The 126,552-nt window shown below is 37.8% G+C and overlaps 1 protein-coding gene and 3 long non-coding RNA genes across 11 annotated transcripts; 3 read left to right on the top strand and 1 right to left on the bottom strand.

The window, feature by feature from the left end:
* Positions 1-1,490: 1,490 nt before the first annotated feature.
* Positions 1,491-2,207, top strand: LOC309705033. Its single transcript, XR_014276443.1, has 3 exons — positions 1,491-1,602; positions 1,890-1,958; positions 2,067-2,207. It is a non-coding gene; the product is annotated as an uncharacterized lncRNA (long non-coding RNA).
* Positions 2,208-4,962: 2,755 nt separating this feature from the next.
* Positions 4,963-13,694, bottom strand: LOC309705017. Of its 7 annotated transcripts, none has more exons than XR_014276413.1 (8): positions 13,577-13,694; positions 13,286-13,416; positions 11,623-13,193; positions 9,396-9,532; positions 9,088-9,309; positions 7,809-8,999; positions 7,485-7,621; positions 4,963-7,395 (listed from the first exon to the last, which is right to left on the bottom strand). It is a non-coding gene; the product is annotated as an uncharacterized lncRNA (long non-coding RNA). The 7 variants fall into 7 exon arrangements; XR_014276414.1 differs by having other exon boundaries at positions 7,809-8,969; XR_014276415.1 differs by having other exon boundaries at positions 7,809-8,969; positions 9,449-9,532.
* Positions 13,695-15,460: 1,766 nt separating this feature from the next.
* Positions 15,461-119,805, top strand: LOC309705062. The gene is made up of 3 exons (XR_014276471.1): positions 15,461-15,762; positions 119,449-119,501; positions 119,651-119,805. It is a non-coding gene; the product is annotated as an uncharacterized lncRNA (long non-coding RNA).
* On the top strand, positions 107,918-116,891 carry LOC309704949 (heat shock 70 kDa protein 12A-like). 2 transcript variants are annotated; one of them, XM_082530470.1, is made up of 4 exons: positions 107,918-108,226; positions 109,571-109,795; positions 109,883-110,054; positions 114,353-116,891. In XM_082530470.1, exons 1-4 carry the CDS (start codon positions 107,945-107,947, stop codon positions 115,378-115,380), a joined length of 1,707 nt encoding a protein of 568 aa, XP_082386596.1. In that variant the 5' UTR covers positions 107,918-107,944; the 3' UTR covers positions 115,381-116,891. The 2 variants fall into 2 exon arrangements, with proteins under 2 accessions (XP_082386596.1, XP_082386595.1); XM_082530469.1 differs by lacking the exons at positions 107,918-108,226; positions 109,571-109,795; positions 109,883-110,054 and adding an exon at positions 110,061-112,772.
* Positions 119,806-126,552: the final 6,747 nt, after the last annotated feature.

Raw genomic sequence — 126,552 nt, 5'->3', positions numbered from 1 at the left:
GAAAAAACTATCTGAATGTATTCATGAAAATGGCATCTATTTTTTTATGAAATATTAAGATCTTACAGAATCAGACAAATCTTCCAGATCTATAACAGTTTTATAAACTTTAAGACGTTATGTTTGGGCTGTTAGTAGGAAAAAATTGCTTAAGGCTGGCACTCTGCCCTGGCAACCGTCTCCCAACTTTGCTGTTTCTGGTCATAAAATTGCCATTTTCTGCCCAGTTAAGGAGGGCGGGACTGACCAAAAAGCAGGGACAGTAATTCTATAATTTTATTGGCTCAAATGATTAAAAAGGGGAGCCAATATGAACTAAAGCCACAGAGACCAAGCAGGCGCACTATGTTTTTGTTTGTGCGTCTGCACCTGGCCTGTGTGTGTTGGGGGAGGGGGAAGGGCAGGCAGGCAATCTTTAAGATGTCTGTAATGTTGCTGTTTTTCACTTCAGGAGCATGAATCCTTTTTCAGATAATTTTCCTATGATGATTCATTGTTTTCTATTGTCCACTGTAACCTATTTTTAAGTATTATTTTAATTAATAATTATTTTAATTATTATCTGAAAACAATTAAGTGGGGAAAAGAAAATTGTGATTTTTTTTCTACGTTCCATCCAGAGTAAATTGGATAGACTTACATGTGCGGTAATATTTGTATGTATTTTATGAAGGCTCATAAGCGTTAAATTAATTTTCAGACCAACATTTTGTAAAGATAATTTGTGTTTTTACAAAAATATTGAAATGTTTTCAGGTATGTAAATATCAAGCAGGAACCTCAGAAACACACGTAGGGTTGAGGAAGTTCATGATGTGTTTGTTTTATATCAAAATGTGAAGAGACGACATGAAAGCAACAGGTGTTACTGTATTCTGTCAGAACTGGATCCAGCAGAAATGTATGAACCTGTTAATGTGTTTATTTTGCTTTTTTTTTTCAGAATGGCCTTAAGGAAACTGACTGACAACCGGCCTGAGACGCCGTATTTCCGGCCCCCTCCCATTCATATCCGGGTGTTGAAATGTTGTGACCAGCTAAAGGTGATTCAATTCAATTTTATTTATATAGCATCAAATCACAACAACAGTCGCTTTAAGGCGCTTTATATTGTACAGTAGATCGTACAATAATAAATACAGAGAAAAACCCAACAATCATATGATGTAGACTTTCACATGTATGAACGTGGCTATGGAGTAAGATCATAGAAATACATTTCTTTATTTATGTATTTATCAGGTGATCAGCTGGGTTATCGAGGATGGAGAGGTCAAAGCACTGTCAACAAAAAAAAATAAAGTGGCAGCAATCACAGATGGTGAAACAGTGCTAAAGATCACCTTGTTTGAAGAGTTCTCCTCCAAAGTAAAACAGGACATGTCCTACATGATGAGGGGACATGAGCTGAGGGGCCAAGCTCCCCCTTATCTCATCAATATCACTGCGAGGACACAGTTCTTTAAAGCTCCTGCCCTGGCAGTCTCGGAGGCCCTCATCATAAAGGCGGAGGAGCTGCTTAATCCACCTTCCCCAGCAACACCACTAAAGATGAGCCCAACATCTGGAGGGCTCATGACAGTGGAAGGGGAGGTTGTGGAGGTAAATATTTGTGGTTCCATCAGAATTGATATTGCTTTAGGTTTTCAAAGAAACCATTACTTTTTTGTCTTTAAAAGTAAAAATAATAATTTTATTGTTCTTGTCAAACAAACACAAAATTGTGAGAACAAGATCAACCACTATTATTTTGTAAATGGTTGTAGATTTATCATTAACAACAATAATAAAATAATAGATGTAGTAAGTCAAGAAAGTAGCACCTAGATGTACACACACAGATTTATGCAATCACTATAACTGACATTATATTTTAATTGAATTTTCAGTGTTCGGCAGTGAGGACAGTTTGCTCAGGCAAACAACTGGTGCCAATACGCACTCTCCAGCTAAAACAGGTAATGGTGCAACTAAAGTGTAATATTGAAAATGGTGAAAATAGGCATATTTGAGATTTCCATTAGTTAATGAATAAATGTTTCATTCTGTCATTTTTGTGATTTCAGGATGGACATACCATGACTGTCTCCTTGTGGAGGGAGGCGTCAATTGTTGACGTTCGTGTGGGAGATCAGGTAAAGATCTCCCACGTCAAAGTGCACCGCTCCGCCTATGGAGTACAGCTCCAGTCAACTTCCCATACAAAGACGGAGGTATGAAGAAGCCATATGTTTATACCAACATGTAATAGCAATGTCATTTGCCAAAATGTTTAGAATTATAGGTGGTCCAAAAGATTGACTCTGTTCATCTGGACATAGCATTTTCAAGTGGGAGAAATGTTTCATCACTCATCCAAGTGACTTCTTCAGTCTCAGCGGACTGCAGGTTTCTGTGGTCTTTGATCAGTGCCCATGACAATTTGTATATTACTGACCAATGAACTGACCTCCCAGCCTATTGTTTCTTCAGTGGGCTAGTTTCAGTCATTATGCAATGTACTGTTTAAAAGATTGGGTAAAAGAGACTGAAGAAGTCACCTGGATGAGTGACGAAACATTTCTCCCACTTGAAAATGCTATGTCCAGATGAACAGAATCATCCTTTTGGGATTTACTTACGTGGATCATTGAGCATGCATCAAGACGTGATTACCATATTAAATATATGCTTTTTGTGTATTGACAGACAAAGGAAGATGAAAGGACTCAAGTAACTGTAGTTGGTGTGGACACTGCAGAGCAGTGCACTGCACTGCAGTCCACCCAGCTGCAAGTTCTCCTTCTAACTGGAGAAACCCTCTTCATTGAAGAGGAAATGTGGAAGCCCTACGAGGAGGAGTTTGAGAAGGACAGGATCACCTTTACTGTAAAAATCAAAGGAAAACTGCACAGAGACCTGCCATCTTCAGAAGTTTTCTGATGACTCTGCGGTGGTTGGATGCATCAGCAGGGATGATGAGACAGAGTACCGGGCTGTGGTCGACTCCTTTGTCACGTGGTGTGAGCAGAATCATCTGCAGCTCAACGTGGCAAAGACCAAGGAACTGATCGTGGACTTCAGGAAGACCAGGAAACACTTGACCCCTGTTTCAATCCAGGGGGTCAGTGTTGACATTGTGGAGGACTATAAATACCTTGGAGTACACATTGACAATAAACTGGACTGGGCTAAAAACACCACAGCACTTTACAGGAAGGGCCAGAGTCGTCTCTATTTTTTGAGGCGACTGAGGTCCTTCAACATCTGCCAGAAAATGCTGAGGATTTTCTATGAGTCTGTGGTGGCCAGTGCGATCCTCTATGCTGTTGCATGCTGGGGGAGCAGGCTGAGGGTCGCAGATGCCAACAGACTTAATAAACTGATCCGTAAGGCCAGCAATGTTGTGGGGATGGAGCTGGACTCCCTCAAGGTGGTGTCGGAGAGGCGGATGCTGTCCAAGATAAAGACAATGTTGGATAACACCTCCCACCCACTCCATGACATGTTGGTCAGTCACAGGAGCTCGTTCAGTGAGAGACTGAGATTACCGAAAAGCACCACTGAACGACACAGGAAATCATTCCTGCCTGTGGCCATCTCCCTGTACAACGCATCCACTTAACACACTGTTTGCTGCTACAACTACACATGTTTCTTTTCCAAATATTTATTTATAAGTGACTTATGTATGTATGTATGTATGTATATATATGTATATATTGTACTATTCTTAGTTAGCGTATTGTCTGTCTTGTCTTAATGTTGGTTTAAAATGGAGCACTGTAACAAAAAATAATTTCCCCCAGGGATCAATAAAGTATTCTGATTCTGATTCTGATTCTGATTCTGAAAACAAATAGTAGACATAAAAAAACCAGAATAAATATATATAGATATATATAGATATATATATAGATATAGATATAGATATGTATATATATATATATAGATCTATATATATAAATATAGTTCATTTGTTTTGTTTGTATTTTTTAAAATGTTCAAGTTGCTATGTTCATTCATTTAAACAATATTTAAAAGTTATAGTTTCAATTTCATTCTTATGCTAAGTGTTTTGTAATCTGATAAAATCTAATAAATAGCTGAAAATGCATAAAGCAGTCTCGTGTTTATTAAATGAAACAGAAGACATGGTTTATAAAACACTCTCTAATGTACAGTTACATTGCATGCTCTGTACAGAGCTTAACAGACTTTTTAAGCACTTAAAACCTTCGATAAAGAACACTCCTGTAGGCCAACAACTGCCTATCTGTATGTTCAACATCATATAATACTGTTTTTATGTGTGTTTTTTAGAAGGCTGAAAGATTATATATGTTTTTCTTAAACAGTTTGAAAACATTAATAACAGTCATTTTCAGTTTCCCTAAGTGTTGTGGTGTATTAGCTTCTGTGCTGGCTGAAGCCTATCAGGGCAAGTCCATTTAGCTCAGAATTCATATGATTACTACCAGTGTTTATTAGAGTAAAAGAAATAAATGTGAGAAGAACATGTGAGTAGTTTCTTTTAAAAAGCCTCATGGCAATGGGGATAAAGACCCTCCTGAACCTCTGAGTCCTGCAGTGCAGTAAGATGACCCTCTCACTGCAGTTCATCTTGTCCTGTGAGGATGCTTAGGTGGCTGTATTTATTGTTCTCCATTTTAGATTACAACTTCTTCCTCATCTGCTCTGCACAATGTCTGACTGACTCAACATCTTTGCAGACTGTCCTGCATTGTTTTGTTTTGTTTTTAGGTCTGGTGAACTCTTCACCACCTCCTTGGTGTTGGTGTTCAGGAGAAGACTGTTGTCATTGCTTCAGTCAGTTAAACAAATCTATACTAGAAAAATTTTTGCATTTCCTGTGAAAATGCAGTGTGCATGCTGTAAAGCTGAAGCTGTCTGCTAAAAATAGTTGAAAATAGCTGAAGAAGCTGAAGAAATCAAAGTCAGTGTTTAAAAAGTTGTTGAAATTTTAATAACTTTGCAGAACAACATCAAGTTAGCAAAAATGTAATAACTTATCAGAAATGCAATAACTTAGAAGAAACATAACAATTCAGCAGAAATGTTGTAGTTTACCAGAAGCTACAACTTAGCAGAAATGTAATAATTTAGTCAAAAATTAATAACTTGGCAGAAATATTACAACTTACCAGAACTGCTGTAATTTTGCAGAAATGTAATTATTAGGAAAAAAATGTATACAGATAACAGCTGAAAACGATGAAGTAACCTCAAAGTTACTTGTTTAACTGTGAAAAATGACCAGAAACATTAGAAAAGAAAGAAAACCAATTCAATTCAATTTATATAGCGCCAAATCACAACAAAAGTCGCCTTAAGGCGCTTCATAGATACAGAGAAAAACCCAACAATCATATGACATATGACCCCCTATGAGCAAGCACTTTGGCGACAGTGGGAAGGAAAAACTCCCTTTTAACAGGAAGAAACCTCCAGCAGAACCAGGCTCAGGGAGGGGCGGCCATCTGCTGCGACCGGTTGGGGTGAGAGAAGGAAGACAGGAATACCAGCCAGCAGATAAACTGATGTGAAACAAAACCAAGGTAAAATTGCAGAATTTACACAGTTGGTGAAATGTAAAAATGGCAACATAAAAACCCCAAACAAACAAACAAAAAAAAAAAAACAACATTTAGTTAATAAATGCACAAGATGATTCGATGATAAATATGGTACCAATCTACAAAATACTGTCGAAATGAAGTCCACATTGTGATATATTTCAGGTGTGGAGAGTCACACAGCTAAACAATCGATGTGCATATTTAAAGAATCAAATAAAGAACATTGTTGTGGAATAAATTACAGTGAATAATAATCACTGCCCTGCGTTAGAGAGTGACTTATGATGAGGTATTAATTGGCTTAACTTTACCTCTAACAGCTTTTCACATAGTGCTGTGACCAGGGTGAAATCCATCATAAAGTAACTGTAAACAGTAGAACCATTAGCATGAATGTTATGGTTCTACTCTGATCAAAACTCAAGTCTGCTGTTTGACCTGATATAAAATGATAAAGAGGAACACATATAAATGTGACCTTTATGAACTTTTCAAAATGACTTTATATGTCTGACCCATTATCTATATATATTAGAGCAGATGTGGAAAACCACTGTTAGACCTACTCTATACTAACACAAACACAGTCAAAAATTCATTGCTAGTGTGACATGTGGTCCTTTTTGCCTTTGACCAATGATATGCTGGTTACTTGGACCAGTTTAGTATTTGCTGTCACAGAGGAATGTTAACCATAAATCCAAAAGACAAAACTGAAAAAATATGTTAATTGCAAACATGTTTTTGCTTAGTAAAAGGATTGAAATTACATGGAAACTGTCACCTTAAAGCCTCATTGTAAATATCATCACAAACAGATGTTTTCCACACGGTTAACAAAGCTCCACCACATCCAATCACTGCATATAAATCTAAAAGAAAACAACAACAAATAAAATGTAATTAACACAAGTGAAGTCTAAGAAGCTTGGAAAGAAAAGCGTCTGGACTTCTTTGAGTTCCTTGAAGACATTTCACCTCTCATCCGAGAAGCTTCTTCAGTTCTAAGGGTCAATGGTGGAGAGTCCCAGATTTAAACCCAGTGGGAGTTTACCCCCAAAGAGGGACAAAGAACCCCCTGATGATCCTCTACCTAATCACATGAGCCAAGGTGTGAAAGTGGGTGTGGGTCCCAATCAGCCAGGGTTTCGGGTGAGCTCATTGTGAAACCTGGCCCCACCCTATCATGTGATTTCCTGAGGTCAGGAAATCACCCACGCCCACTCCCAGGATGTGAGTGGATGTTACGGTGTCTGGGGAGGGATCTCAAAACTGGATTATAGATGGCAGACAGTTGGTGTCGTAAACCACCGCCTCTGTTCAAAGATGGTCGCTCACAGTGGACGTAAATGGCTTCTTTCACTCCTCTTTCAAACCATCTGTCCTCTCTGTCCAAAATGTGAACATTGGCATCCTCAAAGAGTGACCTTTGTCCTTTAGATGCAGATGAACTGCTGAGTCTTGTCCCGTGGAGGTGGCTCTTCTATGTTGTGCCATGCGCTGGTGAAGTGGCTGTTTGGTCTCTCCGATGTAGAGGTCTGGGCATTCCTCGCTGCACTGTACAGCGTACACCACATTGTTAAGTTTGTGTTTAGGAGTTTTGTCTTTCGGGTGAACCAGTTTCTGTCTGAGTGTGTTACTGGGTCTGAAGTACACTGGGATGTCGTATTTGGAGAAAACTCTCCTGAGTTTTTCTGATACACCGGCTACATAGGGGATGACAATGTTGTTGTGTCTGTCTTACTTATCCTCCCTCGCTGGTGTCTGATGTTCTTTTCTGTGAAGCTGGAATGCAGGCACACTGGACGAGCTTGTTCTAAAAAATACAGAAAAAGGAACATTTTATTTGTCTGTAGAAACCCTAAAAACTACAAATAAGTTATACAATGAACAATATTGATATACCTTATAGGTGCTGCAGGCCACATAACCAGAATCCAGAGCAATCTCACACTCACATGATGGTGAGGAAAGACATGAGCTCTGCAATGAGGTTTGAATGTCTCAGTTGGGACACTGAAGAACTCAGAAGACAGCAATACCTGCACAGAGAGACAGAGTAGAAAAAGCATAGATTTGTAATCCATAATGTGAATTAAAACTCAAAAAGTGTCAACAAGTATAATCATTTGAGTGTGGAATTATTTATGCAATAAGCAGGATTTAAATTAATTAATTGAATTAAAAACACTGACTTTTTTTTTTTAAATCAAAGATAAAGAATCATACCTCTCTCTGCTCTGAGGATCACTGAGCAGTATCAGTCATCATTCATGGTCTCAGAGGTGTGTAGTGTGGCAGCATGATGATGGTCTCCAGATCAAGCAGGAGGTCAGGTGATGGGTGTGTCATCTTCTCCACACTGGTATGGCAATTCATAACACAGCAGTCTCCTTGTGGCATGTAGTTATCTGTGCAGTCCAGCACTGATGGATCAGGTTTGGCTCAGCAGTTCATGAAGATGGTGTTAAGATGTTGTTGTTTCAGCTGAGGATGGTGAAGTTTGAAGGTTTTGCCACAAAGGAGACTGTGCCCTGTCTGAAAAAAGACATCTACAAAACAAGTGCTTTTAACACCACCCACCCAGCTCAGCCCCCAAGTGTCTATGTAATGCTGGTATGGGGTGTCGGTTACTAAGTCTAATTAGTACATAGGGGATGACAATGTTGTTGCATCTGTCTTTCTTATCCTCCCTCGCTGGTGTCTGATCTTCTTTTCTGTGCATCTTTGCTGACTTTATAAACGCCCAATTAGGATAGCCACATGTTTTACGTGCTTCCTTTACATGCATGTGTTCCTTCTTTTTCCCTTCAGACTTAGAGGGAACATGTTCTGCCCGGGGGCGGGGGTGGGGGGGTGGGGGGGTCCTAATTACTCCAAGTTTGTGTTCCAGAGGGTGATGGGAGTCAAAGAGGAGGTACTGGTCCGTGTGTGTGGGCTTCCGGTAAACTTCGATGTTGAGGTTGCCATTCTCTTCAATGTGCACAGCGCAGTCCAGGAAAGGCAAACAGTCGTCCTTTGTGTCTTCCCTGGTGAACTTGATGTTCTTATCCACGGCGTTAATGTGCGCAGTGAAGGATTCCACTTCTTGCCTTTTGATTTTGACCCAGGTGTCGTCTACATATCTGTACCAGTGGCTGGGTACTCTTCCTTTGAAAGAGCCAAGAGCCTTCCTTTCCACTTCCTCCATGCAAAGGTTGGCTACAATAGGTGACACGGGGGAGCCCATGGCACAGCAATGTTTTTGTCTGTAGAAACCCTCGTTGTATTTGAAATATGTAGTGGTGAGGCAGAGGTCTAACAGTGTGCAAATCTGATCGGGTGTGAAGTTGGTCCTGTCTTCCAAGGAGCTGTCTTCTTCTAGTCGTTTTCTGACAGTCTCCACTGCCTCTGTAGTGGGTATGCAAGTGAAGAGAGAGACTACATCAAAGGACATCATGAGAACCTTCACAGACATAACACAAGGGAAGACTTTTGATTTAATAACTAAGCTTAAAACAAGTGTTACCTTTGAATATTTGTGGGAAAAATCTGATGCTACCCCAAGAATACAAAGCCACACTGGAAATGATGACAGGCTTGCAGCCCTCTGTCTTCCTGGATGAAGTGCCTGATCAGTAGCAGTGAGTTGACAGAAGTCAGTGTCTGTAAGAGTGGCCAAACACTGATACTCTGTCCACTTGCGTAGAGTCTAAGAAGCTGGAATGCAGGCACACTGGACGAGCTTGTTCTAAAAAATACAGAAAAAGGAAAATTTTATTTGTGTTAAGGCCTAAAAACTACAAATAAGTTATACAATGAATAATGTTGATATACCTTATAGGTGCTGCAAGCCACATAACCAGAATCTAGAGCAATCTCACACTCACATGATGGTGAGGAAAGACATGAGCTCTGCAATGAGGTTTGAATGTCTCAGTTGGGACACTGAAGAACTCAGAAGACAGCAATACCTGCACAGAGAGACAGAGTAGAAAAAGCATAGATTTGTAATCCATAATGTGAATTAAAACTCAAAAAGTGTCAACAAGTATAATCATTTGAGTGTGGAATTATTTATGCACTAAACAGGATTTTAACCAATTAATTGAATTAAAAACACTGACATTTTTCATCAAAGATAAAAAATCATACCTCTCTCTGCTCTGAGGATCACTGAGCAGTATCAGTCATAACTGATGGTCTCAGAGGTGTGTAATGTGGCAGCATGATGATGGTCTCCAGATCAAGCAGGGGGTCAGGTGATGGGTGTGTCATCTTCTCCACACTGGTATGGCAATTCATAACACAGCAGTCTCCTTGTGGCATGTAGTTATCTGTGCAGTCCAGCACTGATGGATCAGGTTTGGCTCAGCAGTTCATGAAGATGGTGTTAAGATGTTGTTGTTTCAGCTGAGGATGGTGAAGTTTGAAGGTTTTGCCACAAAGGAGACTGTGCCCTGTCTGAAAAAAGACATCTACAAAACAAGTGCTTTTAACACCACCCACCCAGCTCAGCCCCCAAGTGTCTATGTAATGCTGGTATGGGGTGTCGGTTACTAAGTCTAATTAGTACATAGGGGATGACAATGTTGTTGCGTCTGTCCTTCTTATCCTCCCTCGCTGGTGTCTGTTCTTCTTTTCTGTGCATCTTTGCTGACTTTATAAACGCCCAATTAGGATAGCCACATGTTTTAAGTGCTTCCTTTACATGCATGTGTTCCTTCTTTTTCCCTTCAGGCTTAGAGGGAACATGTTCTGCCCGGGGGCGGGGGTGGGGGGGTGGGGGGGTCCTAATTACTCCAAGTTTGTGTTCCAGAGGGTGATGGGAGTCAAAGAGGAGGTACTGGTCCGTGTGTGTGGGCTTCCGGTAAACTTCGATGTTGAGGTTGCCGTTCTCTTCAATGTGCACGGCACAGTCCAGGAAAGGCAAACAGTCGTCCTTTGTGTCTTCCCTGGTGAACTTGATGTTTTTATCCACAGCGTTAATGTACGCAGTGAAGGATTCCACTTCTTGCCTTTTGATTTTGACCCAGGTGTCGTCTACATATCTGTACCAGTGGCTGGGTACTCTCCCTTTAAAAGAGCCAAGAGCCTTCCTTTCCACTTCCTCCATGTAAAGGTTGGCTACAATAGGTGACACGGGGGAGCCCATGGCACAGCCATGTTTTTGTCTGTAGAAACCCTCGTTGTATTTGAAATATGTAGTGGTGAGGCAGAGGTCTAACAGTGTGCAAATCTGATCGGGTGTGAAGTTGGTCCTGTCTTCCAAGGAGCTGTCTTCTTCTAGTCGTTTTCTGACAGTCTCCACTGCCTCTGTAGTGGGTATGCAAGTGAAGAGAGAGACTACATCAAAGGACATCATGAAAACCTTCACAGACATGACACAAGGGAAGACTTTTGATTTAATAACTAAGCTTAAAACAAGTGTTACCTTTGAATATTTGTGGGAAAAATCTGATGCTACCCCAAGAATACAAAGCCACACTGGAAACGATGACAGGCTTGCAGCCCTCTGTCTTCCTGGAGTGAGGTGCCCGATCAGTAGAAGTGAATTGACAGAAGTCAGTGTCTGTAAGAGTGGCCAAACACTGATACTCTGTCCACTTGCGTAGAGTCTAAGAAGCTGGAATGCAGGCACACTGGACGAGCTTGTTCTAAAAAATACAGAAAAAGGAAAATTTTATTTGTCTGTAGAAACCCTAAAAACTACAAATAAGTTATACAATGAACAATGTTGAAATACCTTATAGGTGCTGCAGGCCACATAACCAGAATCTAGAGCAATCTCACACTCACATGATGGTGAGGAAAGACATGAGCTCTGCAATGAGGTTTGAATGTCTCAGTTGGGACACTGAAGAACTCAGAAGACAGCAATGCCTGCACAGAGAGACAGAGTAGAAAAAGCATAGATTTGTAATCCATAATGTGAATTAAAACTCAAAAAGTGGCAACAAGTATAATCATTTGAGTGTGGAATTATTTATGCAATAAACAGGATTTTAATCAATTAATTGAATTAAAAACACTGACATTTTTTATCAAAGATAAAGAATCATACCTCTCTCTGCTCTGAGGATCACTGAGCATCTCTGACAGGAAATACAGTTTCCTCAGTAGGAGTCATCATTGATGGTCTCAGAGGTGTGTAGTGTGGTAGCATGATGATGGTCTCCAGATCAGGCAGGAGGTCAGGTGATGGGTGTGTCATCTTCTCCATTGAAGACACACTGGTATGGCAATTCATAACACAGCAGTCTCCTTGTGGCATGTAGTTATCTGTGCAGTCCAGCACTGATGGATCAGGTTTGGCTCAGCAGTTCATGAAGATGGTGTCTGAAAAAATATATCTAACAAAACACGTGCTTATAACACCACCCACCCAGCTCAGCCCCCAAGTGTCTATGTAATGCTGGTATGGGGTGTCGGTTACTAAGTCTAATTAGTGCATCATAAAGCGGGGGCTACACCTAAAGCCCACACTTTTTGATGTCTTTGTTTATTAGCAGCTTTTTCCAGCTGCTCAGAGAATTCTGACTTGGCCTTTATCCACCCAAACCCAAACCCACCCGGATAAAGGCCAAGTCAAACTCACACACCATACCAGCATTACATAGACACTTGGGGGCTGATCTGGGTGGGTGGTGTTAAACTGTAGTCGGGAACTTTCAGAAAACTATCCATTTACTTCTAAATCAGTTTTTATACATATTCTGTAAGCTGTACTAATGTTTTTCTCTACATAATGTATCATTATAGACATCTCTGGTAGCCTAAAGATAGTTTATAACTTTTGACATTTTTTACCTGTAAAACATGATAAGCAAAAACTCATTCATCACAAAAACTTTTGATTCTACAAAAGCTACTATAATCAAGAAAATATAATTGTCTGTATTTATTCATGTGACCCATAATAAATACCTGCATTTATGTGGGATTTATTTATTTACTATTTCATATTTTAAAGCCCTTGGAGGGTAAGATCTCGTTTGTTGAGCTACATACGTCACAGTAAAAAGATTTAGTCATTTAAAACATGAGAATAAAAGAAATTATGTTGGTTTAATAAATGTTGCAGCACATTTCAGATCTGAGGTGCATGATAACAGAAAGCAGATCTCCCTGCTCTGCATGAAGTTCAGCAATGATTTGGTGAAATGATTAATAACATTGCAATAAGAAAGGGTCTTCTTACAGACAGAGTAGGGAAGACAATTTTTTCAATGAAAAATATTTTTCATGCTCTACAATCAGTAAACTCTGTAACAAACATGATCTGTAATTGTTTCAAAACTCACCAGACGACTTCATGATTGGCTCGAGGACAGGACACAAAACACAGGGTTGTGGTAACTGTAATATGATCTCAGAACACCTGAATAGAGACATTTCTGTGGCTGAGAAATAAAAATGAGGTCAAGCAGGGTGTTCTTGTCTGTAGTGGCAGAAGTGATCAGCTGTGAATACCCTCTAGACTGAAACTGCTCCAGAATCTGTTTTCTTCCACTCTGCAACTGGTTCTCATTAAAATCTCCACATACAATGATTGGGTGACAGTCCATTATTTCAAGTGAATCTAAAAGACTTACCAGGTTTTGCATGAATGGTGTCAAACTGTAGTCAGGGGGTCTGTACACAACAGCAATGAGCGCAGGGAATGGAGCCTGAACCTTCAACACTAAAAATTCAAGATCAGTGACATTATGCAGATACTGTTTTACCTGAACCTGAAAATGATTCCTCAAATACACAACAACTCCCCCACCACTTCTGCTGGCCATGTGAGGAAAGTTTGTGTAGGACACATGTCTGTTGCGTTTGAACATGGTGTAGCCGTCCAAATGAAGACTGTCTGCAACAAAGAAGCCTTGGAGGTGAGACTCTGTGAGACACAAAACATCTGCTAAACACATTTCATGATGACTCTTGATGTCACTGATGTGAGATGGCAAACCCTCCGTATTGTGATGGATCAGTGTAAGAGTGTCAAGTCTGCTGGCTGTTTCTCTGACCTGAAGAAGAGGCATCATTTCCTCAACACTGGCTTGTCTCATGGTTTGAAGTGCTGCAGTTACCTCAGGATTGGCGTAAATCTTTTTCTCATCCAAGTCCTGCAAATAGAGTCCACTGAGAGATGTCACCCTGCTGAGAGCAACATAAGCCATACCTGAAATGCCTTGAGGGCATCCACACAATAAAGAGAAACAGGAACTCAATAGTGTGGATGCCTTGAGGGCATCCACACAATAAAGAGAAACAGGAACTCAATAGTGTGGATGCTTAAAGCATCCACACAACTAGAAAAATTTGCATTTCCTGCGAAAATGCTGTGTGGATGCCTTAAGGGCTGAAGATATCTGCTGAAAAAGCTGAAAAAGTTGGAAAAAAACCAAAAAAATGTTGCCCTGAGCAGGATTCAAACATGGCCCTTCTGGTACTCAAGGTAGGCTGTCATGTCACTGCGCCAAACTCTTTCTCACAAAGAACAGGTGGAGAGACTGACAATTGTGCTGAAATGAGCAGAAGAGGCTGAGAATTGTGCTGATAAGTGGTGAAAAGGCTAAACATTTGGCAGAAAAGAGGTGAATCAGAAGAATTTCTGCTGAAAAGAGGTAAAGAAGCAAAAAGATGAGCTGAAAAGAAGTGTAGAAGCAGAAATGCTTGCTGAAGATGGCTGTATGTGTAATGACACACTGGAGAGTGTCAAGAAAGCAGAGCGCATGCAAGCAAGGAACATGTGTAGCAACTGTCACAGGTAGGATTCGAACCTCTGCCACCGGGTCTCACAGCAGCTGCTCTACCCTCTGAGCCAAATGAGTTCTGGTCACAAGCAAAGATATGATGAGAGGGAAAATGTGCACTGTGCAGCAGAAGCTCAAATTAGCAGAAAAGAGGTGAAGAGGAAGAACTTTGTTGTGAAATGAGGTAAAGAAACTGAAATTTGTGCTTAAAACAAGTGAAAAAGCTGAACTCTGAAATCCTGCTAAAACAGCAGAAGAGGCTGATATTTTTTAGCTACTCATTGAGCCAAACTGGTTCTCACGTAACTGAAAAAAGGTGGAATAGCTTAAAATTTTAATGAAAACAGCAGAAGAGGCTGAGATTTGTGCTGATAAGAGGTGAAAATGCTGAACCAATCAGAGGTACTGCTTCTGTCTGCTTCATCAGGCTGTGTACTTGTATGTATTTCTGCCATAGACTGTTAACAAGAATCTGAGGTCCATATTAGAAAAGCTGCACATATACTGTAACATGACAGAAATTCCTCCAATTAGTAGTAATACTTTAACATAACACAAATGTTATGATTTGGCACAAAAATCATGATTTGTCAAAAATACTATGATTGAGCAGAAGTACTAAGATGTAGTAAAAGTACTTTGATTTAACAGAAATACAATTATGGAGGAGTAATAGTTTAAAATGGGAGAAATATTGATACACACACACACATACACAGAGCCTAAAGGGAAGAGTATTTGTGCACTGGAGTGTTAACAAGAATGTGAGGTCCATATTAGAAAAGCTGCTAAAATCATAAAACTTTGCAGAATTGTAATAAATTATCAATATGAATTACCGGTCTGTGATAGTGTATAAATTTGTAGTGAAAAAAAAAATAAGTTGAACAAGGTGGGATTGAACCCACGACCTTCGGTCTGAAGAGCCGTGTCATTACCAATCACGCCACCTCTAAGGGGGCGGGCGCCTTGAAAAAAAGGGTGATCAGGAGTCAGAATTAGATCGCGGTGAGAGGCGTAAAACGCCGTTTTTTGGAGTTACAAAACGTCGTGTAACTCAAAAACTAGGTGGGATAGAAGCATAATTCTTGCACTGGGTGAATCAGCGGACTTTGGTGTACTTTGACTGCAATTGTCATTGCTCTATGTTAGAGATGGACCGATCCGATATTACGTATCGGTATCGGTCCGATACTGACCTAAATTACTGGATCGGATATCGGAGAAAAATAAAAAATGTAATCCGATCCATTAAATATCACGAAAGCACCTCACAAAACTTGCAACACGCCGTAACTCACCTCAGAACGTTAGCACGTCAGAGCAGTATGCATCACGTGATAGAGCGGCTGTGGCATGCGGGACCTGTCGGTGGTCTGGATAGCATGTGGAGCTTCGCTAGCAACCCGGCATTTCATCTCCGACAAAGTTATCCCCGAGAGAAGTAAAGCAAGTGTGTAAGTCCATCTCTGAATGTTTGTAAAGCATTCCCACGTTAAGCTTAACAAGCGACTGCCTCTTCTTGCTGCTACTTCAATCGTGAAACTGCTGATCGGCTTTTCTGTCGCGAGTCCGTCTCTCTTGTTTGTTTTTGGCCCACTTTGCACCAGAAAGAGGAAACCAGCGGCTGAACAACAGCAGCACGTTTAAGCTTGATAAGCTTTTGTTAGAATTTATTTAATATTACTTTCTACACCAGGATCTTTTTCTACGTAGCTGACGGCTGGTAACTGTGCAGGGGCGGATCTAGCAAAGTTTAGCCAGGGGGGCCGATAGGGCATTAACAGGGAAAAGGGGGCACAAAGACAGACTTTTCTTTCTTATTCTCATTTAAAATGTCGAGCTTTTAATAAATAATTATCTGACACCCAAAGTTTTAATTTGATGTAAAATGAATAGAAGTCAATTACTGTATATAGTGACTATTAAGTCTAATATACCCTAGTAAGCTATAGTACTTTTTACTTTGGGAAGGTACCATCTGTGCAGTCTGCAATTTTGTTGAAGAAAGATGTTGAATCTATTTAATATTTCTTGAAAAATAATTGATTTCTGTGCATTTTTTTTTCACACTGCATCAAATTAAGGTTGATTACGTCGATTAAGCATCATGAGGTGGCGCGTGAGGGGTGGTTCCCTATTTTTTATTTATTTATTTTTGTTGTTGCTGGGAGTTGGAACCCTATTAGTTAGGTTGCTTAATATTAACGCTAAGTACTGTTTAAAATACCAGAATAGGGAGGATGGTGTAGGTTTAAGTTTATTAGATTGATCAGTATTGCTGAACTATGAAATATTTTTTTTGTATACAGGTATAACAGAATAGCTTTAGTGTAGTTGTTGTTTTAAACTTGAGTATGAACTTGCAGACTTGCAAAATGCAGCAAGATATTTAAAAAAAAAGTTTTGTTGATTAAAAAACACTATATCGGATTCATATCGGTATCGGCAGATATCCAAATTTATGATATCGGTATCGGTATCGGACATAAAAAAGTGGTATCGTGCCATCTCTACTCTATGTACATCCGTCGCTGAGATATGACGAGAGAAGAAACGGCTTGATTTTTGGATTTTGAAAAATGAGAGGACGATAGATTTCCACCCCTCAAACATGTTTTTGCAGAAACACTGTAATTTCGCTTAAATAGTATGAAATAGCAGTAATACTATGATTTGGCAGAAATACTACTTTTTAGCACAAATACTATTGTAACGAATGGTGTACGTCAGTTTAATGCTGGGTGGTGCTGCAATAGTAACTATCCTCGGTCAGAAGGAGAGGCTGACATCCAGGGATTAGATTACCACAGGTGGAGTTTATTGGCGGTCAGATGGATGGTACAGGGAGGTATGGCATACAGTAGGACGATGTGGAGAGGTGATATGGTGTGGTTTCTATGATTAAGAACAGGGTATGCATTACAACATGCATACAGATTAAAGATTAAGAAAACTGGCAACAAATTCCTCCACTACAAATCAGTCTGATACCACTTCTTACAGGGTTCATGTTTACTAAGGCACTACCCAAAAGGCGCCACAAGAGGGCACTCCAACACAAGAGATGACCTATTTACACAGTAAACAGCCCCTACTTAGCCACTACATAACACAGTGATATTACAGTATACAAATTCACACAAATACTATGATTTGGCAGAAATACTATGACTTAGTAGTAATACTATAACATAACAGATTTCCTAAAAAAAACTATGAAATTGCAGTAATTCTATGACTTGGCAGAGATACTACGTTTTAGCACAAATACTATAACAACGCAGAAATACTATGACTTAGTAGTAATACTATAACATAACAGTTCAATGTTCTTGCACAAATACCACAATATGGCAGAAATACTATGTTTTACCACAAATACTGTGATTTGGTATAAATACTGCGATTTGGCACACATACTATATTCCGTAGATACTCTATAACATAACAGATATTCTACGACTTAGTAGTAATACTATAACATAACAGAATTATTAATTGGGCACAAATACCACGATTTGGCAAAAATACTATGATTGGGTACAAATACTATGATTTGGCAATAATACTGCGTTTTAACAACAACTACTGAGATTTGATTGAAATACCATGATTTAGAAGAAGTACTATGACTCCATACAAATACGATGCTTTGGCACAAATACTATGATTTGGCACAAGTACTATCATTTAGTACAAATAATATGATTGGGCAGAAGTACTATGTTTCAGTACAAATACTATGATTTGGCAGGAATACTCTGATTTAGCAGAAATACTACGTTTTAACATAAATACTGTCTTTTGGCAGAAATTCCTGCTAAAAAGGACTATTTCTGCTTTTTAGCAGAAATACTGTAATTTGGCATAAATACTATAATTTGGGATAAATACTATGATTTGGCACATATAATATATTCAGCACATATATTATAAAATAACAGAAATATTATGATTTGGCCTCAAAACCATGATTTTGCACAAATACCATGATTTTATAAAAATACAATGAATTAGCAGAAATACTATGATTTAGCAGAAGTACTAAGATGTAGTAGAAGTACTTTGCTTTAGCAGAAATACTGTGATTGAGGAGTAATACTTAAACATAGGAGAAATATTGATACACAGACACACATACACAGAGAGTAAAGGGAACAGGAGCTGTGGAGAGTCTGGGCTTGGTATATGTAGGTCAGTTAAATTAGCTGCACCTGCTGTAGTCAGCCCTTACACACACAGACACAGAGAGAGGTGTGAGTTTTCTTCAGTGTATTTCTGACATTCAGGATTCCCCTCGAACAAATGGCCATAATTTCCTAACCGTAGAGGCTAGAACGGTCATTCAGGCATCGTTTTATTCAGAAGAGATGGGGGAATCTTCAGGTCTTCATAATTCAGAGATAAAATATAAATTATTAAAGATATATGACTTGTAATACACTGTAACTGAGTAGAGGCGAAGCAAAAACTGCCTTGACTTGCGCTCAAACAACCTTTGGTAACTCTAAATCTATATGGAGCATCAAAATCATTCTTTCACCGTAAGAAACAGCAGGCTTTGGTGAACAGTCATGGAAATTTTCAGGGCTCTGTGGAAATCCATCAAAAAGATATGACGAGAGAAAAACGTGGTTCATTTCCAGAAATTGAAATCTGATGAAATCTGAGCGAGGGACAAATTTCCTACCCTCAAACAAGTCCAACTCATTTCAGAACGGTAATAGGTGAGAAAGAAATTCTTGAATTGTGAGCATCAGGAGTGTCTGAAGATATACGGGGACAAGCCTCATGTCTTAACTTCGCTTCGTTAAGGAGATATGACGATTTGAAAATGCCTCTCATTAGAGAAATCCAGCGGTGATTCTGAACAAACTCTCCATTGAGTTTATATGGAGAGTTTTCTGACTTTGTGTTACTCTGAGGAGATTTGCAAAATATCTATGAGTCCCACAACAATGATAGTGACATTTTCTGAAAGCCAGCAAAAATACCTACGTTTTGATGTATAATTTGTGGGGCTTGAGTGAAAATTGAGCGAGAAAATCGGCTGAAAACTGAGGGAGTAGTTAAGCGCCAAAAAGTGTACGGAAGCAACTAGAACTAGAAAAATTTGCATTTCCTGCGAAAATGCTGTGTGGATGCCTTTACGCTGAGGATGTCTGCTGAAAAAAGCTGAAAAAGTTGAAAAAAAAAAAACAAAAAAATTGTTGCCCTGAGCAGGATTCGAACCTCGCCCTTCTGATACTTAAGGCAGGTTCTCATCTCACTGCGCCACAGTCATTCTCACAAGGAAAAGGTGGAGAGACTGACAATTGTGCTGAAATGAGCAGAAGAGGCTGAGAATTGTGCTGATAAGAGGTGGAAATGCTGAAAATGTTTCAGAAGAGGTGAATAAGCAGAATTTGGGCAGAAAAGAGGAGAAAACTCTGAATGTTTGGCTGAAAAGAGTTCAATCAGCAAAATTTCTTCTGAAAAGAGTTCAATCAGCAGAATTCTGCTGAAAAATGTTTTTTTCCGAAAACAGCAGAAAAAACTGAAAATTTTGCTGAAAAGAGTTGAATGAGCAGAATTCTGCTGAAAAGAGTTGAATGAGCAGAATTCTGCTAAAAAGAGTTTTTTGCTGAAAACAGCTGAAAAAGCTGGTATTTGTGCTGAAAACAGCAGAAAAAACTGAAAATTTTGCTGAAAAGAGTTCAATCAGCAGAATTTATGCTGAAAAGAGGATAAGTGGTGAAAAAACTCAAAATTGTGCTGAAAAGGGGTGAAAAAGCTTAAATTTGTGTTCAAAAGAGTTAAAAAAGTTTAAGTATTGACTGAAAGAAATGTTGCCATAAGCGGGATTTGAACCCGGGCCACCCAGTCTGAGAACGGACGCTCATCTCACTGAGCTAAAACACAGGTCAAGCCGGCAAGGAAAACCAGTGAGGCCAAGGATAATATGCAAAAAAGGGCAAAAAATATTGAAAAGAAAAATCAATATCTCAAAAAGTATAGAAGTTATGAGCACCAAAAGTCATAGCTGGAATTAGCAGAAAGAGCATTTCCGAAAAATGTACGGAAGCAACTTGAAGAAAAGATAAAGAATAAAGAGAAACAGGAACTCAATAGTGTGGATGCTTAAAGCATCCACACAACTAGAAAAATTGCATTTCCTGCGAAAATGCAGTGTGGATGCTTAAAGCTGAAGCTGCATGCAAAAAGTAGCTGAAAAAGCTGAAAAGTTGCAGAAATTGCAAAAACTTTGCAGAAGCAAATAGAACTTTGCGAAAATGTAATAACTTAGCAAAACTGCAATATCTTAGAGGAAACATAATACTTGGCAGAAATACAATAGCATAGCAGAACTTAGCAGAAATATTGTAACTTACCAGAAACTTGATAACTTCTCAAAAATACAAGAATTTAGGAGAAATAGTATAAGATAGCAGAAAGAATATATTTAGCCAAAAATACTTAAACATTACAGAAACACTATGATTTAGAAAAATAGTACAACATAGCAGAAATGCTGTATTTAGAAAGAAAAATATAATATAGTAGAAATAGTATGATTTGGCTGAAATACTATATTTAGCACATATACTGTAACATGACAGAAATTCCTCCAATTAGTAGTAATACTTTAACATAACACAAATGTTATGATTTGGCACAAAAATCATGATTTGTCAAAAATACTATGATTGAGCAGAAGTACTAAGATGTAGTAAAAGTACAATTATGGAGGAGTAATAGTTTAAAATGGGAGAAATATTGATACACACACACACATACACAGAGCCTAAAGGGAAGAGTATTTGTGCATTGGAGTGTTAACAAGAATGTGAGGTCCATATTAGAAAAGCTGGTAAAATCATAAAAGTTTGCAGAATTGTAATAAATTATCAATATGAATTACCGGTCTGTGATAGTGTATAAATTTGTAGTTAAAAAAAAACATGTGGGCCAAGGTGGAATCGAACCCACGACCTTTGGTCTGAAGAGCCGTGTCATTACCAATCGCGCCACCTCTAAGGGGACGGGCGCTTTGAAAAAAAGGCTGATGAGGAGTCAGAATTAGATCGCGGCGCGAGGCGAAAAACGCCGTTTTTTGGAGTTACAAAACGTCGTGTAACTCAAAAACTAGGTGGGTTAGAAGCATAATTCTTGCACTGGGTGAATCAGCTGACTTTGGTGTACTTTGACTGCGATTTACATAGCTCTTTGTATATCCGTCGCGGAGATATGACGAGAGAAGAAACGGCTTGATTTCAATACTATGATTGAGGAGTAATACTTAAACATAGGAGAAATATTGATACACAGACACACATACACACAGAGCCTAAAGGGAAGAGTATTTGTGCCATGGAGTGTTAACAAGAATGTGAGGTCCATATTAGAAAAGCTGGTAAAATCATAAAAGTTTGCAGAATTGTAATAAATTATCAATATGAATTACCGGTCTGTGATAGTGTATAAATTTGTAGTTAAAAAAAAACATGTGGGCCAAGGTGGAATCGAACCCACGACCTTTGGTCTGAAGAGCCGTGTCATTACCAATCGCGCCACCTCTAAGGGGACGGGCGTTTTGAAAAACAGGCTGATGAGGAGTCAGAATTAGATCGCGGTGAGAGGTGAAAAACGCCGTTTTTGGAGTTACAAAACGTTGTGTAACTCAAAAACTTGGTGGACTAGAATCATAATTCTTATACTGGGTGAATCAGCGGACTTTGGTGTACTTTGACTGCGATTTTCATTGCTCTATGTACATCCGTCGCTGAGATATGACGAGAGAGGAAACGGAAGACCTCAGATATGATTGGCTGGCTGGGAGGCCGTGCAGGCTGTGATCTGTATATTTTAATGTCTCAATCCTCACAGAGGATTGGCTGCCTGGGGACCTGGCAGAAATATATAGAAATAGTATGATTAAGCATAAATACTACATTTAGCAGAAAAACTATATTAAGCACAAAATCTATAAAAAGCAGAAATACTATATTAAGCACAAATCCTATAAAAAGCAGAAATGGTATATTAAGCACAAATCCTATAAAAAGCAGAAATACTATATTAAGCACAAATCGTATAAAAAGCAGAAATAGTATATTAAGCACAAATCCTATAAAAAGCAGAAATACTATATTAAGCACAAATCCTATAAAAAGCAGAAATAGTATATTAAGCACAAATCTTATGAAATAGCAGAAATAGTATGATTTAGCACAATAGTAATAACTTAAACAGAAAAAATGGAAAAGCAAAATGGACAGCTGAAAAAATGCTGAACATGCTGAGGGTACCTCAAATATACTTGTTAAATGAAAAAAATCGGCAAAAAAATAAAATATAACAGCCACACAATCACAAATATGTACACATAAGGAAACACACATGCACATAGAGACATACACACAAGATCCAATTCAGTCAACCAGTCTAAATATATTGAATTTGAATCTTACAATGAGATCATCCCATAAAGAGGCTCTCTCTCTCTCTCTCTCTCTGTCACACACACACACACACACACACACACACACACACAAACACACACACACACACACACACACACAATGGGATCATCCCATAAAGAGGTTCTCTCTCTCTCTCTCTCTCTCTCTCTCTCTCTCTCTCTCTCTCTCTGTGTGTGTGTGTCTCTCTCTCTCTCTCTCTCTCTGTCACACACACACAAGATCCAATTCAGTCAACCAGTCTAAATATATTGAATTTGAATCTTACAATGAGATCATCCCATTAAAAGGCTTTCTCTCTCTCTCTCTCTGTCACACACACACACACACACACACACACACACACACACACACACACACACACACACACACACAATGGGATCATCCCATAAAGAGGTTCTCTCTCTCTCTCTCTCTCTCTCTGTGTGTGTGTCTCTCTCTCTCTCTGTCACACACACACAAGATCCAATTCAGTCAACCAGTCTAAATATATTGAATTTGAATCTTACAATGAGATCATCCCATAAAGAGGCTCTCTCTCTCTCTCTCTCTGTCACACACACACACACACACACACACACACACACACACACACACACACACACAGGGAGAGAGAAGTAAGTTTCTAGGTCAGCCTGGGAGCTGCTGAATTTGAATCCACCAATCAGAGAGGCTGTGTACTTTTTCCCGCCAAAACAGGTGCATCTGTTTACACACCCAGCACAGAGAGAGACAGGATCTTTCCAATCTATTTCTCATAGTAAGGACTCCCCTCAAAGAAATGACTATAATTTCCTAACCGTGGGGGCTAGAGCGGTCATTCTTACACCGTTTTGTTCAGAAGAGATGGGGGAATCTTCCAGTGTTGACAATTTATCATTAAAATATGAATTATTAAAGATATTTGACTTCTAATGCACCATAACTGAGTAGAGCGAAGCAAAAACTGCCTCGACTTGCCCTCAAACAACGCTTTGTAACTCTAAATCTATTTGGAGTATCGATATCATTCTTTCACCGTAAGAGACAGCAGGCTTTGGTGAACAGTCATGGAAATTTTCAGGTCTCTGTGGAAATCCAACAAAAAGTTATGACGAGAGAAAAAAGTGGTTCATTTCCAGAGTTTGAAATCTGAAGAAATCTGAGCGAAGGATGAATTTCCTACCCTCAAACAAGTCCAATTCATTTCAGAACGGTAATAGGTGAGAAAGAAAATCTTGAATTGTGAGCGTCAGGAGTGTCTGAAGATATACCGGGACAAGCCTCATGTCTTAACTTTGCTTCGTTAAGGAGATATGACGATTCGAATATGCCTCTCATTACAGAAATCCAGCGATGATTTTGAACAAGCTCTTCATTCACTTTATATGGAGAGTTTTCTGACATTGTGTTGGTCTGAGGAGATTTGCCAAAATTCTATAAATCCCACAACAATGATAGTGACATTTTGTGAAAGCCAGCAAAAATACCTACATTTTGATGTATAATTTGTGGAAGTTGAGTGAAAATTGAGCAAGTAGCAAACAGTTGTTCGGACATGAAGAGAAGACTGCAAAACCTTCAGTGACACACTGGAAGCCAAGAGCATAGCAACCATAACAACGCATGTATTTTGTGAAAAATCACAATTTTGCAACTCAAAACTTTAAGAGGCATAAAAGTAAAACAGTAAAAGATTTGAAAAAGCTGAATCATGCCTGAATAGCCCAATAATCTGTGAACATTTTAAAGTTTGAATGGTTGTTCTAGGGAAAAGTATGAGGAAGTAGTTAAGTTTCAAAAACAAGCAACATTTAGCAGAATTGCAGACGTTTTCCATTCATTTCAATGGGACAAATTAAAGGAAAAAAGTGGAATATTTTAAAAAGTATAATAGCAAAAAATAGCAAAAATCATAGCAGAAATTAGTAGAAATAGCAGAATAGTTTAAAATTTGAACGGTGAAAATCGGCTGAAAATTGTGGGACTAGTTAGCGGACGAAAAACGGCGAGCAACTTGAAGAATAACTAGAAAAATTTGCATTTCCTGCGAAAATGCAGTGTGGATGCCTTAACGGCTGAAGATATCTGCTGAAAAAAGCTGAAAAAGTTGAAACAAAAAAAAAAAAAAAAGATGCCCTGAGCAGGATTCGAACCTGGCCCTCCTGATCAAAGGGCAGCTATTTAGCTCACTGAGCCAAATACTTTCTCACAAAGAAAAGGTGGAGAGATTGACAATTGTGCTAGCAGAATTTGGGCAAAAAAAAAGGGGTGAAAATTCTGCTGAAAAGAGTTCCATCAGCAGAATTTCTGCTGAAAAGAGGTGAATGAGCAGAATTCTGCTGAAAAGAGTTTTTTTCTGAAAACAGCAGAAAAAACTGAAAATTTTGCTGAAAAGAGTTGAATGAGCAGAATTCTGCTGAAAAGAGGTTTTTGCTGAAAAAGAGCTGATAAAGTTTGGATTTGTGCTGAAAAGGGGTTAAAAAAACTGAAAATTTTGCTGAAAAGGGGTGAATAAAATGAAATTTGTGTTGAAAAGAGTTTAAAAAAAGTTTAACTGTTAAGTGAAAGAAATGTTGCCATAAGCTAGATTTGAACCCAGGCCTCCCAGTCTGAGAACGGATGCTTATCTCACTGAGGTAAAGCACAGCTCAGCCCATCATGCAAAATCAGTGACCACATTGATAATGTGTTCCATTCATTTCAATGGTCAAAAGTCATAACACACATCAGCAGAAATAGCAGAATTTTTTAAAGTTTAAACATAGCATTTCTGCTAAAACTTAGTATTTATACTAAATAATATTTTTTTCCTGCCAAATCATAGCATTTGTGCTGGAACACAGAAAGTTCCACCAAATCATACAATTTGTACTAAAACATTATTTATGATTTAGCAGAAACATTGGGACTTGGTAGAAATACTATGATTTACATGAAATACTTTGACTTAGCAGAAGTACTACAATCTAGGAAAAAAGTACTAAAGCATAGCAGAAATTCTATCATTGAGCAGAATTACTAGGATTTAGAAGAAATACTAAGATTTGGCACAAACACTGATGTGGCTCAAGAACCTTTATTGTGCAGTTATACTATGATTTGGAAGAAATACTATACTTTGGCACAAATACTATGATTTGGAAGAAATACTATGTTTTAGCACAAATACTATGATTTGGCTCAAATACTATAACTATCCTCGGTCAGAAGGAGAGGCTGACATCCAGGGATTAGATTACCACAGGTGGAGTTTATTGCGGTCAGATGGATGGTACAGGGAGGTATGGCATACAGTAGGAGGATGTGGAGAGGTGATATGGTGTGGTTTCTATGATTAAGAACAGGGTATGCATTACAACATGCATACAGATTAAAGATTAAGAAAACTGGTAACAAATTCCTCCACTACAAATCAGTCTGATGCCACTTTTTACAGGGTTCCCGTTTACTAAGGCACTACCCAAAAGGCGCCACAAGAGGGCACTCCAACACAAGAGATGACCTATTTACACTGATGCACTTAGTAAACAGCCCCTACTTAGCCACTACATAATACAGTGATATTACAGTATACAAATTCACACGAATACTATGATTTGGCAGAAATACTATGACTGAGTAGTAATACTATAACATAACAGATTTCCTAAAAAAAACTATTAAATTGCAGTAATTCTATGACTTGGCAGAGATACTACGTTTTAGCACAAATACTATAACAACGCAGAAATACTATGACTTAGTAGTAATACTATAACATAACAGTTCAATGTTCTTGCACAAATACCACAATATGGCAGAAATACTATGTTTTAGCACAAATACTGTGATTTGGTATAAATACTATGATTTGGCACACATACTATATTCCGCAGATACACTATAACATAACAGATATGCTACAACTTAGTAGTAATACTATGACATAACAGAATTATTATTTGGGCACAAATACCATGATTTGGCAAAAATACTATGATTGGGTACAAATACTATGATTTGGCAATAATACTGCATTTTAACACAACTACTGAGATTTAATTGAAATACTATGATTTAGAAGAAATACTATTACTCCATACAAATACGATACTTTGGGACAAATACTATGTTTTGGTTCTAATACTATGATGTGCAACAAATACTATGATTTGGCACAAGTACTATGATTTAGTACAAATACTATGATTTGGCAGAAATACTATGACTTAGTAGTAATACTATAACATAACAGATTTCCTAAAAAAAAACTATGAAATTGCATTAATTCTATGACTTGGCAGAGATACTACGTTTTAGCACAAATACTATAACAACGCAGAAATACTATGACTTAGTAGTAATACTATAACATAACAGTTCAATGTTCTTGCACAAATACCACAATATGGCAGAAATACTATGTTTTAGCAAAAATACTGTGATTTGGTGTAAATACTACGATTTGGCACACATACTATATTCCGCAGATACACTATAACATAACAGATATTCTACGACTTAGTAGTAATACTATAACATAACAGAATTATTAATTGGGCACAAATACCACGATTTGGCAAAAATGCTATGATTGGGTACAAATACTATGATTTGGCAATAATACTGCATTTTAACACAACTACTGAGATTTGATTGAAATACTATGATTTAGAAGAAATACTATTACTCCATACAAATACGATGCTTTGGGACAAATACTATGTTTTGGTTCCAATACTATGATGTTCAACAAATACTATGATTTGGCACAAGTACTATGATTTAGTACAAATACTATGATTTGGCAGAAATACTATGCCTTAGTAGTAATACTATGACATAAAAGATATACTATGGTTTTGCAGACATACTATGATTTTGCACAAATACCATGATTTGGCACAAATGCTATGATTTAGCAGAAATACTATGATTGGGTACAAATACTATGATTTGGCAATAATACTGCGTTTTAACAACAACTACTGAGATTTGATTGAAATACTATGATTTAGAAGAAATACTATGACTCCATACAAATACGATGCTTTGGCACAAATACTGTGATTTGGCAGAAATACTATGACTTAGTAGTAATACTATAACATAACAGATTTCCTAAAAAAAACTATGAAATTGCAGTAATTCTATGACTTGGCAGAGATACTACGTTTTAGTACAAATACTATAACAATGCAGAAATACTATGACTTAGTAGTAATACTATAACATAACAGTTCAATGTTCTTGCACAAATACCACAATATGGCAGAAATACTATGTTTTACCACAAATACTGTGATTTGGTATAAATACTGCGATTTGGCACACATACTATGATTTGGCAGAAATACTATGCCTTAGTAGTAATACTATAACATAAGAGATATACTATGGTTTTGCAGACATACTATGTTTTTGCACAAATACCATGATTTGGCACAAATGCTATGATTTAGCAGAAATACTATGATTGGGTATAAATACTATGATTGGGCAGAAGTACCATGTTTCAGTACAAATACTATGATTTGGCAGGAATACTCTGGTTTAGCAGAAATACTCTGATTTAGCAGAAGTACTATCTTTTGGTAGAAATTCCTGCTAAAAGGTACTATTTCTGCGTTTTAGCAGAAATACTGTAATTTGGCATAAATACTATAATTTGGGATAAATACTATGATTTGGCACATATAATATATTCAGCACATATATTATAAAATAACAGAAATATTTGGCCCCAAAACCATGATTTTGCACAAATACCATGATTTTGCAAAAATACTATGAATTGGCAGAAATACTATGATTTAGCAGAAATACTATGATTTGGCAAAAGTACTTAGATGTAGTAGAAGTACTTTGCTTTAGCAGAAATACTATGATTGAGGAGTAATACCTAAACATAGGAGAAATATTGATACACAGACACACATACACAGACAGTAAAGGGAACAGGAGCTGTGGAGAGTCTGGGCTTGGTATATGTAGGTCAGTTAAATTAGCTGCACCTGCTGTAGTCAGCCCTTACACACACAGACACAGAGAGAGGTGTGAGTTTTCTTCAGTGTATTTCTGACATTCAGGATTCCCCTCGAACAAATGGCCATAATTTCCTAACCGTAGAGGCTAGAACGGTCATTCAGGCATCGTTTTATTCAGAAGAGATGGGGGAATCTTCAGGTCTTCATAATTCAGAGATAAAACATAAATTCTTAAAGATATATGACTTGTAATACACTGTAACTGAGTAGAGGCGAAGCAAAAACTGCCTTGACTTGTGCTCAAACAACCTTTGGTAACTCTAAATCTATATGGAGCATCAAAATCATTCTTTCACCGTAAGAAACAGCAGGCTTTGGTGAACAGTCATGGAAATTTTCAGGGCTCTGTGGAAATCCATCAAAAAGATATGACGAGAGAAAAAAGTGGTTCATTTCCAGAGATTGAAATCTGATGAAATCTGAGCGAGGGACAAATTTCCTACCCTCAAACAAGTCCAACTCATTTCAGAACGGTAATAGGTGAGAAAGAAATTCTTGAATTGTGAGCGTCAGGAGTGTCTGAACATATACGGGGACAAGCCTCATGTCTTAACTTCGCTTCGTTAAGGAGATATGACAATTTGAAAATGCCTCTCATTAGAGAAATCCAGCGGTGATTTTGAACAAACTCTCCATTGAGTTTATATGGAGAGTTTTCTGACTTTGTGTTACTCTGAGGAGATTTGCAAAATATCTATGAGTCCCACAACAATGATAGTGACATTTTCTGAAAGCCAGCAAAAATACCTACGTTTTGGTGTATAATTTGTGGGGCTTGAGTGGAAATTGAGCGAGTAGCAAGAAGTTGTTTGGACATGAAGAGAAAATTCAAACAGTTTCACTGTCCCCTCTGAGTTAATTGCATAGCAACCATAGCAACGCATGTATTTTCTGAAAAATCACAATTTTGCAACTGAAAACTCAAAGAGGGATAAGATTAAAACGGTAGAAGATCTGAAAAAGCTGAATCATACAGGAATAGCCAAATCATTTGAGAACATTTTAAAGTTTGAATGAAGTTTCTAGGTGAAAGTATGAGGCAGTAGTTAAGTTTCAAAGACAAGAAAGTTTTAGCAGAATTGTGGAAGTTTCCCATTCATTTCAATGGGACAAATTAAAGGAAAAAAGTGTAATATTTTAAAAAGTATAATAGTAATAAACACCAAAAGTCATAGCCGGCATTAGCAGAAAGAGCAGAACAGTTTAGAGTTTGAACGGTGAAAATAGCACAAAAATTGTGGAAGTAGATCCACGGCAAAAAGTGTACGGAAACACCCGGAATAATAATAAAGAAGAAAGAGAAACAGGATCTCAATAGTGTGGATGCCTATTAAGGCATCCACACAACTAGAAAAATTTGCATTTCCTGCGAAAATGCAGTGTGGATGCCTTCAGGGCTGAAGATATCTGCTGAAAAAAGCTGAGAAAGTTGAAAAAAAAAACCCAAAAAAATGTTGCCCTGAGCAGGATTCGAACCTGGCCAGTCTGGTACTCAAGGCAGGTTCTCATCTCACTGCACCAATCTCTTTCTCACAAAGAAGAGGTGGAGAGACTGACAATTGTGCTGTAATGAGCAGAAGAGGCTGAGAATTGTGCTGATAAGAGTTCAATTAGCAGAATTTCTGCTGAAAAGAGTTGAATGAGCAGAATTTCTGCTGAAAAGAGGTTAATCAGCAGAATTTCTGCTGAAAAGAGGTTAATCAGCAGAATTTCTGCTGAAAAGAGTTTGATCAGCAGAATTTCTGCTGAAAAGAGTTCAATTAGCAGAATTTCTGCTGAAAAGAGTTTAATCAGCAGAATTTCTGCTGAAAAGAGTTGAATGAGCAGAATTTCTGCTGAAAAGAGGTTTTTGCTTGATTCACGTTTACTAATGCACTACCCAACAGGCGCCACAAGAGGGCACTCCAACACAAGAGATGACATAGAAGCTGCTGAGACGTGTGCTGATAAGAGGTGGAAAGGCTGAAAATTTTAGAGAAGAGGTGAATAAGCAGAATTTATACTGAAAAGAGTTGAATGAGCAGAATTTATGCTGAAAAGAGTTTAATCAGCAGAATTTCTGCTGAAAAGAGTTTAATCAGCAGAATTTCTGCTGAAAAGAGGTTTTTTCTGAAAACATCAGAAAAACCTGAAAATTTTGCTGAAAAGAGTTTAATCAGCAGAATTTCTGCTGAAAAGAGTTGAATGAGCAGAATTCTGCTGAAAAGAGGTTTTTGCTGAAAACAGCTGAAAAAGCTGGTATTTTTGCTGAAAAGTGGTGAAAAAACTGAAAAATGTGCTGAAAAGGGGTGAAAAAGCATAAAATTGTGTTGAAAAGAGTTAAAAAAGTTTAAGTGTTAACTGAAAGAAATGTTGCCATAAGCGGGATTTGAACCCCGGCCTCCCAGTCTGAGAACGGACGCTCATCTCACTGAGCTAAAACACAGGTCAAGCCGGCAAGGAAAATCAGTGAGGCCACTGATAATATGCAAAAAAGGGCAAAAAATATTGAAAAGAAAAATCAATATCTCAAAAAGTATAGAAGTTATGAGCACCAAAAGTCATAGCAGGAAAGAGCAGAAAGAGCAGAATTTTTAGAGATTTGAACTGAGAAAATAGCACAAAAACTGAGGGAGTAGTAGAGGTCCAAAAAACAGGAAAAAACGGAGCAACTTGAAGAATAATAATAATAACTAGAAAAAATGTGCATTTCCTGCGAAAATGCAGTGTGGATGCCTTAACGCTGCAGATGTCTGCTAAAAAAAGCTGAAAAAGTTGAGAAAAAAAAAAAAAAAAAGCTGCCCTGAGCAGGATTTGAACCTGGACCTCCTGGTCAAAGGGGAGCTATTTAGCTCACTGAGCCAAACACTTTCTCACAAAGAAGAGGTGGAGAGATTGACAATTGTGCTGAAATGAGCAGAAGCTGCTGAGAATTGTGCTGATAAGAGGTGGAAAGGCTGAAAATTTATCAGAAGAGGTGAATAAGCAGAATTTGGGTAAAAAAAAGAGGTGAAAATTCTGCTGAAAAGAGTTCAATCAGCAGAATTTCTGCTGAAAAGAGGTGAATGAGCAGAATTCTGCTGAAAAGAGGTTTTTGCTGAAAAAGAGCTGAAAAGGTTTGGATTTGTGCTGAAAAGGGGTTAAAAAAACTGAAAATTTTGCTGAAAAGGGGTGAAAAAGATGAAATTTGTGTTGAAAAGAGTTAAAAAATAGTTTAACTGTTAAGTGAAAGAAATGTTGCCATAAGCTGGATTTGAACCCAGGCCTCCAATTCTGAGAACGGATGCTTATCTCACTGAGCTAAAACACAGCTCAGCCCATCATGCAAAATCAGTGACCACATTGATAATGTGTTCCATTCATTTCAATGGTCAAAAGTCATAACACACATCATCAGAAATAGCAGAATTTTTTAAAGTTTAAACATAGTATTTCTGCTAAAACTTAGTATTTATACTAAATAATATTTTTTCCCTGCCAAATCATAGCATTTGTGCTGGAACACAGAAAGTTCTGCCAAATCATACAATTTGTACTAAAACCTTATTTATGATTTAGCAGAAACACTGGGACTTGGTAGAAATACTATGATTTACATGAAATACTTTGACTTAGCAGAAGTACTACAATCTAGGAAAAAAGTACTACAGCATAGCAGAAATTCTATCATTGAGCAGAATTACTAGGATTTAGAAGAAATACTAAGATTTGGCACAAACACTGATGTGGCTCAAGAACCTTTATTGTGCATTTATACTATGATTTGGAAGAAATACTATACTTTGGCACAAATACTATGATTTGGAAGAAATACTATGTTTTAGCACAAATACTATGATTTGGCTCAAATACTATAACTATCCTCGGTCAGAAGGAGAGGCTGACATCCAGGGATTAGATTACCACAGGTGGAGTTTATTGCAGTCAGATGGATGGTACAGGGAGGTATGGCATACAGTAGGAGGATGTGGAGAGGTGATATGGTGTGGTTTCTATGATTAAGAACAGGGTATGCATTACAACATGCATACAGATTAAAGATTAAGAAAACTGGCAACAAATTCCTCCACTATAAATCAGTCTGATGCCACTTTTTACAGGGTTCCCGTTTACTAAGGCGCTACCCAAAAGGCGCCACAAGAGGGCACTCCAACACAAGAGATGACCTATTTACACTGATGCACTTAGTAAACAGCCCCTACTTAGCCACTACATAATACAGTGATAATACAGTATACAAATTCACACAAATACTATGTTTTGGCAGAAATACTATGACTGAGTAGTAATACTATAACATAACAGATTTCCTAAAAAAAACTATGAAATTGCAGTAATTCTATGACTTGGCAGAGATACTACGTTTTAGCACAAATACTATAACAACGCAGAAATACTATGACTTAGTAGTAATACTATAACATAACAGTTCAATGTTCTTGCACAAATACCACAATATGGCAGAAATACTATGTTTTAGCACAGATACTGTGATTTGGTATAAATACTATGATTTGGCACACATACTATATTCCGCAGATACACAATAACATAACAGATATTCTACGACTTAGTAGTAATACTATAACATAACAGAATTATTAATTGGGCACAAATACCACGATTTGGCAAAAATACCATGATTCGGCACAAATACGATGACATGGCAAAAATACTATGATTGGGTACAAATACTATGATTTGGCAATAATACTGCATTTTAACACAACTACTGAGATTTGATTGAAATACTATGATTTAGAAGAAATACTATGATTTGGCAGAAATACTCTGATTTGGCAGAAATACTCTGATTTGGCAGAAATACTCTGAATTAGCAGAAGTACTATCTTTTGGTAGAAATTCCTGCTAAAAGGTAGTATTTCTGCGTTTTAGCAGAAATACTGTAATTTGGCACAAATACTATGATTTGGCAGAAATACTATGACTGAGTAGTAATACTATAACATAACAGATTTCCTAAAAAAAACTATGAAATTGCATTAATTCTATGACTTGGCAGAGATACTACGTTTTAGCACAAATACTATAACAACGCAGAAATACTATGACTTAGTAGTAATACTATAACATAACAGTTCAATGTTCTCCCACAAATACCACAATATGGCAGAAATACTATGTTTTAGCACAGATACTGTGATTTGGTATAAATACTATGATTTGGCACACATACTATATTTCGCAGATACACTATAACATAACAGATATTCTACGACTTAGTAGTAATACTATAACATAACAGAATTATTAATTGGGCACAAATACCACGATTTGGCAAAAATACTATGATTGGGTACAAATACTATGATTTGGCAGAAATACTATGCCTTAGTAGTAATACTATAACATAAGAGATATACTATGGTTTTGCAGACATACTATGTTTTTGCATAAATACCATGATTTGGAACAAATGTTATGATTTAGCAGAAATACTATGAATGGGTACAAATACTATGATTTGGCAATAATACTGCGTTTTAACAACAACTACTAAGATTTGATTGAAATACTATGATTTAGAAGAAATACTATGACTCCATACAAATACGATGCTTTGGCACAAATACTATGTTTTGGCAGAAATACTATGACTTAGTAGTAATACTATAACATAACAGATTTCCTAAAAAAACTATGAAATTGCATTAATTCTATGACTTGGCAGAGATACTACGTTTTAGCACAAATACTATAACAACGCAGAAATACTATGACTTAGTAGTAATACTATAACATAACAGAATTATTAATTGGGCACAAATACCACGATTTGGCAAAAATACCATGATTCGGCACAAATACGATGACATGGCAAAAATACTATGATTGGGTACAAATACTATGATTTGGCAATAATACTGCATTTTAACACAACTACTGAGATTTGATTGTAATACTATGATTTAGAAGAAATACTATTACTCCATACAAATACGATGCTTTGGGACAAATACTATGTTTTGGTTCCAATACTATGATGTGCAACAAATACTATGATTTGGCACAAGTACTATGCCTTAGTAGTAATACTATAACATAAGAGATATACTATGGTTTTTCAGACATACTATGTTTTTGCACAAATACCATGATTTGGCACAAATGCTATGATTTAGCAGAAATACTATGATTGGGTTCAAATACTATGATTTGGCAATAATACTTCGTTTTAACAACAACTACTGAGATTTGATTGAAATACTATGATTTAGAAGAAATACTATGACTCCATACAAATACAATGCTTTGGAACAAATACTATGATTTGGCACAAGTACTATCATTCAGTACAAATACTATGATTGGGCAGAAGTACTATGTTTCAGTACAAATACTATGATTTGGCAGGAATACTCTGATTTAGCAGAAATACTATGTTTTAACATAAATACTATCTTTTGGCAGAAATTCCTGCTAAAAAGGACTATTTCTGCTTTTTAGCAGAAATACTGTAATTTGGCATAAATACTATAATTTGGGATAAATACTATGATTTGGCACATATAATATATTCAGCACATATATTATAAAATAACAGAAATATTATGATTTGGCCTCAAAACCATGATTTTGCACAAATACCATGATTTTGCAAAAATACTATGATTTAGCAAAAATACTATGATTTAGCAGAAGTACTAAGATGTAGCAGAAGTACTTTGTTTTAGCAGAAATACTATGATTGAGGAGTAATACTTAAACATAGGAGAAATACTGATACACAGACACACATACACAGACAGTAAAGGGAACAGGAGCTGTGGAGAGTCTGGGCTTGGTATATGTAGGTCAGTTAAATTAGCTGCACCTGCTGTAGTCAGCCCTTACACACACAGACACAGAGAGAGGTGTGAGTTTTCTTCAGTGTATTTCTGACATTCAGGATTCCACTCGAACAAATGGCCATAATTTCCTAACCGTAGAGGCTAGAACGGTCATTCAGGCATCGTTTTATTCAGAAGAGATGGGGGAATCTTCAGGTCTTCATAATTCAGAGATAAAACATAAATTCTTAAAGATATATGACTTGTAATACACTGTAACTGAGTAGAGGCGAAGCAAAAACTGCCTTGACTTGTGCTCAAACAACCTTTGGTAACTCTAAATCTATATGGAGCATCAAAATCATTCTTTCACCGTAAGAAACAGCAGGCTTTGGTGAACAGTCATGGAAATTTTCAGGGCTCTGTGGAAATCCATCAAAAAGATATGACGAGAGAAATAAGTGCCTCATTTCCAGAAATTGAAATCTGATGAAATCTGAGCGAGGGACAAATTTCCTACCCTCAAACAAGTCCAACTCATTTCAGAACGGTAATAGGTGAGAAAGAAATTCTTGAATTGTGAGCGTCAGGAGTGTCTGAACATATACGGGGACAAGCCTCATGTCTTAACTTTGCTTCATTAAGGAGATATGACAATTTGAAAATGCCTCTCATTACAGAAATCCAGCGGTGATTTTGAACAAACTCTCCATTGAGTTTATATGGAGAGTTTTCTGACTTTGTGTTACTCTGAGGAGATTTGCAAAATATCTATGAGTCCCACAACAATGATAGGGATATTTTCTGAAAGCCAGCAAAAATACCTACGTTTTGATGTATAATTTGTGGGGCTTGAGTGGAAATTGAGCGAGTAGCAAGAAGTTGTTTGGACATGAAGAGAAAATTCAAACAGTTTCACTGTCCCCTCTGAGTTAATTGCATAGCAACCATAGCAACGCATGTATTTTCTGAAAAATCACAATTTTGCAACTGAAAACTCAAAGAGGGATAAGATTAAAATGGTAGAAGATCTGAAAAAGTTGAATCATACAGGAATAGCCAAATCATTTGAGAACATTTTAAAGTTTGAATGGAGTTTCTAGGTGAAAGTATGAGGCAGTAGTTAAGTTTCAAAGACAAGAAAGTTTTAGCAGAATTGTGGAAGTTTCCCATTCATTTCAATGGGACAAATTAAAGGGAAAAAGTGTAATATTTTAAAAAGTATAATAGTAATAAACACCAAAAGTCATAGCCGGCATTAGCAGAAAGAGCAGAACAGTTTAGAGTTTGAACGGTGAAAATAGCACAAAAATTGTGGAAGTAGATCCACGGCGAAAAGTGTACGGAAACACCCGGAATAATAAAGAATAAAGAGAAACAGGAACTCAATAGTGTGGATGCCTATTAAGGCATCCACACAATAAAGAATAGAGAGAAACAGGATCTCAATAGTGTGGATGCCTACGGCATCCATCCAACTAGAAAAATTTGCATTTCCTGCGAAAATGCAGTGTGGATGCTTTGAAGCTGAAGCTGCATGCAAAAAGTAGCTGAAAAAGCTGAAAAGTTGCAGAAATTGTAAAAACTTTGCAGAAGCAAAAGAACTTTGCGAAAATGTAATAACTTAGCAAAACTGCTATATCTTAGAGGAAACATAATACTTGGAAGGAATACAATAGCATAGCAGAACTTAGCAGAAATATTGTAACTTACCAGAAACATGATAACTTCTCAAAAATACAAGAATTTAGGAGAAATAGTATAAGATAACAGAAAGAATATATTTAGCCAAAAATACTTAAACATTACAGAAACACTATGATTTAGAAAAATAGTACAACATAGCAGAAATACTGTGATTTACCAGAGACACTGTGATGAACTATGAATATTGTAATTTTAAATCAATACTATGCTTTAGCACAAATACTATCATTTGACAGAAATATTATCATTTGGCAGAAATACTATGTTTCAGAACAAATATTATAACATAGCAGAAATACAGTTATATAGCAGAAATGCTGTATTTAGAAAGAAAAAATATAATATAGTAGAAATAGTATGATTTGGCAGAAATAATGTATTTAGCACATATACCTTAACATGACAGAAATTACTCCAATTAGTAGTAATACTTTAACATAACACAAATGTTATGATTTGGCACAAAAATCATGATTTGTCAAAAATACTATGATTTAGCAGAAATACTATGTTTCAGCAAAAGTACTAAGATGTAGTAAAAGTACTTTGATTTAACAGAAATGCAATTATGGAGGAGTAATACTTTAAAATGGGAGAAATATTGATACACACACACATACACAGAGCGTAAAGGGAAGAGTATTTGTGCCATGGAGTGTTAACAAGAATGTGAGGTCCATATTAGAAAAGCTGGTAAAATCATAAAAGTTTGCAGAATTGTAATAAATGATGAATATGAATTACTGGTCTGTGACAGTGTATTAATTTGTAGGGAAAAAAACATGTTGACCAAGGTGGAATCGAACCCACGACCTTTGGCTTGCAGACCCGTGTCATTACCAACTGCGCCACTGGGAAAGAGAGGAGCCGCTTTGAAAAACAGGGTAATGAGGAGTCAGAATTAGATCGCGGTGAGAGGTGAAAAACGCCGTTTTTTGGAGTTACAAAACGTTGTGTAACTCAAAAACTAGGTGGACTAGAAGCATAATTCTTCTACTGGCTGAATCAGCGGGCTTTGGTGTACATTGACTGCGATTTCCATTGCTCTTTGAACAACCGTCGCTGAGATATGACGAGAGAGGAAACGGAAGACCTCAGATATGATTGGCTGGCTGGGAAGCCGTGCAGGCCCTGATATGTGATATGTGTCTGAGTCCTCAGAGGATTGGCTCCCTGGCAGAAATATATAGAAATAGTATGATTAAGTATAAATACTACATTTAGCAGAAATACTATAAAAAGCAGAAATACTATATTAAGCACAAATCCTATAAAAAGCAGAAATACTGTACTATGATTTGGTAGAAAAACTATAATTAATCAGAAATACTATATTTGGCAGAAAAACTATATTTAGTACAAATCTTATAAAATAGCAGAAATAGTATGATTTAGCACAATAGTAATAAGTTAAACAGAAAAATTGGAAAAGCAAAATGGACAGCTGAAAAAATGCTGAACATGCTGAGGGTCCCTCAAATATGCTTGTTAAATGAAAAAAAAAATCAGCAAAAAAATATATAACAGCCACACAATCACAAATATGTACACATAAGGAAACACACATGCACAGAGAGACACACACACAAGCTCTAATTCAGTCAACCAGTCTAAATATATTGAATTTTAATCTTACAATGCGATCATCCCATAAAGAGGCTCTCTCTCTCTCTCGCTCTCTCTGTCACACACACACACACACACACACACACACACACACACACACACACACACACACACACACACAGGGAGAGAGAAGTAAGTTTCTAGGTCAGCCTGGGAGCTGCTGAATTTGAATCCACCAATCAGAGAGGCTGTGTACTTTTTCCCGCCAAAACTGGTGCCTGCAGCACACACAGAGACACAGGATTTTTGAAGTCTATTTCTCATAGTGAGGACTCCCCTCAAACAAATGACTATAATTTCCTAACCGTAGGGGCTAGAGCAGTCATTCTTACACCGTTTTGTTCAGAAGAGATGGGGGAATCTTCCAGTGTTGACAATTTATCATTAAAATATGAATTATTAAAGATATTTGGCTTTTAATGCACCATAACTGAGTAGAGCGAAGCAAAAACTGCCTTGACTTGCCCTCAAACAACACTTTGTAACTCTAAATCTATTTGGAGTATCGATATCATTCTTTCACCGTAAGAGACAGCAGGCTTTGGTGAACAGTCATGGAAATTTTCAGGTCTCTGTGGAAATCCAACAAAAAGTTATGATGAGAGAAAAAAGTGGTTCATTTCCACAGTTTGAAATCTGAAGAAATCTGAGCGAAGGACGAATTTCCTACCCTCAAACAAGTCCAACTCATTTCAGAACGGTAATAGGTGAGAAAGAAATTGTTGAATTGTGAGCGTCAGGAGTGTCTGAAGATATACCGGGACAAGCCTCATGTCTTAACTTTGCTTCGTTAAGGAGATATGACGATTCGAATATGCCTCTCATTACAGAAATCCAGCGATGATTTTGAACAAGCTCTTCATTCACTTTATATGGAGAGTTTTCTGACATTGTGTTGGTCTGAGGAGATTTGCCAAAATTCTATAAATCCCACAACAATGATAGTGACATTTTCTGAAAGCCAGCAAAAGTACCTACGTTTTGATGTATAATTTGTGGAAGTTGAGTGAAAATTGAGCAAGTAGCAAACAGTTGTTCGGACATGAAGAGAAGAATGCAAATCCTTCAGTGACACACTGGAAGCCAAGAGCATAGCAACCATAACAACGCATGTATTTTGTGAAAAATGACAATTTTGCAACTCAAAACTTTAAGAGGCATAAAAGTAAAATAGTAAAAGATTTGAAAAAGCTGAATCATGCCTGAATAGCCCAATAATTTGTGAACATTTTAAAGTTTGAATGGTTGTTCTAGGCAAAGGTATGAGGAAGTAGTTAAGTTTCAAAAACAAGCAAAATTTAGCAGAATTTTGGAAGTTTTCCATTCATTTCAATGGGACAAATTAAAGGAAAAAAGTGGAATATTTTAAAAAGTATAATAGCAAAAAATAGCAAAAATCATAGCAGAAATTAGCAGAAATAGCAGAATAGTTTAAAATTTGAACGGTGAAAATCGGCTGAAAATTGTGGGAGTAGTTAAAGGACGAAAAACGGCGAGCAACTTGAAGAATAATACTAGAAAAATTTGCATTTCCTGCGAAAATGCAGTGTGGATGCTTAAAGCTGAAGGTGTCTGCAAAAACTAGCTGAAAAAGCTGAAAAGTTGCAGAAATTGTAAAAGCTTTGCAGAAGCAAAGGAACTTTGTTAAAATGGAATAACTTAGCAGAACTGCAATATCTTAGAGGAAACATAATACTTAGCAGAAATACAATAGCATATCAGAACTTAGGAGAAAAATTTTAACTTACCAGAAGCATAATAACTTCTCAAAAATACAAGAATTTAGGAGAAATAGTATAAGATAACAGAAAGAATATATTTAGCCAAAAATACTTAAACATTACGGAAACACTATGATTTAGAAAAATAGTACAACATAGCAGAAATACTGTGTTTTACCAGAGACACTGTCAAATACTATCATTTGACAGAAATACTATCATTTGGCAGAAATACTGTTTCAGCACAAATATTATAACATAGCAGAAATACAATTATATAGCAGAAATGCTGTATTTAGAAAGAAAAATATAATATAGTAGAAATAGTATGATTTAGCAGAAATACTGTAATTTGCACATATACTGTAACATGACAGAAATTCCTCCACTTAGTAGTAATACTATTACATAAGACAAATGTTATGATTTGGCACAAAAACCATGATTTGGCAGAAATACTATGATTTAGCAGAAATACTATGATTGAGCAGAAGTACTAAGATGTAGTAAAAGTACTTTGATTTAACAGAATTACAATTATGGAGGAGTAATACTTTAAAATGGGAGAAATATTGATACACACACACACACATACACAGAGCGTAAAGGGAAGAGTATTTGTGCCATGGAGTGTTAACAAGAATGTGAGGTCCATATTAGAAAAGCTGGTAAAATCATAAAAGTTTGCAGAATTGTAATAAATGATGAATATGAATTACTGGTCTGTGACAGTGTATTAATTTGTAGGGAAAAAAACATGTTGACCAAGGTGGAATCGAACCCACGATCTTTGGCTTGCAGACCCGTGTCATTACCAACTGCGCCACTGGAAAAGAGAGGAGCCGTTTTGAAAAACAGGCTGATGAGGAGTCAGAATTAGATCGCGGTGAGAGGCGAAAAATGCCGTTTTTTGGAGTTACAAAACGTTGTGTAACTCAAAGACTAGGTGGACTAGAAGCATAATTCTTCTACTGTGCGAATCAGCGGACTTTGGTGTACTTTGACTGCGATTGTCATTACTCTTTGTACAACCGTCGCTGAGATATGACGAGAGAGGAAACGGAAGACCTCAGATATGATTGGCTGGCTGGGAAGCGGTGCAGGCCCTGATCTGTATTTTTCAATGTCTCAGTCCTCACAGAGGATTGGCTGCCAGGGGACCTGGCAGAAATATATAGAAATAGTATGATTAAGCATAAATACTACATTTAACAGAAATACTATATTAAGCACAAATCCTATAAAAGCAGAAATAGTATATTAAGCACAAATCTTATAAAATAGCAGAAATAGTATGATTTAGCACAATAGTAATAAGTTAAACAGAAAATTGGAAAAGCAAAATGGACAGCTGAAAAAATGCTGAACATGCTGAGGGTCCCTCAAATATACTTGTTAAATGACAAAAATCTGCAAAAAATATATATAACAGCCACACAATCAGAAATATGTACACATAAGGAAACACACATGCACAGAGAGACACACACACAAGATCCAATTCAGTCAACCAGTCTAAATATATTGAATTTGAATCTTAGAATGAGATCATCCCATAAAAAGCCTTTCTCTCTCTCTCTCTCTGTCTCTCACACCGTTTTGTTCAGAAGAGATGGGGGAATCTTCCAGTGTTGACAATTTATCATTAAAATATGAATTATTAAAGATATTTGACTTCTAATGCACCATAACTGAGTAGAGCGAAGCAAAAACTGCCTTGACTTGCCCTCAAACAACGCTTTCTAACTCTAAATCTATTAGGAGTATCAATATCATTCTTTCACCGTAAGAGACAGCAGGCTTTGGTGAACAGTCATGGAAATTTTCAGGTCTCTGTGGAAATCCAACAAAAAGTTATGACGAGAGAAAAAAGTGGTTCATTTCCAGAGTTTGAAATCTGAAGAAATCCGAGCGAAGGACGAATTTCCTACCTTCAAACAAGTCCAACTCATTTCAGAACGGTAATAGGTGAGAAAGAAATTGTTGAATTGTGAGCGTCAGGTGTGTCTGAAGATATACCGGGACAAGCCTCATGTCTTAAAGTCGCTTCGTTAAGGAGATATGACGATTCGAATATGCCTCTCATTACAGAAATCCAGCGATGATTTTGAACAAACTCTCCATTGACTTTATATGGAGAGTTTTCTGACATTGTGTTGGTCTGAGGAGATTTGATAAAATTCTATAAATCCCACAACAATGATAGTGACATTTTGTGAAAGCCAGCAAAAATACCTACGTTTTGATGTATAATTTGTGGAAGTTGAGTGAAAGTTGAGTAAGTAGCAAACAGTTGTTCGGACATGAAGAGAAGACTGCAAAAGCTTCAGTGTCACACTGGAAGCCAAGAGCATAGCACCCATAACAACGCATGTATTTTGTGAAAAATCAAAATTTTGCAACTCAAAGCTTTAAGAGGCATAAAAGTAAAACAGTAAAAGATTTGAAAAAGCTGAATCATACATGAATAGCCCAATAATTTGTGAACATTTTAAAATTTGAATGGTTGTTCTAGGTGAAAGTATGAGGAAGTAGTTAAGTTTCAAAAACAAGCAAAATTTAGCAGAATTTTGGAAGTTTCCCATTCATTTCAATGGGACAGATTAAAGGAAAAAAGCTTAATATTTTAGTATATTAGCAAAACATAGCAAAAGTCATAGCGCACATTAGCAGAAATAGCAGAATAGTTTAAAATTTGAACGGCGAAAATCGGCTGAAAATTGTGAAAGTAGTTAAGTGCCAAAAAACGTACAAAAAGTGGCAACTAGAATAATAATAAAGTAGGATAATAAAGAATAAAGAGAAACAGGAACTCAATAGTGTGGATGCTTAAGCATCCACACAATAAAGAGAAACAGGAACAGGAACTAAATAGTGTGGATGCTTAATTAAAGCATCCACACAATAATAAGAATAATAAATCCGAGCAATAGTAATAAGTGTGCCTTTTGGCATAGGCACACTTAATAAAGTGTTAAATGGTCTAATGAGTAGTGTTTTGTCTTCCATCGGATGTCTCTGAGGAATCAAAAGAACTAGGTGAAATGCTGATTTTAACACTACTTCTAAGATGAGTGATTTAAAAAGAAAAACAGCTATTTTTATAGAGCAATAAAGAGGAAAAAAAATTCTAAAGGGAACATTTCTTTTGTTTATATTTATTTTATTAGTATTATCCTCAAATGTGTCAAATATATATTTTCTCAACTAAATGTCAACTGAGCTGTGTGCCAGGGGGTGGTTATGCGCCTTAACATTGGTTGCCAACCAAGAAGAAGAAGAAGCTGTGAGCCAGGAGGGATGGGGTGAGTGAGTGAGTGATTCGTTTATGCTACGATTCAGCACAGGAGGGAGGGGGTGAGCGAGTCCTGAGTGATTCGTTCACGCTATGATTCAGCACAGAAAGGGAGGGGGTGAGTGAGTCCTGAGTGATTCGTTCACGCTATGATTCAGCACAGGAAGGGAGGGGGTGAGTGAGTCCTGAGTGATTCGTTCATGCTACGATTCAGCACAGCAAGGGAGGGGGTGAGTAGCTCAAATGTACTGTTAGCATGTTAGCAGAGCGATGCTACTGTGAACCGAGGAGCTATTGTCTTGATGTGAGCTTCTACTCAGGGTTTTTTCTTCCAGTTCAGAGCAGAAATGCTTATGTTAAGAAACTGGCTGTTGTTTTTCCCCCCACAATTTGAATTACAAGCTAGATATATTTCTACTAATGACATTAGTTTGCTAACAGCAACAGGGATGAGTGAGTTGGGCTTGTGAATCGTGATTCACGAGTCAGTAAAGTGATTCTAGAGTATTGAACGATTCGTTCATGATTCGCACATGACTAATTCCTACAGTTTTGGTCAAAGCCTGTCTACCATCTCTGCTTCCCCTCATATCTGCTACCATCTACTCGTCATTTACCACGGGAACTGTTCCTGCTCCCTTCAAAGTTATGGTAATCACCCCAATACTGAAAATAACATTGGGCTTAGAGCCCAATAATCTTCAAAGTTTCCATCCTATCTCCAATTTACCATTTCTATCAATAATCTTGAAAAGATATTTGCAACACAACTCCACTCATACTTGACTAATAATCTATAGGAACAGTTCCAGTCTGGTTTTCACCCCTTCCATAGCACTGAAACTCTGCTAATAAAAAGAACCAATGATCTTCTCATGGCTGCTGACTCTGGTTTACTCTCCATTCTTATTCTTCTCTATCTGACCAGCTCTTTTGATACTATTTCTAACTCAAATTTCCTCAGTAGGCGAGCCTCCATCGGTCTCTCCCATATCCCACTAGCCTGGTTTAAATCATACTTGTCTGATCGCACTCAGTTTATTCAACTTAAATCCTTAACTTCTCAGCCCTTTCCTCTGGTCACAGGTGTGCCCCAGGGATCTGTCCTGGGGCCCCCTTTTTTCATTATCTACCTTCTTCCTTCTTGTGTGAATGTGAGAGTGGAATAGAAAAGGTCTTGAAAAGCGTTATATAAATGCAATCTATTAAACCAGATTCTTTGATCCCCATGATAGAACAGAGAAAATCCGACTCAGGAGTGGTCAAAACATTTATAATTCTTTATTCAATCATCTTCCGGAAGAGAGAGCCCTGCACAGCCCAAAGCCAGTTGCAGAATCTCTAGCATTATAGAGGCTAGAAATGTTTCTCATATAGGTGTTATTTTGGTCCTTTACACGTTACACATAGTTTCGATAAAAACAACTCCTTCTATGTTACTAGTTCCGATTTTTCTGTCTGGTTCTGTGTATTTTATTAATATGCCTCTGCAGCTCTACACTAAACTTCCTGTTTTTCAGTCTGGCTGAGCACTTAGTTTATGAGTCAAAACTGGCCTTGCTTTACAAGCCTTTATTATTAAAATACATAAAACAATATAATCAGAAAATAAGCTCTAAGAATATATATTTTTATCTTGTAACAAATCCATTATTTTTATTATTATTATTATTATTATTATTATTCCACTTGGACTCATTTTTTTGTAAATACAATATTCAGTTTCTTTGTTATGCTGATGACACCCAGCTTTATTTGTCCACAAATCAATAACTCGACATTCTCCGTTTCCCCATGTGTGAAAAATCTGGGTGTCATCCTTGATAGTACTCTATCTTTTAACTCATACATTAATAACATTACTCGGTCTGCATATTTCCAACTCTGTAACAGTAATCGTCTCTGTCCTTTCCTCTTCCCACATGCCACTGCCATTCTTGTTCATTGCCTGGTCAATTCCCGGATCGATTACTGCAACTCTCTTCTTTTTGGTCTTAGTCATAAATCTATCCATAAGCTTCAACGTGTCCAGAACTCTGCTGCCCGTATTATCACCAGTGCCCCTTTTATGCACCACATCAGCCATGTTCTGCAGCAGCTTCATTGGCTTCCGGTTAAATCTATTTCAAGATACTTTTGTATACATTCAAACTTGAGTGGAATCCTACTAACTTACCTGTATTCAACTTGCAGTCCACAGGCACACCACTCTCTTTCCACATTGCACATGCTCTAAAAGTCCTGACACCCCTCCCCACCTCTCACTTTTATTCTCAACCAGGTTCAGAGACAAATGAGAACACTCCATTCTGCCAAGTAAGTTGGACCAGACAGGGAGAGTCGCCGTGTCCTCAAGGCCTGTGCTCTTTGTGTTGATGAGAATAAAGTTTATCTAACTGTTTCTGCATTATGTTTATTCTATTTAATGTAAGGTTGGTGCATCCCCATTTTATATACTTTGTACTTCATCGTCATCACATATCAGAGGATAATATTCAACTTTTTATGCTCTGCATTTTCCTAACAACTGATTTACATTCAGTTTATTCTGAAGAATATTCAGTAATTTGGTCTGAGCCCCCCTGAATCATTATGACACTCAAACAGGGAAATTGTCTTTTTGGTGTGTACTTTTATCTGTTAGTGAACAAACTGGAGTCTGTCAGGATAAAAAGGAAAAACGGAGATCTGTTAAAGTGTGTTTGTGTGAACACTGAAACATTCGCTGAACTCAGAGAAGTTTCAAATTTACCAAGAACTCATCTGACAAGTTTCACCAGGAAATAAGTCGGCTTCTATCTGTCGACTGCAATCCCTTTCTGTCCGATGGTATGGGGAAATGTTGCTTGTTGTTCAGGAGAAGACACAACTGCATTTGGATGCCTCATGTTTAAGCATGAGACCAGGTGTTGAAAAGACTGTGTGAATTCAAACAGGCACAAAAAGGTCTTCAAGGATATCCTCATTCTTCTTTGACACCTTTTTAGCACGCAGACAACGTCTTGTCATACCAAAGATAAAGACAAGTTATTCAGAAGGGTGAGGTGCTAAGAAGACAACAAGGTGTATTTCCTCATTCCTGTTCCTGCATGGGTTCTTTCTAGGCACTGCAGCTTCCTCCCACCCTGCAAAAACATGTATGTTAGGTTAAATAGACCTTCTGATTTGCCTGTAAGGAAAGTGAACATGTAACCCATATTGAAGGATGGCTTGGATAAAATATACTAAAATGAAAAAAGACCTTTAATCTTAGCAGTTACACTCTGTTTATAGTGAATAAGCCATAGGTGCAGTAGTTAATGTCACGTCCAGGGTGGCGGACGTGTGGAGTTGAAGATAGGACCCAAAATGCGGCAGCTCTGGTTTAGGTGAGTATTTATTGAACAGGAGTAGATACAAACAGAAGTAGCGGGTGAACATGAAACTGGAAAACCTAAACTGGGCAAAACTAACAAAACAAACCAGAACGAAGATGCAGGGAGGTACGGGGAAATGCGCAGAGAGACGGACGGAGAGACACAGGAAGACCGAGGGGAACAACACAGACGAACCAGCAACTAACAGAGGCAGACACGAGGTTTAAATACACAGAAGGATAACAAGGGAATGAGACACAAAAGGAGGGCAGAGCTGGGAGTAATCCGACCTGACAACACAGGGGAAAAGTAACTGAGTAACTCAGACACGGACCTTCAAAGTAAAACAGGAAACACATACACATAATGACATAACACACCAACTTAACACAGACTGGGGGACACAGAACATAGGAACATGAACCATGAAACAGAAGAGTACAAACACTCAAGGTAACCAAAACCACAGAATAATAATAAACTAAAACATAAACACGGAGTCACAGACTCCGGACAGTTAAAGAGTTAACTGTTCTGGAGTAGACACGAGTTGCTCTAAGCCAATGAGCTGCTGAAACGTGGTGCAGGGCCCCGCCCGCCATCTCCGTCTGAGAGAGCGCGGGCATTTCCTCCTCTCTTGCAAATCCTCCATGAGCACGCTAGCAAGGAAAAAGACACGGAGATTCACTGAAACGATGTATGGGAAAAAAGTAATACAAAACGGGAGAGTTAGCACTCGCTGCTTATGAAAGATCGTTTTATTGTATGTGTACTGCTAAGACAAGTAACTAGCTGGTTCCTTTTACATTGTTTGGTTGAGGAAGGTCGAGAGTTAGAGACGACGCCATTTCATCATTTCTGCGACATCTCGCGCTGCTCCGCCTTTCTTTTCTGAGATCGGTGAGCAAAGTATTTTAATAGTTCATTGTTTATTCATTGTTCATTGTTCCGGTCCATTCGCACCAGAACCTCTCGCCATAAGAACAGTTTCTTCCCCTCGGACACATGAACAATAACCGTATGACTGCTCCCACCACTAACACATGACCCTACGCTGTGTTCACTGCATCATTCTATGTTTGGCACTGATGTATATATACTCATGTATATATCATGTATATATCTATCTACTTAGCACTTTTAATTCTGATTCTTATTCTTATTTTTATATTTTTATGACAGTATGTTTGCACTGAAGCACCGCAGCAATTTCCTAATGTTGTAAACCTGCTCAACATTTGGCAATAAAACCCTTTCTGATTCTGATTCTGATTATCTGCACTTTTCATGAGTTCTTTGCAAGCAAAATGTTCCAGTGTTTACTGGATAATTGTTTAAAAATATTTTGTGGAAAACTTTATTCAGTCTACTGAAAAACAGCATTTGAAGCAAATGCACAGATTGTGTGTTTTACGGTTTATTTTCAATTTGTAACATGGGTAACGTTGCAAATAATACATTTTAGGTGATAGGACTGTGAACTGTGATTATATGAGAACTTAATATGTCCTATGACACTGTCGTTGACAGTGCAACAAAACAAAAACACACCACGCCACTTTGAACTTGCTGTTCCCCTTCTTCACATACATCCCCCTGGAGTTATGGACGATTTATTTTAAGGACTTTTTACGGACTCAATACATCCCACGAACAGGAAGGGAAGTGGGTGTGGGCAGTTGGATCTATTTTTCCAGCTTAATGGTTGTTGCAATTTGTTAACAAAGTCTATGAAGTTGCAAACAAATGTCGCCATTTGGATTTTGGTAATTGAGATTGTGGTTCATTTTGAATGTGAACTTTGTACATTTAGAAGGGTGCACCCAGGTAAGGTTTTTTTTTAACCCTGGAGGGTCCTAGAAAAATGCATACACTATTGGTCTTAGAGCCACAAATCGACCACGCCCTAAAAAGTGCAATAAAAATATTATATATGCATTTTTTTTCCACTTTAAATTGGTCAGACTTTTAAAACTACTTCTCCCTGAAATATTCATATAAAGTTTTAATTATATTTTCGTTGTTTTAACCCTTTAAATCCCAGTTTAATTACATGAGCGCACTGTTTTTTTAGCCCTAAAAAACAAAATAATTAATATTTAAAAAAAAAAATTTGAAGTAAAATTTGATGCAGAAATTGTAAAAGCTTTGCAGAAGCAAAGGAACTTTACTAAAATGGAATAACTTAGCAGAACTGCAATATCTTAGAGGAAACATAATACTTGGCAGAAATACAATAGCATAGCAGAACTCAGGAGAAAAATTGTAACTTACCAGAAGCATGATAACTTCTCAAAAATACAACAATTTAGGAGAAATAGTATAAGATAACAGAAAGAATATATTTAGCCAAAAATACTTGAACATTACGGAAACACTCTGATCTAGAAAAATAGTACAACATAGCAGAAATACTGTGTTTTACCAGAGACACTGTCAAATACTATCATTTGACAGAAATACTATCATTTGGCAGAAATACTGTTTCAGCACAAATATTATAACATAGCAGAAATACAATTATATAGCAGAAATGCTGTATTTAGAAAGAAAAATATAATATAGTAGAAATAGTATGATTTAGCAGAAATACTGTAATTTGCACATATACTGTAACATGACAGAAATTCCTCCACTTAGTAGTAATACTATTACATAAGACAAATGTTATGATTTGGCACAAAAACCATGATTTGGCAGAAATACTATGATTGAACAGAAATACTATGATTTAGCAGAAGTACTAAGATGTAGTAAAAGTACTTTGATTTAACTGAAATACAATTATGGAGGAGTAATACTTTAAAATGGGAGAAATATTGATACACACACACATACACACACATACAAACACAGAGCCTAAAGGGAAGAGTATTTGTGCCATGGAGTGTTAACAAGAATGTGAGGTCCATATTAGAAAAGCTGGTAAAATCATAAAAGTTTGCAGAATTGTAATAAATGATGAATATGAATTACTGGTCTGTGACAGTGTATTAATTTGTAGGGAAAAAAACATGTTGACCAAGGTGGAATCGAACCCACGATCTTTGGCTTGCAGACCCGTGTCATTACCAACTGCGCCACTGGAAAAGAGAGGAGCCGTTTTGAAAAACAGGCTGATGAGGAGTCAGAATTAGATCGCGGTGAGAGGCGAAAAATGCCGTTTTTTGGAGTTACAAAACGTTGTGTAACTCAAAGACTAGGTGGACTAGAAGCATAATTCTTCTACTGTGCGAATCAGCGGACTTTGGTGTACTTTGACTGCGATTGTCATTACTCTTTGTACAACCGTCGCTGAGATATGACGAGAGAGGAAACGGAAGACCTCAGATATGATTGGCTGGCTGGGAAGCGGTGCAGGCCCTGATCTGTATTTTTCAATGTCTCAGTCCTCACAGAGGATTGGCTGCCAGGGGACCTGGCAGAAATATATAGAAATAGTATGATTAAGCATAAATACTACATTTAACAGAAATACTATATTAAGCACAAATCCTATAAAAGCAGAAATAGTATATTAAGCACAAATCTTATAAAATAGCAGAAATAGTATGATTTAGCACAATAGTAATAAGTTAAACAGAAAATTGGAAAAGCAAAATGGACAGCTGAAAAAATGCTGAACATGCTGAGGGTCCCTCAAATATACTTGTTAAATGACAAAAATCTGCAAAAAAATATATAACAGCCACACAATCAGAAATATGTACACATAAGGAAACACACATGCACAGAGACACACACACACAAGATCCAATTCAGTCAACCAGTCTAAATATATTGAATTTGAATCTTAGAATGAGATCATCCCATAAAAAGCCTTTCTCTCTCTCTCTCTCTGTCTCTCACACCGTTTTGTTCAGAAGAGATGGGGGAATCTTCCAGTGTTGACAATTTATCATTAAAATATGAATTATTAAAGATATTTGACTTCTAATGCACCATAACTGAGTAGAGCGAAGCAAAAACTGCCTTGACTTGCCCTCAAACAACGCTTTCTAACTCTAAATCTATTTGGAGTATCAATATCATTCTTTCACCGTAAGAGACAGCAGGCTTTGGTGAACAGTCATGGAAATTTTCAGGTCTCTGTGGAAATCCAACAAAAAGTTATGACGAGAGAAAAAAGTGGTTCATTTCCAGAGTTTGAAATCTGAAGAAATCCGAGCGAAGGACGAATTTCCTACCTTCAAACAAGTCCAACTCATTTCAGAACGGTAATAGGTGAGAAAGAAATTGTTGAATTGTGAGCGTCAGGTGTGTCTGAAGATATACCGGGACAAGCCTCATGTCTTAAAGTCGCTTCGTTAAGGAGATATGACGATTCGAATATGCCTCTCATTACAGAAATCCAGCGATGATTTTGAACAAACTCTCCATTGACTTTATATGGAGAGTTTTCTGACATTGTGTTGGTCTGAGGAGATTTGATAAAATTCTATAAATCCCACAACAATGATAGTGACATTTTGTGAAAGCCAGCAAAAATACCTACGTTTTGATGTATAATTTGTGGAAGTTGAGTGAAAGTTGAGTAAGTAGCAAACAGTTGTTCGGACATGAAGAGAAGACTGCAAAAGCTTCAGTGTCACACTGGAAGCCAAGAGCATAGCACCCATAACAACGCATGTATTTTGTGAAAAATCAAAATTTTGCAACTCAAAGCTTTAAGAGGCATAAAAGTAAAACAGTAAAAGATTTGAAAAAGCTGAATCATACATGAATAGCCCAATAATTTGTGAACATTTTAAAATTTGAATGGTTGTTCTAGGTGAAAGTATGAGGAAGTAGTTAAGTTTCAAAAACAAGCAAAATTTAGCAGAATTTTGGAAGTTTCCCATTCATTTCAATGGGACAGATTAAAGGAAAAAAGCTTAATATTTTAGTATATTAGCAAAACATAGCAAAAGTCATAGCGCACATTAGCAGAAATAGCAGAATAGTTTAAAATTTGAACGGCGAAAATCGGCTGAAAATTGTGAAAGTAGTTAAGTGCCAAAAAACGTACAAAAAGTGGCAACTAGAATAATAATAAAGTAGGATAATAAAGAATAAAGAGAAACAGGAACTCAATAGTGTGGATGCTTAAGCATCCACACAATAAAGAGAAACAGGAACAGGAACTAAATAGTGTGGATGCTTAATTAAAGCATCCACACAATAATAAGAATAATAAATCCGAGCAATAGTAATAAGTGTGCCTTTTGACATAGGCACACTTAATAAAGTGTTAAATGGTCTAATGAGTAGTGTTTTGTCTTCCATCGGATGTCTCTGAGGAATCAAAAGAACTAGGTGAAATGCTGATTTTAACACTACTTCTAAGATGAGTGATTTAAAAAGAAAAACAGCTATTTTTATAGAGCAATAAAGAGGAAAAAAAATTCTAAAGGGAACATTTCTTTTGTTTATATTTATTTTATTAGTATTATCCTCAAATGTGTCAAATATATATTTTCTCAACTAAATGTCAACTGAGCTGTGTGCCAGGGGGTGGTTATGCGCCTTAACATTGGTTGCCAACCAAGAAGAAGAAGAAGCTGTGAGCCAGGAGGGATGGGGTGAGTGAGTGAGTGATTCGTTTATGCTACGATTCAGCACAGGAGGGAGGGGGTGAGCGAGTCCTGAGTGATTCGTTCACGCTATGATTCAGCACAGAAAGGGAGGGGGTGAGTGAGTCCTGAGTGATTCGTTCACGCTATGATTCAGCACAGGAAGGGAGGGGGTGAGTGAGTCCTGAGTGATTCGTTCATGCTACGATTCAGCACAGCAAGGGAGGGGGTGAGTAGCTCAAATGTACTGTTAGCATGTTAGCAGAGCGATGCTACTGTGAACCGAGGAGCTATTGTCTTGATGTGAGCTTCTACTCAGGGTTTTTTCTTCCAGTTCAGAGCAGAAATGCTTATGTTAAGAAACTGGCTGTTGTTTTTCCCCCCACAATTTGAATTACAAGCTAGATATATTTCTACTAATGACATTAGTTTGCTAACAGCAACAGGGATGAGTGAGTTGGGCTTGTGAATCGTGATTCACGAGTCAGTAAAGTGATTCTAGAGTATTGAACGATTCGTTCATGATTCGCACATGACTAATTCCTACAGTTTTGGTCAAAGCCTGTCTACCATCTCTGCTTCCCCTCATATCTGCTACCATCTACTCGTCATTTACCACGGGAACTGTTCCTGCTCCCTTCAAAGTTATGGTAATCACCCCAATACTGAAAATAAAATTGGGCTTAGAGCCCAATAATCTTCAAAGTTTCCATCCTATCTCCAATTTACCATTTCTATCAATAATCTTGAAAAGATATTTGCAACACAACTCCACTCATACTTGACTAATAATCTATAGGAACAGTTCCAGTCTGGTTTTCACCCCTTCCATAGCACTGAAACTCTGCTAATAAAAAGAACCAATGATCTTCTCATGGCTGCTGACTCTGGTTTACTCTCCATTCTTATTCTTCTCTATCTGACCAGCTCTTTTGATACTATTTCTAACTCAAATTTCCTCAGTAGGCGAGCCTCCATCGGTCTCTCCCATATCCCACTAGCCTGGTTTAAATCATACTTGTCTGATCGCACTCAGTTTATTCAACTTAAATCCTTAACTTCTCAGCCCTTTCCTCTGGTCACAGGTGTGCCCCAGGGATCTGTCCTGGGGCCCCCTTTTTTCATTATCTACCTTCTTCCTTCTTGTGTGAATGTGAGAGTGGAATAGAAAAGGTCTTGAAAAGCGTTATATAAATGCAATCTATTAAACCAGATTCTTTGATCCCCATGATAGAACAGAGAAAATCCGACTCAGGAGTGGTCAAAACATTTATAATTCTTTATTCAATCATCTTCCGGAAGAGAGAGCCCTGCACAGCCCAAAGCCAGTTGCAGAATCTCTAGCATTATAGAGGCTAGAAATGTTTCTCATATAGGTGTTATTTTGGTCCTTTACACGTTACACATAGTTTCGATAAAAACAACTCCTTCTATGTTACTAGTTCCGATTTTTCTGTCTGGTTCTGTGTATTTTATTAATATGCCTCTGCAGCTCTACACTAAACTTCCTGTTTTTCAGTCTGGCTGAGCACTTAGTTTATGAGTCAAAACTGGCCTTGCTTTACAAGCCTTTATTATTAAAATACATAAAACAATATAATCAGAAAATAAGCTCTAAGAATATATATTTTTATCTTGTAACAAATCCATTATTTTTATTATTATTATTATTATTATTATTATTATTATTATTATTATTCCACTTGGACTCATTTTTTTGTAAATACAATATTCAGTTTCTTTGTTATGCTGATGACACCCAGCTTTATTTGTCCACAAATCAATAACTCGACATTCTCCGTTTCCCCATGTGTGAAAAATCTGGGTGTCATCCTTGATAGTACTCTATCTTTTAACTCATACATTAATAACATTACTCGGTCTGCATATTTCCAACTCTGTAACAGTAATCGTCTCTGTCCTTTCCTCTTCCCACATGCCACTGCCATTCTTGTTCATTGCCTGGTCAATTCCCGGATCGATTACTGCAACTCTCTTCTTTTTGGTCTTAGTCATAAATCTATCCATAAGCTTCAACGTGTCCAGAACTCTGCTGCCCGTATTATCACCAGTGCCCCTTTTATGCACCACATCAGCCATGTTCTGCAGCAGCTTCATTGGCTTCCGGTTAAATCTATTTCAAGATACTTTTGTATACATTCAAACTTGAGTGGAATCCTACTAACTTACCTGTATTCAACTTGCAGTCCACAGGCACACCACTCTCTTTCCACATTGCACATGCTCTAAAAGTCCTGACACCCCTCCCCACCTCTCACTTTTATTCTCAACCAGGTTCAGAGACAAATGAGAACACTCCATTCTGCCAAGTAAGTTGGACCAGACAGGGAGAGTCGCCGTGTCCTCAAGGCCTGTGCTCTTTGTGTTGATGAGAATAAAGTTTATCTAACTGTTTCTGCATTATGTTTATTCTATTTAATGTAAGGTTGGTGCATCCCCATTTTATATACTTTGTACTTCATCATCATCACATATCAGAGGATAATATTCAACTTTTTATGCTCTGCATTTTCCTAACAACTGATTTACATTCAGTTTATTCTGAAGAATATTCAGTAATTTGGTCTGAGCCCCCCTGAATCATTATGACACTCAAACAGGGAAATTGTCTTTTTGGTGTGTACTTTTATCTGTTAGTGAACAAACTGGAGTCTGTCAGGATAAAAAGGAAAAACGGAGATCTGTTAAAGTGTGTTTGTGTGAACACTGAAACATTCGCTGAACTCAGAGAAGTTTCAAATTTACCAAGAACTCATCTGACAAGTTTCACCAGGAAATAAGTCGGCTTCTATCTGTCGACTGCAATCCCTTTCTGTCCGATGGTATGGGGAAATGTTGCTTGTTGTTCAGGAGAAGACACAACTGCATTTGGATGCCTCATGTTTAAGCATGAGACCAGGTGTTGAAAAGACTGTGTGAATTCAAACAGGCACAAAAAGGTCTTCAAGGATATCCTCATTCTTCTTTGACACCTTTTTAGCACGCAGACAACGTCTTGTCATACCAAAGATAAAGACAAGTTATTCAGAAGGGTGAGGTGCTAAGAAGACAACAAGGTGTATTTCCTCATTCCTGTTCCTGCATGGGTTCTTTCTAGGCACTGCAGCTTCCTCCCACCCTGCAAAAACATGTATGTTAGGTTAAATAGACCTTCTGATTTGCCTGTAAGGAAAGTGAACATGTAACCCATATTGAAGGATGGCTTGGATAAAATATACTAAAATGAAAAAAGACCTTTAATCTTAGCAGTTACACTCTGTTTATAGTGAATAAGCCATAGGTGCAGTAGTTAATGTCACGTCCAGGGTGGCGGACGTGTGGAGTTGAAGATAGGACCCAAAATGCGGCAGCTCTGGTTTAGGTGAGTATTTATTGAACAGGAGTAGATACAAACAGAAGTAGCGGGTGAACATGAAACTGGAAAACCTAAACTGGGCAAAACTAACAAAACAAACCAGAACGAAGATGCAGGGAGGTACGGGGAAATGCGCAGAGAGACGGACGGAGAGACACAGGAAGACCGAGGGGAACAACACAGACGAACCAGCAACTAACAGAGGCAGACACGAGGTTTAAATACACAGAAGGATAACAAGGGAATGAGACACAAAAGGAGGGCAGAGCTGGGAGTAATCCGACCTGACAACACAGGGGAAAAGTAACTGAGTAACTCAGACACGGACCTTCAAAGTAAAACAGGAAACACATACACATAATGACATAACACACCAACTTAACACAGACTGGGGGACACAGAACATAGGAACATGAACCATGAAACAGAAGAGTACAAACACTCAAGGTAACCAAAACCACAGAATAATAATAAACTAAAACATAAACACGGAGTCACAGACTCCGGACAGTTAAAGAGTTAACTGTTCTGGAGTAGACACGAGTTGCTCTAAGCCAATGAGCTGCTGAAACGTGGTGCAGGGCCCCGCCCGCCATCTCCGTCTGAGAGAGCGCGGGCATTTCCTCCTCTCTTGCAAATCCTCCATGAGCACGCTAGCAAGGAAAAAGACACGGAGATTCACTGAAACGATGTATGGGAAAAAAGTAATACAAAACGGGAGAGTTAGCACTCGCTGCTTATGAAAGATCGTTTTATTGTATGTGTACTGCTAAGACAAGTAACTAGCTGGTTCCTTTTACATTGTTTGGTTGAGGAAGGTCGAGAGTTAGAGACGACGCCATTTCATCATTTCTGCGACATCTCGCGCTGCTCCGCCTTTCTTTTCTGAGATCGGTGAGCAAAGTATTTTAATAGTTTATTGTTTATTCATTGTTCATTGTTCCGGTCCATTCGCACCAGAACCTCTCGCCATAAGAACAGTTTCTTCCCCTCGGACACATGAACAATAACCGTATGACTGCTCCCACCACTAACACATGACCCTACGCTGTGTTCACTGCATCATTCTATGTTTGGCACTGATGTATATATACTCATGTATATATCATGTATATATCTATCTACTTAGCACTTTTAATTCTGATTCTTATTCTTATTTTTATATTTTTATGACAGTATGTTTGCACTGAAGCACCGCAGCAATTTCCTAATGTTGTAAACCTGCTCAACATTTGGCAATAAAACCCTTTCTGATTCTGATTCTGATTATCTGCACTTTTCATGAGTTCTTTGCAAGCAAAATGTTCCAGTGTTTACTGGATAATTGTTTAAAAATATTTTGTGGAAAACTTTATTCAGTCTACTGAAAAACAGCATTTGAAGCAAATGCACAGATTGTGTGTTTTACGGTTTATTTTCAATTTGTAACATGGGTAACGTTGCAAATAATACATTTTAGGTGATAGGACTGTGAACTGTGATTATATGAGAACTTAATATGTCCTATAACACTGTCGTTGACAGTGCAACCAAACAAAAACACACCACGCCAATTTGAACTTGCTGTTCCCCTTCTTCACATACATCCCCCTGGAGTTATGGACGATTTATTTTAAGGACTTTTTACGGACTCAATACATCCCACGAACAGGAAGGGAAGTGGGTGTGGGCAGTTGGATCTATTTTTCCAGCTTAATGGTTGTTGCAATTTGTTAACAAAGTCTATGAAGTTGCAAACAAATGTCGCCATTTGGATTTTGGTAATTGAGATTGTGGTTCATTTTGAATGTGAACTTTGTACATTTAGAAGGGTGCACCCAGGTAAGGTTTTTTTTTAACCCTGGAGGGTCCTAGAAAAATGCATGCGCTATTGGTCTTAGAGCCACAAAACGACCACGCCCTAAAAAGTGCAATAAAAATATTATATATGCATTTTTTTTCCACTTTAAATTGGTCAGACTTTTAAAACTACTTCTCCCTGAAATATTCATATAAAGTTTTAATTATATTTTCGTTGTTTTAACCCTTTAAATCCCAGTTTAATTACATGCACTGTTTTTTTAGCCCTAAAAAACAAAATAATTAATATTTAAAAAAAAAAATTGAAGTAAAATTTGATGCAGAAATTGTAAAAGCTTTGCAGAAGCAAAGGAACTTTACTAAAATGGAATAACTTAGCAGAACTGCAATATCTTAGAGGAAACATAATACTTGGCAGAAATACAATAGCATAGCAGAACTCAGGAGAAAAATTGTAACTTACCAGAAGCATGATAACTTCTCAAAAATACAACAATTTAGGAGAAATTGTATAAGATAACAGAAAGAATATATTTAGCCAAAAATACTTGAACATTACGGAAACACTCTGATTTAGAAAAATAGTACAACATAGCAGAAATACTGTGTTTTACCAGAGACACTGTCAAATACTATCATTTGACAGAAATACTATCATTTGGCAGAAATACTATGTTTCAGCACAAATATTATAACATAGCAGAAATACAATTATATAGCAGAAATGCTGTATTTAGAAAGAAAAATATAATATAGTAGAAATAGTATGATTTAGCAGAAATACTGTAATTTGCACATATACTGTAACATGACAGAAATTCCTCCACTTAGTAGTAATACTATTACATAAGACAAATGTTATGATTTGGCACAAAAACCATGATTTGGCAGAAATACTATGATTGAACAGAAATACTATGATTTAGCAGAAGTACTAAGATGTAGTAAAAGTACTTTGATTTAACTGAAATACAATTATGGAGGAGTAATACTTTAAAATGGGAGAAATATTGATACACACACACATACACACACATACAAACACAGAGCCTAAAGGGAAGAGTATTTGTGCCATGGAGTGTTAACAAGAATGTGAGGTCCATATTAGAAAAGCTGGTAAAATCATAAAAGTTTGCAGAATTGTAATAAATGATGAATATGAATTACTGGTCTGTGACAGTGTATTAATTTGTAGGGAAAAAAACATGTTGACCAAGGTGGAATCGAACCCACGATCTTTGGCTTGCAGACCCGTGTCATTACCAACTGCGCCACTGGAAAAGAGAGGAGCCGTTTTGAAAAACAGGCTGATGAGGAGTCAGAATTAGATCGCGGTGAGAGGCGAAAAATGCCGTTTTTTGGAGTTACAAAACGTTGTGTAACTCAAAGACTAGGTGGACTAGAAGCATAATTCTTCTACTGTGCGAATCAGCGGACTTTGGTGTACTTTGACTGCGATTGTCATTACTCTTTGTACAACCGTCGCTGAGATATGACGAGAGAGGAAACGGAAGACCTCAGATATGATTGGCTGGCTGGGAAGCGGTGCAGGCCCTGATCTGTATTTTTCAATGTCTCAGTCCTCACAGAGGATTGGCTGCCAGGGGACCTGGCAGAAATATATAGAAATAGTATGATTAAGCATAAATACTACATTTAACAGAAATACTATATTAAGCACAAATCCTATAAAAGCAGAAATAGTATATTAAGCACAAATCTTATAAAATAGCAGAAATAGTATGATTTAGCACAATAGTAATAAGTTAAACAGAAAATTGGAAAAGCAAAATGGACAGCTGAAAAAATGCTGAACATGCTGAGGGTCCCTCAAATATACTTGTTAAATGACAAAAATCTGCAAAAAAATATATAACAGCCACACAATCAGAAATATGTACACATAAGGAAACACACATGCACAGAGACACACACACACAAGATCCAATTCAGTCAACCAGTCTAAATATATTGAATTTGAATCTTAGAATGAGATCATCCCATAAAAAGCCTTTCTCTCTCTCTCTCTCTGTCTCTCACACCGTTTTGTTCAGAAGAGATGGGGGAATCTTCCAGTGTTGACAATTTATCATTAAAATATGAATTATTAAAGATATTTGACTTCTAATGCACCATAACTGAGTGGAGCGAAGCAAAAACTGCCTTGACTTGCCCTCAAACAACGCTTTCTAACTCTAAATCTATTTGGAGTATCAATATCATTCTTTCACCGTAAGAGACAGCAGGCTTTGGTGAACAGTCATGGAAATTTTCAGGTCTCTGTGGAAATCCAACAAAAAGTTATGACGAGAGAAAAAAGTGGTTCATTTCCAGAGTTTGAAATCTGAAGAAATCCGAGCGAAGGACGAATTTCCTACCTTCAAACAAGTCCAACTCATTTCAGAACGGTAATAGGTGAGAAAGAAATTGTTGAATTGTGAGCGTCAGGTGTGTCTGAAGATATACCGGGACAAGCCTCATGTCTTAAAGTCGCTTCGTTAAGGAGATATGACGATTCGAATATGCCTCTCATTACAGAAATCCAGCGATGATTTTGAACAAACTCTCCATTGACTTTATATGGAGAGTTTTCTGACATTGTGTTGGTCTGAGGAGATTTGATAAAATTCTATAAATCCCACAACAATGATAGTGACATTTTGTGAAAGCCAGCAAAAATACCTACGTTTTGATGTATAATTTGTGGAAGTTGAGTGAAAGTTGAGTAAGTAGCAAACAGTTGTTCGGACATGAAGAGAAGACTGCAAAAGCTTCAGTGTCACACTGGAAGCCAAGAGCATAGCACCCATAACAACGCATGTATTTTGTGAAAAATCAAAATTTTGCAACTCAAAGCTTTAAGAGGCATAAAAGTAAAACAGTAAAAGATTTGAAAAAGCTGAATCATACATGAATAGCCCAATAATTTGTGAACATTTTAAAATTTGAATGGTTGTTCTAGGTGAAAGTATGAGGAAGTAGTTAAGTTTCAAAAACAAGCAAAATTTAGCAGAATTTTGGAAGTTTCCCATTCATTTCAATGGGACAGATTAAAGGAAAAAAGCTTAATATTTTAGTATATTAGCAAAACATAGCAAAAGTCATAGCGCACATTAGCAGAAATAGCAGAATAGTTTAAAATTTGAACGGCGAAAATCGGCTGAAAATTGTGAAAGTAGTTAAGTGCCAAAAAACGTACAAAAAGTGGCAACTAGAATAATAATAAAGTAGGATAATAAAGAATAAAGAGAAACAGGAACTCAATAGTGTGGATGCTTAAGCATCCACACAATAAAGAGAAACAGGAACAGGAACTAAATAGTGTGGATGCTTAATTAAAGCATCCACACAATAATAAGAATAATAAATCCGAGCAATAGTAATAAGTGTGCCTTTTGGCATAGGCACACTTAATAAAGTGTTAAATGGTCTAATGAGTAGTGTTTTGTCTTCCATCGGATGTCTCTGAGGAATCAAAAGAACTAGGTGAAATGCTGATTTTAACACTACTTCTAAGATGAGTGATTTAAAAAGAAAAACAGCTATTTTTATAGAGCAATAAAGAGGAAAAAAAATTCTAAAGGGAACATTTCTTTTGTTTATATTTATTTTATTAGTATTATCCTCAAATGTGTCAAATATATATTTTCTCAACTAAATGTCAACTGAGCTGTGTGCCAGGGGGTGGTTATGCGCCTTAACATTGGTTGCCAACCAAGAAGAAGAAGAAGCTGTGAGCCAGGAGGGATGGGGTGAGTGAGTGAGTGATTCGTTTATGCTACGATTCAGCACAGGAGGGAGGGGGTGAGCGAGTCCTGAGTGATTCGTTCACGCTATGATTCAGCACAGAAAGGGAGGGGGTGAGTGAGTCCTGAGTGATTCGTTCACGCTATGATTCAGCACAGGAAGGGAGGGGGTGAGTGAGTCCTGAGTGATTCGTTCATGCTACGATTCAGCACAGCAAGGGAGGGGGTGAGTAGCTCAAATGTACTGTTAGCATGTTAGCAGAGCGATGCTACTGTGAACCGAGGAGCTATTGTCTTGATGTGAGCTTCTACTCAGGGTTTTTTCTTCCAGTTCAGAGCAGAAATGCTTATGTTAAGAAACTGGCTGTTGTTTTTCCCCCCACAATTTGAATTACAAGCTAGATATATTTCTACTAATGACATTAGTTTGCTAACAGCAACAGGGATGAGTGAGTTGGGCTTGTGAATCGTGATTCACGAGTCAGTAAAGTGATTCTAGAGTATTGAACGATTCGTTCATGATTCGCACATGACTAATTCCTACAGTTTTGGTCAAAGCCTGTCTACCATCTCTGCTTCCCCTCATATCTGCTACCATCTACTCGTCATTTACCACGGGAACTGTTCCTGCTCCCTTCAAAGTTATGGTAATCACCCCAATACTGAAAATAAAATTGGGCTTAGAGCCCAATAATCTTCAAAGTTTCCATCCTATCTCCAATTTACCATTTCTATCAATAATCTTGAAAAGATATTTGCAACACAACTCCACTCATACTTGACTAATAATCTATAGGAACAGTTCCAGTCTGGTTTTCACCCCTTCCATAGCACTGAAACTCTGCTAATAAAAAGAACCAATGATCTTCTCATGGCTGCTGACTCTGGTTTACTCTCCATTCTTATTCTTCTCTATCTGACCAGCTCTTTTGATACTATTTCTAACTCAAATTTCCTCAGTAGGCGAGCCTCCATCGGTCTCTCCCATATCCCACTAGCCTGGTTTAAATCATACTTGTCTGATCGCACTCAGTTTATTCAACTTAAATCCTTAACTTCTCAGCCCTTTCCTCTGGTCACAGGTGTGCCCCAGGGATCTGTCCTGGGGCCCCCTTTTTTCATTATCTACCTTCTTCCTTCTTGTGTGAATGTGAGAGTGGAATAGAAAAGGTCTTGAAAAGCGTTATATAAATGCAATCTATTAAACCAGATTCTTTGATCCCCATGATAGAACAGAGAAAATCCGACTCAGGAGTGGTCAAAACATTTATAATTCTTTATTCAATCATCTTCCGGAAGAGAGAGCCCTGCACAGCCCAAAGCCAGTTGCAGAATCTCTAGCATTATAGAGGCTAGAAATGTTTCTCATATAGGTGTTATTTTGGTCCTTTACACGTTACACATAGTTTCGATAAAAACAACTCCTTCTATGTTACTAGTTCCGATTTTTCTGTCTGGTTCTGTGTATTTTATTAATATGCCTCTGCAGCTCTACACTAAACTTCCTGTTTTTCAGTCTGGCTGAGCACTTAGTTTATGAGTCAAAACTGGCCTTGCTTTACAAGCCTTTATTATTAAAATACATAAAACAATATAATCAGAAAATAAGCTCTAAGAATATATATTTTTATCTTGTAACAAATCCATTATTTTTATTATTATTATTATTATTATTATTATTATTCCACTTGGACTCATTTTTTTGTAAATACAATATTCAGTTTCTTTGTTATGCTGATGACACCCAGCTTTATTTGTCCACAAATCAATAACTCGACATTCTCCGTTTCCCCATGTGTGAAAAATCTGGGTGTCATCCTTGATAGTACTCTATCTTTTAACTCATACATTAATAACATTACTCGGTCTGCATATTTCCAACTCTGTAACAGTAATCGTCTCTGTCCTTTCCTCTTCCCACATGCCACTGCCATTCTTGTTCATTGCCTGGTCAATTCCCGGATCGATTACTGCAACTCTCTTCTTTTTGGTCTTAGTCATAAATCTATCCATAAGCTTCAACGTGTCCAGAACTCTGCTGCCCGTATTATCACCAGTGCCCCTTTTATGCACCACATCAGCCATGTTCTGCAGCAGCTTCATTGGCTTCCGGTTAAATCTATTTCAAGATACTTTTGTATACATTCAAACTTGAGTGGAATCCTACTAACTTACCTGTATTCAACTTGCAGTCCACAGGCACACCACTCTCTTTCCACATTGCACATGCTCTAAAAGTCCTGACACCCCTCCCCACCTCTCACTTTTATTCTCAACCAGGTTCAGAGACAAATGAGAACACTCCATTCTGCCAAGTAAGTTGGACCAGACAGGGAGAGTCGCCGTGTCCTCAAGGCCTGTGCTCTTTGTGTTGATGAGAATAAAGTTTATCTAACTGTTTCTGCATTATGTTTATTCTATTTAATGTAAGGTTGGTGCATCCCCATTTTATATACTTTGTACTTCATCATCATCACATATCAGAGGATAATATTCAACTTTTTATGCTCTGCATTTTCCTAACAACTGATTTACATTCAGTTTATTCTGAAGAATATTCAGTAATTTGGTCTGAGCCCCCCTGAATCATTATGACACTCAAACAGGGAAATTGTCTTTTTGGTGTGTACTTTTATCTGTTAGTGAACAAACTGGAGTCTGTCAGGATAAAAAGGAAAAACGGAGATCTGTTAAAGTGTGTTTGTGTGAACACTGAAACATTCGCTGAACTCAGAGAAGTTTCAAATTTACCAAGAACTCATCTGACAAGTTTCACCAGGAAATAAGTCGGCTTCTATCTGTCGACTGCAATCCCTTTCTGTCCGATGGTATGGGGAAATGTTGCTTGTTGTTCAGGAGAAGACACAACTGCATTTGGATGCCTCATGTTTAAGCATGAGACCAGGTGTTGAAAAGACTGTGTGAATTCAAACAGGCACAAAAAGGTCTTCAAGGATATCCTCATTCTTCTTTGACACCTTTTTAGCACGCAGACAACGTCTTGTCATACCAAAGATAAAGACAAGTTATTCAGAAGGGTGAGGTGCTAAGAAGACAACAAGGTGTATTTCCTCATTCCTGTTCCTGCATGGGTTCTTTCTAGGCACTGCAGCTTCCTCCCACCCTGCAAAAACATGTATGTTAGGTTAAATAGACCTTCTGATTTGCCTGTAAGGAAAGTGAACATGTAACCCATATTGAAGGATGGCTTGGATAAAATATACTAAAATGAAAAAAGACCTTTAATCTTAGCAGTTACACTCTGTTTATAGTGAATAAGCCATAGGTGCAGTAGTTAATGTCACGTCCAGGGTGGCGGACGTGTGGAGTTGAAGATAGGACCCAAAATGCGGCAGCTCTGGTTTAGGTGAGTATTTATTGAACAGGAGTAGATACAAACAGAAGTAGCGGGTGAACATGAAACTGGAAAACCTAAACTGGGCAAAACTAACAAAACAAACCAGAACGAAGATGCAGGGAGGTACGGGGAAATGCGCAGAGAGACGGACGGAGAGACACAGGAAGACCGAGGGGAACAACACAGACGAACCAGCAACTAACAGAGGCAGACACGAGGTTTAAATACACAGAAGGATAACAAGGGAATGAGACACAAAAGGAGGGCAGAGCTGGGAGTAATCCGACCTGACAACACAGGGGAAAAGTAACTGAGTAACTCAGACACGGACCTTCAAAGTAAAACAGGAAACACATACACATAATGACATAACACACCAACTTAACACAGACTGGGGGACACAGAACATAGGAACATGAACCATGAAACAGAAGAGTACAAACACTCAAGGTAACCAAAACCACAGAATAATAATAAACTAAAACATAAACACGGAGTCACAGACTCCGGACAGTTAAAGAGTTAACTGTTCTGGAGTAGACACGAGTTGCTCTAAGCCAATGAGCTGCTGAAACGTGGTGCAGGGCCTCGCCCGCCATCTCCGTCTGAGAGAGCGCGGGCATTTCCTCCTCTCTTGCAAATCCTCCATGAGCACGCTAGCAAGGAAAAAGACACGGAGATTCACTGAAACGATGTATGGGAAAAAAGTAATACAAAACGGGAGAGTTAGCACTCGCTGCTTATGAAAGATCGTTTTATTGTATGTGTACTGCTAAGACAAGTAACTAGCTGGTTCCTTTTACATTGTTTGGTTGAGGAAGGTCGAGAGTTAGAGACGACGCCATTTCATCATTTCTGCGACATCTCGCGCTGCTCCGCCTTTCTTTTCTGAGATCGGTGAGCAAAGTATTTTAATAGTTTATTGTTTATTCATTGTTCATTGTTCCGGTCCATTCGCACCAGAACCTCTCGCCATAAGAACAGTTTCTTCCCCTCGGACACATGAACAATAACCGTATGACTGCTCCCACCACTAACACATGACCCTACGCTGTGTTCACTGCATCATTCTATGTTTGGCACTGATGTATATATACTCATGTATATATCATGTATATATCTATCTACTTAGCACTTTTAATTCTGATTCTTATTCTTATTTTTATATTTTTATGACAGTATGTTTGCACTGAAGCACCGCAGCAATTTCCTAATGTTGTAAACCTGCTCAACATTTGGCAATAAAACCCTTTCTGATTCTGATTCTGATTATCTGCACTTTTCATGAGTTCTTTGCAAGCAAAATGTTCCAGTGTTTACTGGATAATTGTTTAAAAATATTTTGTGGAAAACTTTATTCAGTCTACTGAAAAACAGCATTTGAAGCAAATGCACAGATTGTGTGTTTTACGGTTTATTTTCAATTTGTAACATGGGTAACGTTGCAAATAATACATTTTAGGTGATAGGACTGTGAACTGTGATTATATGAGAACTTAATATGTCCTATAACACTGTCGTTGACAGTGCAACAAAACAAAAACACACCACGCCAATTTGAACTTGCTGTTCCCCTTCTTCACATACATCCCCCTGGAGTTATGGACGATTTATTTTAAGGACTTTTTACGGACTCAATACATCCCACGAACAGGAAGGGAAGTGGGTGTGGGCAGTTGGATCTATTTTTCCAGCTTAATGGTTGTTGCAATTTGTTAACAAAGTCTATGAAGTTGCAAACAAATGTCGCCATTTGGATTTTGGTAATTGAGATTGTGGTTCATTTTGAATGTGAACTTTGTACATTTAGAAGGGTGCACCCAGGTAAGGTTTTTTTTTAACCCTGGAGGGTCCTAGAAAATTGCATGCGCTATTGGTCTTAGAGCCACAAAACGACCACGCCCTAAAAAGTGCAATAAAAATATTATATATGCATTTTTTTTCCACTTTAAATTGGTCAGACTTTTAAAACTACTTCTCCCTGAAATATTCATATAAAGTTTTAATTATATTTTCGTTGTTTTAACCCTTTAAATCCCAGTTTAATTACATGCACTGTTTTTTTAGCCCTAAAAAACAAAATAATTAATATTTTAAAAAAAAAAATTGAAGTAAAATTTGATGCAGAAATTGTAAAAGCTTTGCAGAAGCAAAGGAACTTTACTAAAATGGAATAACTTAGCAGAACTGCAATATCTTAGAGGAAACATAATACTTGGCAGAAATACAATAGCATAGCAGAACTCAGGAGAAAAATTGTAACTTACCAGAAGCATGATAACTTCTCAAAAATACAACAATTTAGGAGAAATTGTATAAGATAACAGAAAGAATATATTTAGCCAAAAATACTTGAACATTACGGAAACACTCTGATTTAGAAAAATAGTACAACATAGCAGAAATACTGTGTTTTACCAGAGACACTGTCAAATACTATCATTTGACAGAAATACTATCATTTGGCAGAAATACTATGTTTCAGCACAAATATTATAACATAGCAGAAATACAATTATATAGCAGAAATGCTGTATTTAGAAAGAAAAATATAATATAGTAGAAATAGTATGATTTAGCAGAAATACTGTAATTTGCACATATACTGTAACATGACAGAAATTCCTCCACTTAGTAGTAATACTATTACATAAGACAAATGTTATGATTTGGCACAAAAACCATGATTTGGCAGAAATACTATGATTGAACAGAAATACTATGATTTAGCAGAAGTACTAAGATGTAGTAAAAGTACTTTGATTTAACTGAAATACAATTATGGAGGAGTAATACTTTAAAATGGGAGAAATATTGATACACACACACATACACACACATACAAACACAGAGCCTAAAGGGAAGAGTATTTGTGCCATGGAGTGTTAACAAGAATGTGAGGTCCATATTAGAAAAGCTGGTAAAATCATAAAAGTTTGCAGAATTGTAATAAATGATGAATATGAATTACTGGTCTGTGACAGTGTATTAATTTGTAGGGAAAAAAACACGTTGCCCAAGGTGGAATCGAACCCACGACCTTTGGCTTGCAGGCCCGTGTCATTACCAACTGCGCCACTGGAAAAGAGAGGAGCCGCTTTGTAAAACAGGGTTATGAGGAGTCAGAATTAGATCGCGGTGAGAGGTGAAAAACGCCGTTTCTTGCAGTTACAAAATGTTGTGTAACTCAAAAACTAGGTGGACTAGAAGCATAATTCTTCTACTGTGCGAATCAGCGGACTTTGGTGTACTTTGACTGCGATTGTCATTACTCTTTGTACAACCGTCGCTGAGATATGACGAGAGAGGAAACGGAAGACCTCAGATATGATTGGCTGGCTGGGAAGCGGTGCAGGCCCTGATCTGTATTTTTCAATGTCTCAATCCTCACAGAGGATTGGCTGCCAGGGGACCTGGCAGAAATATATAGAAGTAGTATGATTAAGCATAAATACTACATTTAACAGAAATACTATATTAAGCACAAATCCTATAAAAGCAGAAATAGTATATTAAGCACAAATCTTATAAAATAGCAGAAATAGTATGATTTAGCACAATAGTAATAAGTTAAACAGAAAATTGGAAAAGCAAAATGGACAGCTGAAAAAATGCTGAACATGCTGAGGGTCCCTCAAATATACTTGTTAAATGACAAAAATCTGCAAAAAAATATATAACAGCCACACAATCAGAAATATGTACACATAAGGAAACACACATGCACAGAGAGACACACACACAAGATCCAATTCAGTCAACCAGTCTAAATATATTGAATTTGAATCTTAGAATGAAATCATCCCATAAAAAGGCTTTCTCTCTCTCTCTCTCTGTCTGTCTCTCTCTCTGTGTCACACACACACACACACACATATACAAGATCCAATTCAGTCAACCAGTCTAAATATATTGAATTTGAATCTTACAATGAGATCATCCCATAAAGAGGCTCTCTCTCTCTCTCTCTCTCTCTGTCACACACACACACACACACACGCACACACACACACACACACACAGGGAGAGAGAAGCAAGTTTCTAAGTCAGCCTGAGCTGCTGAATTTGAATCCACCAATCAGAGAGGCTGTGTACTTTTTCCCGCCAAAACTGGTGCCTGCAGCACACACAGAGGCACAAGATTTTGCAGTCTATTTCTCATAGTGAGGACTCCCCTCAAACAAATGACTATAATTTCCTAACCGTAGGGGCTAGAGCGGTCATTCTTACACCGTTTTGTTCAGAAGAGATGGGGGAATCTTCCAGTGTTTACAATTTATCATTAAAATATGAATTATTAAAGATATTTGACTTGTAATGCACCATAACTGAGTAGAGCGAAGCAAAAACTGCCTTGACTTGCCCTCAAACAACGCTTTGTAACTCGAAATCTATTTGGAGTATCGATATCATTCTTTCACCGTAAGAGACAGCAGGCTTTGGTGAACAGTCATGGAAATTTTCAGGTCTCTGTGGAAATCCAACAAAAAGTTATGACGAGAGAAAAAAGTGGTTCATTTCCAGAGTTTGAAATCTGAAGAAATCTGAACGAAGGACGAATTTCCTACCCTCAAACAAGTCCAACTCATTTCAGAACGGTAATGGGTGAGAAAGAAATTGTTGAATTGTGAGCGTCAGGAGTGTCTGAAGATATACCGGGACAAGCCTCATGTCTTAACTTTGCTTCGTTAAGGAGATATGACGATTCGAATATGCCTCTCATTACAGAAATCCAGCGATGATTTTGAACAAGCTCTTCATTCACTTTATATGGAGAGTTTTCTGACATTGTGTTGGTCTGAGGAGATTTGCCAAAATTCTATAAATCCCACAACAATGATAGTGACATTTCCTGAAAGCCAGCAAAAATACCTACATTTTGATGTATAATTTGTGGAAGTTGAGTAGAAATTGAGCAAGTAGCAAACAGTTGTTCGGACATGAAGAGAAGACTGCAAAACCTTCAGTGACACACTGGAAGACAAGAGCATAGCAACCATAACAACGCATGTATTTTGTGAAAAATCACAATTTTGCAACTCAAAACTTTAAGAGGCATAAAAGTAAAACAGTAAAAGATTTGAAAAAGCTGAATCATGCCTGAATAGCCCAATAATCTGTGAACATTTTAAAGTTTGAATGGTTGTTCTAGGCAAAAGTATGAGGAAGTAGTTAAGTTTCAAAAACAAGCAACATTTAGCAGAATTGCAGACGTTTTCCATTCATTTCAATGGGACAAATTAAAGGAAAAAAGTGGAATATTTTAAAAAGTATAATAGCAAAAAATAGCAAAAATCATAGCAGAAATTAGTAGAAATAGCAGAATAGTTTAAAATTTGAACGGTGAAAATCGGCTGAAAATTGTGGGACTAGTTAGCGGACGAAAAACGGCGAGCAACTTGAAGAATAACTAGAAAAATTTGCATTTCCTGCGAAAATGCAGTGTGGATGCCTTCAGGGCTGAAGATATCTGCTGAAAAAAGCTGAGAAAGTTGAAAAAAAAAACCCCCAAAAAAGGTTGCCCTGAGCAGGATTCGAACCTGGCCATTCTGGTACTCAAGGCAGGTTCTCATCTCACTGGACCAATCTCTTTCTCACAAAGAAGAGGTGGAGAGACTGACAATTGTGCTGTAATGAGCAGAAGAGGCTGAGAATTGTGCTGATAAGAGTTCAATTAGCAGAATTTCTGCTGAAAAGAGTTGAATGAGCAGAATTTCTGCTGAAAAGAGGTTAATCAGCAGAATTTCTGCTGAAAAGAGTTTAATCAGCAGAATTTCTGCTGAAAAGAGTTCAATTAGCAGAATTTCTGCTGAAAAGAGGTTTTTGCTGAAAACAGCTGAAAAAGCTGGTATTTTTGCTGAAAAGTGGTGAAAAAACTGAAAAATGTGCTGAAAAGGGGTGAAAAAGCATAAAATTGTGTTGAAAAGAGTTAAAAAAGTTTAAGTGTTAACTGAAAGAAATGTTGCCATAAGCGGGATTTGAACCCCGGCCTCCCAGTCTGAGAACGGACGCTCATCTCACTGAGCTAAAACACAGGTCAAGCCGGCAAGGAAAATCAGTGAGGCCACTGATAATATGCAAAAAAGGGCAAAAAATATTGAAAAGAAAAATCAATATCTCAAAAAGTATAGAAGTTATGAGCACCAAAAGTCATAGCAGGAAAGAGCAGAAAGAGCAGAATTTTTAGAGATTTGAACTGAGAAAATAGCACAAAAACTGAGGGAGTAGTAGAGGTCCAAAAAACAGGAAAAAACGGAGCAACTTGAAGAATAATAACAACTAGAAAAATTTGCATTTCCTGCGAAAATGCTGTGTGGATGCCTTAACGCTGAAGATGTCTGCTGAAAAAAGCTGAAAAAGTTGAAAAAAAAAACCCAAAAAACATTGCCCTGAGCAGGATTCGAACCTGGCCCTTCTGGTCTAAAGGCGGCAATTCACCTCACTGCACCAAACTCATTCACACAAAGAAGAGGTGGAGAGAGTGACAATTGTGGTGAAATTAGCAGAAGCTGCTTAGAATTGTGCTGATAAGAGGTGAAAAAGCTAAACATTTGGCAGAAAAGAGGTGAATCAGAAGAATTTCTGCTGAAAAGAGGCAAAGAAGCAAAAAGATGAGCTGAAAAGAGGTGTAGAAGCAGAAGTACTTGCTGAAGATGGCTGTATGTGTAATGACACACTGGAGAGCAGTGACACACAAGAAAGCAGAGCGCATGCAAGCAGGGAACATGTGTAGCAACTGTCACAGGTAGGATTCAAACCTCTGCCACCGGGTCTCACGGCAGATGCCCTACCCTCTGAGCCAAATGAGTTCTGGTCACAAGCAAAGATATGATGAGAGGGACAATGTGCACTGTGGAGCAGAAGCTCAAATTAGCAGAAAAGAGGTGAAGAGGAAGAACTTTGTTGTGAAATGAGGTAAAGAAACTGAAATTTGTGCTTAAAACAAGTGAAAAAGCTGAACTCTGAAATCCTGCTAAAACAGCAGAAGAGGCTGACATTTTTCAGCTACTCATTGAGCCAAACTGGTTCTCACGTAACTGAAAAAAGGTGGAAAAGCTTACAATTCTAATGAAAACAGCAGAAGAGGCTGAGATTTGTGCTGATAAGAGGTGAAAATGCTGAACCAATCAGAGGTACTGCTTCTGTCTGCTTCATCAGGCTGTGTACTTGTATGTATTTCTGCCATAGACTGTTAACAAGAATCTGAGGTCCATATTAGAAAAGCTGCTAAAATCATAAAACTTTGCAGAATTGTAATAAATTATCAATATGAATTACCGGTCTGTGATAGTGTATAAATTTGTACTCAAAAACTAGGTGGGATAGAAGCATAATTCTTGCACTGGGTGAATCAGCGGACTTTGGTGTACTTTGACTACGATTTACATAGCTCTTTGTATCTCCGTCGCGGAGACATGACGAGAGAAGAAATGGCTTAATTTTCGGAGTTTGAAAAATGAGAGGAGGACAGATTTCCACCCCTCAAACATGTTTTTGCAGAAACACTGTAATTTCGCTTAAATAGTATGAAATAGCAGTAATACTATGATTTGGCAGAAATACTACTTTTTAGTACAAATACTATTGTACAGAATGGTGTACGTCAGTTTAATGCTGGGTGGTGCTGCAATAGTAACTATCCTCGGTCAGAAGGAGAGGCTGACATCCAGGGATTAGATTACCACAGGTGGAGTTTATTGGCGGTCAGATGGATGGTACAGGGAGGCATGGCATACAGTAGGAGGATGTGGAGAGGTGATATGGTGTGGTTTCTATGATTAAGAACACTGGCAACAAATTCCTCCACTACAAATCAGTCTGATACCACTTCTTACAGGGTTCACGTTTACTAAGGCACTACCCAAAAGGCGCCACAAGAGGGCACTCCAACACAAGAGATGACCTATTTACACTGTAAACACCCCCTACTTAGCCACTACATACTACAGTGATATTACAGTATACAAATTCACACAAATACTATGATTTAGCAGAAATACTATGACTTAGTAGTAATACTATAACATAACAGTTCAATGTTCTTGCACAAATACCACAATATGGCAGAAATACTATGTTTTAGCATAAATACTGTGATTTGGTATAAATACTACGATTTGGCACACATACTATATTCCGCAGATACACTATAACATAACAGATATTCTACGACTTAGTAGTAATACTATAACATAACAGAATTATTAATTGGGCACAAATACCACAATTTGGCAAAAATACTATGATTGGGTACAAATACTATGATTTGGCAATAATACTGCATTTTAACACAACTACTGAGATTTGATTGAAATATTATGATTTTGAAGAAATACTATTACTCCATACAAATACGATGCTTTGGGACAAATACTATGTTTGGGTTCCAATACTATGATGTGCAACAAATACTATGATTTGGCACAAGTACTATGATTTAGTACAAATACTATGATTTGGCAGAAATACTATGCCTTAGTAGTAATACTATAACATAAGAGATATACTATGGTTTTGCAGACAAACCAAGTTTTCTGCACAAATACCATGATTTGGAACAAATGCTATGATTTAGCAGAAATACTAAGATTGGGTACAAATACTATGATTTGGCAATAATACTGCGTTTTAACAACAACTACTGAGATTTGATTGAAATACTATGACTCCATACAAATACGATGCTTTGGCACAAATACTATGATTTGGCAGAAATACTATGACTTAGTAGTAATACTATAACATAACAGATTTCCTAAAAAAAACTATGAAATTGCAGTAATTCTATGACTTGGCAGAGATACTACGTTTTAGTACAAATACTATAACAACGCAGAAATACTATGACTTAGTAGTAATACTATAACATAACAGTTCAATGTTCTTGCACAAATGCCACAATATGGCAGAAATACTATGTTTTAGCACAAATACTGTGATTTGGTATAAATACTACGATTTGGCACAAATACTATATTCCGCAGATACACTATAACATAACAGATATTCTACGACTTAGTAGTAATACTATAACATAACAGAATTATTAATTGGGCACAAATACCACAATTTGGCAAAAATACTATGATTTGGCACAAATACAATGACATGGCAAAAATACTATGATTGGGTACAAATACTATGATTTGGCAATAATACTGCATTTTAACACAACTACTGAGATTTGATTGAAATACTATGATTTTGAAGAAATACTATTACTCCATACAAATACGATGCTTTGGCACAAATACTATGATTTGGCAGAAATACTATGACTTAGTAGTAATACTATAACATAACAGATTTCCTAAAAAAAACTATGAAATTGCAGTAATTCTATGACTTGGCAGAGATACTACGTTTTAGTACAAATACTATAACAACGCAGAAATACTATGACTTAGTAGTAATACTATAACATAACAGTTCAATGTTCTTGCACAAATGCCACAATATGGCAGAAATACTATGTTTTAGCACAAATACTGTGATTTGGTATAAATACTACGATTTGGCACAAATACTATATTCCGCAGATACACTATAACATAACAGATATTCTACGACTTAGTAGTAATACTATAACATAACAGAATTATTAATTGGGCACAAATACCACAATTTGGCAAAAATGCTATGATTTAGCAGAAATACTATGAATGGGTACAAATACTATGATTTTGCAATAATACTGCGTTTTAACAACAACTACTGAGATTTGATTGAAATACTATGATTTAGAAGAAATACTATGACTCCATACAAATACGATGCTTTGGCACAAATACTATGATTTGGCACAAGTACTATCATTTAGTACAAATAATGTGATTGGGCAGAAGTACTATGTTTCAGTACAAATACTATGATTTGGCAGGAATACTCTGATTTAGCAGAAATACTATGTTTTAACATAAATACTATCTTTTGGCAGAAATTCCTGCTAAAAAGGACTATTTCTGCTTTTTAGCAGAAATACTGTAATTTGGCATAAATACTATAATTTGGTATAAATACTGTGATTTGGCACATATAATATAGTCAGCACATATACTATAACATAACAGAAATATTATGATTTGGCCCCAAAACCATGATTTTGCACAAATACCATGATTTGGCAAATATACTATGATTTTTCAAAAAATACTATGATTTAGCAGAAGTACTAAGATGTAGTAGAAGTACTTTGCTTTAGCAGAAATACTATGATTGAGGAGTAATACCTAAACATAGGAGAAATATTGATACACAGACACACATACACAGACAGTAAAGGGAACAGGAGCTGTTGAGAGTCTGGGCTTGGTATATGTAGGTCAGTTAAATTAGCTGCACCTGCTGTAGTCAGCCCTTACACACGCAGACACAGAGAGAGGTGTGAGTTTTCTTCAGTGTATTTCTGACATTCAGGATTCCCCTCGAACAAATGGCCATAATTTCCTAACCGTAGAGGCTAGAACGGTCATTCAGACATTGTTTTGTTCAGAAGAGATGGGGGAATCTTCAGGTCTTCATAATTCAGAGATAAAATATAAATTATTAAAGATATATGACTTGTAATACACTGTAACTGAGTAGAGGCGAAGCAAAAACTGCCTTGACTTGCTCTCAAACAACCTTTGGTAACTCTAAATCTATATGGAGCATCAAAATCATTCTTTCACCGTAAGAAACAGCAGGCTTTGGTGAACAGTCATGGAAATTTTCAGGGCTCTGTGGAAATCCATCAAAAAGATATGATGAGAGAAAAAAGTGACTCATTTCCAGAATTTGAAATCTGATGAAATCTGAGCGAGGGACAAATTTCCTACCCTCAAACAAGTCTAACTCATCTCAGAACGGTAATAGGTGAGAAAATAATTCTTGAATTGTGAGCATCAGGAGTGTCTGAAGATATACCGGGACAAGCCTCATGTCTTAACTTCGCTTCGTTAAGGAGATATGACAATTTGAAAATGCCTCTCATTAGAGAAATCCAGCGGTGATTTTGAACAAACTCTCCATTGAGTTTATATGGAGAGTTTTCTGACTTTGTGTTACTCTGAGGAGATTTGCAAAATAACTATGAGTCCCACAACAATGATAGGGACATTTTCTGAAAGCCAGCAAAAATACCTACGTTTTGGTGTATAATCTGTGGGGCTTGAGTGGAAATTGAGCGAGTAGCAAGAAGTTGTTTGGACATGAAGAGAAAATTCACACAGTTTCACTGTCCCCTCTGAGTTAATTGCATAGCAACCATAGCAACGCATGTATTTTCTGAAAAATCACAATTTTGCAACTGAAGACTTAAAGAGAGATAAGATGAAAACAGTAGAAGATCTGAAAAAGCTGAATCATACAGGAATGGCCCAATCATTTGAGAACGTTTTAAAGTTTGAATGGAGTTTCTAGGTGAAAGTATGAGGCAGTAGTTAAGTTTCAAAGACAAGAAAGTTTTAGCAGAATTGTGGAAGTTTCCCATTCATTTCAATGGGACAAATTAAAGGAAAAAAGTGTAATATTTTAAAAAGTATAATAGTAATAAACACCAAAAGTCATAGCCGGCATAAGCAGAAAGAGCAGAACAGTTTAGAGTTTGAACGGTGAAAATAGCACAAAAATTGTGGAAGTAGATCCACGGCGAAAAGTGTACGGAAACACCCGGAATAATAAAGAATAAAGAGAAACAGGAACTCAATAGTGTGGATGCCTATTAAGGCATCCACACAACTAGAAAAATTTGCATTTCCTGCGAAAATGCAGTGTGGATGCTTTAAAGCTGAAGCTGTATGCAAAAACTAGCTGAAAAGTTGCAGAAATTGTAAAAACTTTGCAGAAGCAAAGGAACTTTGCTAAAATGGAATAACTTAGCAGAACTGCAACATCTTAGAGGAAACATAATACTTGGCAGAAATACAATAGCATAGCAGAACTTAGCAGAAATATTGTAACTTACCAGAAACATGATAACTTCTCAAAAATACAAGAATTTAGGAAAAATAGTATAAGATAACAGAAAGAATATATTTAGCCAAAAATACTTAAACATTACGGAAACACTATGATTTAGAAAAATAGTACAACATAGCAGAAATACTGTGATTTACCAGAGACACTGTGATGAACTATGAATATTGTCATTTTAAATTAATACTATGGTTTAGCACAAATACTATCATTTGACAGAAATACTATCATTTGGCAGAAATACTGTGTTTCAGCACAAATACTCTGGTTTAGCACAAAGGAGATTAAGGAGATATGACAATTCGAAAATGCCTCTCATTACAGAAATCAAGCGGTGATTTTGAACAAACTCTCCATTGACTTTCTATGGAGAGTTTTCCGACTTTCTGTTGGTCTGAGGAGATTTGCCAAAATTCTATAAATTCCACAACAATGATAGTGACATTTTCAGAAAGCCAGCAAAAATACCTACGTTTTGATGTATAATTTGTGGAAGTTGAGTGAAATTTGAGCAAGTAGCAAGAAGTTGTTCGGACATGAAGAGAAGACTGCGAAACCTTCAGTGGCAACAATAACAACGCATGTATTTTGTGAGAAATCACAATTTTGCAACTCAAAACTTTAAGAAGCATAAAAGTAAAACGGTAAAAGATTTGAAAAAGCTGATTTATACCTGAATAGCCCAATAATTTGAGAACATTTTAAAGTTTGAATGGTTGTTCTACGTGAAAATATGAGGAAGTAGTTAAGTTTCAAAAACAAGCTAATTTTAGCAGAATTGCAAAGTTTCCCATTCATTTCAAATTAAAGGAAAAAAGCTTAATATTTTAAAAAGTATAATAGTGAAAAATACCAAAAGACATAGCCGTTATTAGCAGAAATAGCAGAATAGTTTAAAATTTGAACGGTGAAAATCGGCTGAAAATTGTGGAAGTAGATCCACGGCGAAAAATGTACGGAAACACCAAGAAGGAACTCAATAGTGTGGATGCTTAAAGCATCCACACAACTAGAAAAATTTGCATTTCCTGCGAAAATGCTGTGTGGATGCCTTAAGGGCTGAAGATATCTGCTGAAAAAAGCTGAAAAAGTTGAAAAAAAAAAAACCAAAAAAATTCTGCGCTGAGCAGGATTCGAACAAGGCCCTTCTGGTACGCAAGGCAGGGTCTCATCTCACTGCGTCAAACTCTTTCTCACAAAGAGGAGGTGGAGAGACTGACAATTGTGCTGAAATGAGCAGAAGCGGCTGAGAATTTCATTTCAATGGGACAAATTAAGCTTAATATTTTAAAAAGTATAATAGCAGACAATACCAAAAGACATAGCAGGAATTAGCAGAAATAGCAGAATAGTTTAAAATTTGAACGGTGAAAATCGGCTGAAAATTGTGGAAGTAGTTAAGTGCCAAAAAGTGTACGGAAGTCCCAAGAGGAACTCAATACTTCACTAGAAAAATTTGCATTTCCTGCGAAAATGCAGTGTGGATGCCTTAACGGCTGAAGATATCTGCTGAAAAAAGCTGAAAAAGTTGAAACAAAAAAAAAAAAAAAAAAAAAGATGCCCTGAGCAGGATTCGAACCTGGCCCTCCTGGTCAAAGGGCAGCTATTTAGCTCACTGAGCCAAACACTTTCTCACAAAGAAAAGGTGGAGAGATTGACAATTGTTCTAGCAGAATTTGGGCAAAAAAAAGGGGGTGAAAATTCTGCTGAAAAGAGTTCAATCAGCAGAATTTCTGCTGAAAAGAGGTGACTGAGCAGAATTCTGCTGAAAAGAGGTTTTTGCTGAAAAAGAGCTGAAAAAGTTTGGATTTGTGCTGAAAAGGGGTTAAAAAAACTGAAAATTTTGCTGAAAAGGGGTGAAAAAAATGAAATTTGTGTTGAAAAGAGTTTAAAAAAAGTTTAACTGTTAAGTGAAAGAAATGTTGCCATAAGCTGGATTTGAACCCAGGCCTCCCAGTCTGAGAACGGATGCTTATCTCACTGAGGTAAAACACAGCTCAGCCCATCATGCAAAATCAGTGACCACATTGATAATGTGTTCCATTCATTTCAATGGTCAAAAGTCATAACACACATCAGCAGAAATAGCAGAATTTTTTAAAGTTTAAACATAGCATTTCTGCTAAAACTTAGTATTTATGCTAAATAATATTTTTTTCCTGCCAAATCATAGCATTTGTGCTGGAACACAGAAAGTTCCACCAAATCATACAATTTGTACTAAAACATTATTTATGATTTAGCAGAAACATTGGGACTTGGTAGAAATACTATGATTTACATAAAATACTTTGACTTAGCAGAAGTACTACAATCTAGGAAAAAAGTACTAAAGCATAGCAGAAATTCTATCATTGAGCAGAATTACTAGGATTTAGAAGAAATACTAAGATTTGGCACAAACACTGATGTGGCTCAAGAACCTTTATTATGCAGTTATACTATGATTTGGAAGAAATACTATACTTTGGCACAAATACTATGATTTGGAAGAAATACTATGTTTTAGCACAAATACTATGATTTGGCTCAAATACTATAACTATCCTCGGTCAGAAGGAGAGGCTGACATCCAGGGATTAGATTACCACGAGGTGGAGTTTATTGCGGTCAGATGGATGGTACAGGGAGGTATGGCATACAGTAGGAGGATGTGGAGAGGTGATATGGTGTGGTTTCTATGATTAAGAACAGGGTATGCATTACAACATGCATACAGATTAAAGATTAAGAAAACTGGTAACAAATTCCTCCACTACAAATCAGTCTGATGCCACTTTTTACAGGGTTCCCGTTTACTAAGGCACTACCCAAAAGGCGCCACAAGAGGGCACTCCAACACAAGAGATGACCTATTTACACTGATGCACTTAGTAAACAGCCCCTACTTAGCCACTACATAATACAGTGATATTACAGTATACAAATTCACACAAATACTATGATTTGGCAGAAATACTATGACTGAGTAGTAATACTATAACATAACAGATTTCCTAAAAAAAACTATTAAATTGCAGTAATTCTATGACTTGGCAGAGATACTACGTTTTAGCACAAATACTATAACAACGCAGAAATACTATGACTTAGTAGTAATACTATAACATAACAGTTCAATGTTCTTGCACAAATACCACAATATGGCAGAAATACTATGTTTTAGCACAAATACTGTGATTTGGTATAAATACTATGATTTGGCACACATACTATATTCCGCAGATACACTATAACATAACAGATATTCTACAACTTAGTAGTAATACTATAACATAACAGAATTATTATTTGGGCACAAATACCACGATTTGGCAAAAATACTATGATTGGGTACAAATACTATGATTTGGCAATAATACTGCATTTTAACACAACTACTGAGATTTAATTGAAATACTATGATTTAGAAGAAATACTATTACTCCATACAAATACGATACTTTGGGACAAATACTATGTTTTGGTTCCAATACTATGATGTGCAACAAATACTATGATTTGGCACAAGTACTATGATTTAGTACAAATACTATGATTTGGCAGAAATACTATGACTTAGTAGTAATACTATAACATAAGAGATATACTATGGTTTTGCAGACATACTATGTTTTTGCACAAATACCATGATTTGGCACAAATGCTATGATTTAGCAGAAATACTATGATTGGGTACAAATACTATGATTTGGCAATAATACTGCGTTTTAACAACAACTACTGAGATTTGATTGAAATACTATGATTTAGAAGAAATACTATGACTCCATACAAATACGATGCTTTGGCACAAATACTATGATTTGGCAGAAATACTATGACTTAGTAGTAATACTATAACATAACAGATTTCCTAAAAAAAACTATGAAATTGCAGTAATTCTATGACTTGGCAGAGATACTACGTTTTAGTACAAATACTATAACAATGCAGAAATACTATGACTTAGTAGTAATACTATAACATAACAGTTCAATGTTCTTGCACAAATACCACAATATGGCAGAAATACTATGTTTTACCACAAATACTGTGATTTGGTATAAATACTGCGATTTGGCACACACACTATGATTTGGCAGAAATACTATGCCTTAGTAGTAATACTATAACATAACAGATATACTATGGTTTTGCAGACATACTATGTTTTTGCACAAATACCATGATTTGGCACAAATGCTATGATTTAGCAGAAATACTATGATTGGGTATAAATACTATGATTTGGCACAAGTACTATGATTTAGTACAAATACTATGATTGGGCAGAAGTACCATGTTTCAGTACAAATACTATGATTTGGCAGGAATACTCTGGTTTAGCAGAAATACTGTAATTTGGCATAAATACTATAATTTGGGATAAATACTATGATTTTGCACATATAATATATTCAGCACATATATTATAAAATAACAGAAATGTTTGGCCCCAAAACCATGATTTTGCACAAATACCATGATTTTGCAAAAATACTATGAATTGGCAGAAATACTATGATTTAGCAGAAGTACTAAGATGTAGTAGAAGTACTTTGCTTTAGCAGAAATACTATGATTGAGGAGTAATACCTAAACATAGGAGAAATATTGATACACAGACACACATACACAGACAGTAAAGGGAACAGGAGCTGTTGAGAGTCTGGGCTTGGTATATGTAGGTCAGTTAAATTAGCTGCACCTGCTGTAGTCAGCCCTTACACACGCAGGCACAGAGAGAGGTGTGAGTTTTCTTCAGTGTATTTCTGACATTCAGGATTCCCCTCGAACAAATGGCCATAATTTCCTAACCGTAGAGGCTAGAACGGTCATTCAGGCATCGTTTTATTCAGAAGAGATGGGGGAATCTTCAGGTCTTCATAATTCAGAGATAAAACATAAATTATTAAAGATATATGACTTGTAATACACTGTAACTGAGTAGAGGCGAAGCAAAAACTGCCTTGACTTGCGCTCAAACAACCTTTGGTAACTCTAAATCTATATGGAGCATCAAAATCATTCTTTCACCGTAAGAAACAGCAGGCTTTGGTGAACAGTCATGGAAATTTTCAGGGCTCTGTGGAAATCCATCAAAAAGATATGACGAGAGAAAAAAGTGGTTCATTTCCAGAGATTGAAATCTGATGAAATCTGAGCGAGGGACAAATTTCCTACCCTCAAACAAGTCCAACTCATTTCAGAATGGTAATAGGTGAGAAAGAAATTCTTGAATTGTGAGCGTCAGGAGTGTCTGAACATATACGGGGACAAGCCTCATGTCTTAACTTCGCTTCGTTAAGGAGATATGACAATTTGAAAATGCCTCTCATTAGAGAAATCCAGCGGTGATTTTGAACAAACTCTCCATTGAGTTTATATGGAGAGTTTTCTGACTTTGTGTTACTCTGAGGAGATTTGCAAAATATCTATGAGTCCCACAACAATGATAGTGACATTTTCTGAAAGCCAGCAAAAATACCTACGTTTTGATGTATAATTTGTGGGGCTTGAGTGGAAATTGAGCGAGTAGCAAGAAGTTGTTTGGACATGAAGAGAAAATTCACACAGTTTCACTGTCCCCTCTGAGTTAATTGCATAGCAACCATAGCAACGCATGTATTTTCTGAAAAATCACAATTTTGCAACTGAAGACTTAAAGAGAGATAAGATGAAAACAGTAGAAGATCTGAAAAAGCTGAATCACACAGGAATAGCCAAATCATTCGAGAACATTTTAAAGTTTGAATGGAGTTTCTAGGTGAAAGTATGAGGCAGTAGTTAAGTTTCAAAGACAAGAAAGTTTTAGCAGAATTGTGGAAGTTTCCCATTCATTTCAATGGGACAAATTAAAGGAAAAAAGTGTAATATTTTAAAAAGTATAATAGTAATAAACACCAAAAGTCATAGCCGGCATTAGCAGAAAGAGCAGAACAGTTTAGAGTTTGAACGGTGAAAATAGCACAAAAATTGTGGAAGTAGATCCACGGCAAAAAGTGTACGGAAACACCCGGAATAATAATAAAGAAGAAAGAGAAACAGGATCTCAATAGTGTGGATGCCTATTAAGGCATCCACACAACTAGAAAAATTTGCATTTCCTGCGAAAATGCTGTGTGGATGCCTTAACGCTGAAGATGTCTGCTGAAAAAAGCTGAAAAAGTTGAAAAAAACAAACAAAAATCATTGCCCTGAGCAGGATTTGAACCTGGCCCTTCTGGTCTAAAGGCGGCGATTCACCTCACTGCACCAAACTCATTCACACAAAGAAGAGGTGGAGAGACTGACAATTGTGCTGTAATGAGCAGAAGAGGCTGAGAATTGTGCTGATAAGAGTTCAATTAGCAGAATTTCTGCTGAAAAGAGTTGAATGAGCAGAATTTCTGCTGAAAAGAGGTTAATCAGCAGAATTTCTGCTGAAAAGAGTTTAATCAGCAGAATTTCTGCTGAAAAGAGTTCAATTAGCAGAATTTCTGCTGAAAAGAGGTTTTTGCTGAAAACAGCTGAAAAAGCTGGTATTTTTGCTGAAAAGTGGTGAAAAAACTGAAAAATGTGCTGAAAAGGGGTGAAAAAGCATAAAATTGTGTTGAAAAGAGTTAAAAAAGTTTAAGTGTTAACTGAAAGAAATGTTGCCATAAGCGGGATTTGAACCCCGGCCTCCCAGTCTGAGAACGGACGCTCATCTCACTGAGCTAAAACACAGGTCAAGCCGGCAAGGAAAATCAGTGAGGCCACTGATAATATGCAAAAAAGGGCAAAAAATATTGAAAAGAAAAATCAATATCTCAAAAAGTATAGAAGTTATGAGCACCAAAAGTCATAGCAGGAAAGAGCAGAAAGAGCAGAATTTTTAGAGATTTGAACTGAGAAAATAGCACAAAAACTGAGGGAGTAGTAGAGGTCCAAAAAACAGGAAAAAACGGAGCAACTTGAAGAATAATAACAACTAGAAAAATTTGCATTTCCTGCGAAAATGCTGTGTGGATGCCTTAACGCTGAAGATGTCTGCTGAAAAAAGCTGAAAAAGTTGAAAAAAAAACCCAAAAAACATTGCCCTGAGTAGGATTCGAACCTGGCCCTTCTGGTCTAAAGGCGGCAATTCACCTCACTGCACCAAACTCATTCACACAAAGAAGAGGTGGAGAGAGTGACAATTGTGGTGAAATTAGCAGAAGCTGCTTAGAATTGTGCTGATAAGAGGTGAAAAAGCTAAACATTTGGCAGAAAAGAGGTGAATCAGAAGAATTTCTGCTGAAAAGAGGCAAAGAAGCAAAAAGATGAGCTGAAAAGAGGTGTAGAAGCAGAAGTACTTGCTGAAGATGGCTGTATGTGTAATGACACACTGGAGAGCAGTGACACACAAGAAAGCAGAGCGCATGCAAGCAGGGAACATGTGTAGCAACTGTCACAGGTAGGATTCAAACCTCTGCCACCGGGTCTCACGGCAGATGCCCTACCCTCTGAGCCAAATGAGTTCTGGTCACAAGCAAAGATATGATGAGAGGGACAATGTGCACTGTGGAGCAGAAGCTCAAATTAGCAGAAAAGAGGTGAAGAGGAAGAACTTTGTTGTGAAATGAGGTAAAGAAACTGAAATTTGTGCTTAAAACAAGTGAAAAAGCTGAACTCTGAAATCCTGCTAAAACAGCAGAAGAGGCTGACATTTTTCAGCTACTCATTGAGCCAAACTGGTTCTCACGTAACTGAAAAAAGGTGGAAAAGCTTACAATTCTAATGAAAACAGCAGAAGAGGCTGAGATTTGTGCTGATAAGAGGTGAAAATGCTGAACCAATCAGAGGTACTGCTTCTGTCTGCTTCATCAGGCTGTGTACTTGTATGTATTTCTGCCATAGACTGTTAACAAGAATCTGAGGTCCATATTAGAAAAGCTGCTAAAATCATAAAACTTTGCAGAATTGTAATAAATTATCAATATGAATTACCGGTCTGTGATAGTGTATAAATTTGTACTCAAAAACTAGGTGGGATAGAAGCATAATTCTTGCACTGGGTGAATCAGCGGACTTTGGTGTACTTTGACTACGATTTACATAGCTCTTTGTATCTCCGTCGCGGAGACATGACGAGAGAAGAAATGGCTTAATTTTCGGAGTTTGAAAAATGAGAGGAGGACAGATTTCCACCCCTCAAACATGTTTTTGCAGAAACACTGTAATTTCGCTTAAATAGTATGAAATAGCAGTAATACTATGATTTGGCAGAAATACTACTTTTTAGTACAAATACTATTGTACAGAATGGTGTACGTCAGTTTAATGCTGGGTGGTGCTGCAATAGTAACTATCCTCGGTCAGAAGGAGAGGCTGACATCCAGGGATTAGATTACCACAGGTGGAGTTTATTGGCGGTCAGATGGATGGTACAGGGAGGCATGGCATACAGTAGGAGGATGTGGAGAGGTGATATGGTGTGGTTTCTATGATTAAGAAAACTGGCAACAAATTCCTCCACTACAAATCAGTCTGATACCACTTCTTACAGGGTTCACGTTTACTAAGGCACTACCCAAAAGGCGCCACAAGAGGGCACTCCAACACAAGAGATGACCTATTTACACTGTAAACACCTCCTACTTAGCCACTACATACTACAGTGATATTACAGTATACAAATTCACACAAATACTATGATTTGGCAGAAATACTATGACTTAGTAGTAATACTATAACATAACAGTTCAATGTTCTTGCACAAATACCACAATATGGCAGAAATACTATGTTTTAGCATAAATACTGTGATTTGGTATAAATACTACGATTTGGCACACATACTATATTCCGCAGATACACTATAACATAACAGATATTCTACGACTTAGTAGTAATACTATAACATAACAGAATTATTAATTGGGCACAAATACCACAATTTGGCAAAAATACTATGATTGGGTACAAATACTATGATTTGGCAATAATACTGCATTTTAACACAACTACTGAGATTTGATTGAAATACTATGATTTTGAAGAAATACTATTACTCCATACAAATACGATGCTTTGGGACAAATACTATGTTTTTGTTCCAATACTATGATGTGCAACAAATACTATGATTTGGCACAAGTACTATGATTTAGTACAAATACTATGATTTGGCAGAAATACTATGCCTTAGTAGTAATACTATAACATAAGAGATATACTATGGTTTTGCAGACATACTATGTTTTTGCACAAATACCATGATTTGGAACAAATGCTATGATTTAGCAGAAATACTATGACTTAGTAGTAATACTATAACATAACAGTTCAATGTTCTTGCACAAATACCACAATATGGCAGAAATACTATGTTTTAGTACAAATACTGTGATTTGGTATAAATACTGCGATTTGGCACACATACTATGATTTGGCAGAAATACTATGCCTTAGTAGTAATACTATAACATAAGAGATATACTATGGTTTTGCAGACATACTATGTTTTTGCACAAATACCATGATTTGGCACAAATGCTATGATTTAGCAGAAATACTATGATTGGGTATAAATACTATGATTTGGCACAAGTACTATGATTTAGTACAAATACTATGATTTGGCAGGAATACTCTGGTTTAGCAGAAATACTCTGATTTAGCAGAAGTACTATCTTTTGGTAGAAATTCCTGCTAAAAGGTACTATTTCTGCGTTTTAGCAGAAATACTGTAATTTGGCATAAATACTATAATTTGGGATAAATACTATGATTTGGCACATATAATATATTCAGCACATATATTATAAAATAACAGAAATATTATGATTTGGCAGGAATACTCTGGTTTAGCAGAAATACTGTAATTTGGCATAAATACTATAATTTGGGATAAATACTATGATTTGGCACATATAATATATTCAGCACATATATTATAAAATAACAGAAATATTTGGCCCCAAAACCATGATTTTGCACAAATACCATGATTTTGCAAAAATACTATGAATTAGCAGAAATACTATGATTTAGCAGAAGTACTAAGATGTAGTAGAAGTACTTTGCTTTAGCAGAAATACTATGATTGAGGAGTAATACCTAAACATAGGAGAAATATTGATACACAGACACACATACACAGACAGTAAAGGGAACAGGAGCTGTGGAGAGTCTGGGCTTGGTATATGTAGGTCAGTTAAATTAGCTGCACCTGCTGTAGTCAGCCCTTACACACACAGACACAGAGAGAGGTGTGAGTTTTCTTCAGTGTATTTCTGACATTCAGGATTCCCCTCGAACAAATGGCCATAATTTCCTAACCGTAGAGGCTAGAACGGTCATTCAGGCATCGTTTTATTCAGAAGAGATGGGGGAATCTTCAGGTCTTCACAATTCAGAGATAAAACATAAATTATTAAAGATATATGACTTGTAATACACTGTAACTGAGTAGAGGCGAAGCAAAAACTGCCTTGACTTGCGCTCAAACAACCTTTGGTAACTCTAAATCTATATGGAGCATCAAAATCATTCTTTCACCGTAAGAAACAGCAGGCTTTGGTGAACAGTCATGGAAATTTTCAGGGCTCTGTGGAAATCCATCAAAAAGATATGACGAGAGAAAAAAGTGGTTCATTTCCAGAGATTGAAATCTGATGAAATCTGAGCGAGGGACAAATTTCCTACCCTCAAACAAGTCCAACTCATTTCAGAACGGTAATAGGTGAGAAAGAAATTCTTGAATTGTGAGCGTCAGGAGTGTCTGAACATATACGGGGACAAGCCTCATGTCTTAACTTCGCTTCGTTAAGGAGATATGACAATTTGAAAATGCCTCTCATTAGAGAAATCCAGCGGTGATTTTGAACAAACTCTCCATTGAGTTTATATGGAGAGTTTTCTGACTTTGTGTTACTCTGAGGAGATTTGCAAAATATCTATGAGTCCCACAACAATGATAGTGACATTTTCTGAAAGCCAGCAAAAATACCTACGTTTTGATGTATAATTTGTGGGGCTTGAGTGGAAATTGAGCGAGTAGCAAGAAGTTGTTTGGACATGAAGAGAAAATTCAAACAGTTTCACTGTCCCCTCTGAGTTAATTGCATAGCAACCATAGCAACGCATGTATTTTCTGAAAAATCACAATTTTGCAACTGAAGACTTAAAGAGAGATAAGATGAAAACGGTAGAAGATCTGAAAAAGCTGAATCACACAGGAATAGCCAAATCATTTGAGAACATTTTAAAGTTTGAATGGAGTTTCTAGGTGAAAGTATGAGGCAGTAGTTAAGTTTCAAAGACAAGAAAGTTTTAGCAGAATTGTGGAAGTTTCCCATTCATTTCAATGGGACAAATTAAAGGAAAAAAGTGTAATATTTTAAAAAGTATAATAGTAATAAACACCAAAAGTCATAGCCGGCATTAGCAGAAAGAGCAGAACAGTTTAGAGTTTGAACGGTGAAAATAGCACAAAAATTGTGGAAGTAGATCCACGGCAAAAAGTGTACGGAAACACCCGGAATAATAATAAAGAAGAAAGAGAAACAGGATCTCAATAGTGTGGATGCCTATTAAGGCATCCACACAACTAGAAAAATTTGCATTTCCTGCGAAAATGCAGTGTGGATGCTTAAAGCTGAAGCTGTATGCAAAAAGTAGCTGAAAAAGCTGAAAAGTTGCAGAAATTGTAAAAACTTTGCAGAAGCAAAAGAAGTTTGCTAAAATGGAATAACTTAGCAGAACTGCAATATCTTAGAGGAAACATAATACTTGGCAGAGATACAATAGCATAGCAGAATTTAGCAGAAATATTGTAACTTACCAGAAACATGATAACTTCTCAAAAATACAAGAATTTAGGAGAAATAGTATAAGATAACAGAAAGAATATATTTAGCCAAAAATACTTAAACATTACAGAAACACTATGATTTAGAAAAATAGTACAACATAGCAGAAATATTGTGATTTACCAGAGACACTGTGATGAACTATGAATATTGTAATTTTAAATTAAGACTATGTTTTAGCACAAATATTATAATTTGGCAGAAATACTATAATTTAGCAGAAATACTATATTAAGCACAAATCCTATAAAAAGCAGAAATGGTATGATTAAGCATAAATACTACATTTAGTAGAAATACTTTGTTTTAGCACAAATCCCATAAAAAGCAGAAATACTGTACTATGATTTAGTAGAAAAACTATATTAAGCACAAATCTTATAAAAAGCAGAAATACTATATTAAGCACAAATCCTATAAAAGCAGAAATAGTATATTAAGCACAAATCTTATAAAATAGCAGAAATAGTATGATTTAGCACAATAGTAATAAGTTAAACAGAAAAATTGGAAAAGCAAAATGGACAGCTGAAAAAATGCTGAACATGCTGAGGGTCCCTCAAATATACTTGTTAAATGACAAAAATCTGCAAAAAAATTTATGACAGCCACACAATTACAAATATGTACACATGAGGAAACACACATGCACAGAGAGACACACACACAAGATCCAATTCAGTCAACCAGTCTAACTATATTCAATTTAAATCCTACAATGACATGCTGCCAAATAAGGGCAGGGTCCTCTCTCTCCCACTAAACACACACACACACACACACACACACACACACACACACACACACACACACACACACACACACACACACACAGACACAGAGGGAGAGAGCTGCCGAATTTAAATCCACCAATCAGAGTGGCTGTTTACGTTTTCCCGCCAAAACAGGTGCATCTTTTTACACACGCAGCACAGAGAGGCACAGGATTATTGCAGCCTATTTCTCATAGTGAGGACTCCCCACAAACAAATGACCATAATTTCCTAACTGTAGGGGCTAGAACGGTCATTCTTAAACCGTTTTGTTCAGAAGTGATTGGGGAATCTTCAAGTGTTGACAATTTATCATTAAAATATGAATTTTTAGAGATATATGACATGGATGACTTATTGACTTAGAAGCCACGAATTCCCCAATATGCAAATTTGAATGCCTGAGGCCACATATATGATTGGCTGGCTGGGAAGCCATGCAGGCCCTGATTTGTGGATTTGAATTCCTCAGCCCTGATATGATTGGCTGGCTTAGAAGCCATGAAGGCCCCAATATGCAAATATGAATGCCTCAGGACACATATATGATTGGCTGGGAAGCCGTGCAGGCCCTGATTTGAAAATTTGAATGTCTCAGTCCTCAGAGAGGATTGGCTGCCTGGGGACCTGGCAGATATATATATAGAAATACTATGATTAAGCATAAATACTACATTTAGTAGAAATACTATGTTTTCGCACAAATACTATAAAAAGCAGAAATACTATAATTTAGCAGAAATACTATATTAGGCACAAATAGTATAAAAAGCAGAAATACTATATTAGGTACAAATCCTATAAAAAGCAGAAATACTATATTAGGCACAAATCCCATAAAAAGCAGAAATAGTATGATTAAGCATAAATACTACATTTAGTAGAAATACTATGTTTTAGCACAAATAGTATAAAAAGCAGAAATACTGTAATTTAGCAGAAATACTATATTAGGCACAAATCTTATAAAATAGCAGAAATAGTATGATTTAGCACAATAGTAATCAGTTAAACAGAAAAATTGGAAAAGCAAAATGGACAGCTGAAAAAATGCTGAACATGCTGAGGGTCCCTCAAATATACTTGTTAAATGAAAAAATCAGCAAAAAAATGCACAGGGAGAGAGAAGTAAGTTTCTAGGTCAGCCTGGGAGCTGCTGAATTTGAATCCACCAATCAGAGAGCCTGTGTACTTTTTCCCGCCAAAACATGTGCCTCTTTTTACACACGCAGCACAGAGAGGCACAGGATTATTGCAGCCTATTTCTCATAGTGAGGACTCCCCTCAAACAAATGACCATAATTTCCAAACCGTAGGGGCTAGAGCGGTCATTCTTACACCGTTTTGTTCAGAAGAGATGGGGGAATCTTCCAGTGTTTACAATTTATCATTAAAATATGAATTATTAAAGATATTTGACTTCTAATGCACCATAACTGAGTAGAGCGAAGCAAAAACTGCCTTGACTTGCCCTCAAACAACGCTTTGTAACTCGAAATCTATTTGGAGTATCGATATCATTCTTTCACCGTAAGAGACAGCAGGCTTTGGTGAACAGTCATGGAAATTTTCAGGTCTCTGTGGAAATCCAAAAATCATTACATTACAGAATGTAATCATTACAGAAATCCAGCGATGATTTTGAACAAGCTCTCCATTGACTTTATATGGAGAGTTTTGAGACCTTGTGTTGGTCTGAGGAGATTTGCAAAAATTCTATAAATCCCACAACAATGATAGTGACATTTTCTGAAAGCCAGCAAAAATACCTACGTTTTGATGTATAATTTGTGGAAGTTGAGTGAAAATTGAGCAAGTAGCAAGAAGTTGTTCGGACATGAAGTGAAAATTGCAAAACCTTCAGTGACACACTGGAAGCCAAGAGCATAGCAACCATAACAACGCATGTATTTTGTGAAAAATCACAATTTTGCAACTCAAAACTTTAAGAGGCACAAAAGTAAAACAGTAAAAGATTTCAAAAAGCTGAATCATACCTGAATAGCCCAATAATTTATGAACATTTTAAAGTTTGAATGGTTGTTCTAGGTGAAAATATGAGGAAGTAGTTAAGTTTCAAAAACAAGCAAATTTTAGCAGAATTGCAGAAGTTTCCCATTCATTTCAATGGGACAAATTAAAGGAAAAAAGTGGAATATTTTAAAAAGTATAATAGTTAAAAATAGCAAAAATCATAGCAAGAAAGAGCAAAAATAGCAGAATAGTTTAAAATTTGAATGGTGAAAATCGGCTGAAAATTGTGGAAGTAGTTAAGTGCCAAAAAGTGTACGGAAGCAACTGGAATAATAATAATAAAGTATAAAGAATAAAGAGAAACAGGAACTCAATAGTGTGGATGCTTAAAGCATCCACACAACTAGAAAAATTTGCATTTCCTGCGAAAATGCTGGGTGGATGCCTTAAGGGCTGAAGATATCTGCTGAAAAAAGCTGAAAAAAAAAAAACCAAAAAAATGTTGCCCTGAGCAGGATTCGAACCTGGCCTTTCTGTACTCAAGGTAGGTTCTCATCTCACTGCGCCAAACTCTTTCTCGCAAAGAAGAGGTGGAGAGACTGACAATTGTGCTGTAATGAGCAGAAGAGGCTGAGAATTGTGCTGATAAGAGTTCAATTAGCAGAATTTCTGCTGAAAATAGTTTAATCAGCAGAATTTCTGCTGAAAAGAGGTTAATCAGCAGAATTTCTGCTGAAAAGAGTTGAATGAGCAGAATTTCTGCTGAAAAGAGGTTTTTGCTTGATTCACGTTTACTAAGGCACTACCTAAGAGGCGCCACAAGAGGGCACTCCAACACAAGAGATGACATAGAAGCTGCTGAGAAGTGTGCTGATAAGAGGTGGAAAGGCTGAAAATTTTAGAGAAGAGGTGAATAAGCAGAATTTATGCTGAAAAGAGTTGAATGAGCAGAATTTATGCTGAAAAGAGTTTAATCAGCAGAATTTATGCTGAAAAGAGTTTTTTTCTCAAAACATCAGAAAAACCTGAAAATTTTGCTGAAAAGAGTTTAATCAGCAGAATTTCTGCTGAAAAGAGTTGAATGAGCAGAATTCTGCTGAAAAGAGGTTTTTGCTGAAAACAGCTGAAAAAGCTGGTATTTTTGCTGAAAAGTGGTGAAAAAACGGAAAAATGTGCTGAAAAGGGGTGAAAAAGCATAAAATTGTGTTGAAAAGAGTTAAAAAAGTTTAAGTGTTAACTGAAAGAAATGTTGCCATAAGCGGGATTTGAACCCCGGCCTCCCAGTCTGAGAACGGACGCTCATCTCACTGAGCTAAAACACAGGTCAAGCCGGCAAGGAAAATCAGTGAGGCCACTGATAATATGCAAAAAAGGGCAAAAAATATTGAAAAGAAAAATCAATATCTCAAAAAGTATAGAAGTTATGAGCACCAAAAGTCATAGCAGGAAAGAGCAGAAAGAGCAGAATTTTTAGAGATTTGAACTGAGAAAATAGCACAAAAACTGAGGGAGTAGTAGAGGTCCAAAAAAGGGGAAAAAACGGAGCAACTTGAAGAAGAATAATAACTAGAAAAATTTGCATTTCCTGCGAAAATGCAGTGTGGATGCTTAAAGCTGAAGCTGTATGCAAAAAGTAGCTGAAAAAGCTGAAAAGTTGCAGAAATTGTAAAAACTTTGCACAAGCAAAAGAAGTTTGCTAAAATGGAATAACTTAGCAGAACTGCAATATCTTAGAGGAAACATAATACTTGGCAGAAATACAATAGCATAGCAGAATTTAGCAGAAATATTGTAACTTACCAGAAACATGATAACTTCTCAAAAATACAAGAATTTAGGAGAAATAGTATAAGATAACAGAAAGAATATATTTAGCCAAAAATACTTAAACATTACAGAAACACTATGATTTAGAAAAATAGTACAACAGAGCAGAAATATTGTGATTTACCAGAGACACTGTGATGAACTATGAATATTGTAATTTTAAATTAAGACTATGTTTTAGCACAAATACTATAATTTGGCAGAAATACTATAATTTAGCAGAAATACTATATTAAGCACAAATCCTATAAAAATCAGAAATGGTATGATTAAGCACAAATACTACATTTAGTAGAAATACTTTGTTTTAGCACAAATCCCATAAAAAGCAGAAATACTGTACTATGATTTAGTAGAAAAACTATAATTAATCAGAAATACTAAATATAGCAGAAATACTATATTAAGCACAAATCCTATGAAAAGCAGAAATACTATATTAAGCACAAATCCTATAAAAGCAGAAATAGTATATTAAGCACAAATCTTATAAAATAGCAGAAATAGTATGATTTAGCACAATAGTAATAAGTTAAACAGAAAAATTGGAAAAGCAAAATGGACAGCTGAAAAAATGCTGAACATGCTGAGGGTCCCTCAAATATACTTGTTAAATGACAAAAATCTGCAAAAAAATTTATGACAGCCACACAATTACAAATATGTACACATGAGGAAACACACATGCACAGAGAGAGACACACACAAGATCCAATTCAGTCAACCAGTCTAACTATATTCAATTTAAATCCTACAATGACATGCTGCCAAATAAGGGCAGGGTCCTCTCTCTCCCACTAAACACACACACACACACACACACACAGAGGGAGAGAGCTGCCGAATTTAAATCCACCAATCAGAGTGGCTGTTTACGTTTTCCCGCCAAAACAGGTGCATCTTTTTACACACGCAGCACAGAGAGGCACAGGATTATTGCAGTCTATTTCTCATAGTGAGGACTCCCCTCAAACAAATGACCATAATTTCCTAACTGTAGGGGCTAGAGCGGTCATTCTTACACCGTTTTGTTTAGAAGTGATTGGGGAATCTTCAAGTGTTGACAATTTATCATTCAAATATGAATTTTTAGAGATATATGACATGGATGACTTATTGACTTAGAAGCCACAAATTCCCCAATATGCAAATTTGAATGGCTGAGGCCACATATATGATTGGCTGGCTGGGAAGCCATGCAGGCCCTGATTTGTGGATTTGAATTCCTCAGCCCTGATATGATTGGCTGGCTTAGAAGCCATGAAGGCCCCAATATGCAAATTTGAATGCCTCAGGACACATATATGATTGGCTGGGAAGCCGTGCAGGCCCTGATTTGAAAATTTGAATGTCTCAGTCCTCAGAGAGGATTGGCTGCCTGGGGACCTGGCAGATATATATATAGAAATACTATGATTAAGCATAAATACTACATTTAGTAGAAATACTATGTTTTCGCACAAATACTATAAAAAGCAGAAATACTATAATTTAGCAGAAATACTATATTAGGCACAAATAGTATAAAAAGCAGAAATACTATATTAGGTACAAATCCTATAAAAAGCAGAAATACTATATTAGGCACAAATCCTATAAAAAGCAGAAATACTATATTAGGCACAAATCCTATAAAAAGCAGAAATACTATATTAGGCACAAATAGTATAAAAAGCAGAAATACTATAATTTAGCAGAAATACTATGTTAGGCACAAATCCTATAAAAAGAACAAATACTATAATTTAGCAGAAATACTATATTAGGCACAAATCTTATGAAAAGCAGAAATAGTATGATTTAGCAGAAATACTGTATTTAGCACAAGTACCGAAAAGTACCAGAAATACTATGATTTAGCAGAATAGTAATAACTTACAAAATTACAAATATGGAGGCATATTGAAACAGAAATGCACAGAGGGACACACAAACACAGGCTCTAATCCAGTCAACCAGTCTAACTATATTCAATTTAAATCCTACAATGACATGCTGCCAAATAAGGGCAGGGTCCTCTCTCTCCCACTAAACACACACACACACACACACACACACACACACACACACACACACACACACACACACAGAGACAGACACAGAGGGAGAGAGCTGCCGAATTTAAATCCACCAATCAGAGTGGCTGTTTACGTTTTCCCGCCAAAACAGGTGCATCTTTTTACACACGCAGCACAGAGAGGCACAGGATTATTGCAGCCTATTTCTCATAGTGAGGACTCCCCACAAACAAATGACCATAATTTCCTAACCGTAGGGGCTAGAACGGTCATTCTTAAACCGTTTTGTTCAGAAGAGATGGGGGAATCTTCCAGTGTTAACAATTTATCATTAAAATGTGAATTTTTAGAGATATACGACATGGATGACTTGTTGACTTAGAAGCCACGAATTCCCCAATATGCAAATTTGAATGGCTGAGGCCACATATATGATTGGCTGGCTGGGAAGCCATGCAGGCCCTGATTTGTGGATTTGAATTCCTCAGCCCTGATATGATTGGCTGGCTTAGAAGCCATGAAGGCCCCAATATGCAAATTTGAATGCCTCAGGACACATATATGATTGGCTGGGAAGCCGTGCAGGCCCTGATTTGAAAATTTGAATGCCTCAGTCCTCAGAGAGGATTGGCTGCCTGGGGACCTGGCAGATATATATATAGAAATACTATGATTAAGCATAAATACTACATTTAGTAGAAATACTATGTTTTCGCACAAATACTATAAAAAGCAGAAATACTATAATTTAGCAGAAATACTATATTAGGTACAAATCCTATAAAAAGCAGAAATACTATATTAGGCACAAATCCTATAAAAAGCAGAAATACTATATTAGGCACAAATAGTATAAAAAGCAGAAATACTATAATTTAGCAGAAATACTATGTTAGGCACAAATCCTATAAAAAGAACAAATACTATAATTTAGCAGAAATACTATATTAGGCACAAATCTTATGAAAAGCAGAAATAGTATGATTTAGCCTACGGCATCCACCCAATAATAAAGAACTAGAAAAATTTGCATTTCCTGCGAAAATGCAGTGTGGATGCTTAAAGCTGAAGCTGTCTGCAAAAACTAGCTGAAAAAGCTGAAAAGTTGCAGAAATTGTAAAAGCTTTGCAGAAGCAAAGGAACTTTGCTAAAATGGAATAACTTAGCAGAACTGCAATATCTTAGAGGACACATAATACTTGGCAGAAATACAATAGCATAGCAGAACTTAGGAGAAAAATTGTAACTTACCAGAAGCATGATAACTTCTCAAAAATACAAGAATTTAGGAGAAATAGTATAAGATAACAGAAAGAATATATTTAGCCAAAAATACTTAAACATTACGGAAACACTATGATTTAGAAAAATAGTACAACATAGCAGAAATACTGTGTTTTACCAGAGACATTGTCAAATACTATCATTTGACAGAAATACTATCATTTGGCAGAAATACTGTTTCAGCACAAATATTATAACATAGCAGAAATACAATTATATAGCAGAAATGCTGTATTTAGAAAGAAAAATATAATATAGTAGAAATAGTATGATTTAGCAGAAATACTATAATTTGCACATATACTGTAACACGACAGAAATTCCTCCACTTAGTAGTAATAGTATAAAATAAGACAAATGTTATGATTTGGCACAAAAACCATGATTTGGCAGAAATACTATGATTTAGCAGAAATACTATGATTGAGCAGAAGTACTAAGATGTAGTAAAAGTACTTTGATTTAACAGAAATACAATTATGGAGGAGTAATACTTTAAAATGGGAGAAATATTGATACACACACACACATACACAGAGCCTAAAGGGAAGAGTATTTGTGCCATGGAGTGTTAACAAGAATGTGAGGTCGATATTAGAAAAGCTGGTAAAATCATAAAAGTTTGCAGAATTGTAATAAATGATGAATATGAATTACTGGTCTGTGACAGTGTATTAATTTGTAGGGAAAAAAACATGTTGACCAAGGTGGAATCGAACCCACGATCTTTGGCTTGCAGACCCATGTCATTACCAACTGCGCCACTGGGAAAGAGAGGAGCCATTTTGAAAAACAGGGTAATGAGGACTCAGAATTAGATCGCGGTGAGAGGTGAAAAACGCCGTTTTTTGGAGTTACAAAACGTTGTGTAACTCAAAAACTAGGTGGACTAGAAGCATAATTCTTCTACTGTGCGAATCAGCGGACTTTGGTGTACTTTGACTGCGATTGTCATTACTCTTTGTACAACCGTCGCTGAGATATGACGAGAGAGGAAACGGAAGACCTCAGATATGATTGGCTGGCTGGGAAGCCGTGCAGGCCCTGATATGTGATATGTGTCTGAGTCCTCAGAGGATTGGCTGCCTGGCAGAAATATATAGAAATAGTATGATTAAGCATAAATACTACATTTAGCAGAAATACTATATTAAGCACAAATCCTATAAAAAGCAGAAATAGTATATTAAGCACAAATCCTATAAAAAGCAGAAATCCTATATTAAGCACAAATCCTATAAAAAGCAGAAATAGTATATTAAGCACAAATCCTATAAAAAGCAGAAATACTATATTAAGCACAAATCCTATAAAAAGCAGAAATAGTATATTAAGCACAAATCCTATAAAAAGCAGAAATACTGTACTATGATTTGGTAGAAAAACTATAATTAATCAGAAATACTATATTTGGCAGAAATACTATATTTAGCACAAATCTTATAAAATAGCAGAAATAGTATGATTTAGCACAATAGTAATAAGTTAAACAGAAAAATTGGAAAAGCAAAATGGACAGCTGAAAAAATGCTGAACATGCTGAGGGTCCCTCAAATAAATATACTTGTTAAATGAAAAAAATCAGCAAAAAAAAATATAACAGCCACACAATCACAAATATGTACACATGAGGAAACACACAGGCACAGAGAGACACACACACAAGATCCAATTCAGTCAACCAGTCTAAATATATTGAATTTGAATCTTACAATGACATCATCCCATAAAAAGGATGTCTCTCTCTCTCTCTCTCTCTCTCTGTCACACACACACACACACACACACACACACACACACACACACACACACACACACACACACACACAGGGAGAGAGAAGTAAGTTTCTAGGTCAGCCTGGGAGCTGCTGAATTTGAATCCACCAATCAGAGAGGCTGTGTACTTTTTCCCGCCAAAACTGGTGCCTGCAGCACACACAGAGACACAGGATTTTTGAAGTCTATTTCTCATAGTGAGGACTCCCCTCAAACAAATGACTATAATTTCCTAACCGTAGGGTCTAGAGCGGTCATTCTTACACCGTTTTGTTCAGAAGAGATGGGGGAATCTTCCAGTGTTGACAATATATCATTAAAATATGAATTATTAAAGATATTTGGCTTTTAATGCACCATAACTGAGTAGAGCGAAGCAAAAACTGCCTTGACTTGCCCTCAAACAACGCTTTGTAACTCTAAATCTATTTGGAGTATCGATATCATTCTTTCACCGTAAGAGACAGCAGGCTTTGGTGAACAGTCATGGAAATTTTCAGGTCTCTGTGGAAATCCAACAAAAAGTTATGACGAGAGAAAAAAGTGGTTCATTTCCAGAATTTGAAATCTGAAGAAATCTGAACGAAGGACGAATTTCCTACCCTCAAACAAGTCCAACTCATTTCAGAACAGTAATAGGTGAGAAAGAAATTCTTGAATTGTGAGCGTCAGGAGTGTCTGAAGATATACCGGGACAAGCCTCATGTCTTAACTTTGCTTCGTTAAGGAGATATGACGATTCGAATATGCCTCTCATTACAGAAATCCAGCGATGATTTTGGACAAGCACTCCATTCACTTTATATGGAGAGTTTTCTGACATTGTGTTGGTCTGAGGAGATTTGCCAAAATTCTATAAATCCCACAACAATGATAGTGACATTTTCTGAAAGCCAGCAAAAATACCTACGTTTTGATGTATAATTTGTGGAAGTTGAGTGAAAATTGAGCAAGTAGCAAGAAGTTGTTCGGACATGAAGAGAAGACTGCAAAACCTTCAGTGTCACACTGGAAGCCAAGAGCATAGCAACCATAACAACGCATGTATTTTGTGAAAAATCACAATTGTTCAACTCAAAACTTTAAGAGGCATAAAAGTAAAACGGTAAAAGATTTGAAAAAGCTGAATCATACCTGAATAGCCCAATAATTTGTGAACATTTTAAAGTTTGAATGGTTGTTCTAGGCGAAAGTATGAGGAAGTAGTTAAGTTTCAAAAACAAGAAAATTTTAGCAGAATTGCAGAAGTTTGCAGAAGTTTCCCATTCATTTCAATGGGACAAATTAAAGGAAAAAAGCTTAATATTTTAAAAAGTATAATAGCAGAAAATACCAAAAGTCATAGCAGGAATTAGCAGAAATAGCAGAATAGTTTAAAATTTGAATGGTGAAAATAGCACAAAAATTGTGGAAGTAGTTAGTGGACGAAAAACGAGCAAGTTGAAGAATAATAAAGTATAAAGAGAAACAGGAAAACAATAGTGTGGATGCTTAAAGCATCCACACAATAAAGAGAAACAGGAACTCAATAGTGTGGATGCTTAAAGCATCCACACAATAATAAATCCGAGCAATAGTAATAAGTGTGCCTTTTGGCATAGGCACACTTAACTATCAAAAGTAAAAGTACATAACCAAAAACACTGAGTCACCGACCCAGGACCATGAGAATTTCTCGTTTAGTTCCTTGATTAGTAGTTTCCCCCTTGTGTCTTTGCCCTCTGTGTCTCCATTTGTGTGTCTGTGTTTTTGTGCTTGTATGAGTTCTTGTGCCTTTTTTCCCCTCCCTGTGTTTCACTCCGTCATGTTTATGTGTGATTCCCCAGTCTGTCATGTCTGCTCTTTCTCTCCCTTGTCTTCCCTCGCTTCTCCTCCACTCCTGCACTCCATTTCCCGTCGTATTGTGAAGGTCTTGTGTTTTCCGTGTTAACCCACATAATTTCCTTTGGCATTAATAAAGTATGCTGATTTTGATTCTGATTCCATGTTCGTTCTATTCAGTTTTGCTTCCCCTGTCTTCTTATGGATATTCTTGTCAGCTGTGTTCCTCGCATGTTCTCACTTCCTTGTTGTCCTTATGTTTATTTATGTAAGCTTCTCCCTCAGTCCTGTGTCGTGATCTCCCTCATGGTTTCAACATTCAACATCAGGATGCTCTACCATTGCAGGTGTAACTGATCTTTAGACAGCCATGTTGGAGGATGAAGGGCATTGAGCTAGCAGATTTGCAGCGGCAGATGATGGAGGAAAGTCTAGCTGAGGAACAGTGTCTATTGTTAGACGCTCAGGCCTGGAAAGTCCTCAGTAAGAAGGAAGAACTCTACATGTATCAAGAGAGGCAGAGATGTCAAATTGACGAAGAGGCCCGTACTGCTCATGGCACCAGAGAATCTATTACTAAACATTTATCATGGCAGCATGTTTCAATGTGAAGGAGATGGAGCTTAAGAAATCTTCCCTCATTGCTACTTTTCTTCATGATCAAGTTTTGATGATCATAACAGACCGCCATGTAATCTGACAAGCTCTGCGAATGCTTTTCCACCTCCTTTGATCTTACCAGCGGATGCTTCAGCACCAAATATGTAGCCCTTACACTCCACTGGCTCATCGGCTGACCTGGAGCCAGTATCTAAACCTCTTATTGATTTTCCAACATAGCATGAGAGTTTGGCTAGGAAACCTCCCGCAGCTGGTCATCAGCATGATCTGCAGTTAGGTGTAAATCACACTCCTACCACCTACTCAACTCAGGCTTGCCAACCTGCAGCAGAGTACAGTTCTAATATCCCCAGCAGACAATCACAGACTCCTGGAAAGATGAAACCTCAGGGATCACCGCAGCCAGTCTTCCCTTCCTGAACAACAGTTCCTCCTGTGGAATAAAGTTGGACAGACTGGCTGTGGGCCCATGGCACCATCTTTACAGTCAGGGATGCCAATGCTGCCTACTGACAGCAGATTCTCTCCAGGTAACAAACTTGATGGAACTTCTTATTGCCAGCTCGTATGGAATCTCCAAGCCAGCACTACCTTCTTTCACCAGTGGTAAGGAAAGTGAATTTGCACTTTTTAAAATGGCTTTGGACATCTGCTTGGAAGCCATACTCATCTCACAGAGCAGTTCAAGTATCAAATTCTTCTAGAGCAATTAAAACTACCAAGTGCTTACAAACTAGCACAAGCATATATGAATGATCCCCTGCCATATACTGCAGCACTCTAGGCTCTCCAAGACAAATACGGCCAAACTCAAAAACTCGTACAGCGTGAGCATGGTTCTATCCTGAACTCTTCCCAAATCCAAGTGGGGGACCCAGAAGCCTTTGACAATTTCTCCCAAGGCAATGTCCATGTGATGGCGAGATCAAGAGTAAGCCCAAATAAGCAGATTTCCATGCCATGCTTGGAATTATGTGCAGCACTTGCGGTAGCAAAATTGGCTAAAGTACTCAAGACTGAGCTGTCGCTTCAACCCGGTGATATCACCCTATGGAGTGACTCAAAAAGGCAGAATAATCGTTTCACCCAGAAGGTGAAGGCCGAAGAAAGAAGCACAGGATCGCAGAGAATCGCCCGACCGAAAGAGGGCGTATGACAATAAGGTTGAAAGCTTCTTAGACAGGGGTTCTAGTCTGAAGCAAGGGGAGTAACACCATCAGAAGTATGGTGAGGGGGAATGTGGAGTGTGCAGTTATAATCATTTTCAAACACACATTGCAAATGTAGTCATGAGAGTTGCCACTCAGTCTTCTGAGGGTCATGAACTTCGTTTGGCGTGAATGTCCAGACTGATATATTGTGAGAAGTGACTCTGCAGAAAGGTCAATATAAACATGCTTACAGGCACAGAGAACAGTTAGATTTGTTTTTAGGTCAGAGGTAGGAGACACTTTTCTTGCAACTGCATATGTGCCTGCACAGAAACAGTTTAGTACAGGGTGTACTCAGGATGTTCCAGAGACGAGCATGAAGAGAATAATAGGAAACATCTGGAGTGACAGATAGTTGAGACAGCGTTAGGAGTGTTATAGAAAAAGACTAGCTAAAGAAGGAAGTGTATCTGATAGTTACTAACGGTAATGGATTGGATGTTATGTTATTGGGGTGGCTGTGGCTCAGGTGGTAGAGCAGATCAGCTACTGATCGGAAGGTTAGTGGTTCAATCCTTGGCTTCCCCAGTCTGCATGCCAAATATCCTTGGGCAAGATACTAACCCTAAGTTGCCCTCCGATGCATTCATCGGAGTATGAATGTAGTTTAGGTTGCACTTGAGTTCAGAAGTGAATGAGGTATGTTGTATAGAGCGCTTTGAGTACTCCGGGAGAGTAGAAAAGTGGAATATAAGAATCAGTCCATTTACCATCTGCTTACGCAGAAACTGAAACTTGTGCATTCCCTCTTTGAGATCTATGCAGGCTGTGACACTGCGTACATCTCCCACGCGTGTGTTCAATAAATCATTGTTTTGACTGAATCCGTCTGGACCATTGGTTATTTGTTCTCAACCTAAAAGGATCGGCACACTGTTAAGGCTACCCATCAGATCATTCATGGGGCAGCCGCTGATCACAAGAGCCATGCCATGACTGCTGCAGATGCATTACCTGCTGAACTGCATCTCCTAAAACAAGCTCAAACTTCCCAGAGAAATTACAGGCCCTTAGCTGCTGATAAGGTTATTGATAAGCAGAGTTTCCTGCTTACACTTGTTTTGGTATATGACGCGGCTGGGATATTAGGCCTTTTCTGTTGCTTGGGATATGCCTGTTTAAAATGACGCTGTGAGATTGCATTAAGCCAGAGCACTTAATTGACTATTTATGTTGTAGTTCATTATTGGTGTAGGATGTTGAAAAGCAATGATCGTTATATTTGTCATGTAATAACTAATATTCACCTTTTTTTCTTGTTATCTAGAACCACATATGTAGGCATCCCCATACACTCACTGAGTATCCCAACTGCTCTGCTAGCGGCCTGCTGTTCAATCAGGTAATGGTCATTAAAGTATATCTGGAAAGCACTGTCTGTGCCCTACTCTCTGACCGGAGTCCTTGTCCTAAAGGAGCTATCACACCAGCATCCCAGAGATAACTCTCTAACATTCATTATGATTCTTTTAGGTTCATGAATAAATGTTGCTGTTAGAAATATTATAGCTGTTGCTGTTTATTGTTATTATTTTCCCTCACCCCCTGCCAACTGTGGCAGACAGCCTCTCCTCCCTGAGAAAGGTTCTGCTGGAGGATCCACCCATTATCTTCTGTTACGGTATAAATATATATTCTTAGTGCTTATTTTCTGTTTATATTGTTTTATATTGGCCGGTGTATTAAAAACGCCACTTTGAGTTATAAAGTATGCTAAAGGTCACAAAGTACAGTGTAAGACAAGAAACTGCAGAAGTAGACGCTTGGTGCAGAGCTGCAAAAGTAGACAGGAGGTGAAACTAGGCAGATTGCACTGCAGAGTTGTTTTGATTGAAACTGTGTATGACATATAACAGAAGTATATCATACGCATTTGGCTTGTAATGCTTCAGATCTGCTGAGCGATTTTCTTATGCACATCCCTTTCCGGAAAGTAATGATTGAATAAAATAAGTATAAAGTTTTGACCACACTGAGTCGGGTTTTTCTATGTCAGTAAAATAATGAAAGAACTGGATTTAATACTTTTTATTGTCCTTGTTAGGGTCGAAAGTGGGGGGTGCGACCATAGTCGGGGTACACACTGAACAGGTCGCCAGCGTGTTGTGCGCTCTGCTGAGAAGGTGATTGGCTGCAGACTCCCATCTCTGCAGGACCTGTACACCTCCAGGACATTGCGGCGTGCAGCTCGGATCTCAGCTGACCCTTCTCACCCTGGACACAGTCTGTTTGACCTGCTCCCCTCAGGCAGGAGGCTCCGGTCCATTCGCACCAGAACCTCTCGCCATAAGAACAGTTTCTTCCCCTCTGCTGTTGGACACATGAACAATAACCATATGACTGTCCCCGCCACTAACACATGACCCTACGCTGTGTCACTGCATCATTCCATGTTTGGCACTGATCACCACCTGCACTAATGTATATATCTTTCTACGTAGCACTCTTAATTCTTATTCTCATGTATATATCTCATGTATATCTCATGCACATATCTTTCTACATAGCACTTTTAATTCTTATTCCTACTTTTATTTTTTCATAAGTGCTATTTATGACACTATGTTTGCACTGAAGCACCGCAGCAATTTCCTAATGTTGTAAACCTGCTCAACATTTGGCAATAAACCCCTTTCTGATTCTGATTCTGTCACAGGTCTAACACATAGAGACAAAAAACAGAAGAGTCTTTATCAGTTTGGCATAAATTGTTAAAATTGAAATTTCTCTGGTACTGAATAGTAGAAATGAGACCTTAATGTCAGATATAAAACAGCAGATGACAGCACTGTACACAACTGTAGACTGGTGCATAATAAGCAAGCAAATAGCAAACAAATAAGGCAGAAAACAGAGAATACTGATTGGAAACTGGTCTCAAAGCACAGAGAGAGAAAGAGCTGTGCTAGATGTGTGATTTTATTATGGTTGAACCAAGATAGCCAAAGTAAGTGGGAACTCATTACAATGTTTTTTTTAATGTGAAGCATACTCGTAGGATCTTCTTTTGCTGCTGGTTCATCAAATTTTGGTTGGAGAGTAACGGATCCTGCAGCTTCAAAATCTTTGAGATATTTGGTTTCCATACCTGATCTGTCATGGTCCTGGGTTGGTGGCTCACCATTTTGTGTTGTTTATTATTAATAGTCAAACAGTCTTTGATTTTATCTTATTTAGAATTTCTAGACTTTGATTTCAGTGTTATTTAGAGGTTTTAGACCATTGGTTACTGTCTCTGTGTTCCATTTTTGCTCTGTCTCCCCAGTCAGTCATGTCTCTTTTTCAGTGTCACGTCCACATCTCTGTGTCATGCTTCCTGTTTTTCTTTGACAGACTGTGTCCTCTGTCAATGTATTGTTTTGCTTCTGCCCTGTCTCGTCATATCTAATTGGGTTCAGCTGTGTCTCCCTCCTATTGTGCATCACCCTCGTTATTTTGTGTGTTTTTATAGTGTGTGCTTCCAACTGTCACTGGTTGTTCTGTCTTTCTGTCTGTCTCCCTCCCTCCCTCCTCCAAGTTGCATCAGCTTGTGGTCCCTTGTGGTTCTTCTGCTTTTCCTCCTCCATGTTCGTGTCCCAGCTGCTGATTCCTGGTAATGTTTTCTGCTTTCCTTGTATTCTTTTTTTCTTCATTTCTCCCAGATTAGGTTTTGTTAGTTTCTCTGAATCTCAATTTGCTTTCCCGTTCCTTTGTATTTTTCCCAGCCACAAAAAAGAGTTATTTTTTGTTATCATAATGTCCTCGCTTCCATGCCTGCATTTGGTTCCACTATATACTCACGCCATGCCATATGCCTCGCCCGACGTGACATGATTCGTATGTCCTGTATGTGGGATCTATGCTTTGTGATTACATCTTTTTGTGGAATGTGTATACCTGCTCTTAAATCGTTTGCTGTTTTAGGATTTTGGTGGTGGTTAAAATGGTTTTTGAGCTTTTAGCTGAGATTCCTATCTGTCTATGGATACCACTCATCGTTATTTGAATAACAGATCCGGCGGTACACCACGTTAATCCTTTAAAGCAGGCACGCTCTGTTTTGTGTAATTATTTTTAAATCCCTGTAGAACCGGAGCTGCGTAAGCTAGCGCAATAATATATTTTGCATATGAAACCGGAGGAGTTATACTTACATCTTATGCCATCAGCTTGTCCTAGGTCACGGTTTCCTTCCACATATAGCTTTGCAAAAATTGCATAAAAAGCACTTGCAGGAACAAAAACATAATATTCCAGAAACTCGCTTTGCCGATCCGATCAGCTGTTCGTAACACTTCCCACATTGAAACAGAGGTCAGCACTAACAATCGCATGTCCGCCATTTCCTGCCCGTAACCGGAAGTGACGTCATTTTCGCGGAAAATGTATTTTTTTTTTACTTGTAGGCCTTAAAATCCTATACTGGTGTTTTTATAAGTCATGTTTGACTTTATGCTTTTCTGAATAGTTTCTGGGATGCTTAGAACTGCATTTGCACTGCTGGAAATAGTTTATTTTGATGCACATGCTATTTTCTTTGCAAATTTGCATCATAGGATTGTTTTAAATTTTTCCTACAGTATATAAAAATTGCTGTATCTCAAAAATAAAACTATGAAGACACTCAAAATAAATTTCCTGTTGTTGTAAACTATCTTTTGCAACTTTTTTGTATTTAAAGTTTTGAGGGATAAGCCTCTTAAATTTCTCCAAGTAGAAATGTATGTAAAAAAAACAAAAACCATTTTCAATTTTTTTGTAGTTTATTGCACTTTTTTGCAATTAATGTAGTTACTATGGACTTAATGCATACATATTATTAAAATATGGGCTATAACAGTTGTATTGATGTATAGCAACTTGAAATGCTCCCAAAAATGGCACTACAGCATGTAAAAATGTAAACTAAGATCTGGCGGACTTGGTTCTATGGTAGGTCTTAAAGGGTTAAACTAAATGTTCTCCCTCTCGCCCCAGTTACTGGGGTTAAAACAACCGAAATGCATTGTGGAGCATGTAGTTTACAGTCAACGTGCTCATTTAAGAAACATCCAGTTAACTTATTTTAAGACAATCATACACAAGCTCTCGCGGGCCAAATAAAATGATGAGCCACGCCACATTTGGCACATGGGGCTTGAGTTTGAGACATGGAGGTCATCTGAGTATTGGGGCATTATTATTATTATTATTATTATTGTTGTTGTTGTTGTTGTTGTTGTTGTTGTAGGGTCTACCTTAAAATATAAAGAAGCACCTTGATGCAACTATTGTTGTGATTTAGTGCTGTATAAATGCAGTAGAATTAAATTAGTTTTTAATTATTATTTTTTGTTTAATTTTTTAAGTAGTTTAGAGTTTTTGTTTTAGTTTGATAAATGCACTCCAACAGCACTCTGTCTCATACACTACACACAGAATAACAGCCTGATATTCCCCATTATCTGGTACTAATGTGTATACCACTTGTCATATTTATGTACTTATATGCTCATATGCTGCATTGATGTTATTATCTGTATGCTATGCTAAAACTGTTGTATGCAGCCCTGAAAGCCAGATAAGAAAATTATTATTTTATATACTGTTGGTAAACTTTAATTTAAAATTTTTAGTTCCTTGTATGATTCTGCTGTGGTCCCTGTCTTGTCCAAGTCAATATGTTCAGTCAAGCTGTCATCAGTATTTACGCAACATTCAACAGGATTTTGGGGTGGTACTTTCAGGCAGCCCTTCCTTCTTTGTAGTTTATAAATGCACTGCAACGCCTGCATTTCAGGACTTCTTAATTTCCTAACCTAGACTTGCTGGACCTGTTTTTGCTATGGGTGACTCATACATCATAGCAATAGACTTTGGTACTTCATACAGTGGATATGCCTTCAGCATGACACAAACACAAGAAGAAATTAAACCCCATTTAAAGACGTGGGGTGAACAGTTTGGACTAGAGACCGTGAAGACTCCAACTTGCATCCTTTTTGATGAAAATGAAAAATTTCTCAATTTTGGTTATGAAGCCAAAAAGACTTATCTTAAAAATCAAGGGAGTGAACACAGAAGTAGGCTGTTCTTCAACTGCTTCAAGATGTTACTCTATAATAAGGTGAGGTTGTCAATTAAATTCAGTTTTATTTAGGGCTGCAGCTTTTGATTGTTTTAAAAATCAAGAAATCTATTGATTATTCCACCTAGTAACAGGATAAGAAATACTTTTGCCTCATTAATCGGCAACAATAAATAATTAGAAATGTAACTACTTAACATCTGTCAAAAAATGGTCGATTTATGTTTGTATTGGCTCGTGAAAAAAGGTTTAATTTTTATAATTTTAAATATTAACACAACTTAATTGAGAGAGTATTTTATGTAATCTCGCCTTCAATCTGAAAAATGTCAGGAAAGCTTTGAAATCTGGTCTAGTACACATCATGCCCCTTTTTAGACTCACCACTGCTTCCATGTAAAACAGGACAGCTAATGTCAGCCTTTAGCAAACTGTATATTTTAACATTTCTGGTATCAGACTTAGTTATCGGTTCATCTGCAAATTTTAATAAAGCTTCAGGAGGTTCACTGCAGATTTTTCTGTGTAAAACAAATAACATTGGACGGAGCAGTTACAAAGTTCACTTTTCTTCACATTGGGGTTTGTCGATCAGCTGCTATGAAAGACTTTTTACCAGTAAATGTTCTAAGGGTAATCACAGGAAGACTTGGTGTTTTCTTTTTCTTTTACTTTCACTTTACCTGATATCAGCATCTCAGTAACAGCTCCGCCTCTATACTTTCTTCAGTTTGTAAACAGACTTCAGCTCCAGGATAAATTGTGCCAGCTTCATTATCACTGCTACTGTTGTGTTATCAGTGCTTGTCAGACTCAGTGTTGTCACACGCTGCTCATAAATAGGTTTCTATTGCAGGTCTGACTTTAGTCAGAAATTTGGTGGAAATGTTCACGTTTACATTGTTTAAACATTACAGAGCCATGCATTAAACAAAGAACTGAAGAATTTATGTCAAGAATATGACAGTACAATAATACATTATCAGATAATATAAACTGTCTTGATGTTTAAAATAAATTCTATTTTGTTTAGTTAAAAAAAATATTGTCTGTACAGAATGTACAAGAAGTTCTAAAATTTTATTACAATGCATATTCTTTGTGCTTTAATGTGTTTGTGGTAAATTAAAAGAACGAAAAATCATTCTGTGATTTGTTTTTTTGGTGCAGGATACAGGGGTATTGATATGGTCATAATGTAATTGTTCTAGTCTACAGTCTAAACCTTAAATAATCAGTTGTATAGAAATATGCTTAGAGGATCTGAACTCAATTTGATGATAATGATAATGGTGAGACAGAAAGGGGGGGGGGGGTTCTAACCCCTAACCCAACCCCCCCCCAAATATGAAAACAACCTAATATTTTGTCACTTATCTCCAGAAGCTCAAGAGTAATTTCAAAATCAAAGCAACAAATGGGAAGTCAATGATAGCCCTGAAAGTGTTTACAGAAGCTCTGAGATACCTAAAAGATGACGCACTGAAAACCATCTCAGAAAACACAAAAGGAACGGTGTTCACAGCCTCTGACTTCACCTGGGTGCTGACTGTACCTGCCATTTGGGGTCCTGCAGCAAAACAGTTCATGAGAAAAGCTGCAAATCAGGTAACACAAGAAGATTGAAAATGGAAAATATGAAGGACACTTTTTTCTTTAACCAGATTGTTTTTTTTCTTCCATTTCAATTTCCAGGCTGGTATTGTGACCAAAGGAGAGGAAGAAAAGTTGGTGATAGCACTGGAACCAGAAGCAGCCTCACTGTGGTGTAAGAACCTTCCAGCTGATGGTTTCATAGCAGAAAACCATGGTGAAGTCAAATTGGGTCAAACTCAAGGAAAAAAATACATTGTTGTGGACTGTGGAGGTAATATATGACATGGTGAATGAATCGTGGTGTTGTGGCCATTTTTGTTGAATGTTTATAAAATGCAATTTGTATTCATTTTTGTTTTTTCTTTAAAGGTGTAAGAATATACTGACCTGGTTTTGTTATGTAAATTTGTAATTAATTTTATTGGAGAAGCTTTTGGAAAGTGATTGGTTTATTAGCTTATGGACCCTCCCATTAATCAAGAGATTAAGAGCACCCTGGATGGGTGTGGTAAAGAGGTTTTTTGTTTTTTGTTTGCCAAATGTCAGATGGGAAGACGGGAATGATTTTTTGACCACTTTTGAAGTTGTTAAAGCAAATTAAGTTAACTTTCGTTTAATTTTAAGTTTTAAGAAGTTATTTGGCTGATTTCTGTTTGTAATTTTCCACGAAATAAACGGCATATGATTTTTAAACAATGGAGTCAGAAGTGCGTTCTAAAACAAACCTCCCGTTGCCACCCACGGCCTTTTCTTGGACTTTTTTGGTGTTTGGAAAGTAAAAGGCCGCGACATTTAAGTCAAAAAATCGTTTTGACTCGCTTGGATGTCAATGGGAAAACTTGCAAGATTGGACTTGGAAGATTGGATCTTCGCAGAATGGACTGAAAAAATGACGCAAAGTTCGTGAGTAAATGCAAAACTTTGTTTGGATCAACCGAGATGCTGAGCTGCAACATGAAACATTTGTATTAAACTATTATCTTTTGGACCTTGTGAAACGAATTTTCTGGTTAAAATGGAGGAACAAGAAAGAGAGCTTTTTAATTTAATTAAAAAACGCAGAGCGAAGCTTGGCGTTCTAACAAGAAAACGAAATGACATTAATGCTCTCATTGATGCTGGAGAATCAAAAGCCTCCATAGATGAACACATGAGAACATTTAATGATTATTTCGGAGAGTTTATGGACTTACAGACTTCAGTTCAAAAATTGCTGAACGATGATGAAAAGAAACAGATCACAGCGATTGGTATGAACCTAAGCTGATCAGTTTTAAGGACTTTCTGCATGAAATCGACACTTGGATAAATGCAGACCCTGATCCACAAAAGGATGAAGTTGCAGCCTCTAATGTTGAATCAAAGGTAGCATCTCATGACAGTGACATTGCGCCGCATGATAGTGTCTCACAAGTAGCGCAAGAAGCGAGCGACATGATTTCTGAACAAGTTGCTAAACCTATCAGCAAGGGCTCTAGTAAAGCGCCCAGTAATGTTACTGCAGCCTTAAGTTTAAGGAGTAAAAGCTCGCGTGCGGCTTCAATGGCGCTGATGGAAGCTGAAGTGGAAAGAGCCGCTTTAAAAGCGGAGGTGGACGCACTGCAAGAAAAACATGCGCTCGAACTGGAAGAAGTTCAATTAAAAGCAAGAAAAGAAGCATTGGCTCTAAGAACTAAGTTGGTTAAGGCTGATGCAAAAATGCAAATTCTCACCTCTGCTCAGGATCGGCAGAGCCTTGCATCCAGGGCTGAGGTTGAATCAGAAGGCGGGATTACAGCTCCTTCTGGAACATCTACTGAGTTCATACCTGCTGCTACTGCTCAAAAGGATCCAAGAACAAAGAAAGCCCCTTTAGTTCATTCTCCTTTGCCAATGCCCCTAGAGACACATGCACCTGCTAAGGTTAAACCAGAAGGGGAAAGCTCAAGGCCAATCTCTTCTCAGGTTGATGTTCACAGCAGTGCCCTAACAGAGATTATGAGAAAGCAAAATGAGATTACTCAGATGCTTGTAAAACAACAGAGGTTGTCCCTGCTTCCAGCTATAGAAATTCCTGTTTTTGGTGGTGATCCTTTGTGTTTTAGATCCTTTCTTAAGGCTTTTGAGCAAGGAATAGAAACTAAAACTGATAACATGCAGGATAGGCTTTATTATTTAGAACAGTTTACTACAGGACAGCCCAGAATTTTAGTGAGAAGTTGTATGCACATGAGTCCACAGACAGCTTATGTTGAGGCAAAAAAGCAGCTTGAGTGGAACTTTGGTAACAGAGCAAAGATAACGTCTGCATTTATAGACAAGGCTCTTAACTGGTCAGTTTTAAAGTCTGATGATGCTTCAGCATTACGAGCTTACGCATTCTTTCTAAGAAGCTGCTTCAACACAATGGATGAAGCTGGGTTTCTTGATGAGCTGGAAAATTCAACCAATATGAGGATTCTTGTTTCAAAGTTGCCTTTTAGACTTCGTGATAAATGGCGACTAATAATCGTTGATATAACAGAAAAACGCGATCGCAGAGCAGGATTTAAAGATCTTCTTGATTTTCTTGAAAAGCAAACAAGAGCTGTTTTTGGAGAGAGTCAAAACACAAAAGAAAAGATAGCTTCAAAACCATCAAAGACACCGCTTAAAACTAAAAGCAGTAGCTTTGCTACTTCTGTTGCTGTAGTTTCAGAACAGAACAATGACAAACACAAACCGGAACGGATTCAGATAAGCCATGAAGATAAAGGGTTAGATCAAACTCGGTGCTTGTTTTGTGACCAAACTCATTTTTTGGATGTATGTGACTCATTCAAACTAAAAGCCAACAAAGAAAAGGTGACATTCCTTAAGAGTAAAGGTTTATGCTTTGGTTGCTTACAGAGAGGCCACATGAGTAAAGCTTGTCCACATCGTTTGACGTGCCACACCTGTAACAAAAATCACCCTACTGTTCTCCACATAGGCTCAAAAGAACGGCAGTGGCAAGCAGCTAAAGCTGAATGTAAGGAATCATCAGTCTCAAATGCTCTTGTTTCTTTGAACTTTGGCAGCCATACTGGGGTTTAATGAATGTGCCTTGTCAGTTGTTCCAGTAAAAGTGAAGTTGGAAAATGGGACGAAGGTTGTGGAGACATACGCCTTTCTTGATCCCGGCAGCTCTGCAACTTTTTGCACTGATGCAGTTAAATGCATCTGGAAAGAAAGTGGAAATCATGTTAAAGACTATGGGTCAGGAAAGGCCAGTAAGTAGCTATAAACTTTTTGGTATGGAAGTAGCTGCTTTGAAACAGAATGAGTATTTGAGGTTGCCTGATGTGTACACTCAAAAGTTTATTCCTGTCACTAAAGAAAATATCCCTAAAGAAGAAAACTTAAGAAAATGGCCTTACTTAAAGGATGTTGAGTTGACACCGATAAATGCTGGCATTGGGCTGCTTATTGGTATAAATTCTCCCAAAGCGCTGGAACCTTGGAGAATCGTTAACAGTGAGGGTAATGGACCCTATGCTGTGCTAACTCGTCTTGGTTGGGTTGTCAATGGGCCACTCAATCAGGGTAGTGAAAAGGATGAGCATGATGCTAGTTTTGTCCAGGTAAACCGCATTTCTATAAGTAGTTTAGAGGAAATGCTGGTTAAGCAGTATAATCAAGATTTTGTGGCGAACCAGTGTAATGAGCGTGCAGAAATGTCTGTAGAAGATAAACAGTTCATGAACATAATGTCAGAGTCAGCTGTACTTAAGGATGGCCATTATTACTTGAAATTACCCTTTCGTAAACCTGAAGTAAGAATGCCAAACAACAAGCAGGTGGCTCAGCAGAGGGTGCAATATCTGCTAAAATGGTTTCAGAAGGATCAGTTATTCTTTGAAGAATACAAAGAATTCATGCACAATGTTAGTATGGAGGGACATTCAGAAATCATACCACAAGAACAGTTGAAGAATGAGGAAGGAAAGGTGTGGTATATACCTCATCATGGGGTCTACCACCCCCGCAAGAAAACACTGCGTGTTGTGTATGATTGTGCTTCAACATTTTCTGGAACATCACTGAACAAAGAGCTATTACAAGGCCCAGATCTGACTAGCACTTTATTAGGTGTGCTGATTCTTGGGCAACTTACATTAATTTTTGCACTGTTACCATTTTTTTGTTTTGTTTTTGCCTTTGTCTTTATGTCACTTCTTCTGTTTTTTTGAAATGCATTGTTTTGTTTCCGTGCCTTAAATCTGGTGAGTAATTAAAATAAGCTTTAGACATGTTGATCTTGAGTTTAGTGAAATACATTAGTAAATACCCCACTCTCATTGTTTTATCTTTTACATCAGGGACAATGTTAGGGACATTCAACATCATCGTGTTGAACATGGAAGCTTAGCAGTCATAATGTTGAAGTCACATGACTATGGCTTTTTTTCAGCTGTATTTTTAGAAAATTACAGTGGCATCTGTGCTTCAAAAATCGTGACTTTTTTTTTCTTTTTTTGGCAAAACCAAAGAGATGCAAAATTGAAGGTTCTGTTATAATTTATTAATTTTATTTAAAAAACCTTAGGCCATTTCCTCTTTGTGTTTTAGGTGGAACCATTGACATCACTGTTCATGAAGTCCTGGCTGGGGGAGACCTGAAAGAGCTGCACAAGGCCTCAGGAAATGATTTGGGGGGAGAAACTGTGGACAGGAAATTCAAAGAGTTCCTCAGGAAAATTTTCTGTGATGATGTCTGGGATGAATATGAGAGAAGTTTTCCCAGTGAGGTTCAGAAAATGATGTATGATTTCACACTTTTCAAAAGAAGTGATGATGATGTGGAGATCAGCTGCCCACTTAATCTGGGATCTCTGGCTAAGGAAAAGAAACAAATAGAAAAGTTCTTTGAACCAGATCAAGGTGCTTCCTGGGATGAAGGATGCATCAAAATCTCTAAAGAGACATTGAGGTCTTTCTTTGCTGAGAGTTTGGAGGGAATCACTGACAGTCTCAGAAAAATCCTGAACAAACATCTAAATATAGACTACATTCTGTTAGTGGGGGGTTACGCTCAAAGTAAGATTCTACGCCAACGCGTTATTGATCGGTTTGATGATCAGTGTAAAGTTCTGTGTCCTGTTAGGCCCCAGGAAGCGATTGTGAAGGGAGCTGTGATGTTTGGAAGAAACACAGGGTTGGTGGCATCTCGAAAATCTGCCTATACTTATGGGATTTCATTCAGACCTTGGTTTAATAAGCTCACGCACAGGGCAGACAAGAAATTCACAGACAAAGATGGTGTGTGGTGTGAAAATGTTTTTTTTAAATTCGTAAAAATTGATGAGGATGTGGGCTGGAATGAAACCAGAGAATACAGCTTTGCTCCTTCTGAATCAGATGGTACACTCACAACTTTTAAATTTTTTCATACAGAGAGAGAAAACCCAATGTATGTGGATGAAGACGGAGTAGCGAAGATTGGGTCATTTGTTGTTGAGTCACCTGACATTACACGTGGCCTAAATCGTAGAATCAAACTAGAAATCCAGTTTGGCTTTACAGAAATGAGAGCTAAAGCTACAGACATGGACTCTAGATCACAGAAATCAATTGAACTTGACTTCATGATCAAGTGATAACATTTTTTTTAAAAGCATCATCAAACTTTTCAATGAAACAATCCATCAAGCATCATAGACAGGCTTATTCAAGGGTTAGCAATCTTAAACCCCCTGAAGTAGGACAGTCATTAAATGTACCTAAAAAGAGAGATTCTCTTTTCTTGTTTTATATCAATTTTAAGTGTGACTATTTGGATTTTTTTCTTTTTAAAATCAACTCATCATCACATATTATAATAGTGGATTTCAATGTATTTGCAAGAGCTTTTGTCATTAAGATTTTTTTATGGTGGAATTTTGAATTGGACTCATGTGGAATCAGAGAAACTACAGTTTTGCTTATGTGACAGTTTTACTCTACCTATGCAGGTGTGATAGTAATATATTTTTGTTTGTTGGTTGGTTATGAAGAAGGTATTTAATATATTCTCACTTCAATAATATTACATGTAATTATGTTTGGCTTTGTATCCTAATAAAACATACAAACAAACAAAAAACCAAACAAATGGTAAATGGCCTGTATTTGTATAGCGCTTGTCAAGAAAATATGTTATTTTATTCTCACTGTGATGTCATTCATAAAGCACTGTCATCAGAATCAGAATCAGAATCAGAAAGGGGTTTATTGCCAAATGTTGAGCAGGTTTACAACATTAGGAAATTGCTGCGGTGCTTCAGTGCAAACATAGTGTCATAAATAGCACTTAAATAGACATGAAAAAATAAAAGTAGGAATAAGAATTAAAAGTGCTACGTAGAAAGATATGTGCATGAGATATACATGAGATATATACATGAGAATAAGAATTAAGAGTGCTACATAGAAAGATATATACATGAGTGCAGGTGGTGATCAGTGCCAAACATGGAATGATGCAGTGACACAGCGTAGGGTCATGTGTTAGTGGCGGGGACAGTCATATGGTTATTGTTCATGTGTCCAACAGCAGAGGGGAAGAAACTGTTCTTATGGCGAGAGGTTCTGGTGCGAATGGACCGGAGCCTCCTGCCTGAGGGGAGCAGGTCAAACAGACTGTGTCCAGGGTGAGAAGGGTCAGCTGAGATCCGAGCTGCACGCCACAGCTCATTATTTCATTATTACTTCGTTAGTCTGCATCAGTTTATCATCCATATTATCATGTATCATTTATCATTTAGTAAATCTGCTATAACAGAAGTCTAGATACAATACTCTATTAGTTAGTAAAACCACCAGCTTAGCTGTGGATCCAGACGGCCCAAAGCAGAGTCAGATAAGGACACTGACCGTTTGTTGGCCGGAAACTGACACTCACAAAATACACACTCATGAACACACTATTGGTTAAATTCCCAGAAAGCAGGAGTGGAAACATCTGGAAAATGTTGTTGTTCTTAGCCATAGAAGGAGATAAAGGGAAGATAGGGGAATTCTTCTGTGGTCTTCTGACGTCATACATGGCTATAAAACGTTCTGTCTTTTGTGCAAACGAGGAAGAGAGCTTCTTCCCACACCTGTACAATCTTGTGTGTAATAAATCACTTTTCGGACACTTCTGGGACTCTGGTCTGTGCTTATTTTTCCTTCCAAATAAAAAGAACTTCTACACGCTTTACTAGTCCCTAAGGACCCCAAAGCCCTTTACACATCCAGTCATCCACCCATTCACACACACATTCACACACTGGTGATGGCACGCTACATTGTAGCCACAGCCACCCTGGGGGGCACTGCCAGAGGACAAAGAATATGAACTGGTCAGTCAGTTCATAACAAGTCTTAGAAGTTTTGATGTTGTGTTTTCATTTTTTGCATCCATCTTCTTTGACATGTCCAGGTCACGGGGGTATGAGGTGCCATAAAAGACATTATTACTGAAACACTCTCACACGCTACTGAAACGCTTTCACAGACGCTACTGAAATACACTCACTCACTCCACTGAAACCAGAGGTATTTCCACTGAACAGGAAGATGTTTCCTGACAAGGAAACTGATTGAAAAAGTGGTACATTTCAAAACACTAGAAGGATGTCTACTCAGCAACCTGCTAGTACAGTGGTCCCCAACCTTTTTTGTGCCACGGACCATTTATGGCCGACAATATTTTCATGGACCGGCCTTTAAGGTGTCGTGGATAAATACAATAAAATAAAAGCTTTGGTACAGGTACCAAAAAAAAAAGATTTATTCATAACACACGGGAAAAGACCCAAGGAAACCGAGTTAATATAAATTATATAAAAATAAGAAAACGATAAATAACCTGAAAACCATAAATTTCAAACTCGAGCCTCAACTCTTGCGACCTGGTACCAAACGACTCACAGACCGGTACCGGTGCAGGGCCTGGGGGTTAGGGACGGCTGTGCTAGTAGCCTAAGTGTGAAGCAGCCACATTACTTAACAATATATTAGCTAGTGCGACACGGAATTCCGTGTTCTATTTCCCCTAAGCTTTCTATATTGTTGTCAGGGTTTCTGGGTCGTTGACCCAGTATTTTCAGTTCATGTTCACTGTTTATCCTCTGTATGTTCCACTTCCTGTTTTGTGTTACGTTACTCTGTGTGCATTATGTTCTAGTTCTTATTCCATGCATCTTTAGTTCAATTGTGTTCAGCTGCTCACTCACCTGTCACCTATCAGTCATTGTTCAGCCAGTGTATTTAAGTCCTCAGTTCTCTCCTGGTCAGCGTCGCGTCATTAATGTTGTCACTGCTGTCTACGCCCCATGTTCAGATCAGTCAGCCGTTCATTCACTTATTCAGTCAGTCAGCCATCTCCTGTTTTCGTCATTCGTCCCTCACAATAAACACCCTGCATCTTCACCGTGAGTCCTGCGTTTGAGTCCTTTTCTCCACATCCACTCAGCAACCTCTGACAATTGTCAACTCAACTGTTAACATCATTAATCAAGAATTCTAACGACAAACAAGGAATATTGATTTTTAATAAAGACTTCAAAATAAGTCAATTCGCAGATGATACATCTATTTCTTTTTTAAGATAAATACGTCATAGAGAAAACTACATTTTCTCTAAAGCTTCTGGTTTATCTCTTAGTATCAAAAAATGTGAACTACTCCCGATTCATACCTGACTCCTCAAAACCATAGACCTCGCTATTTTTGGCAGAAACAGCCTATCTCAAGCTGAAGGTTTTTTAATTCAATTCAATTCAATTTTATTTATATAGCGCCAAATCACAACAAAAGTCGCCTCAAGGCGCTTTATATTGGACAGTAGATCGCACAATAATAGATACAGAGAAAAGCCCAACAATCATATGACCCCCTATGAGCAAGCACTTTGGCGACAGTGGGAAGGAAAAACTCCCTTTTAAAAGGAAGAAACCTCCAGCAGAACCAGGCTCAGGGAGGGGCGGGGCCATCTGCTGCGACTGGTTGGGGTGAGAGAAGGAAAACAGGATAAAGACATGCTGTGGAAAAGAGACAGAGATTAATAACAGAAAGGATTCAATGCAGAGAGGTCTATTAACACATAGTGAGTGAGAAAGGTGCCTGGAAAGGAAAAACTCAATGCATCATGGGAATCCCCGGCAGCCTACGTCTATTGCAGCATAACTAACGGAGGATTCAGGGTCACCTGTAGTGATGTGTCGGTCCCGAACGAAACCGCTCTTACGGTGTGTTCACACCGAACGCGATGGACGCGAATAGAGCGTCAGGTTTACATGTAAAGTCAATGGAAAGGCGCGATGACGCGCGATTGCGGGTCCCGCGAAAATTCGGAAGCAGATTTGCGTCGCGAAAACGCCAAAACGCGTGAAACGCGCGTCAGTGTAGCGCGTCTGGCGCGTTTGACGCGCGAATAAAACCACGCGCGTCAGTTTTTGTGTTGCATTTTGTGCATACGCGCGTTTCGCGTCTACCGCTCGAGTTGGAAAAAGCTGAACTCGAGCGTCAAATCGCGCCGCAACAACCAATCAGGAGCCTGGTGACGTGGCTCTGACCTAGGTCAAAGGGGCAGATCCAGCCAAAGCCCTTCATTCTTCATTCAGTATGGAGGAAAAGCTAATCAGCGCTGTGGCTAACCACCCTGAGCTGTATGATGCCAGCTACTATTTCTACCGAGACAGGAATAAAAAGGACCTAGCTTGGAGACACATAAGTGAGGAGATCGGGCAACCTGGTAAGTTCATTCCTTCTTCTTTTTAATTTTCAGACTGACCCGATGAAGCCGCGCAAAAGCTAGCAAGCTAGCAAGCCCGCCTACTGTCCCGCGATTTTCCCACTGTTGTACAAATACCTTTCCGCTAACCAGATAATGCGTTTATTCAGAGGACATCTGCAGGAGAAAGTGGAAGAGCCTCAGGGACACCTATAATAAGGAGAAGAGGGCAGAGAAGGAGAAGAGGAGTGGGTCGGCAGCAGGATCGGGGAGGAGATGGAAGTTCTTCGCGGTCATGGGGTTTCTGGACCCCTTCCTCACCCCGCGGGAGACTAGCGGTAATATGGTGCGGACCGTGGAGAACTTCTCCCCCGAGGACCAGGGACAGCCCGAAGAGGCAGCAGGGGAGTGTCAGTCAGAAGGTATGTTTACAATGAATTAATGTAGGCAGTTAATTAATGCGTGTTGTCATACAGGAATATATTTTGTTTATTAATAAACAGTATACAGTAGTCCCGCTGTTCATCCGTCACTGCCTCGCCTTTTCGCTGATTTTGTTTTTATTGCACCGTACAGCATTGCATTCTGCAGCCCAAATGACAAATCTCCTCTGTGTCGTGTCTCCTGCGCTTGCCAAACTTATCATGTTTGGTTTTGATATCCATCATGTCCAATAGAAAAAAACAGCACAAAAACACTCTTAACTATGACCCTCATTCGGAAATATAAAACCTGCACCGGGGAGGGAAAAAGGCGCACAAAAGTGGCGCCGCAGACGGAGAAAAAGCGCGGCATAATACGTTTTAAAATCGACAAAGGTTTGCACTTTGAGAATCAACTTGTGAGAACTGTGACTACTGTTCATGTGCTGCAATAAATGAGAGACCACTGTATATAATAATAAGTATATAATAATATAATATTCTCTATGACTATTGTCTTCAACCTGTTAACATTTAATATTGTCTTGATAGAGTCAAGTAATCATGCAGCAGAGTCCTCCCATGTTGCTTCTCCTGACTCCCCAGTCCCTGGTCCCTCCACTCCTGCTGCTACACCCACAGGTATGAACATCAAGCACTGATAGCTTTTTACTTGCTTGAATCCCCTTGTGATCACCTTTACTAAATATCTACAACCAATCTGTTCATATCCTGGTTTTTTTTAATTTTGAAAATGAAAATCTAGTAGCAGCCTTCTCATTACTTTGTGGTGTTTTGTGCTGTGTTTTACAGGTCCACAGAGGAGGACAGCTCGAAGGCGGGCGAGGGACGGGTCCCAGGACGGTCCATCGGCGGTGGAGCTGGCTATCCTGGAGTCCCTAAAGAGGCCACGCCCGTCTCCAACAGAGCATTTCCTCCTCAGCCTTGTTCCTGCTCTGGAGAGCATGCCGCCTCAGACACGAGAATTCGTGAAATTTCAAATTTATAAATTAGTTTTTGAAAACAGCACAGCTGTGTTAAATTTGGAAACATTGGACCCTAATGATCAGTAGTTTTCTGATGAGGCAGCAGCTCTCCAGGGCAGAAACAATGTGCTTATTCTTCTCCTCCTTCTCCCTGAGGCTCTTCCACTCCAAGCTGGGTCCTTTTTATTCCTGTCTCTCTGTAAATAGTTAAATGTGTATATATATATATATATATATAAAGGTGTAAATATTTATGTTTAATGTTTTCGTTACTGAATTTATATATTTCATCAAATAAACATTTATAATGACAAATGTCTCTGTTCTACTACACAGCAAATATTGGCACCCAACTTGACACAAGTAGAATTTATTTCATACTACACAAATTACAAAACATACTAATACAGTGGGATGCAAAAGTTTGGGCAACATTGTGAAAAGTAATTATTTTCCTGTACAAATCATTGTTTGTCACAATAAAAATTGTCAGTTAAATACATCATATAGGAGACACACACAGTGATATTTGAGAAGTGAAATGAAGTTCACTGGATTTAAAGAAAGTGTGCAATAACTGTTTAAACTAAATCAAGCAGGTGCATAAATTGGCAACACAAAAAGAGAAATAACATAAATATTTAGTGTATATCAATGTGTGTGTCTCCTATATGATATATGTAAGTGACATTTTTTACTGTAACAGCGATTCATACAGGAAAATAATGGCTATTAATAAGGTTGCCCAAACTTTTGCACCACACTGTATATAGGAACATAGTGAAGACAAGTTACTTAAGAGAGTAAAAAGAGGTTAGATTATTTTGGAGTAGAGCTCCATTTATTAAGAAATTTTTAAAAAGACAGGAACACTCTTTAGAGGTTTGTGGGTGGCTCTTAAAAGAGCCGTTGTGGGGAAGTCACTCAGACTTCAAACAGGCTACTCCTTTGGTTGCCAAGACACAGCTCCCTCTGCCGAGAAGTGAGCCATGAACTTCTCCCTCACCAGGAAGCCTCTCTGGAGGAGTTGTTTGCTGCCATACGACCCAGGCCTTGCAACGGCTCCACCACAGCAGGTGCCACACCCCTCACAGCAGGTGCCCCTCTCTCGTCCACACAGCGCAGAAAATTGTGGAGAACACACGTCGCCTTCACACACTTCTCCGCAGTTTCAGGACGGAGCTCCATGGCACGCCGATACAACCTCCACTGTGAGGAGAGGATACCGAAGGCACCCTCCACTATCATCCTGGCCCTGGAAAGGCGATAGTTAAAGATCCTCTTCTCTAAAGGGAGGAGGCGTCCAGGGAAAGGTCTCATGAGCTCACGCCGCAGCGGGAACGCTTCATCAGCCACAAAGACATGGGGCTGGGCTCCACGGTGTTCTCCACCAGGTAGAGGCTGGTCAGGAGGCAGATGGAGAGTCCCAGCCCGAAGAGCCTGACCAAAGGTGGAGTTGGCCAGAATACCACCGTCGCTGGTCCTCCCGTACCCCCCCACATCAATGACGCGGAAGCGATGCTCTGCATCCACAACCGCAAGGAGAACAATGGAAAAAGTTCCCTTGTAGTTGTGGAACATGGATCCTGAGTTGGGGGGTGCCTTCGTCTGGACGTGCTTCCCATCCAGAGCTCCACAGCAGAGAGGGAAGTTCCAGCGCTCCTGGAATCCCTCTGCGATGGACCGCCAGTCTTCAGTTGAAGGCACAGCCATGAAATCGTCCACTAGACAGTCCCAGATGGCCGTCGCTACCTGGGGGATGATCTGGCTCACCGTGGACACACCGACTCGAAAACTGAACGCGATGGTCCTGAAGGAGTCCCCAGTGGCAAGGAACCTGGACAAAATTGTTTAAAATGAGTATTATGTGTACTGCAATTACAAAATACATTATTGAAATTCCAAAATTACAAATTACAAAACATAAATCTTACATAAAACATTTTGTAATTATAAGGATAATTACATGATATATTTTAGATATAATCCAAAACAGTCTGCGGTGATTATATACAAATATTCAACTATCCCAGAATTAAACCAGGTCTAAATAAAAAAAAAAGGAGTGAGTATCACTACAAAGATTAACCCACAGTGGTCCTAATACCAGTTTGATATCAGCAAACACCGAGAGCATACCTATGACACCACAGCCATGCTATCATTCAAACACTGATAACAGCATAAATCGAATTAAATCGGGACTTGATGAGACCGTCTGAGTATCACTAGGAATATTATCGGTAAACACCGAGAGCATTCACTGTTAGCATAGCACATCCATGTTAGCAGTGTATATACGATAGTTTATACACGCCGACAGCATTCACTGTTAGCATAGCACATCCATGTTAGCAGTGTATAAACGATAGTTTATACACTGCTAACATGGATATGCTATCAGTAAACGCCGACAGCATTCACTGTTAGCATAGCACATCCATGTTAGCAGTGTATATACGATAGTTTATACACGCCGACAGCATTCACTGTTAGCATAGCACATCCATGTTAACTGTTACGAACTTGTATGTCCGTGTGTTTGTTTGTGCAGGTGCTGTGTTTTTGTCTATGTTAATTTAGCTGTGCCAGGGCCCTGTTCCGATTGGTGCATGGACTTACTGCCCCGGCGTGATTGGATCCAGCTGGAGGACCCGCCCAATAAAAGGCGGCTGGAGTGCTACAGCGGGAGAGGTCCTCGCATTTCTCCTCATCACCCAGCAGTAGTCCTGTGGTAGCCGCTGGCTGCAGTATACGTGCGAAAATTGTGGAAGTGGAGTGGGTAGGGGTGAGCTGCCGTTTATTTTGATCACCCGTTTTCCCCTGTTTTTGAGTTGGTTAAGGAGGTCAGACTCTGTCTTTATTTTGACTTTATTTTGGTGAGGTCAGGGGTGCGGGATTTGTGTAGGTTTGTTTTGTTTATTGTTTTGGCCTTGGCTCACCCTGAAGTGTTGACACTCCCGTTTTGGTTCTCTTTATTCACCTTGTAAATAAATCACTTCACATCTAACGGATTTGTTGCGTGTGACTGCTTGGGTCTTGGGGAGGGAAGCGAGTGCCTCGCTCATGTTATGGCCTGGCCCTAGACGGGTCATAACATGAATTGGGGGCTCGTCCTCTGCCTTTTTCTGTGGGTTTTTGCGTGTGTTTGGTCTGTTGGCGGTTTTCTTGGGTGTGGGGGTGGTAGGTGTGTGGAATTATGGAGTTTTCTTTGGATGATTTTGTTACTTCGCCTTCGTGGGATAGAATTGTGAAGTGCAGGAAAGCGGATTTGCTTATCATTGCTAGTTGTTATGATGTTCAAGTGTCCTATGGTGCCCGCAAAGCGGTGGTTAGGGACGCTTTGTGTGCAGAGTTGGTGGAGCGAGGCGTTCTTCCTGCCCCGCAGGCAGCTGTAGAGCAGCCTGATGGCGGGGGTGTGAAGGTGGCTCCGGAGGCTGAGCCGGGGTCGGATGTCAAAGGGCCTGTTAACGTGCTACCAGCCGAGGCGGACTCTGATGCGGCTGAGGCGGGCTCTGACACAGCCGAGGCGGACCCTGATGCTGCTGGGGCGAAGCCTGAAGCAGCTGAGTCTGGTACGGCCGGGGAACCCCTGGCGGGGCGGTCTACGGAAGATCTCCGTTTGACCCTCCGTATTAGGGAGGTGGAAGCCCGTGCTAAAGAGCTTGAGGTACAAGCAATGCACCTCCGTGTCAGAGCTTTGGAGCTGGAGCGAAAGCCCTCCACATCTGCCTCTAGTCATCCTAGTATGTCCACCGCGGTCCCGACAGGTTTTGACATCACCAAACACGTTAAACTGGTTCCCCCGTTTCGTGAGGCCGAAGTGGATTCCTATTTTAACGCTTTTGAGCGTATAGCGGCCGCGTTAAGTTGGCCGAAGGAATTTTGGCCGCTGCTGTTACAATGCAAATTGGTTGGCAAAGCCCAGGAGGTGTGTACCAGTTTATCGATTGAAGATAGCCTGGATTATGACGTCATGAAGAAGACTGTGTTGCAGGCATATGAGCTCGTCCCAGAAGCCTACCGTCAAAAATTTAGGAAGTGTGAAAAAACCGCCAATCAGACATTTGTGGAGTTTGCCCGTGAGAAAAGTCGCCTGTTTGAACGATGGTTGCAGGCCAGTAAAGCACAGGATTTTGAGGGGCTGAAAGAGCTTCTTTTGTTAGAGGAATTCAAAAAATGTTTGCCGGACCAAGTAGTTATTTATCTGAATGAGCAAAAGGTGCCCTCACTTGCTAAAGCGGCAGTGATGGCTGATGAGTTTACTCTCACCCACAAAACTATATTTTCAGCCGCTGTCTCACAGAATATTAGGGTGGGACAGGAAAGGAAGATAAAGTCACCAAAGATAGGACTGAAAGATAGACAGGAGGATGGTGTTAATCGCGACTGTTTTTATTGTCGCGGACCCGGACATCTAATCGCTGTCTGTCCTGCGCTCCGGAGGAAAGAGCAGCGCAAAGGCTCTAGAAATCCAGCGGGCGTAGGTCTCATCAAAGTTGTCCCTTTGCCTAAATCGCATTCCACTCTCACCCGTGATTTGCACCATGTGGATGCAGAAATAGAGCCACGTTTTAAACCGTTCATCACGAAAGGCTTTGTTTCTGTGACGGGAGAAGAGGGGGACAAAGTGCCTGTTACTATTCTTCGGGACACAGGTGCGCATCAGTCGTTTATGTTGGATAGTGTACTACCATTGTCAGATAAAACTGCTTGTGATTCGGATGTGTTGGTTTGGGGAATTAAGATGAGCGTTCTTCGGGCGCCGTTACACAAAGTCCATTTACATTCGCCCGTGAAAACGGGGCATGTCAAAGTTGCGGTGAGTTCCCAGTTGCCGATTAAAGGGGTTTCGTTTATTTTAGGAAATGACTTGGCTGGTGGGACAGTTTTCCCACCGCCTGAAGTGGTGGAAACGCCTATTTCTTCTGTCACTGAGGTTGTCGCCCCTTTGTCAAATGTGTTTCCTGTTTGTGCAATCACTCGTGCGCAGTCACGCAAATTTGATGACGTTATGGATGTTGCTGACACGTTTATGGCGACGCCAGACGAGAGAATATCTCCCAGCCGTGAGAGTGACAGAACAAAAAGCGATGTGATGAAACTGATGCCAGAGCTGGATGAGAAATTGAATAGGGATGCATTGATAACCGCTCAGCAGAATGACTCATCACTGGCTCCCTGTTTTCTATCTGCAGCTAAGAGTGCAGGAAGTGAATCACCCACTTCTTATTTTTTGCAAGATGGAGTTCTTATGAGGAGGTGGTCCTCTGACCGGTGTGGTTTGCCTGGTGCTACGCAGGTGGTGGTGCCGAAGCCACATCGAGGGCAGGTGCTTGGCCTAGCGCATGATGCCAGCATGGCTGGACATCTTGGGGTGAACAAAACATATCATCGGGTGTTGCGCAACTTCTTTTGGCCAGGGTTGAAAGCTGATGTGGTGGCATATTGCCGTACCTGTACCACATGTCAGATGGCGGGGAAACCTAACAGACCCATTCCACCTGCTCCGTTACATCCTATTCCAGTAATAGGTGAGCCGTTTGAAAAAGTAATATTGGATTGTGTGGGTCCCCTGCCAAAAACCAAATCCGGACACCAATACATACTTACAATAATGTGTTCAGCAACAAGGTACCCAGAGGCAATTCCACTACGCACGCT

The sequence above is a fragment of the Aulonocara stuartgranti genome (assembly GCF_965226115.1).
Source record: "Aulonocara stuartgranti genome assembly, chromosome: 4".
NCBI lineage: Eukaryota > Metazoa > Chordata > Actinopteri > Cichliformes > Cichlidae > Aulonocara > Aulonocara stuartgranti.
This window is presented reverse-complemented; position numbering and strand designations above follow the sequence as displayed.

Bases quoted from the DNA above. Each gene is read 5' to 3' on its own strand.
- LOC309704949 (XM_082530469.1), top strand. From the start codon at position 111,218: ATGATTTCTGAACAAGTTGCTAAACCTATCAGCAAGGGCTCTAGTAAA. The intron at 112,773-114,352 runs GTAAGGAATCAT...TTTGTGTTTTAG, and splicing joins GCAAGCAGCTAAAGCTGAAT to GTGGAACCATTGACATCACT.